Source organism: Phasianus colchicus, chromosome 4 (assembly GCF_987193195.1).
Source record: "Phasianus colchicus chromosome 4, bPhaCol1.hap1.1, whole genome shotgun sequence".
NCBI classification, from domain to species: Eukaryota; Metazoa; Chordata; class Aves; order Galliformes; family Phasianidae; genus Phasianus; species Phasianus colchicus.
Window position 1 is genome coordinate 49,108,265 of NC_143439.1, and position 127,767 is coordinate 49,236,031.

A 127,767-nucleotide genomic window follows, 5' to 3' on the forward strand; every position below is an offset into this window, starting at 1 on the left:
CATGAAGGTATATGTTGGGACTATGGCTTTACTTGGATAAAAATATGAGCACAGCCTTAGTTAAAATAAATAAAACAATTGGGGGGAAAAAAAAAACACTATTATTTTTTTAAATTGTATTTGACTGGCTCCAAAGGAAAAATCTGTTGATTTTTTCATAGATGACATAATCTTCTGACTGAAACAAATGCAACATGAACTTTCTTCTGAAGAGGAATGTATTCAGCAGTGGAATGGGGAACTGAATACTCAGATGAATGAAATCTGCAGTTTTGAGATTTGGCTAGCACTCACATTTATATCTCAGAATCACTCAGTAGTGAATAACTGGGGCATTTGAAACCAGCCAACTTGCCTGAGACCAGCTGAACAATCAATAAACCATATTAAGAAAAGAAATACAAACAAAACTTTTAATCTTGAATTTTCAAGCTCTATATTCCCAGTCAGTCATTTAAAATAGCAACTCTTAAAATTTTCTATACAACTATGGTCATTAGCTGAACCTGTCTGGACATTACTTTAGTTGCTATACTGTAAATGGGGAAGTGAACACAGGGAAAAGAGAAGGGAAAAGAATTTCACTGAGAGACTAAAGGTTTAGATGCAGCATATACTGTTCCAAAAGCTTATCTGAAATAGTCATACATACTGTATTTGAACATTAATTAATTATATAAGCTCAGTAAACACTATGCTTGAAAGTAGAGTATTACTGATCATATGAATTAAAGTATCAGCATTTATAATCATTCCAGTATTATATATTGCATCACTTCTAGTAAAAATGGAAAGAATCCAAGTTCTGTCACCTAACCCCAAGACATCAAACTACTTCAACTAAAAGTGAATAAAAGTGATGATGTGATTCCTTCAGACTTTTACCCAAATGCTCCATCCAACTATAGCCCTACAACATTGCTAAAACAAGGCACAAAGAGATTCTGGGTTGTGACACGCTCACCTGCAAACTCTTTCCTCCCACTGCTACTTCCTGCAGCATTAGGGCATGACACAATGTATCAGCTCCTCTCATGCTGGTACTCTAAATATTAGATTGGGTTCCATGGGATAGATGCCATTTTTCATCACCTTTTCTCAAGGGGAAATACACTTACAGCCTTTTTTGAAAGTTAATCGAACAAGAACTAGGCATTTGCTAGAAAAGAGAAGTTCAGAAATACGAAGATGTGGATGGGTATGTCAGACTATGGCTGCACTGCGGGATATGGGAACCCTGATGCCTGATCTTAACATCAGGTTCCTGCATGGCACATCAGGGTCTCAGGCATACAGTGTTTGCCCTGAAGGCTGAGTAGACTTTTTCCTCTCATTTACCTTCTCCCTTCCAAAAAGTATTTGAAGTAAATGAGAACATTCCACCCTATTCGTAAAAACATACAAGCAACAAATAGGTGCATGTTTTGAATTGATTTTCTGTACAAACTCCTCCTCATCCCTTTGTCATTTAAGACAAGATGGTATTCCCATAAAAGAAAGGAAGATATGGTCCCACGTACAGGAAAAGGATTGAGGAATATTATTTGATTCATAGTGGAAACTTTATAACGTGAATTTGATAGTTTTCATTATAAATTGTCAAACTAATTAATTAAGTGCCTAAGATCTCTTCATTTTCTACATTTTAAACATTTCAGGTTTTTGCTTGTTTTTAGATGAAAAATAGATTTTAGATATTCATTTGTTTCAGTGCACAAAACAAACAAACAAAGAAAACACATAAATACTTCATTTGCTAGGGGAGAGTTGAGAAAAAATCAAACGATATTTCATAAAAACATAATATTTAATAATATTACTTTCCTTTAGAAAAAAGAAGACTAACAAAACCAGTCACCTCTGCAGCAATGTGATTGTGGGTAGGAAGATGAAGTTCTGTTTTTCTAAGGATATTTATAATGATAATATTTGAACATGGCTCATTTCATAAAAGTAAACACTGAGATCAATCATTAAAGCTTGGTGTCTCTCGCTAAAACCTGTGTCTAGAAAGGAATAATCTACTGCAGGAAAATTATGTGGAGATGGTATATAATGTCAAAAATGTTATCCCTGTTATTATAGCTGTTTATATAAGTGTTTTAAAGATAGATACTTCTGACAGTAGTTACTCTGTTCCCTTCTGCTACCAGGTAAAAAAGTCAGGTTCAGAAATTAAAAAAAAAAAAAAAAAAAAAAAAAGACATACAAATGCATATCAGCAGAAGTGATAAATAATAGCTAGTTTTCACTTTTGCAGAGGAAATTGATGAAAAGTGTATTTAATGTGGATAATTAGGTTGACCTGCCATTTTAAATACTGTGCCTGTTTTGTTTTAATCTTTGCAGTAATTATATAAAATAAATGATGAGCTGATATTAAAAAAGTTGCTTAAGGCTGAACCAAATAAACAACTAAAAGCTAGATCAAAGAGAAAAAAATTGGAAGATTTTGTACTGGGTCTTACAATACATAACTGTTTATCACTCAGAATTATTTTTCTACCTATTCTTTTGGCCACTATAATCTGGGTATTGAATTCTTCTCTGCTTCTGCTGCTTTCACAATTGTTTTCTTAATGCAAAGCCTATGAAGACACACACTTATCCTGCAGGGGATTAACAAAAATATAACAAAAGGCAAAAAGCAGTAATTTGTGTAGTCATTTAATTTTCTTCAATAGAACAAAATGGACTTACTGAAAAATCCTATATCATTTGTACCTTGTATCACAAGTCTGGTGTGTGTCACCATAACTACATAATAGGTAATGTTGAGGTATTGTGATGTTGAAACTGTCAGCTTTACATAAAACCTTTTTGTTGCTCCAAGTCATCAATTATGTGCGTCTAAAAAAAAAAAAAAAAACCAACTTATTTTTATATTAGCAAAGCAGAACACATTTAATTTTTTGTTTTCTTCTACAGAGGAAATGGCATTGCAGGAACCAATCTAATACTTATGCAGAGCGGCATCTATTTTTAGTAAAGCAGTTTTCACCAGATATAATTTGGGCAATCTGAATGGAATATGTGAACCATTTCAAATTTAACTCCTCTGGGGTAGGAAATAAAGTCAATGGTGTACGTGACTGAGGTGATTTTCTAACTTCAGAATATGAGACTGGTTTTGATCTGTTATTGTAAAGGTCCCATATCATACAAGGCTCCTGCATAGGCAAATAAGCATGATATACATGTGTACTTTCTATTACATCAAGAATATACATAGATAAACAGTAACTCAAATTCATGCACTTTCTAACTGTAACTTCTTTTCATTAAGGTACTGGTCCCAAATATCCTTGCATGGAGGGCACATCCCAGCAAAGCACATCTATTTTTATTTTTCACGGTGTAAGTATTCAAAATATTCCATATGTATTTCCTCCATCCCCAAATACATTGCAGAAGAAGCAATCTGTGTCAGTCCATTGTAGGTTCAGTCTATAAACTCTTATCTGTTTATTTGCCTGCGTATGTAGATTTTTCACATGAAGCCTATGAAAGTAGTATCTAAGCAACAGCCTGAATATTTCAGCCTTTTCCTGAGGATTCCATTCAGAATTTCGATTGGAGCATAAATGCAGTAAGTTCTAACGGCTACTGGGATTTTCACCACTTTGCTTACCTTGGTTTGTTTGAAGCAGCTGTAAGCAGTGTGACATAAATAGGTACTGTCTCCTACCTGAAACACCACTCTCACTATTACTCATGATGGCACTACATCAGAGGTGGTAGCCCAGAGAACTGTTAGGAGAAAGGCAAAACTAGAAGCAATACCAAAGAGGGAAAAATAATTAATGCTATACTCTGTTGCAGCCTCTGCATCTGGTTGCAGGCATAGATGGGATTTACTGGGATTTACTTTTCAGATATTCAAAGCAGACTAATAAGTTATGTATGATGTTATTTGGATTTTATTTACATACACATTGCAAAGGCCTGCCATAGTTCTTCACCCATAGCACGTCTCTTGAAGGCTGCTTGAAGAACTCCTGTCAACTCATTCCCCTTCCCCACCAGTACCTGAGGCATTGTGGACCATCAGTGCTGTGGCAAATTTTCTTCTCTCAGATAGAAGAGCTATGTATGAAACATAAGCTCTTTTGGCTGTCCCTTTACAGTGAGAAAGTTATTTGGCAGACTCATTCTGAATTTTTACCAATTCATGATGATAACATACACGGAAAAGATTCTGAAAGATGGCATGAAAAGAGCTACTAACCCTGATGTGTGAGACTGAGTTTTCTGCTGGCTGACTCAGTTGCCGCTGCTTTTGAAGACAATTGAAAACTATAGACTCAATCAGGCAAGCAGAAAAAAAAGAAATCTCTATATGTAAATCTTGTCTGGAATAGAAAAATTGTACTGATTGCATTACAACTTTGATTGTACTTCCGCAATTTTTGATGCAAAATCTGGGAACATCAGATGTGGAATGTTTTCAGTTAAAAGGACTGGAATATCATAAAAGAATTGTACTTAGGCTAAAGCAAAGCTGAAGCTTAACAATGTTAAACATAAGGGCATGAACTTAGGGACTCAGAGTAAGAATTTCTTCTATAAGCAGTAGAATATTCTGTTGAAAATGACAGTAGTAGCAGAAATACTTGCTTTCATATTAAGTAACTCATTGCATGTCACAAGAAATAGGTAAGATGTCATATGATACTGTCATGAAAGAGAAGGGGAGAATGAGATTAATTCCAGTGGAGGAAATATAAAAGACTTAGTTTAATGTGTTTGCCTGTGATAATTTTTCCCTAACAAATTCCCAGTCATTACCCACCTCTGGGACACTCATGATTCTTTGGATTCTCCCTTTTAGCTCTTATGATAAAAATTTGCAGTTTCCACATATATTGAGAAGTATTTTGTAGTTCTGTTGTGATAGAGAGAAGTACAGATATACTTTGTACAGGACAAAAAAAAATCACGTAAAGAAAACATATTAAAACTAAATGTAATACTGAATAGTAAAAGGCTGTGGCTATTGGGTTAATGAGTAAATCACTGCACTGGTACACAATGAAAGTTGATACACCACAGCAAGAAAGCAGCAGTGAGGGCATGCTCCAGTGATCTAATAAAATAATGCTTAAGCAACCTGACTAAAAGAAAAAAAAAAAAATTAGGAAGGAGACAAAGTGTGGGGAAGTATTTAATTGCTACAAGGCAGGAAAATACTAAGGAGTGGGAAAATAGTAAAAGAATGAGAAGCTTTCCTTATCTTGTCATTCTGACAATTGTGTGCCAGTATGACTATTTTAGGATTAAAAAAAAAATCATTTTTTTTTCACTAATAATATTTTAGATTTTCTTCTTTTAGACTTCTGCTATTTCCCCTGATAATTTTGTTTGCCTCTTAACATCTTAATGTCTGTTCTGTTACTACAGTACTTTCCTTGCTACTTCATTATTTCCTCCTTTGACTCTCCTCTGTCTCTTTCCCTTCATTTTTTTTTTTTTTTTTCTGGCTGGTCTCCATAGAAAATACTGCAGTATATATTTTTTTCATACTATTCTTGCCAATAGAACAGTATCCTTGACAAAGAGAAAAAATAAGCTGCTGCTCTGGAGGTGGCTAGAAAACTGGCATAATACCAGTGAACGTAATCCAAACCTGGCACAGGACAGACAAGGCAATCTAAAAACTTTTTCTTACATCTAACATCAAGCTTTTTGTAGAAGCAGTGAGGGAAAGAAAAAGATTATAAACCACTAAAATCTGTTCATGACTTTTTAATTTATCTGTGGAGGGCTTAAAGGGCTCCAGAGACTCTGTCCTTAAACAGATATTCCACTCTCAGAGTTAAATTTGCATTTAATCTTTTTTAAAATTAAATAGCAATAAGATACCTGCTTTAACTACTTCAGTTCAACTTTTTGCTTCTTTTAAGCAGATGACAAAACTGTGAGAAGAGCAGAGGCAGTGATTCTTAGGTAAATTTTCTGCTGGAAAAGAGCAGGGTAAGCCCTAGACCAGGATTACAGTGCTTTGGATATGGGTTCTGGTGACACATGAAATGTGGAGGAATGATAAAGTCAAAGATGAAGGCAGATTCCAGAGCTTCTCCTACGCTGGGGACTGTAGCATATCCATGTATCTCCTTTTCTCCCTCTATTGTCTGTTATCAAGCTCAACTACATGTACAAGAACTGCTTTAGAGACTGTACATCTGTGTAGAGGGGTTTCCTCTTGCCTTTGTTTTGTGGATCTGTAATGTACATCACCTTCAAGGAAAAGTACTACTGTATGTTTGATGCATGCATTTAATAATTTCAGTCTTGTTCCCATTATTATTCACTTTGGAAAGACTGCAGAGACAAGACACATTCAATAGAAAGCAAAATACCCTCCCTCATCCAAGGCCATGCTGTGTCAATCCTTTGAGAGGTGTCAAGATCATTTATTAGCACAGGAGCCAAGCAAATGCATGATAAAAGCCATATTGGCACAATAAATACTGTTGTGAATGTTCAACAGACCTTCTGACACAGTAATTTGACATTTTATTTTTCCTTCCTGGTCAGCTATCCATCTATATGTAACTGAAGTGCAAAATAACTATTTGATTAATAGCTCTTATTAACAGAAATTCAGGACTAGTAAATTTGCAAAAATAAAACTAGAATCATTTAAACATTGAAGGATTCATGCTAGATTTGGAGCTAGTTTGCATTACCACTTCTAACACATAGGACTGAGCCTTTTATTTTCAAATCTTGCTGTAAGCCTTTGCCAGCTTGCTTATATTCCCCAAATAGCTTCTGCTTCACTACATTTCCATCTGTACAGAAAGGGCATGGACATAAACACTGATAAACAGTGAATGAAATCTTCCCAACCTCCCAGCTGAAGGCAGGGTACTGGCAGGCCATATTTTTCTTTTCAGAAGGTATTATGTTAGGGATTGAGTCTTTTATTGTGATTTAAGAGGGATTTTTACCAGGAAGCTAGCAGTATCAAGCATTTTTGCTAGATGTTGCACTGCTCTATGATATACAGGTGTGTGTCTTTTGGCTGCTGTAGCAATCTTTCTCAGAACTAACAAATTAAGTTCCATTAATTATATCTTCATCATTTAATTTCTGTGGTAGATTTTAGTCCTTCTTTTTGTCTGAGTTTATTTGTGCTTATGAACAAGATTGAAGATTGTCATATAAGTCTGCATAGAAGAGGGAATGTAAGAACTGTACTCCCCTCCGTGGACTACTTGCTTCAGGAAATCATCTGGCCATTAGTGCAAAGCAGATTTCATGGGGATGTTATTTCCTATGTTAAATAAACAAGAAACACTTGGAAGTCTCTTTCTTTTCTGTTCCATTACCATAATGATAACTACTGGTAGAAAGTTATCTGAGCTTGCTGAATAATTAACACAATTATCTTCATGTCTACAGTAGAAAAAATAGCCCAGAAATCGTTAGAATTTTATGGTATCCCAGGTATCAGGTCTAGCTAGGGAATTACAACTCCAGGTAGTAACAATTCGATAAAAAAAAATTAAAAATCAATAGAAATAGATAAATCACTGGAAAAAAAATAAACAAAACAAAATAAAAAAAAAGAAACGCCAAAACAAATCAACAACAACAAAACTGACACAAACCCAAAGAGTAAAACTGAGTTTTCAGTTCTGCTTCTGAGGACAGAACAGGAGGAAATCTTCAAGCTGAGATCTTGAAGGTCAGCATGATATGGTTTGCTACATATCAATCAAGCAATAGGTATGATAAGGATATAAGAGTAGTACATATTATATATTGAAAGAAATATTAAGTGTTAGTGCAAACCAAAGGCATATCTGTTACTGAAAACACATTTCTATGCACTAGAAAATTACAGTTAGATCACTTAGTACAGAAAAATGTTTTTTATAACTAAACAAATATCACCATAACTAAGCTCACATAATTCTCATTAATATCAACTGGAATATGATGCCTAGAAAAAGTAGAATGCTTATGCACTTAAGAGAAGTAAATTTGCAGCTGATTAATTAGTAAAAATGAGTAAACTTTCCTTAGCTTTGGATCCAACTTGTGAAAATGCATTTACATGTTGTGCTCTGCATTCTTGTAAATCACCATCTATTCCTGGGTCCTGAACCCTCTTGAAGTGTAGCATAATGGTATAAAAGTAAGAAGTGTAAATAATTTTGTCTTTCATTTAACTATTTTTCTTCTATTTTCAGGCTGTTTATCAGAGCTGCTCCAATATGCAGCTGCTCCCTCACACGTTTTTCACAACCATGTTCTGAACAGCTCTCAATGAGACCTCACAAGAAGCCACGGGGGCAGATATGGGAATACATTCCAAAAGGTGCAGAGGGAACCTGCTGGAATTTGAAGATCGGGCAGAACTGCAGTTAATACAGTGTTTGAGAAAATTACTGCCTTTGTATCTATCGTGAAGAAAAACTGCTGGGGAGAAGACTACAAGAAAGAATTGTATTCTTGAATTATAGATGCATGGATTTGAAAAATATCTACAATTATACTCTGATTGTGAATGAAAATAGAATTATTAAGTGATTGAAGAAGACAAGAGTGATAGATATGGTGGAGGTTTTAAATTGTCAGTAAAGATAAATGCCTGAATTCTTGCTGCTGTTTGACATGATGTTATGATGGTATATGAAGGAAAAGACCATAAGCACTTTAGACATATTCTCTCAGTGCTCCCCATTTTTCAAAAACACAGCAATCATAAATTCTCGTACCAAAAAACAGTGTGGATCAACAAATTCTTTGGATGTGATTTGTAGTTATCGAAAGTATCCAAATCTCATTTTAACATTGCTTGGGTATCTCCTTAGTTCATCTGAATATTATGTTCCTCCTGTAACTGTACAGAAGCACAGTGAACAAAAAGCACATTACAATAATGAGCAGTGGCTTGATGTGGAGGACTGCACTTCATAAAGTTCTACAAGACTGTCAGACAGTGGAGAGTCTTCAGATTGTTGAAGCCAAAGAATTCAGGAAAGATCAAAAAGTTCCAGAAGATAAAGAAAGCAGAAATTTGCTAGAGTTCCCCACTATCCTACTTTGCATGTCTCAGTGTTTGGGGAAATTCCAGACAAGGTAACCTCAAAGTAAAAGCATTAAAATATTTCTGAGAAGGTTTTCAGCTTCTCACACTTCCTGTGCACATCTTCTGAAGTAGCAGGCTGTGCTAAGAAAAGAATTACTGAATTTCTTCTTCTGGGATAATTGTTTCTTCCTTCTTGGTTCATCCTGCTATGGAGTTCCCCCTTTCTTCCCCCCCCTCCCCCGAACCCACGCCCCCCCAAAAAAAGAGGTGAGAGAGGTGAGAGAGGTGAGGAGACTGAGGAAGAGAAAAGAAGATTTTTTCTTCTTACAAAAATTTCCCCCACTGGCCACCTCCAGCTATTTCTCTTTCCCCTCTTCCAGCGACTGCATGCAATCAGTCATGCAGCTCTTTTTTCAAACCACTCTGATAGACAGCTACTAAAAACTAAAAATCACGCCATGAAGTAAAACTGTGAATCCAAGGAAATTATACACTGACTATATATACAAGAAAATCATCCCTTTATGTACTACATCATGCATTGTCCAGTTTGTTGCTCTATTCTGTCATTTGTCACTTGCTGACTGATTTTATAGGTATGCATGCATCTTATTGAAGAAAACACATTAAATTTCTACTATTATCTCTAAGTGACATGTTTGGACTTCTACTAGTTTGTTTATTCTTTTCCGTACAGTACAACATGTGTCCAATAATTAAATTTCTATTTTTAAGCCTTTGTGTCAAATTGTGTCCTACACTGTGAAAAATGAAAAAAAAAAAAAAAAGGAAAAAATGGAATGAAAGAGAAAAGATAAAACTGAGTGATTTAATCAGCAAACTTTGAAAGCACATTCAGTCTATAATATAGATTTAATTGCCAGATAGACAGCCATGTGTCAAAATGCTGTGATAAAATATACCTTATTGATATAATATTCATGATTTTGTGAAGGTAAAGGACTGGCAGAGTAAGGCCATTTCTGGTTGATGAATAAAGAAACATGGTTATTAATACACACTGAAAAGAGTAAACCAATTGCAAACTCCTAGAGTAGGGGTACTGTTGGAACTACTGATCCACGCTTGTCAGCATCTCATTAGTCACTAATTACATTCAGTGTTATTTTTTATAAAATCTTTTTCCTGTACTATCTTAAAACCTCCCAATATGCAGGAAATTGCACTGCAATTACAAGAGTATCTAAATATAGTGAAGACAGTTTTGCTTCCTGGTTTATCATAGCATTTGTTCATATAACAAGAATAAGAAAGATGGACTTACATGTACTTCTCTATCTGATATTCTAGTTCTTCATTTAATGAGACCTGCTAAATAAGTTGGACCAAAAAGAACTTTCTTTCTGCTTTAGTGTAAAACTTTCATTTATAAGAAGAGACTGTGGATTGACTGAGTGTCCTTTTATATTTTTTTTTCCCTTTTCCCGGTTATTTTCTTTTTCCAAATGGCTTTATAAAAGGAGATGAGGCAAACTGGGTCAATTAGGATCATGAAGTTAAATACTCCTGGAAGCATATTACTTTAACTTCATATAATAGCTCTTTGGATTTATATTACAGTATAAAATATCTCCACTGCTTAGTGATATGGTATTGTTTCAGATACCTCATTTTCATAGTATTCTGGACCATCCCTAAGTTACTCTTGACCCTGCATTTGTAGCTGTTACAGGTAGCCTAGGTGGTTTTGTAATTAGACCCTCCCAGGTAGTAGGAAGCTAAAGCTTTGGCTCCCTAGTTAGCAGCTGTGCTCCCAGCTGGGTGTGTTTATTGTAAATGAAAAAGACTCCTCAAATTTCCATTCTCGGCATGACCACGCTTGGCTTCAGTCTCTGTTTCTGGACGTCACTAAAGATAAACATTAAAGGCAGTCTGAATGCTGCCTCATAAAGATTTGCTTGACATAACGTACCATAATGATATATTTCTAATCAGGCTATTTAGTGCTATGAAAGGATCTTTTAAAGAATGAATCATGACTTGTTGTTTGAATATAAATGTAACCTAACTCAGACAACTCTCTGTATAACAAGCCCAAGCAGTATAGCAATTAAATATGAAATGAAATATTTGCGTAAAGCATGCAGGTGATAGCAAAACAATGGGACACTGTTGACCCATGGTGAGAACATTTCACTGTTCATTTGAAGAACAAAAAAAATTGCATTTCTATCTCATTATAAAAACTTGAAAATGTGCTCTCTGGCATTATTCATAATAGCATACAGTATTTTATTGTCTTGCTTACACACAATTTGGAAAGTTTAAGTGAGATTTAGGGCCACAGGCCCAGTACTAGCTCTTAACAGAGGAAGGTTTCAGCATTAATAGCCATAGATCAGACATAAAATTCTATTCAAGAAGACATGGAAAAACAGAATTTAAAATTAGTTTTCCCTAGAGTCTCTTGAGTAAATTTTTGTAGAGCTGGAGGTTTTTGTTTCAGGTGATATTTTTATGTATTCAAAAAATTATTCCTTTCCACTCTCCCTTCTATTTAATCCCCTAACAGGCAATCTCTCCCTCTGCACCTCCCAGCACTTTCTCTGCATTTTTGCATGATTCATTGAGCTTTTTGTCTCAGATATTTCATTCAAGTGTAACAAATCCCCTCAAGCCAGCACTGGTTGAAAAAAGGCTGAAGATAGGAAAGCAAGTTATTTCATATCAGGGTTAAAGTCTTTAGATTACTGTTCTGTGTTTTAATAACTATGAATTCATCTACTTGGAATTTTTAAAATCAGAGTTCTGGTAGAGCTTAAAGATAAACTACAGATTTCTTAGTCTAAATCCTGTCAAAGTAAATAGTTTTGCAAGAGATTTCAGGGAGGCCAGGATTTCATTCAATTTCTTTACTTTCTAAGTCTCTAGGAGATAAATTTCTGTTCTGCCATCCTATTCTGCCCTATTCTCCTTTTCAGTCCCCATATGGTTATTCTTATAGATCAGTGAAACACCAAGGTGCCTTCTTCCAAGGTGACTTCCATGCTATGGAAAGCAATCATTTTCTTCCCTGGAAATATGCCTCCCAATGACCAGGTTGTCTTAATCAATTATTTAAGAAGTATTATTACTTATCAGTATGAAAATATATTTGACACACTGCTCTATTAGAAATACACTAACATTACATAATTTACTACCTTTCTTCAACTGAAGGTTCCTGCGACCAGCGTCTCTTCCAATCTATGTTCTAAGCCCACTATCATCACTGAATGAATAGAGGTAACTCTAAACATACCCATGAGGTAACTAAACTGGGAAGCTTTCAGAAGGACCAGATAAAGTGTTCTGTCTCATAGAAGAATGTAAATGTATTGATCCTTTGAGCATGACAGTAAAAAAAATGTAGTTATGTGTCCTAGGTCACTCTCAAACAGAGATATTAATGAATATGAAATTGAAACTATGAACAAATTTTTCTTTAACACAGTAAAAATGTGTGGATGGCAGCCAGCCACTGTACTTCATCTAAAACCAGCATCTGTGATTAACTACCTAGTAGAAATCTAATTATATGTTACAGTATCATACCTACAGGGTGAATAAACTGGTTGAGAATGTATTCTTCCACACGTGCAAACTTTGGTTACACTCATTCCTTGTTTAACGTTACTGAAAAAAGTGCTTTTTCTCCTGGAGGTAAACATGATCCTATAGGCTGAATTCTACTGATTTATATGCATTGCAGTCTCAACAGGTAAAACTATTAGAATTTAGCACATTGTGCTTTAGCATAATTATCTTTTTCTATCATGAATCTTAGAAAAATGATGTTTTTCAGTTTGGAAAAGTGAAGTTGCTTTTGTGCATGCCAACTAAATCTATCATCAACTTGGCAGATAGGAATTAAGCTCAGAAAAAGCAATGTAAGTATTTGTGTAGGTCACATTCTGAAAAATTAATCCAACAAAATCTCATGGAAGGGTTTTGGTTTTTTTTCCTACTTCCTTCTCCAACCCAGTTACGAAAGGTTTTTGCAGTAATTTGTTGCACAGCAAAAAATACATGAGAACTAAAGATAGCTTAGATCAGCTTAGGTAATTGCATATATTGAAACAATCTCTGGTCCACTCTAGATGTTGTGAGCCTTGAAGAATTGCATGCTACGTATGTCCCTGCAAGAGTAGACAGCAGCAGTGAAGGTACATCCAGTTGATTTTTCTGTGTGGAGTTACCATGATACCTTTTAATTTCTCAAGTGCTGCAAACATTCCACTATAGAATGGAAGAAAATACTTAATAATTTTACATTATAAAAAGCTCTGATATTATGTAGGCCACTTGCACATCCTCTGAGGATGACTTGATTTGTATTCAGTTAAGGTGATGTTTTCAACATTTTATGATTAGCAATCCCTGCAAGGAGGTATGACCTACTATGTAGTAAACTTCAACCTCATCGCATGAATTCTGCTTATCTTAGCTGCATTTTGGTGACCCTCCAAGAGCTGACAGAGCACAGGCAGACAACCAAAATTTTAGACAAGTGTGAAATTTACACAAAGAATAAATAAATTCTACCTCCTAAAGTCAGGTGGATTTGAATGTTTTGTTGTTTGAGGAATATGATCTTTCAATTCCCAATTTCCAGCAGATAGAAAAATGAGCAACATTAATAATATTTCAAGAGTTAAAGTAACCTTTATAAAACTGCAATCAATGTTAATGTTAATTCAAGGCTTATTAGTCAAATCTACAATTATAAGGCAATGTTCTTAATTCTAAATTAATAATTTATTTGTACTTTATGTAGTAGAATTTTTATTATATTCATTCCCAACTTTCAGAACCCACTACTTTTAGTATGTTCAATAATTGTATTTAATTATCTTCTGAGTTCCCTAGTACATCAGCCCTTTCAATTCTTAGTTTCTGTGTGTTTGATTTTTAATAGAACACATCTCTGTTTCATTCTATTTTTAGTTTTAATTTCAGGTTTAAGCTTGATATCTTCCATACTTACTTCTCCCTCACATTTGTAGGTTTGTGATTCTCAGCAGTATTTTTGCTCAAAGTATTTCAAAACATATTACATAGAAAACTGTGTATCTGTTTTATCTCACATATACACTACTAGCCTCATTTCGTCCACTTGATTCTTTCAAATCTATGACTAGGTTAAGAAAATCTTCCATTACTCCTACGGCTCTCTTGACCTTTCCGTATACCTTTTCATTTCCTCTGTCATTTCACACTTGAGCTGTTCTTTCTGAAAAGGCAGAATTTACAATATTCCTATAAATCGTTTATTCTCTGAGATGTATTCAAATTCAACCCCTAATGATATTGCAGTCTCAGGAATTGCCAGGGCCCACTGTTCTTCACTTGAAGACCAAGAAAATAAATGTTGATATGACGATCTACCTTGGAAAAGAAGGAAAAAAGAAACCTTTCTCTCCTGGCATGGCTGTCCACATTGAATTCAATGGCTAATTAAAGCTGATAGAAAAACAGTTTATACTCTTTTTCAGGTCATCTGCCCTGAAGCAAAAGGGTACCAAGTAGTTGCATTCCAAAAAGCAGTTACTTATAGGGAAGTTGTAGTCTTCCCATTTTGCAAACTTCCCATTTCACATTTTTGCTGGCTTCATCTAAAGTGTATTTTTCATCGTTAATAGCCCAGTTAATGTAATCTTCAAGCCATATTTAAGTTATGCCTGTACTATCCTACTTTTCCTCATATGACTAGCTCTCTCATTCTGCTACCCACATTCAAACTTCTTTTCATTTTTATATTGGCATTTTAACAACCTTTTAGTATTGAGCTTACATTACTGTAAATTAATGTCTATATGTTCCCCATTAATCTCTCATACATCACATTTCCACTACAAAAGCTCGTTTTTCTGTTAACATTTACTCTGTTTTTTTTGTTTTCCCCATCTCTATGCACACATTTGCTAGACAGGCCACATTCAACCAGGTTTTCTTAAATACATTCAGTTGACTGTACCTTATCAATCATAAGAGTACCTTATCAATCATAAGATACTCTTCTGACAGCATAATACAAACAAACTCTTGAGTACTGGCACATTCAGGTAATTTCCAGAAGTCCTTCCTCTTTCCACTAAATGTATTAAATCAGTCAAGGACAGTTAAATGTATTAAACCAAATACCTACAGTTCCTTTATTTGATATAAAAAGCCTATAACAGTGAATTAGTTATTCACAAGCTATTAATAGCAGTTTACATAATATACTTTAATATAAAAAAATACACACACATGATCAATAAGAAGGCTTGTTCTTACAAAACAAAACAAGTCTGTCATTCACAACATGAAATAATCTAAAAAGATGACAGTAAGGAGAAAATGATGGTACAAACTTTGAATTGAAATACGCCTTTCTTGGTGTTATTGCCCCCTTATACTTCTTTTTTTGTGTGTCTGTTTTTTTCTATTTTCCATTACACCTGTGAAAAACCTGACTTCATTTTTTTTATTGTCTTCACAAAAGTGGGAGGCAAATATGTCTAAATCCTTTGGGGCAGACCAGCACCGGTGACAACAATTTTGTTGGGTGAAAAATCAAATGCACATTGCTATTCATAGTTAATACTTATTTTTGCATTCACATGTTAAATTTACTGTGCTATTCGTTGGAGCCTTGCCACTTTCATAATTTTTCTTTTACTTTAAACCTATCATTAATTTATCATTATAATCCGTTCTGCAGCTTTCTTTTCTGAATTCGGCTCCCTGCACGACAAAGAAATTCTATCTTTATATTCTGATTTTGTTCTTCAAAAGAACATTAGGAAGAAAGTATCAAGTACATAAAGAAGGAAGAAAAAATATATAGAAGTTATAAACAGAAATTCATATTCCACAATGCTATTCTGTCTCTTCCAGAACAAAATGTGTAGACAGTAAGCTCTAAAGCATTATGAATTATTACTTTATTCGCTATATATTGTTTCATGCTAATGAAATACCAGTGTAACTAACACAGAAGCAAAGACTTAGTATAATCTCCCAATACTGCAGAGCAAGTGAATATTTTTGCATTGATCAGTACTCTCATCATGTACAATGGGGCTCTTTATAGATTGCAAAAGTTTTTATATGTGCAGACTCAAAATAGTACTGAAGCACTTACCTCCCATTTAGGCACTTTGCTCATATGAATTCCACTGAATCATGATAAGGTCTTGCATATCCTGTTATAGATCTGGCCTTAAGTGTTTTGCAGAATCAGAGCCATGCCCAGCAGTTCTCTTACTTTTTCACTCATCCAACACAAATGTTGATACAATATGACAAGTCGTGATATTACCAGAAACATTATGATTATTGAGTTTGTGTATGTAAAGACTCAAGTATAATTTTTGAATTGTTCAAGTACTGTGTTTTATAATGTCTTTGATATTTTCTCCCTTAATGAAGAAGGGAAAGATCATTATCATCGTCCATTCCAATATTAGATAACCTACAGCAAACAGAAAAAATCTATACTGCGTTTAGTGGAGCCATAATTTGTACCACTGTAGGGAGATCCTGAAATAAACACCGCTGCATTAATTTCCATGTGCTAGACTGCAGATATATACCCACTCAGACATTAAGTGCCTACTTATATGAACTCCCAAATACCTCAAACACAAGCTGAAGCCAAAGGGAGCTATGATTACATAGAAAAAAACAGAAAAATCACAATTTTTATTGACAGAACAGTTACAGTCAAACTGTAGCTATCCCAGCACAAGTGCATACCACCACATGCATGTGCTATCAGTATCTGGTGCTTCTGGGTTTGCTTCAGCTTAGGTTCATAAAAAAGTAGCAGCTAGAGAATATGAGGTTCCTGGTTACCAAAAAACATAGTTGCATAAAAACTGTTGCTATATTAAGCGACCATATTACATGGTTAATATTCAGGACCCAGGTGTTAATGAAGTAATCTAACATCACTCTAATGAAACACTGTGGTACAGATAGAAGTGTGTACAGGCTCTTGATGTTAGCAGGCTCTGGGAAACTGCTGCTTGAGAATAAGAAAGAAATGAGCAATTGAGTGGAATGTCAGTATGCAGGATTCTTATGAAAATCCCTTTGCACTGATCAACATTTTAAAAAGGGCTTTTTAAAAAGATATGTGAATGAAGATGGAAAAATAATAGTACATTCAAATGCTAAATATAGCCAACGCTGAGAAAAACATCACTGTTATACTCAGGTTACACTTGCATAACTGTTCAGGCTATTAGGCCTAATTAACAAGCTAACACATTCTTGCTAAGGGGTGTTTATATGCAGAATATGCTAAATGTAGAACTTGCTACAGTGAAGTCAGAATTTAGTTAGACTTAGGTTAGTGTAAATTCACAGAGAAGATACATTTCTGTTCTGAAAAGGAACTAAATGCCTAAGTACTCTGGGAATGCTAATTCAGACTGCTGTATTGCTTTAGCCTTAATGAAGGAAAATAAATAGTGCATTTTTCATGTAACAAATCCAGTGACACCATAAATTATTCTCATGTATATTTGGCTAAAAATAAGTGAAATATTGTAAAGAGGCTAGGCAGATTTATAATTCCTGGGCTTATCCTTTTTTGTGTGTGTTCTTCTCTTTTGTACTGTGGTGTAGTATGGGAATAGATTAAATGGATACAGTACAAAAGACCAAGCTTTTTCTAACTCCCACAAGTGACTCTGGACCCTAAAAGCTCATCAGGTGAAGCTTGTCCAGTTGGTGCAGTGAATCATTCAAACAAATCACTTCAGCCACAGCACAGCGGAGCTCATTTAACACTGGTAACCTTTGTACGAATAAATACTTTCAGAAAACATTAGCTGTCAGTAAATGAAACTTCTAGTCCTTGAGAAGCAAAACTTGCTAAATTCTTCTTGATTAACGTGTCTGAAAAGGCTTCTCAGCATTTTTTTTTTCCCTGAGAATGCATAATCTTTGAAGCATTAATAACCACCAGCTACTTTTCAAAATCCAACTCACATTAGAACAATCAATTACTACAGACTGTAAAGAAGAAAGTTCTCAGAAACAAGTGTGCAGATTAGTTTTCCTTGATTTCAGTCCCAACAGTGCAAATAAATAATCTATAATACTAATTTAAATGTATGAAATGTTGTGTACACTTGCAATGTTGTTTAGGTCCTGAAGGTACAAATTCCCACAGTACTAAATTTATGTGTGTGCTTCCATTTAACTCTGAGGATTAATCACATAAATAAAATAATTTTTAAACTCTTGTAGGACAGAGTTCTAATCATTTCAGAAAAATGCAGTGTTACATAGAAGTACCTTTAAGGTTTAAAAAGATGAATTTAGGTCTAGAAGAAAAATGCATTAAGAAGAGAAAAAGCCATTTCTTGGGAATGGTGCTTTGTTGCCAATAGGGAACAAGATCTAACAGAACAAGAAAGATCTACAAGTTCTTAATATGAAAATATTAGGAACTAAAAAAAAAAAAAAAAAAAAAAAAAAAAAAAAAAAAAAAGACAAATGATAACAAAAAGAGGAAAACCATGAAAATAGCCAAATTTTCCAGGGTTTATTGAGCTGGAGTACAGTACTGTTAGAAATATGATTCTGCTGGCAGTTTGTCACACTCTTGTCTACAATTTTAATGCCATTTTGGGGGGCTGCTGACTTTTTGAAAGACAACATAATCATCTTAAATGCTTATCAGATGATTTCTGTAACTATTACAGGCTTTTTCATTATAATCATCTGGATTTTTATTTATTTATTCATTTATTTTCTGCATGAAAAACTACTCTTTCTGTCTGATTCTGCAGTTCAGGACAGAGGAACAATTCCTTCTGACTGCACTGGAAGTCTGCCAGAAGACTCATCTTGCTAAAAAAATTGCCTAATTTATTCAGTTACTGGATTTATAGAGTTTTCATAATTCTCTCTCTAAGAACCTCCGATTAAGCATCTAATCTCATTGTTTATTCTTCTCCTAAATGTTATTTTCTACTTTGTTGTTCATTTTCACTAGGGGAATATGATGTATTTTGCCATTTAATTTCAAAAGAGGTTATGAATCTTTCATTTTTTATTATTCAACTATATAAGACTGCAACAGCAGGAATAACCTTGGATAGTAACAGGTTTTTATTTTTGTTTTAAAATAAGGTTGAAATGTATCTCTAAAACATTTGTTCCAATCTTAATTGTTGCTTGGGGACAAGTCACTTATGAAGGAAGCTCTGGCCTTTACCTCTCTTTCTCAGAAACTTTAAATGTTCCAGCTAACAGTTTATAACCAAATACAATTTCACCATAGAGATTACAGAAACATTTTTAAAATGCAAGGTTACCTTTTCCGTGTGTATCAGTTCAACACCTGGCTGGGCTGCAAGCCAAGTAAATGGATTAACTCCTAATATCCTAATTTCCATTTCAGAACTGAGCAGCAGTAAACACATACCTGTATCTATAAGAGTTTCTTACAAGGATAACTTAGTTGATTCGGACGATGTGGAGGGAGAAGGCAGCACCATGGACTGATTCATCCTGCCTTGAAGGAGGGATCCTAGGGAAGAGTGGTGAGGCAATGGCACAGGCTGCCCAAAGAGGAGTGGAGTCACCATCCATAGAGGTGGTCAAGAAATGTGTTGATGTGGCACTGAGGAACATGGCCAGTGGGCATGGTGGGGACGGTTTGATGGTCAGATGAGATAAGCTTAGAGGTCTTTTCCAACCTCAATGATTTAGTGACAGATGGGATGGACTGCCATAGGAATATCTGTGCTAGCACATTCAAAGAAGTCTGGACAAATAATTTAGAGAACACAACCAAGGTGATTGGTAAAGAAACTTCCTCATCTTCACCAGCACCTTCCAGTGAGGAGATAACAATGATCTACCTGAGAATTTTATGTCTTTAATGCCTGGACCTGATGTGCAGTCATACTTAACTGACAAATGGAATGGGATCCCACTTCTATATGGTATGATTCAGGTTTGAATCCTTAACTTTTAAAGAACCATAAGCAACAAAATCGGAGGGCTGCCATACACAAACTATCTAGCTGAGTGGAATCACACTCGGATCTGGCACTGGCACATCCCCTGTCAGTCTCAGACCTCAACTCTTACTGGCAAGAGCAATCGCATGTCTGCCTTTCAATACCCAGGCACTTTGGTGCATTCTATCAGCCCTATCTGAAAGCACACATGTCAGGAATCTGGAAGCAGGTGAGCTGTGGCTCCAGCTAGGAACAGATAAATAAAAATTATAAAAATCTACTGTTTAAACAGCACAAATTTAGCTGTTACACGGCCAACAATCAGGCAATGATGTGTTCCAAGTCAAAATCTGTGCTTGGCACCTGGATCCTAGTAGCAGATGACTTTCTTTTCTGCTCTAAATCACCCCAATGCCATTGTCAAGCCAGAGAGCTCACTGAGCTCCTGCCACAGTGTGCTGAGAACAAAGCTCAGTGTTTGCTGTGCTCAGGGGAGCAGCAGGACAGAAAACAGTGTTGCATCCCGGTGTGGTCTGTTAGACCTACACTTTGGCACAGCCTCTGTGATGCTCCCAGTTAAATTCTTCCCCTTTCCTCCCAGTAAAGGTGTGCTGACACACAGCGAAAAACGTTGCTACATGCACCCTGTGGGATGCTACTTCTGGATGGATGTCCATCATTGCGGTGATAAAACTCCTCAAGCACCGACCGGCGCAGCAGCATAAGAGAGGCAGAGGGGGGAGGCTGGGAGGAATTTAAGTGGGGAAAAATAAATAAATAAAAAACATCCAAAGCGAACAGAAAAAGCCACCAGCCGAGGCGAAGGGGAGGAGCCGGGGTAGGGGCTTGGCTCTCTCCTGGGCAGCGCCCGGCAGCACGGCAGCGCTCTGCCGAGTGGCAGCCGGCTCCGGCGGCCGCTCGGCGCTGAGCAGCGCGGTACTCCGCGGCCCCCGTTACCACCGGGCGGAGCGCAGCGCGGGGCCAGGCCCGTCCTGCCGCGGGGCAGTGAGGGGCTCCGCGGGTAGGAGAGAACCGGAGCCGCGCACCCCGGAGCCGCGGTGCGGTGCCGGAGGGCGGCGGGAGCGGCAGCTCCGTCCCGGAGCTTCCGGGCGCGGCGGGCGGTGGGAGAAGAAGGAGGAGGAGGGGTGGGGTGGGTGAAAGGGAGGGAGGGAGGCCTCAGGCTGCCTTTTTTAGGAGGGAGACCCTCCTTCGCGGCCGCCCGCTCGCAACCATGGCTTTGAAGGAGGCGGGCAGCAGCATCCTGCCCATCAGCGACATGGTGTCGGGGCCGTCGGGCTCGCCGTTCCCCGAGGTTGTAGAACTGAACGTGGGGGGCCAGGTGTACGTGACGAGGCACTCCACGCTGCTCAGCGTCCCGGACAGCATGCTGGCCACCATGTTCTCGCCGTGCCGGGGTGGCCCAGCGGCGGCCCGCCAGCTGCCCAGGGACAGCCGGGCGCGCTTCTTCATCGACCGCGACGGCTTCCTCTTCAGGTACGTGCTGGATTACCTGCGGGACAAGCAGCTGGCACTGCCCGAGCACTTCCCCGAGAAGGAACGGCTCCTGCGGGAGGCAGAATACTTCCAGCTGGGCGATCTGGTGAAGCTGCTGTCGCCCAAGGTCACCAAGCAGAGTTCGCTCAACGACGAGGGCTGCCAAAGCGACCTGGAGGACAGCACCTCGCAGGGCAGCAGCGACCGGCTGCAGCGGGCCGGCCTGGACAAGCGCTCGGGCTTCCTCACGGTGGGCTACCGCGGCTCCTACACCACGGTGCGGGACAACCAGGCGGACGCCAAGTTCCGCCGCGTCGCCCGCATCATGGTGTGCGGCAGGATCGCCCTGGCCAAGGAGGTCTTCGGCGAGACCCTAAACGAGAGCCGCGATCCCGACCGCCCCCCCGAGAAGTATACTTCCCGCTTCTACCTCAAGTTCACTTACCTAGAACAAGCCTTCGATCGGCTCTCCGAGGCGGGCTTCCACATGGTGGCTTGCAACTCCACCGGCACGGCCGCCTTCATCAACCAGTACCGGGACGACAAGATCTGGAGCAGCTACACTGAGTACATCTTCTTCAGTAAGTGCTCCCTGGGACCGCCGGAGCCTTCCCCTCGTGCACACGCGGGAATATCGGGGCTGCCCCCTTCTCCCATAGATGTCCGTGCGGGGTAGAACGGCCTCCGCCCCGTGCCGGGGTCTCCCGGAGGCGTCGCGCCGGTTCCCGACCCTGATCAGTGGAGCGAGGCCGGGGGAGTGAGGGGGGGGTGGTGGTGGTGATGGTGGTGGTGTTACTGCTTACTGCTGCGTCTCTCGTTAGCTGCGGGCTGAGCAGGGTTCTGACAGCGGGTACGCTGCCGCTGGGTGATGAGGCAGGCTGCGAGGGCAAAGCAACTGTCCGGGGGGGTGATAAGCCTGCCTGAAAGGGGGGGAAGAACTCACGGAAACTGTAGCGTGTTCACAGCCCGTAGGTAACAACGGTCGTTGGCTCCGCGTAGCACCGGGGGCTGCGAGTCTCTCGCAGGTGAGAAGTCCCCCGGTGGGGTGGTGTTAGGTCAGTCTCTCAGGGCAGGGTTCGGGCTGATGAAGCGCAGCTGGGTGGAAAGCACCGGCCCCCGGCCGAGATTCGCCTTTGAAAGGCAGAGGTCAGCCTGAAGCCTCGCGGTGTGTTCGGACAGTTGAGTAATCCCTGCGAGCGGAAAGCTGTTGTCCGGGTACACGAGCCTTCGTGTGGGCTCCACTGCCTGGGCGGTTGTTTCAGCATCACCTGTCTCTGTGGCAGGAGAGATGCGACCCTCAGCCCCAGCAGCAGCGACCCACTTGCTCCTGGACCTAGTCACAGTGAATGTGAATGGTTTTCTATTCAGAGGAGAAACTCATTAAATACTTAACACTGATGAGTGTCGTATGTGTGGGGACTACCTTTTGCTGAACAAACTTGTGAACTTCAAATCAATCTTCAGTACTACTTTAAAGCAGTTTTTGGAGGTTCATTATGTAACCTAGCAAGCTGGTCATATCTAATTAGGAAAGGTAAAAACTGAGTTGTTGGAGGAGCTTTGCATTATTCTGAGTGGACTTAGTGGTGTAAAATATGTGATAATTAAATATCCATTCTGGAAAAAGGTGTACCTACTAATTCTTAAAAATAGTAGAAATTCCTTGCTGTTATTGTCAAAACTATGGAATAGCCTCCCTTGTTTGCTCAGACATAGGCTATTAGGTACATAATTATTTGTGGGCATTTGTGATGCTTAGAATGTTTTGTGTTATGATGTGTGTGTGTTATGAGGCGGCTGCTGTGTAGAACAGTGCTCTAATTCAGATCAGTGTTCCAAATTAATCCCCAGTGTATTACCACTGATTTATGTGGAATAATGCCAGGGATGAATTGGATGTTGTACAACACTTCTTGTTTTGATTTTTAGTCTTTCAGCTTACTGTGTTATAAAAAGAGAAGCAAGTAGCTAATTTTTTAATTTGATACTTAACAAAAAAATTTTGGTTTTGCCTAATATTAACATGTTTTTCCTACTTCTGGGTGTGAAAATTGGCTGAGCTAATATAGGCTGAATAGAAAGTGAACATAATTTTGATTGCCTAGTTATACATTTAGAAACCCTTTTAATTAAAGTAATTTTAACATATTTTATTTTTTCTGTCTAAGTGCCCAGTTGATGGGAACCCTCTGATAGAAATAATACTTTATGAAATCCCTAGGTGGATTGAGTCTGTGTTGTAGCTTTGTCCAACTCAGGAGTCTGTCAGATGGATAGAAAACCATGTGAGCCTGCCTTGCTGCTCCATGCTGGCATGAGAAGACTGGTCAGGGTTACTGGCTGTATTCCTTCCAAGAGCATTTGTGAGGACTGTATTCCTTTACTTACTTACAAAACCAGAGCTTCATACAGAGCATGAGCATCTGCAAACAGCAGCTATGTTAGCTGTTGGTTTGTGACTCTGTGGCAGCCACTCAGTCCTCTTCCTCTTAGATCGTTTCTTCTGAGGAAATGTGGATGACTCTGAAAGTATCTGGAAAAAATACATGAGGATATATGCATTCCACCCATTTCCTTGGATCACGAATAGATTTCTGAGAGCTTCTAAGGAATATCTGAAGGCCAAAGATGGCCTTTAATCTCTGCTTCAGGAATAGATTTCAATTCTGTTTTTAGTATGTCTAACTTCATCAGGTATTTTGAGTTGAAAAGACCATCCCACTTCTTTAAAAAAATAGAAATTATTTTCTTAAATGTTGTGGCTGATTAAATTTACCTATACTATACCTGTTTTACTTAAATTATTAGATCACTTAGTATCCACAAATGAATTAGTTGTTGCAGCCTAATTCCAATTCAAGAACAGGGACTTGGTTGAGATAATGCTTCAGATTTTGGCAACACATCCTGACAAGTACAAAAACAGGCTTTCTTAGGCTACATAATTCTTCCCAAACCTTTCCAAAATATAAAAATCAGAGCCTGATGGCTACCTATGTTCTCTAAGCTACGGAAGCTCTAAACTTAGTACACAAAAGAGTGATTTACTTCTGTTAATACAACGTGAAATATGTATGCAGTTTGGGAAAGAGGCCCAAGTTCTTTTGCTTCATTGTGGTTTTGGGCTGCAGTACAGGGCCACTGATTAATTAATTGTTATTTGGTGTGCAGTAGGTGATAGCCTACACAGAAGTTCCACTAAATGGAAAAGGAGACCAGAAGTGAGGAGACCTTGCCTCACATGGCTGCAGGCAGTTCAGCAGGCCTTCTCTTGGCAAATCTTTTTGTGAGGAAAGGCTAATTTGCATTTTTTAAGCTTTTGTCTTTCTTTTGTATTTCACTGTATCTCTATACTGTTGTGTAATGCAGGATTGTCTGTGCATGCTATTACTATGTAGTCTTTTTCTTCTGCAGAATCTAATTGGTCTTAATGGATTTTGCATTTAACATCTGCTATGCAGTCTGACTTATGGGTGCTGAGAGCCTCGTGCTCAGCTGGAAGCTTCCTGTTCTGAATTGACATGCGTATTCTAAGAAGAATGCGGTAACGTTTCATGGAAAAAGCTTTGACTTGTATTCTGTCTCAGCGTTCCTGTTCTATATGATGTTTCTTTGTCTCCTAATTTTGTGACAGGTAACATTTGCATGAACTTCTGGCACGTATTTTTCTGCTTGGTCTTAGCACTCTGAGAATACATTGGCCCAAATTCAGTTCAACATCACACTGGGGTAGCTTGGGGATGATGGGTTGGCAGGTAACCCTGAGCTGTTCTGAGGGAACGTTGTCAGGAGAACCATCCAGTGGGTGGTTTCTGTGGCAGTGCCAAGCCAAGCTGGTATCCATCCATCATTGCCAAACTGGTGGTAGTTTTGCTACAGGAAGGGTCCGAGATATGATACTTTCCCTTTTCTCTTCCTTTTTTTTTGTTTTTCATTTGTGTGTGTGTAAAATGAAGTTACTTGGAACTAAGAAGGCTTAGAAGAGAGAAGAGGCTAAGCTGGAAAGTAAAATACAAAGTACTGAATCTCTGTGGAGTGCTAGAGGGAAGTGTGATTCAATCCATCAAGTTTTCTTGCATCACAAGCACAACGTAGGAAAGCTTTAGATTTCTGACAGTATCAGAATTTAAAAACATTGATCCTGGAAGAACTATTGCATAAAGACTTTTAAAATCTAGAGTGATCCTCCAGGTAGTCCTGTTACTTTGGAGAACTGATAAAAAACTTCAGGATATTCTGCTTTATGAGACCAGTTCAACTGTAATATTACTTTGAAATAAATAATAATATACTCATTATATTGCAATTCTTCCAAAATACATGCCCAAACATAGAGGGATGAATCAGTGTGTGCTCATAAATTAATATTATGAGAATATCTTATCTCACCATTTGATATAGTGAGATAATTTGAACTACTGAAATTGTAGTTGAAATTTCAGTCACAGTTACAATCAAGCAACTCAGTTTGACTGATTTTTAAAATGTGAAATGAAAAGAAATTAGAACAAATTCTGCTTTTCAATAAAACAAACAAACAAACAAAAACCCCGAATTCCTCTGTGACTAGTTTGCAAAATCCCTGCTGCACAGAAAAACTATAGGAGGAATCTATTGCATTTTACGATTGAGTAGAAATATGTAAAAGTCAGTACAGTGACTTGTGATTTGATTTTAGTCATTATATTTGCATTCTGCTCTTGTAAAAATGAAGTTATATTGTAATGTTGAACCACGTTGATGCTTGGAGCTGAAGATTAGTACTGTTGCAAAGTATTTGAAAAGTAATATTATCTGTTCTGGGTATTATATACCAGGATCAATACTAGGTAACAGACACCTTGATACAAGCAGCTTATGATATTTGGAAATGGAAACACTGGTTTTGATAACTATTCCAGGCTAGTACTTCTTGTACATTGCTTGGGAACAAAGTTCCAGTCTTAGAGAAGCTGACTTTGCTAAATCTGTGATATTTTCCAGGAAAACTGCTTATTGATGTCAGAACACTTCATGCATTTTCGAGGATTTATGACAGTAGTTTCAGGGAAATGTTTGCCTTTCAATAGTGGGATGAGCAAGTCATATCTTATTTTTTCTTTATTGTCAGCATGAACTTCTAGTTATCTACTGTTCAAGAACAGAATTTGTATATAGAAGTTTTTCATAAAATATTGTTCCAGCCTCATGAATTAAAATTAAAAAATTACTGCTTATCAAATATATTTTGCAACGTATTTGCTTTCACAGTGTGATATGACTGGTAATTTTGCTGCTTTTTTTTTTCCTTCACAGCAAATACCAAATTCATTATACTGTGACGAGAATTAGTGCAGTGAACAAGAATTCACTGAGCACTGCACAGAGAAAGGGTTCAACAGTACTCATGTTATCCTCTTCCTGCTGCAGTTCTGCATTTAGACGCAGATCTCCAGAAATGAAAAGTCAGTCAGACACCTCTCTAAGATGTTGAGGATGAAAGGCTTAGTGCACGAAGAAAGAAGTGGTAGAAAGAAAGGGACTATTCAAGGCACAGGTGAACCTCAGCATACCTAAACAGTGTAGCCAAGAATAAGCAGTCACTTTTTGTTGTGCTGCTAGTATAATGGCAAGTTAAGCCAAGCATCTAAATGCACACAGGAGGGAAGTATGAGAGGTGATGTGCATCCATTTTGCCTCATCTCCGCTCAGAACCACTGTGGTACTTGCTGTAGCTCCCAACCAACTTAATGTATCAGCAGCTGGATGGATCCTGCAGGAGAAGTGAGTAACATGGCTGTGCTCCAGGCTACCCCCTCATTTTCCGTCTCCAGCTTTGGATTGCTCTATTGCTGGAGTCATGTAAGTTGGTTACAGAGATGAGTTGACCTTGGTCAATGGGATCTTTTCTACAGTGCTGGGTGATTATTTGGTTGAGGGTTGTTAGGCTTGATATAACTGTTAAGGTAATCTGGAGTCATACCAGATAACATCTGGTTGCTAAGTTAGGATGTTTTTATTTTTGGATCTCAGGATGATTTTATTTCATTTCTCATCACAAAATGTGGATTACTTAAAGCAGCAGAAATACTCATGGCTTTTTTTTTTATGAACCAAGCTTCTGGAAATGTAGTGGAAAATCCTTTTAAATAAATAAATTACCTGGCAAATCTTGTTTTTCTTTACCAATTCAAATGTTTCAGGATGGATTTTAAGGGAAGGTGGTTCATGCTAAGCCAAATGGGATTAATTGTAAATAGCACATGAAACTTGCAATCAGAACCCATTCTGCAACCCCAGTTGCAAGATGGACCTTCATGGAAACTGAAGCACCAAATAGTCTTTCACCAGTCTTTCACATAAAGTGAGATTCAAACTATGTGAGTAATTATGTGGTGCCATGATTGTTTGTAGTATACACTATCCTTGCAGGAGGTAAGCAGCAATGATTTATAGTTTTTGTGGCACTTGTAGCTGTTAATGCAATTCAATTATGGTTGCATTTTATCAGAATGTGTTAAATCAACAAGTAACAAATGTTTTCTTAGTTTTAGAAGACATTTGAATGAAAGGGTACATCTCACTGCAAGGTTGCACCCCATTTATGTAATCACTTCTCTAAATACAGGAATTCACCACATCTGTAAATATCGCAGTAGGTCAATGAGTGTTCCATGTTGCTAGCAAGAAGATGAACACACAACTCTATAGAAGCATTTTCTTTGTTATGGAATATTATCTTGGTACTGTCTTTGCCAGAGTTGCTCAAAACAGTATTCAAAGGTTGGGATCAGTATATTTACCAGTTCTTTGCCCTCTGGGTATAGGTCATAAGCTATGTCAGGACCACTGTCAGTTATGGCTGTTACAGTTATTCTTTCAGCATCATTTTGCAACTGTTAATAGCTGGATCAAAACTCAATTGTTCCCTTTCTCATAGTTCCCCCCATGTGTATGAATGCGGTCTCTTAGTGAAGGAGGCACAGAGACAGGAACTGCCTCTGGGGGACTGTCACCTCTGGGTGGTTGCCATGCCTCTGGGCTGTGTGCTTGTTCTGTTTGTAGCACTTGTGTATGCTGTGCCTGACCTGTTTTATCATTTCAGTGATATGCACTTAGTTAGGAAAGCAAAGTGGATTATCGAATAAAAAAAAAAAAAGCTTCCTTTTGGAATGGATTCTACAACACCTCTTAAACTATAAATTACTCAGTCCAGAGACAACTCTATCCAAAGTGTGAATGCACACTATAAGAATAACTAATGCATCAAATGCTGCACGTTTCCTTTGGGGAAGAAGGAAAAGATTGAAAAAGTAAAGAGTGAAATCAACACTGTCATTAATTCTTATTAACAGAATTAAATAGTCCAGATCTTTACTTATCATGTTTCAGTTACACAGCACATAATAAGTACAGATGTTCTCTTTGCATTAGCACAAAGAAATATTCAGAAATGAAATCAGTATATTTCATCTATTATATCGGATGCGTTTTTCTTCTCTCATCCTTACTGGGATTTACGCTTTGGCAACATTAACAAATATTCCCAGAGGGACAGCTGAGTTGGTTCTCAGGGATTCTTGTCATGTTTTGTTGCAAACAGACTTCTGCAACTTAAGTTAATAGTGAAGTTACTTTTTTTTTAATTAAATTTGGATATTTGCTGGTTCTTTCAAGATTTATAACTATATCAGTGAATTCCATGGTAATTATTGTATACTATCATTCTAGCAGCTTTTTAGCAGTAAATATTTTATATACTTCGAGATAATAAATAACTCTAGTGCAAGCATGTCCATATTCATTGATAAATGTATTGTTAGTAGTATTCATAAGTGTATAATTTGGCAGCATTGTTCATGAGATTGTGGAGTTCAGGATCTTACACAGAAGAAGCAGGACAATAAGTCTTGCTTGGACTTCATCAGAGACAACTTTTGACCTCTTCAAGGACCTACTTGGAAGTATCATGTGGATTAGGGCTATGGAAGGTAAGGGGGCCCAAAAGAACTGGTTAACTTTCAGGCAAAGATGGTGGAATATGAAAGAATTGAAGTGGTTTAGTGCAATATTATTTGTCAGTAAGATTTTAAGTGTTCAAAAAATTCTTAACATTTCCTATGAAAACAAAACCACACATTTCCAGAATAAAAAACTTATTAAGGTCACCCATATTTTTTTTATATCTGTCTTTCCTTCGCCAATGCTTTTTCCTTTGTTTTTCTGTTTACCTGATTGCCTTAGTTCCCCACTTTTCTCCGGAACCAAGGATCTGGAATTTTCATGTGCTTTTCTCACTCTGCTCTTAACAGGCTGGGCACAAGCCTCATACAAGATAGAAGTTTGACAGTGGTATGCACTTGTGCCTTATTGACAGGGCAGGCACTTTTGGTTTTGTTTTCCAGATATATTTAATTTCAGAAAGGAGACATGAATTTAGCAAAAGATTTTGAAAAAATCCAATTCATGATACATTTAATATCAAAAAGCCAGAGATAAATCTACTTATTCTTTCCTAACTGTGCTCCTTAATAAGACACAGTATGAATGAAACTTGTAGAGTTTCAAATATACAGGCATGGTCTTTTACAAGTACAATAAGATAGGGGTGGTACCCGTATTTGTATATAGAGAAATCTATTTTAGAGATGACTTATCTTAAAAAGCTTCAGAATTGGATATATAGCCATTATAAATATGTGCAAAATTGTTCTTTTTCCTAATGTGAAAAGTTTTTACAGCTTATTTGAACCTAGGTGTCTTTGTTTTGTTTTTGTTCTTCCTACTTGTTAATCAGTCCAACTAAACCAACCGTACATGAAGAACTACAGTAACAGTGATAAATATCCATTATGCTTAAATAGAAGTGCTCTTTAATGCTTCTGGTCCTTAATCTGAATTTCTTTCATTTTTCATTGAAACTCATGTATATGAAGAAATATGAAAATGAGCTAGAAAAATGTTACAAAGCAGGTAAAGTAGTCTGTAAAATAGAGTGTCAATAACTTAATCAGTGTAATGTGGAGACAATACAGTAGAGAAAGACAAACAACTTTTTTTTCTGTTTTCTTTTAACAAACACATTTTCTTTTGCTAAGTTCTCAATAGAAACCCATTTATAGGCAGTTACTTGCAGACAGCTGCTACTGTTTCTTTTGTTAATGTCTACTGTGGCTTTTTAACCAGTCTGAAACAAAGTGGAAGCATAGCTATTCTTGCCTTTCCATCTATACTTGTCTCTTCCCAGTGTTTAGGAATTTAAATATCACTCACTCCATTCTAAAAATAGCAGTATACAACCTTATAAAAGTGTGATCAATATTATCAAAACTACTTGGACTTGGAAAAAAAAAAAATAGAACAAAATAATTCAGCTATATATAATGAAAGGTAAAATAGGTTCAAGTACGTTTGTATCTGCATTTTCCTTTTCTGAAATTTTGGCTTCGTACCCTTTTGAGTGACATGCATTCACAGTACCAGTTCATAGAACCCTGGGTGTGTTTGTGTGTGTGTACTTGTGGAAGGGCTGCTCTGAAAGTAATGCCTCCTACAGTTATTATGTTGGCCCAGAGACAGACATTGGTGATATGGCAATGAAGGTGGAACCTTCTTACCAGTATTCTACTACATTTTGCTGCTGTGTGACAAATCGCAGCAGGGGGCACAGTGAGGCAGTGGGTGGTGCATTTCAACAGTGGTGACAGCAATGTGAAAGAAAAGCCGCATTCCGGACAGAAATGAAGATTTTTAAGAGCACAGCATGCAGGCTCTTGTTCACTGCTCTCAAAAATCCATAGCTAATGGTGATGACAGTGTTGGAAAAAACTGTTTTGTAGTTGAGAATTTGACCCATCAAAGAATGATATTGTGCTCGTTGTATCTGTTGTAGTTTCCATGGAAATAAATAGGAAGCATTGCTTTTTGAAGTAACCCATATATTAAGCTTCTCATATTAAAAACAGTAACTAAAGAAGTGTAAGGAATATAACTAAGACAAATGTAATTTGTAATTCTGCTTGCAGTTTTTACTTTCCTTGTATCCACAGAGTTTAATTTTCTGTTTGCAGTTCATCAGAAAGCTGTGCCTATTAACCTGTTTCAGTGCTATTGTTACTCACAAACATCAATCTCTGACCATTTTCTTTTTTCCTGTGAATTTTCATCCTGCTGTCAGTTTTTCTCTCGGGTTGTTACAAGTGCATATACCATTTCTAAATGTTACAAAGACAGACAAAGTTCATCTCCTTAAGCTACTACTTCCCCCACGCCCTTCCTCTTACAAAGCAAACAAACAAAATATTTGGAATAACAAATAGTATCCTTCAGCTTCAGAATAATTCTATAATCCCATATGATAAAAGATACAAACTTTCAGAAATGTGTTGGTTTTCAGTATGTGGAATTCCTGAAGTTTTATTGCATTAGTTACCAAGTTTATAGATTCACATGAACTTAGTGATCAACCTGGCCTCCAGTCATAACAACACGATGTTTTCACTCACATCCTTTTGTTACTTGCACTTTTCATGTGCAGTGGAAGTAGTTTGGTGTCTAAATTGGTGAAATAACTGCATCTGTAATCACATTTAATTACAGGAAGAAAAAGATGCTGTTGGAGAGATTAGGGTAAATGTTGGCTGTCTAATCATATCCTTGATGGCTGAGCTCTGGCAGCACTTTCTTGCTAAATCCTTTGATGAGGGTGATGAATAAAACCTATGTTTTCCACAAAAGTACGTGTTTAGATTTACTCCAAGTTTTTGCTACCTTTGGCCTGAGGGATGGGACAGAACTGTAAGACTGGACTTGATGTTGATCACTGCTACCAAAATTATGTACAGAGCTCTTTGCCTTTGGTAGTCTGGGCTATGGGGGATATGTTGCACTTCTGGGAAAATTTCTGTTTTGACTTTGGGGTGTTTTATTTGTGATGTATTTTAATTGTGTTCCACTGGATCATAATTATTAATTAGTCTTTTATCACAATGTCTATTATGTCTGTTTCATCACTATGAAAAACTAACAAGATGTGGAAAGAAAAAAAAAAAAAAAAGATACATTAGAACCTTTTCCTTTTTTTTGGTGCTTGAAGACTTCACACCCACCATATTTTCCATTGTGGTGCATCTTCAATAAAATGGAAAGATGCTATCAAGAAGGTGCTGCCATACCCAAGCAGGCTGTAGGTGCCCCATTCCTGTTATAGTGTAGATGTGTGTCTTATGATGTTCTTAACTATCCCCATAATTCTTACCATAGAAAAATGGTAATCTTGCGGTAATCTTGATTGCAGTCTCTGACAAAAGAATAAATTTATTATGGGTTTCTACCACTGTTATTTCATCTGTTGTATTATACGTAAAAGAAACTGCTAGACGTTCAAAGTAATGAACTCTGTCCTGTCCATGATGGAGCAATCTTAAGCATATGCATAGACCAGTTGTTGCATCGGTATAGCTGAATCAATCCAGCTGAATAAATGTGTAACAGTATAGCAAGGTGGTTAATTATTAAAATATTTAAACAATTTATTTCCTTGAATTTTTTCCAACAGAATGGAATATTCACTAGAGTTATGCAAAGACTGGTGGATGTTCCTCTTGCTTTTCCCACATCACTGCAGATTGCTGCAGAGTCTTTTTGTCTGTTAAAAAATTGCTTTTGCCAGCAGACTAAAACAGAAGTATTGCTTGTATTGATTGACACCTAATAAATAAATATACATATATAGTTTTGGAGAAGAAGTATAATAAAAATACCTTAAGACAGGTCTTATAACTGTTGTAAGTTGTCAAAACAATTTTGATGTCAATGAAATTGACAGTTATACCTGCTAAAATGTTTACTCATTGAAAGTTATTCTCTGGGGTAGTGCTCATTTTGCTAACATGCTCTATTTTCCACCAGCATTCATGGTAATTGGGCAGATTAGTACTAATACCTTGTTATGAGTTCACCTACATCCACTTTGCCTGTCATAATGGTGTTAACTATATGTTCCCTTCTGTCTACATAAAAAATTATACAGAACTTATGTGACACTGTGTTTAAAACTCTACAGCTTGACTGTCCTTTGCTTCTCGGAGACTTACACAGAAGGTTGAATGCATGCTCTTCCTCAGGATCTCTCTTTGAGAGAGTAGAGGAAAGGGTAGAATCATAAAATCCTTAGAGTTGGAAGGGACCTCTGAAGGCCATCTTGTCCAACTCCTCTGCAATGAACACCTGTTCATTCATGACAGCTAGATCAGGTTGCCCAGGGCCTTATCCAGCCTTGCCTTGAAAGTCTCCAGGGAAGGGGCATCAATCACAACACTGGGTAACCTGTTCCAGTGCCTCACCACCCTCATTGTAAAAGTGTGTTTTTTTTTTTTTTTTTTTTGTGTGTGTGTTTTTTTTTTTTGTTTTTGTTTTTTTCCAGAAGAAGAGCAGCTGTGGTGTTTTGGCAGGTCCCTTTTGTCCCTAAGTTGGTGTTATGTGGAGTTTAGCCTCTCTGCAGATTGCATTGGACAGCCTCTCAGGACTTCTTTCAGGTTCTTCTCCAGAATTTAATTGCTCTAATAATTCTGTTTGTCTATGTCATCAGCTTCAAACTCTTCTTCACAGACCTGAAGGCTGCATAATTGCTTTATGTTATAAAATAAAATTGTTTTGTTTGTGATCACGTGAATCCTAGTATCTGTGTTTTTGGCACATTTCAGTTCCCCTTTCTACCTTTATTTGTAGACTACCAATGGAACTACAATAACAAATTAGCAACACAATAAGTATTTTTTCATTTAAGGTTACTTAAGGTTATGATTTGCCTTAGTTAAATGTATATATTTTATTGCATCAATAAATATTTAAAGAAAAGGCATTAGCTAAACTATGATAACCTCACTCAATATTCTGACTGAGTCATATTATGGTGGTTTGAGACAAGTATAAGTAAAGCACTTTATGAAAGATGTTTTCTTTATGAAATTGACAAGCATTAAATACTTGGCAAGATACTACTTTTTTAAAATAACATTTAAAAAATGGAAGGCTATACTAACATGATTCAGGATGCAATTGCCATATTGTATATGACTTTCATTATTTCATAAATTCGTAAGCAGATAAATATCTCAGTGATCCTATGTGCTTATTAGCATGGTTAGTGTTGAAGTAATTTTATTTACTGTATGATTTATAACACAAAAGAATTCCTAGATTACTTTGCATGAACGAAGAGTTATCTGTTCAATCTTAGTTGAAAACATCTTGAAGTCTTTGCGTTCATATACACACACAGGCTACGTGCAGTTGTCAAAATACAAATGTTCAGTAATCATTTTATGTAGTGCTGAATCCTACGTGCAATATATGTGTTCTATTATCAAGTAGAGAGAATTATGCTAAAGTGATTCTACCTTTGTATATTCTCCTTTCTGAGTTCTACCTTTTTTACAAGATTTTCCTTTTGCATGCTTTTCTTTGAAAATGATAATGTTCCAATCCTGACTGGATAGAAAAATTATCTCACTGCCGTGTTAGAGACAAAGATAACAAGTATTTTAACCAAGATGCAGAATCTTGCTAGCGGACTTTCAGAGATATTAGTACAGCCTGGACTCAGAGCAGAGTTTTGTTGTGGTGCAGATGATGTGGAATAATTGGATCAGTTCAACCATACTGTCATGATATAGTTCCAGGAAAAAAAGTAGATTAAAGTGTTATTTGATAATTAAACCCCTTGATTAGCGCAGTAGTAATACAGAGGTTACAGTAAACTGTAGAAATAGGAAGGTGTTTATGATCTTTGTAGCCAATCTGCAACTTCTGTAAAATAATATGTTAATTCCATTGCTTTGTATCATTTATGTGCAGCTCAAAATTTGTACAGGCAAAACTGGTGTGTGTTCTTTGTCTATTGAGCAAGATTGTAAAGGTACAAAACATCAGAAACTTAGGGCTATATGGAGAGTAATATTATTAAAAAATAAGGGAAGATCTTCAGGTAACGTAGGTGCAGAGGCAAAACTCGGAGTTCCTGATATCTCGTCCTGTATCCATCTGATAATGTGCAATGCTTTTAGTTAGAGAATAAAGCCTTGGCATAATAAATTTGATATCAGGTTTCAGCTAGTTAAGAAGTTCTTTTTTTACTATGAGGTTCCTGCCACTAAATACTGTAGGATTTTTTTTCCAGTTTTACAAAGTTACTGCAAGTGAAGCTACATAGACTGAGGGCTCTGATGAGCTTTTCTGTCCTGTCACAGTACATTCTAATGGAAACCATTGCAGTCTATCAAGTTGAGAAGTTTTCTGTGAAAAGAAGAGCTTATTTGTATTGTTCTTCTGAAGAATGACTAGTGTTGTGACATGAATGATACATGTGGTGTTAGAAATATTTCAAGAGAGACCGATACACTTCATCTGCCATGTTGCAAAACCTCTTTTTTTCTTTTTTTTCCTACATTTGTTATATTGATTTTCCACACTAGGTGGCAGTGCATTAGCACTAGCACAAAACGGGAATTGATTTAATTTGTCCAAGGGGAAGGAATCCTTCTGTTTCATGTTTCTTTATGCATACATAGCTGAAAGAATTACAGACAGGAGGCTGGATTATGATCAGCTACATATGGATATGCAAAGAAAGATACAAATCATTTACCCTCTTCCTTTGTATAAAAGAAAATCCATTCAAGCTGATTGAACCAGGTTTACATTGGCTGTAGGTGGGGTGAACCAGGTCTTTCTCTGTGCTCTCCCCAGAGAATTAAATCTATAAACTTAATGTGAAGCACTTTATTGAGGGTGCATCCAGACTTAGAGCAGATTGTCTCACAGTTTTGAGCCATATGTTGTCTACAGTGAGAAGTGTAGTGAAAGGAAAACAGCTCCTTTCTCCTTCCAAGAAAACTGGGAGCTGGAGAGATGGGGGAGGTGGAGAACAGGGAGATGACAGGAGGCTCCTACATATTGTTGTGTTGGTGCCAATGGACAGTGAAGACATGTACACACCCTTATGGATGGGAATGCATTCCTGGGTTGTGTGTTAGGTGGAAGACTGCAGGTTCACTAACTTGAAGCCTTTTGACTAATTGAAAGGTCTGCAAAACTGTGACGGCAAAAAATGTTCATGGTTGGAAACATTTGGGCCCTGAAAGCGTAAGTGTGATAGACATGAAACTTGAAAACAGAAAGCTTGAAGTTGAAATTTAACTTGAAATTAAGTGTTTGAAATTTATGGATAAGGGAGTTAAATCATGTTAAAATCCATATAACAAACAAACAAGCAAAAAAACCATAACCCTTTGTCATTCATTTTTTTAACTTCTGGTGTTCATATTTTCAATCCCATCTTTCACTGTTGTGCAAGAAAACCTCCAGCTAATCCTGCATAAGGTGGATGTAGAAACTTGAAAAGCAGCATATGTGAATGGCCTTTGCAATTAAAAATTCACATGCATTGCTTGGGGTGATTAAATAATAAATAAATAGACAAGTGGCAGTCAAATGAACGCACAAAAAAAATAGATCTAACACAGGAATAATTGATTGTATGAAAAAGGATTGAACAAAAGAAGATATAAAAGAGCTTGAAAAATGGTATCAGAAAGTCAATTGTTACCAAAGAACTAAATGTCCCTATGTAAATTTCTTTTCACAAAAGGGGTTTGCTCAAAAATAAGGTAATTGTTTCAAGTTTCATTCAAATTTATACTTACAGGAGATAAATTTGCTGTATTACCTTTATCTTGCTCACTGGAGGTAAGCATTTTAAAATTAGGAAAGCTTTGCCTGAGGCTGGGAAGAATACTGCTGAGAATATGTTTACTTCAAGAAAATTTGACTAAAATCGTTGTCTCCTGGGACCTCAATGCATGTAGCTTCTGCCTTATTTATTCAGCTTTATTTTATTTTTTTATTTCTTTGCTGCATCCATACTGAATGAACTGAATAAAAACAAATTGAAATGCAGGAAAACAGATTTTCTCACACTGATTTTTACCAGGTCTGCCACAGTAGCTGAAAATTCATCAGTGCTGCTGGAAGGAAAGCCAAAGGAATATTTACCTGTCTTCTACTGTGACGTCCACAGAAAGTAAATCTTTTAGAAAAATTGGTTGCTGTAATTTGCTGTCATTTTTTTTTGCATATCACAGGGAGTGACCATCCTGCCTATAATTTATTTCATAATTCTGCCAGAGGTGAAGATGCAGCTGGCTAGCCATAAAAATGCAATGGAAATTTTATTTGAAAGTATTACTTAAACAATTTCTTGTTAGTTAGGGGAAGCAACAAATGGTGCAAAGTTCTAATTTATCTGGAATGTTGGGCTAGAGTAATCCTAGTGCTTGTGGCAATTATGTGAGAGGTAGAAATTGCCACCACTCAATACCTGGTCTTAGAGCTGTTGATCACAACCCTCTGGCTGCGACCATCCAATCAGTTCTTTATCCAGAAAATAGTTCAGCCTGTGAAATCGTACCTTTCCAGTTTATATAAGATTGTGATATGTGACCATATCAAAGGCCTTGCACAAGTCCAGATGATGTCAATTGCTCTGCCTTTGTCCACTGAAGCTGTTGCTCCATGATAGAAGGCCACCAGAGTGGTAAGGCACAGTCTGCCCTTAGTGAAGCCATGCTGGTGGTCTCTGATCACCATCTTGTCTTGTCTTAGCATCTCAACAAGAAGGATCTGTTCCATCATCTTCTTAGGTAGATATGAGAGGCTCATTGGCTTGTAGTTTCTTGGGTCTTCCTTTCTCCCTTTCTTGAAAATGGAAGTGATATTTTCTTTTTTTCCAGTCACCAGGGACTTTGCCTAACAGCCATGACTTTTCAGCTATGACTGAGACTGGCTTGGCAACTGCATCAGCCAGCTCCCTCAGTTCCTAGGAATGCATGCTATCCAGTCCCATAGGCTTGTACACATTCAGCCACATGAGGCCATCTTAGACTTGTTCCTGTTGTACAGTGGAGCAGTTTATTCTCCTGACCTCTGCCTATAGGTTAAAGAACAAAAGAGGTGTGGGAAGCCTTATGACTAGTGAAATCTGAGACAAAGTGGTTTTCCACTTAGGCTTCTTCACATCAAGAGCAGGTATGGCACAGAGCACTTAGAAGAAAAAGGTCTGAGGTATCTCAAATAAATAAATAAATAAATTACAGTGTCTCTAATATCAGTATCTATAAAATCAGTATTTATTTATATGAACAGTGTTATGCAGTATCTATAAAATCAGTAATTATACAAACTATTATTTTTATATATGAGTATTATACAGAAGTTTAAAAGTGGAGAGATTTGTTGCTGGTTTTTGTTGTTATTGCTGTTTTTTATATTTTGTCTTAGTTTTGTTTTCTTTCCCAAACATCTTGTGGACAGGCAATGAATAGGGATTTTCCTTTTGATATAAATCTTCAGGAATCTTTAGCGAGTGAACTCTTTGTGGAGTTTCAGTCTTTCTTTTGTTTTCTGTTAGGAGCACACAGTTTCACAGACTGGATGATACATAGCATCTGGAGATGCAGGATCCCTCTGGATCCCACACAGCTAGAATCTCTTTAATATTAACATAGTTGCATTTTCAGATACTCCTCCAACCGATCCATGAAGTCTGCAGATCAAAATCCAACTAAAAAGTAGAAAGATAAATTGTTAGCTTTTAAAGTAAGGAGTAAAGAAGCATGACATCTATATTTTAAAAATAGTCTCATCTGATTATCTCATCAATAAATCATAAATCTGTAGCCATTTTCTCTCTTTTTTTTTTTTTTTTTTTTTTTGACAGCTGTGTCCAATACATTGGAGAAGCAGCAGAAACCTACTTTTTGTTCAGGCAAGCCACGAGCAATTTGCTCTAATAGCAGATTTTTATCTTGCTCGCATGGCAGTTCTGATTAGATCTGAAGAACAAACGAATGACAGGATTCTTTAAACCACCCAGATGACTTGTCTTTATTCATATCCATGATTTAACAGTGGGTTTGCTTTCAAGAATCAGACTTCGCAAGCATAAGGATTATGCTTATTTGTTAGATTTTTCACACTCATAGTCCTAGTTTTATTCCCTCAATAAGGCAATGTGCTTTCCAGACTGTTTTCCTGGGTTTATTGTGGCTGTGTTTTTGTTAAACAAAACAAAATATTGAGCCTATACAGTTTTGATAATCTGGCATTCATGAAGAAAACATTCAAGATATTTATGAGCTCTTACTACTGCTTTCCCTCAGTATTTTGCTTGCCTCCTCCTGGTTCCGAAATGTCATCTCTGTATGGAGTTACTGCTGTTCCTGAATTCACATCAGCATTCCTTATTACAGCTTGTATGCTGTCCAATCACTTGCCAGTCAGATTTTGCAGATCACACATATGAATTACTCTAAACATTGTCTGGGATATATCCTTCTGACTCATTGGAATTGGGAAAAGCATCCTGCTGAAAATTTAGTTTTGAATGGCTTTTCTTGTCATAGGTACTCCCATAAAACATTCATTACGCACTCCTGTTGTCCTCCTGGTTTCTGCCTTTCTCCTTCTTACTTGAACCTATAAAATATTTTTCTGTTTGCCATTATCATCCTTTTAAGATGCTTATAAATAAGTATATTGTCCATTCAGCTGTGACATCATCTTTCTAATACCTTTCTCAGTTTCAATTTCTGCATGCATTTTTAATTTTTTTTTCTGTTTTACTACCTCTGTATTTTGTTCTTGCTCTTTTTGTTCTGTTTCTTTCGATACCTTTAAGGATTGTGTTTGTTTCTTTATTTGTATCTTTTCTTAATTTGAAAGTCTCTTTTAGACTTATACAGTTGCTTCTTAATGGAAGGTGTTCTACCAGCAATTGAAGACTTTATACTCAAGGATTTTTAACAAACAGTCCAGTCTATCTTATTTAATGATTTATTAATTTCTAACAACGTTAAAATCTTTAACAGACATCAGTCTTGGTTCTTTCTTAATTGTCTGCTTTCTCACCTCCATCCTGCTGGACATGTGAACACAGCTTTCAATCTTTAGCTGTTACTTCCTGTGGTCACATTCTGTTCCACAGTAGTGTAAGTTTCTCGGGTGACATGGTGACATAGTGGAGATAAGTGGTTTGTATTTTCTTTGTAAAATGTCATACTTCCTTTTTTTTTTTTTTCTTTCTATCTGTATTTTAAAATAGAGGCTGAAATATATAATCTTGCTGTTAAGTGTTTCCGCTCTCTACTTTTGTTTTCTGCTGTAGTTCTAGTCCTCAGTCCAGACGAAAAGCCAAGCTGTGGATATCCTTATGGCATAAACATAAAACGTTGTGCATTTTTATTTCTTAATATAGACATGCACACACAAAAGCTGAAACCTTCTAAGACATTGGAGTCTACGTTTTTCTTCATGTTTTTGTTTGTAGTGGTTCTTAACTTTCACCCTCACTTCAGAGATTCTCCACAATTCATATGAAAGAGAGGCAGCAAAGTTAAGGGGGTAGATTTATGTTTTATTCAGTTAGAGACAATAACTTAGAAAGTTGAAATAAAATCATTAATGTGCTGATGTTACTATGTAATTATATAATGAATTTTCTTCTTTGAAGATGTCCCTAAGAAATTAAAGGGGAAATGGCTCATTTTATCCACTTGGAACATTATTTGAATAAGAAAATGTAGAAAATAGCTGTCCTAAAAATTAATGTCCATTCTTTATTTTTATTCTCTGTATTCTGTGAACTTAATTTTCTAGCTTTAGATGTGCAACTTTAGCATTGCCTTCGTGTCATTTTAACTTTGTGAAACTTAATATTATCTGAGTGTTTATAGAAAACAATATTTCCTACTAAGACAGCAAGAGAATCACAAAGCATTAAAATTCAAGAGGAATTGCTTAAGGGGAAGGATCATACTCAATTATGCCATGTCTTAAGAAGTCAGCCACAAAAGACATGGAATATTTATCTGGAATGATCACATAGGAGACAAAACCAGAACTGGCATTTTAATTTAAATATCCAATTTGTTGGTCTCAAGGATTTTTGGTATCACTATTAAAATTACTCTTTCTCTTATTTCAGCTTTGCAGTGCAAACAGCCATCAGCCTGGGATGCTGTCTTAGATTCACCAGGCTGATGGGAACACCCAGAGTGGGCAGCCTGGGTTAGCATGGCTCTTCCTTGGGAAAACCAAGGTGGTCACAGCAGGAAGGGAGATCAAGGCGCTTCTGCTCTGGAAGAGCAGGCACAGGAAACTGAGGACAAGGACAAATGCAGTTGAGAGGGTTTCTAGCGCTTTTCTAAGTGGCTAAATACAGTTTAGTCAACCAGTAGTACAGAACTCAGAATGTCATGTGTTCTCATTTCTCTTGGACTTTGTGGACATACCTCATATTTTGTCATTGGTGTTCTTAATGTATTCACTCTACTATTTGACACTTAGCATATCAGTTGAATTAAATCTTCCAAAATAGAACATCTGTGCTAAAACCTGCAATCCATAGCTTTTATTTAATCTATCAGAGAAACCAAATGAAAATCATTCATTTGCATTTTTGTTTGACACAATGAAGAAAAAATTCTGATTTCCCTGTGTTATTTCCAAGTTACAGCACTGTTTTCCAACCATCTGTAAATCATGTATCATATAATGTTCCTCTTTTCTGTTTGCATTTCTTAATCTTGAGCAGTGGCAGGACTATTTATTTTTTACTGAAGTATTTGCCAAAAATATCTTTAGGAGTTCGCTGAATTTCTCCTTTTCCTGGCTGGAGGTTGGAATTTGTTTCTAATTATTATTATTATTATTATTTTTGTCAAAGGAAATTAGAAATTTTACCTCACTCCTTCTTCTAGATTACAGGAGATTTTCAAGACCTATAAGAATATGAAAAAAAGATTTTGAATCAGCTGGAAATTGAACATCTGAAAAGAAACAGGAAAAAAAAAAAGACCTGTTTATTAGTTTTTATACATAGAACATTTGCAAAATTTGATTGATTCTGTGATTCTGTTGTATGGTCTGAACAGATCTGTTTGGCACCATGGGTTATGCTTTGCATTTCTCTAGGTTCTGACTCAAACTGGCAGTATAAGCAGCAGTCAGCCTGACGTGTGTATGAAGGCAGAATTGTTCATTGCAAGCTATGTAGAGAATTTAGCTTCTAATTGTCATGAAACTTTTATTGATTTGCTATATTTATATGACAGAAGAGCTGAGGGAAGATAGCTGCAACACTTAGCTTTTTTTTTGTTACAGAACCTGTTTCTTTTCCTGAAGTATTGTCTCCCATGCTTTTGTGTTTCAAAATTGCCAAAATATCTTGCCTGCTTTGCATCATGAGGACATACTACATCAATATTTTTGTTCTTTAGAAAGCAGTACCTCTGGGACAGATGTGGGCGCAAAAATTACAAAATTGTCATACTTAAGTGATTCTGCTGTGGAGAGTATGAAGGATTAGATTCAACTAATGTTCAGTGGGAAAGTGGTTGCAGTCTGATGCATGTTTATGTAGCTTAAAACATATGTAAATTATAATAGAGTGTAGTAATGATTTTATTTCTGTGAGATGAACTACAATTGATAACATTTGTTATGCCGTTGTCTGCTGAAGTTAGAGATTCTAGAGTCTTTCTGATGTGTCTGTGTGGGAACTGAGTGATAGCACACATATTTCCTCCTCTCCCAGCATCAGCTTTCCTACTCACAGATCTCAGAATTCATTCTGAAAAGTACACGGAAAGTTTTACATGTAATCACACATATCCTGTTGTAAGAAAATGAAGTAACCCATATCTCACCACAGACCAAATATGATTAGAGGTCATATATCACTAACGATCAGGTGAGGTGAATTATCTGCTCTCTCAATGTTCATTTAGGAATATGTTCTGTATATTAAGGCAGAAGACAAAATAATAAATAATCTATTGAGACATCTGAAGCTTTGTTGCACTTTGCAAATTTCAGCTGCCCCGGTTTGTATGTAGGAAAAGCAAACAGAAGCCTGGAAGTGACATGGTCCATCTTAGGCCCAGCTCCTTTCTTTAATCAATAATGTAAGTGTAGTCCTGTCAACATTTCTATGTCAATTTGAAACTTACCACTTTGTCCTTTGTCACTATTTTTGTGGTGTAGAAGCCACCTTAAAATATCCAGCCTTAGCTCTAGCAGGAATCAATTTATTCTTTTTGTGATATGCTGTTATTTGCTTTTGGCTTAAAAAGGTCTACTTGTTCCATAGTAAGGAACAACTGGATTTTGCTGTGTGTTGGTTTGTTAGTATGATGATATGATTTTGTTGTGTGTTATTACTTGATACTGTTCCTCTTATCTTACCAGTAGCTCTTTTTTCTGCATGTGATCCTCTTAACAGCATATTTTCCGGGGGGGGGGAGGGCTCTATTAGAATAGAGTACATCCACCTAGATTTTGTGATTGCTGTGGCATTCACATGTTTTAGAATAAGGTATATTTTTTTTCCCAAAGCTGTCATCAAACAGACATTAGTTTATGAGACTAAGATAGTCATATATTTCTCTTCCTTTGTTTTCTCCAACTGAGAAAATTTTTGTCATTAGTCTAGCAATTGGTATTGTGTTTCATCCTATTGCATTTCCCCCAGTGTAAATTCTTCTTTTATGATATTCTGATTTTAGCTTATTGATTCGTCTGAAAACCATTATCTGAAAGGATTAGCAAATATTTTTTTTCTTGTTTGTCTAGTTAGTTGTTTTGTTTTGTTCTTTTTTGTTGTTGATGTTTATAAGCTCTTGTGCCTTTTTGCAACTATGTTGCAACTGTAGTGCAGATATCAAAACATAGAGATTCAGAATGGTCTTTTTGTTGTCCAGGAAAGTTCTTCATATTGCTTTGGATCCAGTATTGTTTGTTGTACCCTACCGATACTTCTACAGACAGTCATCATTGGCTTCTTGGCACTACTTTCATTTTAAAAAACAACAATGGAAAAGGGCATTTTTGAAATGTAGAGAATGTAGCAATAACTTTTGAACAACTTTTATGTATAATATCTAATCTCAACAGTTGCTAAGATTTGAGCAGAAATTTTGGGAGGAAGGGTTCTATAAAAGGCAACACAAAATCCCTGATGGGTGGTTTTTTTTTAATGCATTGGGCTATTGTAGGGTATAACTTCTGTGGTGTGTTTGTACCATCAGCAGATAACACGGACAGGCAGAAAGCTGACATTCTGATTAATCTCACTTTATTTTATGTAGAATTAAGTGCAACTGTAGGTAAGAGCAACTATCTGAGATTTCTGAACTTTCTTTTTGGTTGTTCAGATGTGTGAACACAACCTCTTGAGCACTTTATAAAATCTCATTCTTTGAAAATTAGAAGCAATCTATAAAGTGCTTTTAAAAACTCTGAATGCTATTTAAGAAGTCCCCACAACATGACCATCATAATGAAGTGTTATGAGCTAAACATCAGAGGCAAAATCAACAGTTGGCAATTTTTTTCCTGCAAAGTTCATTTTTTTCCTTGGGAAACTTCCAGCTTTTCATGTTTTAGTTTTCTAGCACACTAAACCCTGATCTTGATTATAGAAGGTAAAGGTGGTGTTAATAGAAGGGGAAGAAAAGCTGTGATAAATGCAAAAATGAAAAAACCTGGGCTTAGGATGAAAGAACAGCATAACACTTAGCAGCATTTGTCACAGCTTGCTAATGGAAAATTGCTAGCTGTGAAAATCTTGTATGCGTACAGTTTAATATTTTTCCAAGAGAATTTCTTGGTTATGAAACTTAGAATAATCTGGAAGTTGAGAAGACCAGCATACTGCAGTTCTGCATTGCATTTTGTTTTCAGTCTGTTGCAAAATGATACGCATTGCCATAGAGAAAACTGCTGATCTTGTGGACCAAAACATGTAGAAATGGTCTGTTAGATTTGGTGATAATCACAAGTGGAATAAATAGCCATGTTTGACTTTTCACCTTTTCTGATTCAAAACAGCATTGTTTCTTCTATTTTAAAAATAAAGTGTGCTTGAGGTTATGATTGAATTACTTTTCAAGATGATTTTAAGACAATGTTGGTTGTGTCATAATATATTGTGCTTTTTGACTTAGACTCTGAACGTAAACTGAATTCATACACAGATGTCTTCTCAAGTGTTTTTTCAACTTTTATATGTTTATTTGTGTATTCCTAAGAAGTGTACTGAAACTAAGAATTTTGCATCATGCCATTATGTGTGCCTTCAACAGTTTTTAACATTTATGTTTTTTATGATTTAATACTTGTTGCTCCATGGATTGTTTTGTCCTCTAATTTAATACAACATTACTTTAATTATATCTTGAACTCTACTTGTTCTCTTACATGAAGCTAAAGATGCCCATTAGAAAGAAATGCTATATTTCCAACAAAAATTGAACAACAAATTTGATCCCTGCTGTGAGTGTTCATAGAACTGCTCCCAGCTGTGATATTAATATTGCATTGTTTATCAGGAAGGTAACTTGCTGAGTTATTTCAAGTTAAAGGCCAGGGTTATCTCCTACTGAGATAATAGAAGCGTATTTCTCTGTAGAAAAGTATTGGTCTAATTATGTTTTCCAGCTCTGCAACTGGACTGTGGTAGCCATTCAGCTACATACGTTAACGTTGAAATAACTTTACATTGTATACTCAGCACTAAGTTATGTTGTCTTTAAAATATATTTTTAAATATTTAAACAGTAGGTTGTTAACCAATGCATTCTTTTTTACTAAGCTTTTAACATAGAAATTCAAGAAAATTAGCTGCATAGAATTCTTAAACACTTGAATGTTTTAAAAGTCAAGTCTATTTATATTAAAAGTGATACTAGTTAAATTATTTAAAAGATAGTTACAAATTTAGCATGTGTTAGTGAAAAGAACATGCCAGTAATCTCAAATTTCTACCTTTCATACAGGTAAATACAAAATAATATCAGCATGGTAGTCAGTTAGCTGGTTAGAAAGTTCAGCAGCAATCTTCATGCATATGCATGGTGTGCTCTTGGATGAATGTTGGCGCTGCCTTGGTAGGGTTGGTGATCCACTTGTAACATATTTCCTGTGTTCTTAGGGTCTCACTTTATACATGTTTTGTATTGTATTTGGTTTTGGGTTACTTAGGTTATTCAGCCCCTTCAGAGTCAGGGATTATATAATCTAGAGCTGATTGTTGCATGCTGTTTTCTCTTCACATTTTTTTAATGTACAAATTTTCTAGGAAGCTTTATTAAAGATAGGATTAAAATTAAAAATGCTAATGTTAAACTTATAACTCTTGTGTGACTTCAAAATGAGGCATACTGCTGTGTTTTAGTAATAGGATTCATTATCTCTTCTGGTGGCAAAAAAACATTCTTATTACTAACTTAGACGTTTGCTTGCTTTGGGCTTTTGGTGCAAACTGAAGTTAAACCATTCCTGCAATGTAATTCTTCTGCAGAAAATTGATAAGACAGACCACTTCAGAATTTTGTGTATAGTAGATGAACTTCAGAATAAATAGGCAGAAGCATGAGATTTAAATTTCACACAGTTTTAGTTCAGATGCTTTTCACAACAAGTATTAATTAAGCCCTGCTTTATTTTCACTTTTACATTCAGAATTTCAAAATTCTCACCTCAGTTGTTTTGAATGCTTTACCGCAACGTGTCATGAGTTTTAGATTGACAATCATACAAATGTATTCTCATATCATTTTGGACTGTGCAATGATATTTTATTTTAACAGAAGTCACCATTGGTGCTGTTATAGCCATTGATTCTCCAACACAAACCTTGTCTGTACCTTCTGAGTTGTTATTCTGTTTATGGATTGTATTAGACAAAGTTATTTCAGAACAGTAGAATGGGAAGCCATTTAAAATACATAACTCACATCGCTTTTAAATGAAATAAAATTGAAAATTTTAGTAGTAATGTCAACTTTTGGAACTTTTTTGGGGGCTAGAAGCACATTTTAAATACTTAGGATAGCCGCTGAGTTATATTCCAAGATATAAGAGCTAATTGAGCTTCTACTTTGGGTTCAAATCTTCTCACATTCTTGTTACTTCCGTAATATATATTTTATGTTATAACACTCCACTGTGCAGTCTTCCAGATTTTATCCCTAAGCTGCCTATAATTGAATTCTTGGTCAATCAGCGGCATTTCCTGTGTAATCATAAGATGCTATTTGTTTCATCAACATCATCAACTGCCTCACAGAGAAATGTGACAGTGTAATATTGCAGTCAGTGAAATGCGAACTAGATATCAGAAAGGTTAAAATCTACATTTTCGCATGTCTCTGTCAGAGACTATATCTGAGAAAATGGAAAAAAGAAGAAGATGAGGGTTTTGAATAACAGTCTTTTCCTCTGGCCTTTATTTCCACATAATATGCTAAAATGATAGTTGCTTTTAAAATAAAAAGCAAATTTTTCTTTGAAAGATTTCCAACTTTCTCATCTAGTATGTTGAATCAGGTTCCTGTTGAAATGGAAATAAGCTGGTATCAGTAATTTTGCCTATTAGTTCACCTGAATATGTCCCTCTGGACTTAGCTATAATATGTATGCTGGGCTTTTTGTTACAAGGCCAGGGTATTTTCTTATTAATATAACTGTGCTTGCAATATATTCCCAGAGGTTTTGCAGAGCCTTCCTCTGTGTCTTTGAGCCAAATGGAAAATGTAAGACTTTCACAAAAATTTCAAAATCTTTGATGTTGCTAAATAAGACCATAGGTAGCATTTGTTTTAGGAACATATGGTAATGAAGATAAGAGGGTGTTTCGTATTTAAATCTTTAATTTTCAGGATTCCTTGTTACTAGCACACTACTGCCAATAAAATCAGTATAACTTCTGCTCTTAAAGTGAGCTATTTGTCTTCAATTTCCTAGACACTTTTATCATAATCTTCAGCAAATGTTTATATATAGAAGAAGAATGGAGGGAGTATATATATATCCACCAGTTTCTGTTAGGAAAGAACTTCACTGGTAACTCATATGCATATATCAGCCCAGAGTTTTGACTTCTGTCTCCTTGCCTCACAGCAGTCTGTGCTTTTCAAGTCTTTGCTGTGACGTTGTATGGCTTTACTCTGCTGTTGCAATCATAACTTATATTCACACTTGTTTCAAGCAGCGTTTGAACAATTAATAAACTGTGTTCTGACAAGGATTTCTTCTTACTGAGTAGCACTCAGTCATTTTCTTTTCCAGCTGTAACCATCATTCTTCCATTATGCCCATTTGTTTACTATCTTTTCTATCCATACCTAGAGCATTTGTTTCTGCTGTTCAAGCCTTAGCCTTCCTATTCACATGCACTGTCAATAAGAGTAATTGTTCTGTGACAATTTTGCACATTTCTGTGACCAGTGAGGTCAATTTACTATCGTTGCCCCCAGTGATAACCATACAGCATCTGATTTTGCAGCTTCATATTGAATCTGTGTTGCAAAACTCCCTCTACACTGATTTTTAATAAGGTTTCAGTTACTTCACTCTGGTTGCATAGATAAAGGAAATTTGGTGCCTAAGATGCATTTAGACATCTCACCAAAACTAAGTGCCTACTTGCGGTCATTATGGAGCTGCTTCAGACCAGATGGTCTAATTTCATTGTACGTAAGATGTACTTGAGGAACCTAGGCATCCATCTTGAGAAATACCTTTTCCTTTAAGCTCACCAAGAAGTATAAGTAGCTGTGAAATGTGTGAAATGTGCACACAACAATCAGAAAGCAGAGAAGGAAGCTTTCTGTTGCAGAAGCAAAAACTTCTGTCTTATGTATTGAACCATTTCTTACACTGCTTTGAGACACTTGGTTGTTACCTTGGTTGCAAAACCTTCTGCTACATGGTTTTGTGAAGGTATCTTGATTTGGTGTTAAGAGTATTGGTTTTGTGTACTTATTCCTGCAGCAATCTTCTGCCTGCCAGCAGCTGGTAAGGAGGAATGCATTAAGCTCCACTCATCTCTCCTGGCTCTGAAACTATATAGGACTGAAAAGTGCATATCTCTCATCAGAGCACATTTTGGCAGAATCTCCTAGCTGAAAGAACAAGTGGGTGGAAATTCAAATAGGTGGCATGCACTGCTCTGCCCTAAGTATTCCCATGCTCAGAACCGTAAGCACAGAAGGATATAATTCTTCTGGACAGTCTTGGGTTGCTCTAAACCAGAAATAACCACAACTTTTCCACTTCCTTCTAAAATTTTTATCCTATTCTCCTGGATTCTTTGAAACTAGGGAAAGAAGATTCTTTGAAACGTGGGGAAGAAACTTTCCTACAGTATTTTCTTCCCCATGTTTAGTCTCTCCTATTTTAGAAACTTGGCCACTGATGACAGAAGTTGACCCATCTTCACAGGCTGCTTTACCTGGGCAACTTGGTGATTAACTAATTTGCAGCAAAGCTCTAACATCTACATGGGGAAATTCTGTGTATAGCCAGCACTGCAGCTGCATGATTGCTCACAGTGTATGAAACTATAGCATGTATACATGTATATGTGCTTATATAGATGGATATGTGTGACTTCTTTTTCCTGCTTCTGCTGCCTGTTCATTCCATGAGGTTACTGGAAAAATCTGTAAGTCTTCCAAGTATATTTTTAATATCTACCTACCTGCTGTTGACTTTCATCCTATCCATCAGAACTGTAGTATCACATATCCATAAACATACTCTCTGTATAAAATACATATCCATACAACACAGACTTGCAGAATGTAGTGACAGTACTTCTACTTCCCTCAGCTGGGCCATTTCTTAGGAGACTGCCACACCCATGTACCTTGAGACCAACAGCAATGTGTTGAAGAGCAATACCTGGGAGTAAGGAGTATCCATGGGTCAATTAAAATGTTGAAATAAAGTACCATACACTTAGCAAAGACACTGGTGGAAGCTGTTGCACTGCTGCTGAGATATTCCTTGTCCAGCTGTGGAAAGGACCTGATATGGAATGAGAATTTTACGTACCTTGTCATCAGGTCCCCCTCAGATCTTTGTAAGCTACTCTCACTTGTCTGCATCATTTATTCACCCTGATCATTTGATTGGAGATGATGATAGCTTAATTGAGCTAATCTCTTGTCTAAGTCCTCAAACTCATGAGAAATGCAGGTGAGAAGATGTGGTTATTCACTAGTCAAAAAGCAGAAACTACTTCAGTAGGGGTTAATGATCTTGACTAATGTATAGTTTGCCTGTTTTTTGTTTTTTTCAAAAATCTCAGAGTCCTCAACACAAATTGGTGACAATTGGATGGCATCTGGCAAGTCATATAAAATAATCTGCCTAGTGATACACCTCCTTCTGGATATGCTTTCAAACACAGAATTTTTGGATACGCTGTAGTGTGGTTAAGATGGCTCAGTGGCTTTAAGAACAGAAATATGATTTTCCCTTCTAAATCTTTATTTCAGATGTTTTTCCTTTCAGTGTTCAGGAAGAACATGTTCTGGTGGTGGAATGAGGGCAGCCACTTCTCTGACTTGGTTGTCCTGACAGAGAGGGCCAGAGATGCTGCAGGAATTCTAGGATCCAGCAGCAATGCAGAAATGCATTTCAGAGATGACAATAAAGTAACAGATGGATGAAACACAGACTTGCAACACAAAGCTGAAGGAATGACCAACGTTGCAGTGTGCAGTGCTTCAGAAGAACTCAACAGTGTCCTCATCAGTTTGCCAAATTTGTGGAGTTGAAATCCCAAGTCAATGACAGATGATATAGGCAGAAATATAACTGGCTATGATACCAATTCTCGACTTTTTCTTCAGCCCATCAGGCACAGTAAGTGATTGTAATGGCAAACGTGCAGTTGAAAGAACAGCATGCTTTTACTCAGGAGTAATCTCTTGTTTCAAACTTATTCTGTAATTCGGAGAGTTCTGAAACCAAATCCCAAGATGCAGATGCACTTACACTGTGTTCCTCAATGCATCCCAGCTGTGCTGATCTAATTTGTAAGCACACACATTATATCAGTGGCTGCATCAGCCTTTTACAGAATGCTGCTCATGCTCAGGACTGCTGCTTCCTTCCCTGTGGAGTAATGCCACGCTCCTATTACTTGTGTTCATTCCTCATGGGATTCCACCCTTCCTCTAACAGCCCTGGAGCAGCATTTGAGGCTCATGTGTGTGGCTGAAGATGCAAAAATCAAGAAAATGTGACTTTATATAGTTAATAAAATGAACAAACCCACTCATGCTACATCTTTATAGGGAGGAACACACAGGGAGGAACTGTGTGTGACATTTTTTCCTCATAAGCAAGAAACAATGTTCTGCATATACAGCAGTGGCAACTCATCCGGATATTTGTACGTAGGATATTCTGTGTCCTTTTACACATTTTTTTGCCTTCTACTCTTATTTTCTTGTCTATGAAGGAGCCTGCTGCCTTCTTCAGAGAGAAAATTTGCAAGACCTGTGCTGCCAGATGTTATTGCTATTGTTTCCTTCTTTGCATTTATCAGTACAAGGGTTTCTTTTCAACTTTGCTTCTTTAGAGTTAGCATCTCTTCAAGAACTCATCAATAGTGTGATATGGAAAACTCTCATTATCGACTGTTAGAACGTTGTCATTTTTGTTGCTGACTTATCCCCTTGCGAGTTAGCAGCCTGTCTGCTTTTATCCATCCATATGTCATTTCTTGACTGGCACTGAAAATGCAAACTGTTGGCAATAGATATATTTGCTGCTTATTGACTGCCTTCAGTAATACTTTGAAATTTGATTTAATTTTTCTAAATTAATGGAAAAAATTGATAACAGTGATGTTAGTATTATTGCTTTTTAAGAGGTTGTTAAATTTCATGCAAAATATAGCTAAGCAACAATGCCATAAATATATCACCAACCGTGACCTGTAGTAAAGTATGTAACTGTCAAGGCTTTCCATGTGTGTTTTAGGAACACCTTACTCCTAAATAACGGTTTTTGGTAGATTTTAGGTGTAGTTTGTTGAATTGTTGCTATAGAAAGCTGGTTATTCCACCTGTATATTATGTAGTCATGGCTTTTTGGAAATGCTCTGAAACAAGCTCAGTAGTTTTTCATCTTAGAAGACTATAAAATTTAATATATTTGGATGGTTTACTTGTTTATATAAAAAATGACAATCCTAATTTTGAATAGTCAATGTTTTTTTGTTTCCGAGACATCTATAATGAATAGAAGGAGAGGTTCTCATATGAGGTCTGAGATTCATGGGGAAATTTGTAAAACTGATGTCTTAAATCAGTACTGATGTAGTAATGAAAGTCCTTTTGAGAACTAAATTGCACTCACATAGTTTACAAAACTCAAATTCCAAGGACATTTGGTTTAGTAGCTTTGAAGATGAGATGTAAGCTTCACTGACGACAGTGTCACTACAGAGTAATTTACTAAATTGTTCCAACAACAGTGTGTTGCCTTTTTGAACTATATTTGTAGAGATTTTCTTTTCATTCTGCTTACTAAAATAATGTATTATTTTTAGTGCTGCTTGAGCTGTCTTTTTCACTTGTGACCTTTTTGTTATATCATTAAGTATGTAAGTATGAACCACTGAAACAGGGAGAGAAATGGAAAGTACAAAGGAAATAAAAGTTCAAAGCTTCCACAGAATGCCTTTAGGTTCTTTCAAGTAGAAAAATATGATGAAAATTAATTACTTGCTGGTGCTAAAACATAACTAAGAAATAATAATAATGGATAGTACAATATACAAAATTTAAACAAAAGTTTTAATACTTTATTAATATCTAAAATATTTATCTAGAAGCAATTTTTAACCATATAATAGATTTTTTATAAAGTACATGTGTACTTCAATAATCTGAAATAAATTCTTGCTAGTAAGAACTGATGTTGCTATGATATTCTTGCTTTTAAGTCCCTGTTCAAATAAAGCCTTCTTTACTAATAAGCTTAGTCCACCAAAAGTTAGATATACTTCAGTTTGGGTTTTAAAAGCCTTTCTGTAATGCAGCAGTTTGTCCTTACCATGATTTTTACTAAATACCAGCAATCATATCTAGAGTTCAGAGACAAACTTATGCCTTGAATGTGCCCATGATCAATGCCCACACTGGCTATGTATAAGAAGCTAATGTAGGTAAGGTTTAAAGTGTTTGTCATCAGCAGTGTAGGGCTTTGGTTTTTTTTAATGTAGTCAAGGAAGAGAGAGAGAGAGACCTCTAGAGGATGCCAAAATGATTGAAGTCACGTCTTAATAATATTACCTCCTTTAGTGTTAATATAATTTCATTTAGAAGTAAATTCATGCTCTCAAGTGTAAAGCATCATCTGAATAAAACTGAAAAGTACTGATAAGTCTTAAATGTTTTCCAGAAGTTCTGTGAAACTAATCATAATGCTGTAAAATGCAATAAACCGTTTATCCACTTAGAAAAAATAACATAAGGAAGTATCAAAATGAAGAAAATCTGTGAGTAGAAAGTTTCATATAGCCAAATGAAATATAATCTGTACATCTTGCCTTAAGGTTTATGGTTATTGTGGCTGTGCTGTGTAAAACCAAATGTCTGCATAGATAGTAGTGCCAGGGGAGGTTCAAGTTTGATATTAGGAAAATATTCTCAAAAAGAGTGGTGAGGCACTGAAACAGGCTGCCCATGGAGGTGGCGGACTCACTGTCACCTGAAGGTATATATAAAATGTGTAGATGTGGCACTGAGGGGCATGGTTAGTGGGCACCCTGGGGATGGGTTAACAGCTACGCTTTATGATCTTAGAGAGGTCTTTTACAACTTTAATGATTTTATAATTCTGCAATTCTGAGAATGGGGAGAGTATTTAGTTAGAAAGTCATGAAAAACAGGTGAGATAATGTGAGCAAATGACCAGAAAAGTGTAGTAATACTTCGTGATCCAGCGCTGACACTTCTTCTACTTATATATAAGGATAGAAAAAGTATTTTTCTGTTAGTATTTGAAACATAAATGCTAGCATACCAAAGCAAATAAATTTCTGGATACTCTTCTGAAATAATTTTGAAAATTAAGCAATTTCCTTGGAATTTAGTGTATCTCACCCAAAAGAAAATGACCTAACTGTAAAAACAGAGATGATTATTTTAACAAATGCTGAACTACTTATTTTAAAGCCAACAGAAGACTTTACCTACCTAAAATACTTCTAAGGCAACCTTCATTAACAGACCCTTTGTACTTCCTTTATGACTTGTTCATTAAATCTTAAAAATCTGATCAATTTTATATTTAATGTACAGAAAACTTTGAGGCACTGAAGCACATCATGTAGTTTCTTGAAAAGAACAGAGAAAATAATTCATAATTTAGTTGCTGATTCTTTTTCTCTCCTTCATGAATACTTCACATAGAACAGTTTCAAAGTATCAAATGCTATAGGAGCTGAGAACTGAGTTAGTTTTGAGCTAAATACATAAGTTTTAGTCAGTAGGTTTTTTTTTTTTTCTTGTTGTTTTTTTTGTCAGCTGTCATTGAACTCATGAACACTTGACATGTTTGGACTGATAGGATATTTTTGTCTCTTAACAGTCACTCTGTACATTACACTTGTAGTATAAATGAGAATAAATAATGGATTTTCTTTAGCCAGTTGTATCTTTAGACAGTTGTATCTCAAGCTTTAGTTGCTTTTGTGATCTCCTGTCTGGAGTTCTGAGATCCATGTCCAAAGATATTGAAATTATTTCATTGGAGAATAATATCATTTAGAATCATAGAATGGCCTGGGTTCAAAAGGAGCTCAAAAATCATCTAGTTTCAACACCCCTGTTATGTGCAGGATCGCCAACACTAGACGAGGCTGCTCTGCCAAGAGCCACATCCAGCCTGGCCTTGAATGCCTCCACGGATGGGGCATCCACAACCTCCTTGGGCAACCTGTTCCAGTGTGTCACCACTCTTTGTGTGAAAAAATTCCTCCTAATATCTAACCTAAACCTCCCTTGTCTTAGTTTAAAACCATTCACCCTTGTCCTATCACTATCAACCCATGTAAACAGTTGCTCCTCGTCCTGTTTATACGTGCCCTTCAAATACTGGAAAGCTTCAATGAGGTCTCCTTGGAGCCTTCTCTTCTCTAAGCTAAACAAGCCCAATTCCCTCATCCTTTCCTCATAAAAGGTGCTCCAGCCCTTTGATCATCTTAGTGGCCCTCCTTTGGACCCATTCCAAGAGATCTGCATCTTTCTTGTGCTGGGGGCTCCAGGCCTGGATGCAGTACTCCAGATGAGGATGCTCATGAATGCTCATGAAAAATAGAGCATATTTTTGTAAGTTTGTAATCTTAGTAGAAGATTGTTATAGGATAAATGACACATGAAATGTAAGAGAAGAGAAAAAAAATATAGAAAAAATAGAAACTAGTAGCAGGGAACTATAAGCGCCTTTGTAGAATTCATGTTCATGAAGACTCGTGTTTTCTTCATAGCAATTCACAACCTGAGTTGTTTACTGTCACACAGAGGTTGCACTGATTAAGGTCTAACTGGCTGTAGATAAACATCTGACCTTGGGAATGATAAACAGTCTCTGAGTTCTAAATAATATTGCTATGTGCTTGAACATTTTAAATGGCAATAAGATAGTGAAGGCTATTAACATAGTCTGCATAAAGAAAAAACATCGCGTGAAAGGGTTCTGTATTTTATGGTAAAAATATCTGTAAGCTCTAGCCTCAGGTATATTATTATTAAAATAATTAAATTAAAATGCATAGATCTGTTTTTAGACACATACTTTTACTTACAAAACTAGGCACACAATGTTTGTTCCAGTGCAGTGTTTCTACTAGTATTCAGTATTTTTTTCTGAAATTGGATACCAATCGGATTTATATCATTTATTTGCTTTGTTCCAAATGTTTGGGGATGAAGTGGGAAACAATTACTTTTTGCATTGTTTGTTGAAAGTTCTTTACTGAGAGTGGTGAGGTTGCCCAGAGAGGCTGTGGATGCCCCATCCATAGAGGTGTTCAAGGCCAGATTGGATGGGGCCCTGGACAGCCTGGTCTACTACTAAATGGGGAGGTTGGTGGCCCTGCGTGTGGCAGGGTGGTTGGAGATTCATGATCCTTGAGGTTCCTTCCAACCCTGGCCATTCTGTGATTCTGTAAACCCTGACTTCATATACTTGAAGACATGCAGAGAACAATTGCTTTGCATTATACACCATAATGATGGTTACAAGAATATCCTTACAAGTACTGTTTCAGTTATAAACTAATCCTACTGCTCTCAAACTTGTGATCTTTGTTACTGAAATACCAGTAACATGTGCCCTACTTGTTCCTTCTTTGAAGGGCACATATGTGCACAATTAGACCTATATTGAAATAATCCAAATGAAGACTATTTGGAATTTGAAGACAAGATAAACTGTCAAAATTGATACTAAAAAAGTAACTGTATGAAAAAAAATAATTGCACATCATATCCCTGTCCATTTAGAAAGCATTTGCCCAGGAAAAAAATGCATACCCTGGCAAATAGATACAGCTGACAAGGTGTCAAATATAGAGTAGTCTAAACCCCAAATGAAATATACTTTTGCAGACAGAACTTGTTTCTGAAAGCTCTATAAACACTTTGCTGAGTGAACAGTAGTACAATTAGTAAAAAATTAAAAGGGATTTATCACTGGGAAACAATTTTTTTAGCTAAAACTCACAGTAAAAGTCAGCTTATGAGATGAACTGGACATGAAAAATGAAGAATGAAACCATGGAAAACATAAAAGTGCAATTATTTCTATTGTATACAAAGGTAAAGATGTTCCCTTAGTTTAGGTATATGAAAAAGCTGAAGTAACTTTTTCTTCTATCAAATCTTATCATGGTCATGCTTACAAGAGTGTGCTGTGGATGGTACTGGTTTTGTCCCGTCTAGCTGATTACAGGCTAGTTCCTCTGGGTTCTTGCACTTCTATGTTGCTTGTTCTGAGCTGGATCCTGTACAAACATAGGAGTAGGGGCCTATAATCATCTATCTAGACTTCTCTCTTCTGTTATCTTGTACTGCAGCCACTTAGTTTCACAGCTGATTTCAGTGAAAAAATAAATAAAAAGCACATAGAATAAAATGTTTGGAACTGTCTGCAAAGGTCTGCAACTACTATAACAGAGTATTTCTCAAACTTTTGGAGACATATGTTGGTCACTCCACAGTACTGCTTCCTATTTATTTCCATCGAAATTACAACAGATGCAAAGAGCACAATAACACTGTTTGATAGAGAAAATTCTCAACTATTTTTTGACATAGTCACCCCCATTAGCTATCCATTTTTACTAAGAATGAACAGGAGCCTGCATCTCTCATCCATAAAAATTTGGATGGCTGTACAGAACATGGCTTGTCATTCACATCACTGTCACTACTTCTGAAATGCCTCACTGTGCTCTCATCCACTGTTTAATCTATACATATGTTCAGCAAGTGTCCATGAATGTTAATCGCTGCAGTCTTTTTTTCACAAGGAGATATTGAATGACACACCTTCTCTGGCATCTGTCAGGTGCCATTTTATCAGACTGCCCCTCTGCTGCCGTCCGTCACACAGCAATAGAATGTAATGGAATATTGGTGGAAAGGCTCCACCTCTACTGCAATAACAGCAATATCCACCTCTGATACTCTAAGTAAATATAATAAAGTAGAAGGCATTACTTTCAGAACAGCCCTCATATAGTTACCTAGCTGTTGAAAACTTGGTGCCTCAATATTTATTTCACAAGATCCTATTATGCAAAAGCCCCATGTGTGACTTGACTCCTGTTGTGATTTACAGCACTGCAACTTTTCACTTTTAAATCTTTTCTATATGGGTTGCTTTTTTATTGAAAGAACAGTGCATTTCTTTTTATGCAAACTTCGTCTTTAATGCAGTTGAATTGCTTCATTAAAGAAACATTCAAGATGAGGAGGAACCCAGTGCTTTATAGAGATTGCTTCTGTTTTCAGTTGCTTGTTTCTGTTCTGAATTAGTCTGCTGCCACTAAAAGCATGTTGTTGTCTGCATAGTTCTCCTATGTGTCTCTTTCCTTTCCCAAATCAAAGCACATGAAAACTGTCCCTTTGCAGGTTTTCATGATTTCTTATCCCTAGAGCTGAATTCACCATTGTGAAAAGCTAATCTGCCAACCTTTTGAGTTGTGAGTTTTCTGCAAGAGTCTTTTTATCTGGTCTGTGTCTCTTAGCATAATTGCTATGAGTCAGCAGCAGGAAATTAGAATTACTCCATGAATGAAAGCTGCCTGTGAATATTGTCTTTCTAAAACATAGTTGAGCCTTAAAAAGCGTAAGCTGTTTTTTGGTGGTTTTTGTTGTTGTTATTTTGTGTGTGTGTGTGTGTTTTTTGTTTGTTTGTTTGTTTTTTACTTTGTTTTTGGTGGCCAAGCTTTCATTCAAGCGTGTTTTCATTTTTTCTCTTTTGGAACTTACCTTCTTGTCCTACATGACAGATCATAGCTAGGCCATAGCTGTAACCTGGAAATAATCAGCAAAATTATTTTATATTCCCAAATCACTGAGATTTGTAAACCTTCAGCTGTATTTCTGATGATTCTAAATATTCTTGTGTTCAACTTTTTCTGTATTAAGTGTTCATATTTGGAAATGCTTCCTCACCCATGTGAGCTTTCAAACAAAACAAAAAAATGTATTCCAAAAATAATTAGACTGATCCAATATTCTACATAGAGGCACATTATTTTGTATCACAAGGATTAAATGGTTAACTTAAACATAATCACAAAGATTTATGCATATTAGAAACTTCAAGCATTAAATTTAAGCCTGAACATTGGTCTTTCCAGGATTGCATAATGACATTTTTATGCTGATTGCAAAGTATTTAAATTAAGTACTGAAAAACTATTCTACTTGTTAAACTCAGTTTAATGATACACCACCCCCTTGTTTTTTCCCATTGCATACAGCAAAGACAAAGTAACGTTACTGAGGAGATCTTGGTGTATCACACTGCTTGTGTGATAACTACCAACAGCTGTGCTATAGCTGAGTCTTCCAATGATTTAACTTTTCACCGTGTCTTAGTGACAAGTAAATGATGAAACTAATCATTACATTGAAATCATCCTTCCTGCTTCCCTTTTGTTTTTGTACTTTGCCCTTATTTAATTCACTGGTGTGAAAGGCACAAAGTCAAAGCAATTAGGATTTTGGGGGGGTTATTTTTACTCCTATTTGAGTTCTGAAAGCCTTATGTAATTAGAAAGACATTCTGAACAGGTTTTTATATTTGGATTAGAACTGAGGCTTTCAGAAAATTGTTCTTATCGGGCAGTTTTACTATGCATTAAGACAAGATTTATAGAAAAAATTATGGGCAAAATGCATGATGCTGCACATAATAACAAGTTGGCTTTTATTTAAGTTGGTCAATTTATCATCTATGACTAAAATCCATAAGCACAGAGATGCCTATTTTAAGACAATATTAGGAAAGCAATACTTGTGTGAAATTTTTGAGATATAACTTTAATATGAGAGGGTTGCTGGATGCTCATTTTCTCAAGGTGTTTCAATCCTTTGAGCCTCAATTTTTTCCACCTGGTAAGTAGTTGTAATGCTTTTGGTTACTTTCATGAAATGTTTTGTTATCTGTTTGTAAGACTACGTCTTTAATATCCACTCAGAAATATGCAACTAATTATTAAAAAAGAAATGGAAATAATGTAACATTTTGCCCAGCCCAGATTTTATGACAAATCCTGTGATTTACTAAGAGCATCCTGCCACATTTCACTCCTTGTAGTGGAAGATGCTTGAAGCAATGATTGAACAGCTGGTGGGGAGGCAGGGCCAATCCAGGGGAGCTCAGGTGCATAGAATGCACCTGAGTGACTAGAAGAGGTAGAGTTAGAATCCACCCCTTCCCAGACTTCATTTAAGGGTTGGCAGTAGAGACAAAAATATTTTGCTGAAGATCCCTATATACCTGAAGTCTTTTGAAAGTAAGCAGCTTCTTTCCTTTATTTTTATCTTTGTGGTTGTTGCATTTAAATAAGTCCTCACTGCAGTCTAGAACTTTGGTTTTTAGTGACTCTACCTCTTCCAATGCATTACCAGTCTTTCTGAGGAGAATTTTTTCCTAATATCCAAGCTGAATCTTCTTTGGTGTAACTTAAGGCTATTACATCTAGTCCTATTGCTAGTTATTCAGGAGAATAGTCCAAACCCCATCTGACTACAGCATCCTTTCAAGCACTTGTAGAGAGCAATAAGGTCTTCCCTGTTCTTTCTCACTTCTAGACTGAAAAAGTTCCCTTGGCCTCCTTCTTGTAGGATGTGTACTCCAAATCTCTCACCAGATTTGTTGCCCTTTTGTCTCCTTAGTCTAGTACACCTTTGTTCTTGTACCCAGTCTCACAGAAAAGGCAGAATCTAACAGTTCCCATAATTAAGTCTACCTTTTAAACTATGCTAAATTAATCAGCTGTGTATGGAGACTGTATGGTGAATTTGAATATTCCATAATAGTTTTATACTCCAAAATAGGAGTAAGTATGCTTTGAGAGAGAGAGCTGTTTACAGACTGTCGGAACTGATTAGGAGTTATATGTATGTCCATATGCATATGAATTTCTGCATATTCTGCAGAATTTCTGCAGAATTACAGAGAATTAAACCTCTTAACTAACTTGTTTAAAATAATAACAATAATAAAATAATAATAATTTACTGTTTAGTGTTTATCTGGAAGGCCAATAGCAGCTAAAACAAGCTGAAACAGTGAACTCTGCTGTGGAATTTTGCTGACTGAAACTTATTTGGTGTTATTTGTATACATGTGACTTCTGTGACACTTGGGTTTCAGAAAGACCTACGTGCATGTGAAAACAGATCTTGAGATTTGTGCTGAAAGAGAGAAATTTTGTATAAAAATTTTTGAAATGAAATCTAAAACTGAAAAAAAAAAGCAATCTAGAAAATGTACTAAAAATAAAGCTGTTAGACACAGTTCTATGAAAATAACCAAAAAATCATGAACTGGCACAATGCCAATCATCACATTGTTACATGAGTTAAGCCCAAATTCCTTTGTGGTTTTTTTTTTTGGTGTTTTGTTTTGTTTTCTGGCAGCATTTTACTGCAGGATTCTGTAAAATAAAACTTTGTAATGAGGCTTCATTATATGTACCCTCTCACATGACCTGGAGTTCAGATCAAACCCTTTACTTTTTTTCAGTTCTTGCCTTCTCAGAATGGATCCATTTGGCTCGTAACTGTCCTTCTTGAGCTTCAATTCCCTGCAAGAAGCACAAATATAAGATTTTTAAGGTGAATGAAGTCTGAGGCATTAAAAAAGAAAAGGCTGATTTCAATTGCTGGCAATTAAGATAAGGTTATTCATGCACGTAATAGATTTCTTTTTTTTTCTTTCTTCTAGCTAATTATCAAAGGTCAGTTTTAGCATTAAAGCCCTGACTGTCTCCATCTTTACTGACTTGCCACAAAGTCAAAAAAGTTCACATCCTCACAGGCAACATTCAGCAATGCTAGATGAATGCTCCGATGTCTTTTGTTGCACCTTACTGAGAAATAAATCTCTGAAAAGGGAAAGTACATTCAGTTCCAGTTCTGTGTAGAAATATATTACTTCTGGAAGTTTTCCATCCACTAAAAAGAGTAAAAGAAGCCATGATTACGTATGGATGTATTCATCAGCTCCATCTTCTGTCCACTTATAGCAAGCCTTTGGAGATTTGCTTTGGAATAAAATATTAGCATAATGGCAAAGAAAAAAAATGCAGGGCATTTATCTATTTTCATGTATTATACAGAAGCATCGTTCATTCTAGAAAAAATAAACCAAAAGGAGTTAATGGGAAACAATGTTAATAATGATAGCAAATATACAAGATTACAAATTTCGTATCTCATTTATATAATATGTAACTATCTACAAAATATTTGGCTTATATTGAGAAATTTTGTAGCAGAATTGCTGTTGCCGGGACATGGTTTGATATGCATTACTGTCTGGTACTATTTCATGTTTTTCCATTTTCTTCTTGCAAAAAGTAGGGGAAAGATAGGAGAAATCCTCAAATAAGCCAGGAAACGACAGATGACTGAGACACTGTTCAGTGAACAGAGCACATTGGGAACAGATAATTATCATAGTTTCTTAACAGTTTTGTGTTACAGTGTAAACTCTTTATATGTCTGCTGATTACTGCTGTGGTTGATCATTGTTTCCAGTGGATCATGTGATAGATAAAGCATTAGTTACATGAGCAATCAGGTCTAGAAATTAGCATTTTCTTCCTATTGGTGATGTGTAGATATCTGTTAACATCACAGAGTCCAAAAGACTGTACTGATTGATATAAAAATGGATTTTAATTAATTGTCAAAATGTATGAGTGATTATGCTCTGTTTAAATCAATTTTGGTAGGAAGGTAAAAGCTGTATTAGAAATTAATGGGAACAATGATATTTGTTATTTAATGCACAGTGGGAGATTCATTTCATAACTAGTCTGGAACCTTGTAGAAAGAAGTGATGCATTAATGAATTACAGAGAACTTGCAGTAGATTGGTACTGGTATAACAGGTCAGAAACTGTTCTAAAGGTTTTTCAAAACATTGCACTTATTAATCTGATAAATAATTTTGATTGTTTTCTCTGTATCAGGAACTGTCAATTTCTCCTTTGTAGGATTCCCAATATAGCCTGGGCTGAATTGTGAGGTTCACAGCCATTTCTATTCATTAATGGACTGGCTTATTATTGAGTCAGTTGTAGTAGTCATACAGGCATCAGTTTAATAAACTGAAATTAACTGGATCACAAGCAAACTCAACTTGCAAAGGTGCAGCATCCTGTTTACTTATGTTCCTGAAGACTTCCTTAAAGTCAGAAAGATCTCTATGCTTTTTTAACTCCTCTGTTGAATAAAAACTTCTCTAATAAGAACTGAACAAAAGGGACTGCTTTATTATTTATATTCAAATAGTTGCTCCTTGAATGGATTATTGAGTCAGTTGTAGTGGCCATACAGGCATCAGTTGGGCTAGGTGATTTTTGAAGGTCCTTTCCAAGAGGTTCTCTTCTGTCCTCTACTGTCCCCTGTCTTCTGTTTATCCTCCTCATTCAGAAGTGCTTAGGATTTTCCTACACCTCATCTGCTGAAAATAGTTGCTGACAGCTATCGTAATTTAGAGGGATGAGACCAGATCTCACCGAAGCAAACACTGAAAGAATGCAAGAAAACCTTTACAGATGCTTTATGAAAGTGTAACAGTATTTAATGTATAGAGCGTGTTACAATTTTGTATTTAATATTAGTTTCATGTCTTTCAATTGTAATTATGCAAATGGTCTTTTGTATCAAAATATTATTCAACTTTTAATCTACATAAGATCTTATTCAACAAAAATGGATCAAGATAGGATTACAAGATGTTTCATGATTAAGGGAAAAAAGGTGGTAATCTGGGAAGAATATCCAAAAATCTGTTTAGGCAGAGGAATGGCATTGTGCTTACTTAAATGAATAATTTTAAGGTCAGGCATATTTTGTACAGTGTAATCTGAGATGTGGGACAAGCTCATGAGAGGTCTTCTGATTATAACTTTGTGCTATGGCAGATGCGGGTAAGGAGCATTTTGTACCGAGTGATGTTGGTCTCTTGGATAAACACACAGATTGTGTTTCGGGTACGGAGTCGTCTGAGATACTATGGTAATACCTGCTGGACTAGTTTTTGTGGTCTCAGGATAACTAAGAAGTTTATGATTATTAGCTAGGGTGGAAAAGAGGAAATATATGAAGGAAGTAATAAGAAATACAAGATGAGCAGATGCCTTTATATTTCCTTGTCTTCACAGTTTCAATCACAGCTCTTGGTAACTCGACTTATACCAATATGTGGAAAAATATTTAGCTGATGTAAGGATAGAGAAATATGCCATAGAATATATAAACACCTTCGCAGAAAGGGAAATATTTAGCTGGAAATTGTCTGCTATGATTGTTCTTAATTGGAATGTAAAACTAATATTTCTTTATCATGGAAGATTAAAAAAAAAAAAAAAAAACCTTGATTTTTTGAAAAATCTGTACAAAATATTTAATTTAAATGTCACTAGATAAAGCATAGTAGTAGCTCAATTGCACATTAATGTCACATTTATAATCTCCAGACACAATTAAGGGAAATTCATAAGCTTAGCAAATATCTAAGGTCATGACAATAATAACAGCGTCGATTTTAATAACTGATTTGATACTGTTAGTGATTTTTTTTCTACAGGTTTTGATCACTGAAATATAATACTGTTAGAGTATAAGGATGTTAGAGAGGCTAAAATAAAACTGCTTTTCTTAATAGTTAGAAAGGAAAAGATGAGCCCTGCAGTTCCAATTCACCACAGTTGCATGCAGATTTATACAAATCTTGCTGGTTATAGCAAGAACTACCTAGCAGTTAGTAAGATTTACAACGTCTTTACTCCAACTCTTTTTTGAGAATGCATTGGAGCTTCAGATTTTCTTGTTCTCTTCAATCAACAATGGTGTTGTATATTTTTTGTGGTATAGTGTCAACCTAACTGACAGTGAAAATCTGCCCAACACACTGCTAGAAAGGAATACATGCTATAAAAATATAGCTGGGGATCAGCTAAAGTAGATTGCTCTCTGGACAAATAAGTGCACTGAGTATGAAAGGGCACTGCTGACTCTCCCTATAAATCTTAAATGAAAAATGGCTAAATGTTGCTATGTAGGAATGCACAGAACTCTGGGTAGCATAGAGAGTAGTCGTGGTTTGATGCCTAGGTGTTTAACAAAGTATTTTAAACTTGTTAAAGCAACACTGTTATTATTTATACGACAAAATGTTCTTTTTCTGAGTATACATAAACTTCTCATTTGTTCATGAAAATTCTTGTGGCACCAGTATATTCTAGATTAGCTGATCAGAAACTTGTATGAAATTCAGATTACTTGTACCTGTTATTCACTATACGAAGTTTGTATGAGGGAAAATGGATGTCTTGCAAATTATACATAGGATTTGTTCAATTTTTTAAGTACGTCTTGAAAAAACATTATATTGTTTCATTCTGTTTTCTGCTCCTTTTCATTCATTCTTCCTAAATATTTATTTCACCATAGTTGTCAGATGCTCTGTGACTGAGACAATCCAAAAATGATTTACTCTACCAGTGTTACATACACTGATATATTTTTCTCATTTATCCTTAAATTCTTTCTCTTCCATGCAAAATCTCTCATCACAAAAGTATTTTTGAGGACACTATATAGATAGAGTCCCAAATTTGACTTCCAAATTTCCTTTCTCCTTTTTTAGAGTATCTGGAGATTTGCTTTTCTCCCAAGTTCATTTTCATGGGAACATCTGGAAGGGTCAGGTCTATTTACACTTGACTGACACGTGAAACAGTATTTTAGCAATCCCAGCCCACCAGTGTACTTCCCTTCTCTTGAATCCTTCAGAAAAATCCTTATCCTTCACTGACCTCCTAAGACGCATGGTGCTCAGATCATGTGTACCTCAAGCAACACCTATTAAAAGAGACCAGAAAATTCATTTCCATCTGGTTTTTCCAAGGATTGTCCAACAGTCCAGAGACTTGCCTCAGGGCAAAAATGCAGAGAGCACTGTTGTGTTGTTAAGAATTGGAATTGTTCTTCCTAGAGAGGGTAAGGAGGATTTATTCCTTTCTGCAGTTCTTTGTAGCTTCAGAGAAGCTGAGGAACATCTGACCTATAATTGCTCTTTGAAATATATATGTAATGTAAATTTTTAAGAAACTGCTGCATTTTTATTTGAAACATTCATGTGAGTTTCCTGAAGCATCTGAAAGCAATGGTCAATCCAGGCCTGTATTAAAGAAAAAGCATTAAAATGGATTCATTATCAGTACATCTTTTCCTACAGATTTTCTGATTACCTGAAATGACTAGCAACTCAATCAGGCTGCCCTGGGTTCAGACTGATCACAACTCTTAAAAAAGGAGGAATCATTCTTAGCTATGAAATTATTCATGCCTTTAACAATTTCTTCATGGGACTTTTCAATCTAATCTCACTGTAGGCAATAGTTATTTTTTCTGGCTCAGTGGTAGTGAACGTATTCTAAAACTGGTCAGAAAAAAAAATTGGCTGGAATGAGAATTCAGAACATTTGAAACAGACATAAGTAACTAAAAATTAATTAATTATAGACATTTTTAATATTGGTACTATTAATGTGACAAAGCTGTTTCTTGACATCAATGTAGTAGCATCATATAGCTACAAATAATTTTATTCTCTCTTCATACTATCTTGGCATTTCATATGGCCTCAAACCTCTTCAAATATTTATTGGGTTATCCATACAAGAATGGGCAAACTTTTATTGTGTACCTTACAGCAGAAATAAAACAGAAATCCATAAAAATATAAAGATTGCTCTGAGACAGCCTAAAAATTATCTGTTTTAGACATTTCTGACAAGTCTTGGCAGGGACAAAGCTTGAATATGAGGAAATGTATGGATTCTAAAATGTCTGTGTATGAAGAATTCAACAACAACAACAAAAAAAAAGAAAGAAAAGTCAAGAAGGGTATGCTTAGTGAGTAACGCAGGCAAGCTGGTGATGAGACAAGGAGAATGCTGAAGTACTTAATATACCTCAGTCTTCTCTGATCACTGCTTATCAAACAGCCCTCAAATGTTTGGTTTGGTAGGAGGAGATTGGGGAAGAAATATCCCTCCCACTGTAAGTGAAGATCAGGTTTGTGACCATCTGAGGAACCTGAACATCAGCAAGTCTGTGGGTTCCAATGAGCTGTATCCCAGAGTCCTGAGGGAATTGGCTGATGTAGTTGCCAAGACACTGTCTTTATATTTGAGAAGTCATAGCAATTGGGTGGAGTCCTTGGTGACATGAAAAAAAGGCAACAACACTCTCATTTTTAAGGGTAAAAGGGGTGACCCTGGGAGCTACAAGTCTGTCACTCACTTCTGTGCCTGGAAAGATTATGGAGCAGATTCTTCTGGAAGCTATGCTAAGGCACATGGAATACAGAGAGGTGATACAGGAGAACTAACATGGCTTCACCAAAGACAAATCCTGTTTTACCAAACCCAGTGGCCTTTAATGGTGTTACTGTATCAATGCACAAGGGAAGAGCTACTGCTGTCACACATCTGGACTTCAGTAAGACCTTTGACATGGTACCCCATAACATCCTTCTCTCCAAATTGGAGAGATAAGGATTTGATGGGTGGATGGATTGTTCAACAGACTAAGAACCAGCTCCTGGATTGAGTCCAGAGAGTGGTGGTCAGTGACTCAATGTCTGGATGGAGATCAGTGTCAAGGGGTGTCCCACTTGGGGTCAGTGCTGGGACCCATACTCTTCAGTATCTTTGTCAGTGATAGAGGGGTTGAGTGCACCCTCAGCAAGCTTGCTAATGACACAAAGCCGTGGGGTGTGGTCAACCAGAGGGACACAGTCATAGTAAGTTCAAAACAGAGTTCAAAGTTAAATTTTAATTAAAATATATATGGTCAAAAGGATATAACTTTAACTTTATGAGGGTTTTTCTGTTACTACATTAGTTTCTAAAGATTATTTTAATGAAAAACTCTTTAAATCTATACATTACTGTTTAAAATTTCCTATACTTGTCAAATAATATATTTTTGAAATGAAAGACTATTCTTTTAATTCTCAATTATATTGCTAGAACTGTTGCTACAAATGTGGAAAGCAATATAGTTCAGGCATGACATTTTAATCATCTGATAGAACATAAGATTTATTTTTCATTAAAGTGTTACTCATCGTCAAATTGACTCAATCCTTTGTTGACCTTTCTTTTTATTTTTTTCTCCTGAGATATTAGGAACTTTAAAGAGTTGCTGTTCCTTATCCCTATCTGTCAAGATCAGATTCACCTGACCTTTATATTTAACATTACTTAATATTTTGATTCAAAAAATCCCGTCATGAAATAGTATTTTAACATTTTCTTCTCCTGTCAGTTGTTGGTAATGTCTATGAACTGTAGTGATAAGAAAGCAGAGGTCTTTTCTCATAATGAAACAATTTGTGTTCATATTATTATTTTGTTAAGAATCTCCAGTGCATGGCTCTCTATTCTGTTTATGCAAAGGGAAGTGGAGTTAAAATAGCTGAGTCCTTAAAAAAAAAAAAAAAAAAAAAAAAAAAGTTAGAAGTTCCAGTTGCTTGGCCTTGAATTACATTGGTAAGACAGCCTGACATTAGACTGCTGTTGTTAATTTATCAAATGACCACCCACAGTTAAGTTTCTTAGTTGTTTCAGAGAGAGTAATGAGTTATATATTTTGGTGACTCTTTGGCTGAAAGCTGAAGCCTACTAACAAACACTCCAGTGAAATCCATTCAAAGTTGTGCTGTTCCCTTGATAGCTTTTACCATAAGCATCAAGTGAACTTAAATTTGACATTCACCTTCATGCGTTATCAATAAATAGTTGATAATTATTGATCATGGAGTGATAAAGGGCTGTTCTCTTGCTGCATGTTGAGCCTGAAATCCAGTTAGTGAAGCCTTAGGGTCTTGAAGTCAAAGAATGTCAAATTCAAGCTAAACAGACAGTAGACTTAGATTGGATCATTTGTGCGTGGCAGAAGTAGTGTATCTCATGTCAAAATAGTGCCTACTGAGAGTTTAGTAATCTTTAGTAATGAAAGAATTTTGAGAATGAAGCTTTGAATGCTATATCTGCAGAGGAGATTAAGCCCTTCCTAGTTTTATCTTGCAGAAGTTTACTTCCTATGCTAAATTAGGTCTGAATTAAGCCAGATGTGAGGTAGCCCAAATGAATGATTATGTACTGCCTTCCCCTGATTCCCTTACTATACTTAACTACTTCCAGGTAATGTTGATTATAGTATCTATTTAGCTTCACATAAAGTTTAGTTAAGAAAAGTATTAACTGTAGATGACCATTTCAGTTCACCTGCAACCTTCACTCCCGCAATAGTTGTTTAAGTGTAATGCATGTAGATGCAGTTTTAAAAATTACTCAAGGGAAAACCTGAAAATTGGTTTAAAAAACCAGGCACAACAACTCATCTGCTTTGTTTTAAAAGCTGAGTTGATGATATTTAAAATTATTTGAAATTCAACCTGATGGCTCCCAGAATTACTTGCAAATGAATTCCACAGTGGTTTAGTATCATCAGTGGGAAGACAAGTGTGAAGCTGTGCAAATCTCTTGCCATCTGGAAAGCAGCCCTAGCACCTGATGGCTCCACTCTAAGTCCCTTCAGGAAGCTTACAATTATATAAAATGTTTAATCAAAACTGTTATGCCAAGTATAACTGCAAAATGAACATCAACATAGAAAAAAGCAAGCTAAATGTCTCCACATGAGCTGTGGATATCACAAGGATTTTTAAAAGCTGAGAAGAGAAATTCCCAAATTTACTTCCTTTATCTGAGAATTATTAAAATCACTCTTTTAGTAAATAGCGTCCTCCAGCTACTCAACATTGCTATTGTCACAAATGTTAATTCTATTATTTATGTCCATAGATGTATGATTCTTTTTCATAAAGTCCAAGTATTTATTTATTCAGTTGCTTACAAGTGTTCTATTTTCTCTTTTCTAACAGTTAATCATACAGATAAAATATGGAAAATATTTTGTTGGAATTTTTGTCCACTTAGAGTGAATTTGCATTTATAAAACAGTTGGAATATAGGCTTTTAGGTTTGAGGGTAGTATTTTTTTTATAACCTAGAAAGGTGTGAAAAAACAAGTGATATTTTGAATAGATTTAGTAGGGAATTTGCTTGCATAATCAATCTTTCAGTAAAAGTAAGTTTAGAATTTGTTTACAGGAAAGATTTAACATCAAAATATTGTTAGTTATCACATACTTAGTGAAAGTCTACGCATCCAAAGCAAAATACATGGTAGAGAATAAATGATCTTCTGACACATTTTTTGCTCTCTTTTTTAATTGAATCCTAGGAAACTGGTAACTTCACATCATATTAGACACATTGCAGGAAATTTAAATATTATAGCCACTTAACTGAAAATGCTTCAATTAATTTTTTTTTAATCTTTTAAGTATTTGCTATGGCAATCTATTAAAATATTTGTCATGGTTTTATATTTTTTTTTTGGTTTTCAGTATTCCACATCAAAACATCATGTACTGGAATTAAAGTGTTAATGCTCCAATTCCAGGTACCTATCCCTATGCATTACGGAAGTCATGGGATCTGACCCTTCAGGGTGGGGCGGTCTCTTACTGCCTGGCAGTGGGTGCTGGAGGGTGCTTTCCTAGCCGTTCCAAGCTTTTCAGGTTTGACTCGGTCTCAGGAACTCTCTCTCCTATCTTATTTGATTTATTAGTCTCAATTTCAATTAGATTATATTATATTGTGTTATCTTGCATTCTGATATCATAGTTAGTAAAATAAGTACCTCCATAGATTGTTGCCGCTGTTTTTTTTTCCTCCCTTCCTTTCTTGCCATTTTGTGGGGCCGGTGGTGGTGGGGGGGCAGGGGCCTACTGCCCCCTGTCATGGGCATAAATTGGTCTAGTTAACTCTGTGACAATATTATATACATGTTCTGCATCTTCTGTATTCATACGTTTGTGATATGTTCCACAAAATGTTGCAGTGCTAGAGGATTAATTCTCCAGAGCAACAGAGACTGAAAATTCAGAAAATCAAATATGTTCAACACATATAAATTCCAGCTAACTTGTTCAATTATCATTTTATATATATATAAAACCATATAAATATTCTTTATGCAAATTTAATACAGTGTGAAGTTTTAAGTATTCTATACACTGGGAGTGTTATAGTATACAGCTGACTGCAGTGTTATGTATCTAGTGATTTTTAAAATACAGATACAAGAAATTCCAGTTGAGGAAGAATTTAGTCCATTGTCACCTATATCACACTATGACATTGGCAATGGTTTTAAAAACAGAAGAATTCAGATTTCATGTTCCCACATCCACTGATAGGTACCTTAAGGCTAAAGCTTTACTGATGACATACTTGAAAAATCTCATTGGAAATGAATCTGTATTCCAGAGCACCCCAGAGTGAAGGGAATTCAAATGCTCCAAGCCATCCGACTTCCAATTCAAATACAGTTCCAATGGTTGACTTAAAGCATTCAACTCCAGCTATCTGACTTCATAATGCTCAGGAAATCTGAGAAATACTGGTTGGAAATAACCTCATTTCTGTCTTCTGCCTGAAGCAGGATGTCACCAGCCTCATGAAGTCAGATGTGTCTTTGTCTAGTTAAATCTTGAAAACTGTAAGATAAGGGGGTTCAAGGCTTCTCTGAGCCACATATTCCAATGTTGCACTGCCTTCTTGGGTGCAAATTCATAGAATTTTGACTTCATCATGAGATAACTTGGTTCAGAGGAGAGGGAGCTTGGTGTGGTGGATGGAGGTTATTATCTGTGCTTTTTTTGAACATAAGATTGACTTGAAATTTGCTAATTGCTTGTAGCTTCCCAGAGTACTACGCTAGCATAATTAGAGCTGTACCAGAACTTCACCTACTACTTTCTTTCTACCACCATTTCTTTTTAATAAGTGGACTTAAATTTTCATTAAGGTAGTGTAATGGGTTTATCCTGCTGTTTTAGGTATTGCTTCCATTTCAGTCAGGGTAAGTTCTGAAGATAAACAAACAACTTTGAGATCAGCTGGAGAAGGTGCCTTAGGTAAATACCAAAAGTGTGCTGCTTTACTAATCTTTCAATTAAACTATATGTACTGAAGGTATTTATGTTGCACCTACCTGTCATAAAGCTATATTTGAGGGTTACAGATATTAATAGTAACTTCATATAATTCACCTTTTACCATGCCTTAGAGGAAACAGAGGAAGCTAGTTAATTAAAAGAAACAAAATAGAACAAAACTCTCAATAGTGGATGGGGAAGTTTGAAAACTATAGTAAAACATTTCTAAGAACTTGAGTCATTCTTTCTGTTGTTTTTCTTTAAAATGTAAAGTACCTGATCACCATGCCACTAAATACTCATTAAATGGTGCAGAAGGTAAATACTATCATTTCTCTTTCGTGTCTCCTTGCCCTTTCAGAAACTCTCCAAAGACTTATGAAGTGGTCCATTCATCTTAGTGAGATACTGCTGAGCAAATGAGAACGTGTCAGGGATATGAGTACAGATGGAAGATATCCCTGGGATGTCTGCACTGCTTCATTCATTTGGGGGGCTCTTCTTTCCTTACTGTAATTTCATCTCTTGTGATTTGCTGGTAATTAAAGCATAAAGTTTTATTTTTAGATAAATAATTTTACGCTATTCTGATACCTATAGTCCAACAGATTTTTTTTTTTAGGACTGCTATGTGCATGCATTGGATAGAGAAAAAGGAATGTGGTTTATTTACCATAAACAAAAAAAAATGCCTGAGTTACTGATGCATAGTGTTGCACTAAAAATCTGAATAAATGAATGCAAGTCATTCTGTTTTCGCTTGAATAACGTCTTCATACAGTATCTCCCGGCTAATGCCTATGCCAGGCCGCTTGAGGTGTGTAAGACCCTGACATGTTTTTATCAGCATAACTTCAACCAGCGAGAGAACCTTTATCAATAACTGAGTTAGTCTTTGCTGTCTGCCTCATATTCTCAGTCTTTTCTTTGTTCTAGTTTCTGTCTTCCAATTTTCTTCTTTACTAAGATGTTAATAATTATTTTCTCCTAATTGGCAATTATTTTATATTGTGTAGTACTAGAAGTGTGTTAGACAGTAGCAAACATTATTTTACATCTCCAACTATTTAAATTTTCAATACACTTTATTTTACTTAGCAATTTTAGACCTCGTTTAGCTTTACCAACTGCACGCTAGAATCCTTAAATTCTATTCAATTTACTCCACAGCTTTGTTATATTCCTTGACATCCCTCTGTATAAAACATGCTGTCATTTAAATTATGGATGCTTCCGCTGCTTCTTCGTAGCGCTTACTCTTTTAAGTTTTACAGCGTACACCTTCAGGTAAAATAAATTCAACTTTGCTTAGTGTGATCAAAGAGCAGGCAATGCTTCAGCTGGAGTGAAGATCGGCTTCATAGCTAATGCTGTCAACACACAGGTTATATTATCTGGATTGTTCCCTACAAAATAAGGTCAGAAAAATCAACTTCTCAGTCCAGTAATGAAACTTCCCATCTGCTAAGGAGTGGAGTAAGGGGATCATACCAATCCGGAGGAATTCCTTTATTTCATAAATATATTTTTAAGGAAATAGCTTCATTAACAAATTAACCATCTTTGCCAGACATTCATTTCCACCCTAGTTCTGTCAACCAATATTGGTTAGATTTGATTCTATCTATTCTAATCCTGCTAGTTGTAGTACTGCAAAGGTGTGCAACTGAGCTCATAGATTCAATTCAGATTTTTAGAACTCTAAGCACCTGGAATGGTCACTTACTTGTCTGATTAGTAATTAGCACACCACTGTTATTTATTTTAAGAAATGATATGCACTTTATAAGGCAGTTCCTAGCTGAGGAAGCAGTGAATTACTGCTTTCTTTATTTGGCTTGCAATTTGGCTTGCATAGTAGTGCTTGAAAATTGGAGTTGATTTGTGACAGATTTGCTATCACTAACTTCAAACCTTGAGAAAATCTTGAATTCACCTAAAGCTTTCTTGAAAGCTTGTAGAATAAGAACCAAATGGTGGGGACTGAAGAGCTCAAAATTTTTTAGGCAGTGATTTTGGAGCTCATGTAGCTTTAAAAAAAAAAAAAAAAAAATATATATATATATATATATATATATATATATAAATATAAATATATAAAAATAAAAATAAATAAATATAAATAAATATATATAAATATATATATATATCATGATTTTGTTCTGTGATACTAGAGATCAGTTACTCTTCTCAGACTTACAGCTGTGTTTCATAATGGCTGCTCTATTTTTTGCCTATGTCAGTCACTGTGTAGATTTTCCAGTCTTTTATGAATACATCTGGACTTTCTGATATTACTCTATTTCAATATGACTTCAGCAAATAGAAGAGGTTGATATCAACTAATGTAGAAAATCTTCCATAAAATAATATACAATTGTAACAAAGCCTCTCTGAATTAGATTTTTAGTACCATGAAATACTGTTAATCCTCATTCTTCAGGAATGTTAAATGTTAATGTTAAGGTAAAATATTCTCTCAATTTAACAAAGACATTCTAGAAGATACACTACAGCCTATTCTGTAGACTGCAATAAAAAAAACTACGAGAAATGATTATCACATTTAAAAGTACAAATTTGGGGGCAAATAGTTTTAGAAACTGGCTTTTTTTTTTTTTTTTTTTTTTTTTTTTTTTTTTTTTCCATTTTAAGGATTAAGAGATTTTGCACTGCCTGAAAGAATTCTTATTTCAGGCCATCTGCTCCTATTACTTTCCTGATTTTGATTGGGTGTCTTGATTTGTATCTCCTGCCCTGTAATTAGTATTCTAAAATTGATTCTGGTTCCATTAGATAAAGACAGATTTTATCTAAAAATGATATTGTTTCTTCAAGGGTACTCATAAATTTTATGAAATAAAACAAAACTGATGATGATCAATCAGACTTTTCTTCATCCTTTATGAAGAAGTGCTTAATCTTTACTAATGTGTATTTTGTTACTGAAAACTGCACAGGTAAAAATGCAGATTTTTGGAAGTCATTTATGAGAAAATGGTGGTGACTCTGTGATGCTTTGTGATGAGTGCACTAAGGAGCTGTTGTATGCACATCTCTATTGCAGGTGTTTCCTGTTCCAGGGTAACCTGCAAATGGAACATGCCCATTTTTTGTGTTGCTCTTATCCAAATTCTGCACAGTAGTTGGCTTTGCAATGTAAGCTGAGGCTGGTTTGCCAGAAATTCATTCAATCTCACCAATGCTCATTGTCTTAGACCTGCTTTCCTCTAAGGCTGCCTGGTTTTGTCACACTACACTGGTGACAAGTGTAGTGCAGTGTCTTTCTCTTTTACATCTAGGTTTCACATGAGAAAACTGTTGAAGTTATGCGGCGCATTGAAAAGCAATGTCTAAGATTGTATTTCTAAATCTAGCAACTTATAGAACTTTGACTTTGCTGGAGGTCTACTTACTGCATGTTGTTCAAGTTTAGCCATAATAAATACTGGGATACCGATAGGTTTTTGCCTACTTTACAGGCAATAAATTCTAAAGAGGTTTCATAATGATTTAAGAATTATGAATGTAATCCTATTCAAGCTCTACTCTGATGTCCGTTATTGGTTGTTTGTTTGGTTTATTTTTATCAGTCTGGATTTTTGCTCCCTCTCTCCAGCCAGTTCTTCATTTGTGAGTATATATTGGTCCTTTAATATGCTTTTGTACTTTACCTCATAGCAGAGTATGTGGAATATGACTCATTCCACTAGTTGTACAGATTACTTTCAGACATTCTATAGACACATCATCTCTAACAAAAATCATAATCTTCCTCCTTACAAAGGAGCATCCAAAGAACTAATAAAATATTACCTGGTGACAGATTTAAGAGTTATTACAGTATTTATTGCCATACTTCTTAAACTGTATAAATTAAATTTAAAGAAATAATTCTTCGAATCTTGCAACTTAGCTTTGAATTTCATATATATTTTTTTTTATAGAAACAGAATAATAATATATTACAATTATTGTGATGGTAAAATCGCATACTTGCTCAGTTATGTCAAGAGTGGTCTGGAATTCAGTAGTTTGCATACACTTTTAATGTATTGACTGTTTTTTAAAAATGGAAAAGAAAACAGTAAAGTGACTTGTCGCTTAAAGGCTGTTCTGTGTTTGGGGATGAAGCACAATGGGGAACAGGGAGAGAATGTTGAAAGAAAAATCCTGGAATTGCTGTTTCAGAGCTATCTACAGAGTACTTCATTTTGAGCTATAAATTATACCTTGTAGTTCCTTTGTTTAGCATAATATATATATGATTTATATATATAAATCATTCTACTGTCTGTCTGTCCTTCAAGACCTGCCAGTCTAAAGTTTAAAATTAATCAAATATATTTCCCATAATATGGTTGATTATACTTCCTGAGCTGAGATAATGCTTCTTATAACTCAAATATTAAGAGCTAATTCCCGAAACACTGGCCTGAAGTGGCCAAATAACTACTCTTCCCCAATCAGTTCTCAAAAGAAGGACAGTCTGAAACATGAATAAAGGTGAATTACCCCTCCTTGATTATTTTTATATACTGGAGATAATTTAAATTGTTCAATTAGTTTTCATAAAGTGTAAATCTGTTTTGAATCTCTGTGTTTTGATAAAAATATCAAACTTATATCATCACACCAAACATTTCTCTCAGCGAGTTAAATCTTTCTGGCAGTTATTTCTCTTCTCACTGTGACGCTTCTTTTCTGAAAAAATAGTTGAAATTTATTTCTGAAGTTTCCAAGTCATAGACTTCAACCAAACTGTTAATTTGTTTACCAGCACTATTAAATCATAAGATCTCTGTAGTGCACAAGAGAGAAGAGGAGGAGGATATTCAGGGTGAATTCATATCTTTTTCCACTTCTCAATCTGAAGATGTTGGAATGATGCTCCACGATGTGTAGGCTTCTTCATTGCTTTAGTAAACTTAATGCCTTGAGTGCCTTCTTCCAGTTACAAGGAATAGGGTCTTTGCTGTTTGCCATGACTTCAAGACAGCATTTGTAGCTGTGCACTGGCAGCAGGCTGGCAAGACATTACCCAAGGAACAGAGTAAATTTGTTCATGTGGAGCTAGTGTAATTAGATTTTTAATGGCTTTTCCATGCCCTTGCAAGGTCTAGTATCAGCTCACATTGTATAGAACTGCTTCAGCCATCTTCATATCTGAGTCACAGTCACATATTTTCTGTTAAATTACATTAACAGAAGGTTTGTTTTTGTTTGATTTAATGGATGTATTTTTGTTAAGGAAATGTTTGTTTTTCCTGTTATGGATATACTGGCTTTTCTGGCATTCACATAACAAGGAATCTAGAACTTGAAACTATGTGAAGAAAATTCAAACTGCCTCAAGATCTGCACTGCCATACACAACCTGGTTTTGAAGGAGACAGTATATCTTTTTATCTCATGTGACCCCTCTTGAGTATGAGATTCTATACTCAAATAACCAATTTCGGCTTATTTTTCTTCCTCTTCTGTTGTTGTCTCTAGTCATCTTAGCATACTTTTTGTAGGTGAGCAAACTGTGGTAACTGGTGGGTAGTGTGAAGTCAAGAGTTGTCTGGGAGGAAGAATTTTAGTGTCTACAAACTGCTAAGATGATTGTGCTTTGTGTATGTGCTCCTTTCTGCTGGCCAGGAAAATGACTGACTTTTCTGTTTATGTACTTTCAGGTACAAACAATGGTTCTTTTCTTGTAGGGGCTCAAAATCCGCTTCTGTTTCGGTAAAAATATTGTTAGGTAAGAAAAGGGATGTATTTCAGATAGTCTGATCATACTGATTGAAAATGCATCTGCATCTAAGCTGAAATAGAAAATGTTGATTGCCACTGCATAAACCAGTGTTGTACAGGCTGTAGGTGATGTCTGCAAGTGAGATCGCTTGAATGATCTCACTTACTGTGTTGCTCTTAGTATACAACTAAAATAGTTCGTTCTTAAACATGTCATGAGGATATGTTGGGAACTCTCAGACTGCAGAGTTCAGATGTTGTAAGAAGGGACTTATCATGTTTAAGTTCAATAATGTCATATTTTTTTTGATGCTTCATCCAGCATCCAAAATACAACTCTAGTAACTGTGGGATTTCTGAGAATAATGCTAAGATAACACTATTAGATAACAGATTTGACAATAAGTATGCATTATAAAATTCAGTACTTCAGCTTTACAAGTCATCTTTCAGTAAGTTTCCATTATCAGACAGTTTACAGATCCCTTAGAGGAGATTTAGTCATTGACATTATTAATTATTATTATACTGTTTGAAATAAAAAACTAATTTTGTCTTTTTGGTCTTCATCTCCACTGAGGGGATTGAGATTTCTTATTTCTTCAGTTCTTGTAGCTTTTTAGGCAAGCACATTGCAGTAGATATCCAAGGACCTTCTGTACAGTATGACCGTACTCATCTCAATGGGGAACAGTGGAATCTGGCTCAATAAACAATAATTCATTTTCTGTGAATATCTATATTCATTGCTTGTATATTACCTTTTCACCTTTCAGAAGTTAGGATGGTTTGGCAGAACAACAAAGTATCCTGCTGTTCAACTTTGAATTGTTAAAGGAGTTCATGCACAGCTGAGAAATTCCAGCTCAGTGCCATTTTTCTACACAACGGAGCTAATAATGAGCCAGTCTGCATATGGAGGAAATACCATTTAACCAGGATAGTGCCCATCTGGTGGTGTGTATTCTGCACTAGTTGTTGAGAATGTTTGGAATGGGGTCCTAAAAGTCAAATTCTTGGTGCCCAGTTTTTGTGACTCTTTCAGTCTGTGGTCACCAGACTAAGTTCTATATATTGGAAGATATTCTGTAATGAGCCTTCTTTCTTCAAGAAAGTACTTTCTAAATATTTCTAAAATGGTTTTCTCATTAAGCTTTTTGCCCCTTCTATTTCTAACTTTCTTTGCAGAAGTCAGTTGATTAAACCTGGAAAAAACTACCTATGCTTATATATGAGCGTGTGTGCTAGATTACATACCTTTTCATAGTGTTTTCTCATTTATTTAAAATACGTGAGAAATCTAAGCTTTGATAAATTGTATATTTAATGAACAGATCAAATAAATGTATCCCCAAACTGTAATGATTTATCATCAAAGGGTAAAACTATCAACCTTTTTTAGTCATATATAGTGTGATTCAAACTGTTTAAAAATTTGAAAATATATATAAAAAAAAAAAACCCTCAAAGATTTTAAAATGTTGCTCTGTACTTTGTTCAAATGTCTTTGAAGTTATGGTTTGAAGCGTACTTCAGCCTACCCTAAAACCCCCTTTAGGCTTCCTGTACCCTGCGTTTTTCTATTAAAAATCTCTTTCAGCTTTAAAACCTTCAGAACATTAGAAAGTCCTAACCTTCAGTGTTCTTCAGATTCATTTAGAAGGATGACTACTGGGAAATCGTTGCCTCATATCTAAAATAACCCCAAACAGTATTCAGTCACAAATTACAAACCTTACACCATGAATAGATAATATCAATTTCTCATCATGGAATTTAGCTGGATTCATGCTGAATTTAGCGGGATGGTACTTGTTAGGTAGAACTAATGAATATATGCCCTGAAGGAAAAGCATTTTCCTTGTGAATATTTATAGGTGCTAAATTTAGTTTATTAGAACATATTCATATTATCTATATTGAACAGTCGATGAACAAAAGAAATGAACTATCATACATGACATTTACAATATTTCCAACAGACAGTGATTTCAGAATCACTTATTTCCTGTTTTATAAATAGAGGCTTATTGCCCATTTTTCTATTAGTAAGTAAAACACTTTTCCATAGAGTACGCTAGTGATACTGTAAAAGCAGTGACACAAGTATCATAAATAGGAAAAAAAGATACCTGAAACAGGGATACTTTGAACTGCTTCCTGAATCTTACATTTCTGATGTAGTAGTAGAAGTAATGCTACACACATGCACTTCTATTTCTCATTTTTGTATTTAGCAGGTATGGCTATTAGAAATGGTATAATATTTTGATAGTTTAATAAAAGTCTTCCATAATTACAACTATTCTTTATTTATTTATTTATTTTGAAATATCGAAGCATTGTTGTTCTTTGTCTGAAAGGATTAAGGCAGCATAGGTGATGACGAGTGCACTCATAGAGGAAAAGAAAACTTTGAAGCAAACGCTAATTGTGATGATATATTGAGCAGTTTTTTAAGATAAGTTATCAACCTAATAGGTTGATAGGGCCATTCTTTATCTTCTTCCCTTTCCTACCTTCTGTACAGTAATGGAGACTAGAATAATCCGTTACTCCCCAGAGCTACCATACAAGGTTTGTGAATTTTGATGAGTTGCCAGCCTCGCAAATGCTATGAAGCCACTGCTTCAGTAGCTACTTCTGTCATGAATCTCCATGGTAAAGTTTTCTTGAAGCACTGACTGGGATTACACATTCCAGGTTATAGGTGTATGATTTTGACAGCTCTTCCTTGAGTTTCTTCTGGATTTCCACATGGTTTTCTCCATAAGAATCCCGTGCAAAACTCTAAATTGAGAAAATACAATTAAAATAAATTTTATCAATATTGAGGAATATTTCTTTTATGACTCCTGACCTGAGTAAGTGAAGTTGTGCCCTTGGTCCTCTACAGGTTAGTTCAGATAATCTAAGAATTTTCTCCCATGTGATACAGAATTCTGATAATGTAAAAGGAGTACCATACATTTTTTTCAACTTTTTATTTTGTAATTAGTAAGTGAAAATGAACTGCTTACAACCAATGAAAGAGCAAGAATTAATAGTAAAAGCTATTAGTGATTCTTTCTTCACACTTTATTAAACATGGCTTTTAGTCTTCTGTCAACCACCTACAGTCACCTATAAAATCAAGAGACTAAGCAACAAACCCAGGTAGCAAAATTCTTTCATGTTATGATACATCCCGATCATGGCTCAGCTACTCAAAACTGGTGAGGTGTGTCTGGAATTCTGTGTTCTGCGCTGGGGTCCCCAGCACAAAAAAGACATGGATGTGTTCTGGAGCAGGTCTAGCCACAAAGATAATTACAATCTTACAGTATCTGTCATTTAGGAAGAGGTGGAGGGAGCTAGGAGAGTTTAACTTAAGGAGGAAAAGACTCTGGGGGAATTTTATTGATATACATAAACGCTTGGTGGGAGAAAATAAAGAAATTGAAACAAGACCCCTCTCAGTTTTGCCCAGTGACAGGACAAGAGCAATTAGCAGAACTTGAAGTAAAAGGAATTCCATTTAAACATTAAAAAATAAAACAAAAAAACACGCTTTTCAGATTTATTGGATGAATGTTGGCACGGGTTGCCCTTAGAGATTATGAAGTCGTCTTCTAGGACAGAGCCCTGGACAACTATGTTGACCTGCTTTGAGCAGGGGTTTGGAGTAGAAAATTCCCAGAGTCCCCTTCTCACCTTAGTGATTCTGTAAGTTTCATCTAGCCTTGCTGAGTCTGTATTATGAAGCTACCTCTAGGGCTTAGAGAAATAGCTCTGGGTTGTATAGGCATACCTTACTTTCAATCCTCTATCTAGCTTTCACAGCTTAAATAGCTTTTATTCCATTACCAGAAAATACTTCAGAGATACCTCTGCAGCTGATTTGGGCAGTATGTGGTGTTCATTTCATGAGTACAGACTTTACTTTCAGAAAATACCAAATAGGTTTTCTCCTGGGATAATTTTCAATGGTTATTAAGACAGTATATGTATCAACAAAAATATATGAGCAATTTTCAGTAAACACCACCAATGTGCTTTCTCAGCTTGGTTACTGTCATGTATTGATCAGGTTTAATAGTGATGGTTTGTTTCTATTATTTTCATCAACGTACATAAGTAGCTTGAAACAGGATTTAAATGACAAATTCTTCCTCAAATTTTCAACTCCCATAGGGTGAATAATTTGTAGCTATTAATTTAACTATTTTTCAGGGTGGATCACAAGCATCAGATCATACTTAATTCTGGGTCTGTAACTTCCTTGAGAAAAGCTCAGTGCAGGATCATTGTGATAAACAAAGGCTGATTTATGTGAGAGTTTAATGTCTTCTTGTCCCTCCAAAGTTATGAACCAAATTATTGTTTCACATAATGTGACAGCATTAGTAAGATTTGATAGAACACTTACAACAACACATCACTAAACCTAGGCTACTGTATATAGTTTTTAAATGAGCAAATATTAAGCACTCTATCACAGCAAGGTCAAATCAGCAAATTATTCTTTACTGAACTCAAATTTAATAATCAAACCAATTAGATTTTCAAGCTAATACCAGAAATGGCCTAGATTTATACGTAGTCTACATCAGTCTAAGAAAGCTGCAGCAGCCCTGGTGTACAAATCCTAACTAAAGAATTTTCTCAGAGTTATTTTATTCAATAATTTGAATAGCTAATTTGAATAGCTAAGTGCTTTAATACTTTCAGAAGGTTGATCTCTAGCATCAATGCTATATTTATGAATGTAATCATGAAAAAAATCCAGCAAGTAAACTTCTACGTAGAGTTCTACTTTTTCAATATCTTTATCCCCCAGGAAAAACACAGACTTTAACAGGAAATTTAGTGAAAAAATGGAAGTTTAACAGTCCTTATTTATCAGAAAGTGACAGATGACAAGGTCCACAGAAACCACACAATACCTAAATATTATCTCCCACCAAAGAAGGCTTGAGAAGGGCTTGGAGAATATGCCCTATGAGGAGTGACTGAAGGAAATGGAGCTGTTTAGTCTGGGGAAAAGGAGGCTGAGGGGAGCCTTCATTGCTCTCTTCCAATATCTGAAAGGTTCTTACAGCGAGAGTGGGTTTGGTCTCTTCTCACTGGTGACAGGTTGAGGGAGAATGTCCTTAAGTTGCACCAGGATAAGTTTAGGTTGGATATCAGGAAAAAATTCTTTACAGAAAGGGTTGTTAAGCACTGGAATAGGCTGCCCAGGGAGGTGGTTGAGTCACCATCCCTGGATGTGTTTAAAAACCGTTTGGATGTGGTGCTCAGGGACATGATTTAGCAGAGGGTTGTTAGAGTTAGGGTAGTAAGGTTAAGCTGTGGTTGGACTTGATGATCTTTAAGGTCTTTTCCAACCTGATCAATTATGATTCTATGATTATCATTTAGTAAATTTTCCCATGTAGATCCATAGTTTACTGGTGTAATAGTAATACATATAAAACATAATAATCACATAGATTATTATGTTGTATGGAGAGGCTTCAATTTCTACAACTGGAAAATACAAAGAACATCTCCAAATCAATAATGAAGAACAAAATGAAAAATGAGCTGCTTGAGGTATACCATTATTTGAATATCCTTTCCCTCCCATAGGGCAGGTCTGTATGGTGAAGTGGAGCATATCTCCAAGCTACTGCTGATGAAGCTCATCTCATGCCAGAAATGATATACTTGATGCTTGTTAGCAGTACATTGGTGATAAGGTATAGTACTGAAAATATGTCGTAGATATTTATTGCTGTAACATGTTATCTGCCCGTAACTTGGATTGGCCCAAGCTTAACTGAGCAAATGGTTGTTATCGGAGTGAAAAGAACTTAATAAATCTATACTCCTGACTGCAGCACATTATATTAAGCACTACTTTTGTTCTCACAATATTGTTGTAGACTTTGTGAGCCATGTGTTATTGACACCTGGATTTGAATTAAGCCATTTGCAATGTCAAGAAATGAAGCACAACTGGAAAAGTAGCATCTCTAGGAGACTTTTCTTTTAAGTAGATCGGGCAAATATTTTGCAAACGTGGAGCAAAGATCCATGGGATACTCAGAGGGTACAGGATACCCAATCCAGATCTATACTGAACTCTAGGACCACTTTTTCCAAGCTGAATATGGCTTCTTTTGAGAGGTCATATTTTACAGAGGAAATCACAGTGCTGTTTGACAGAGAAAGGTGTGGGATACAGAAGAAGATTAGGTAATTATTTTAATAGCAGAATTATTTTAAAAGTACAGAATTTCTCTTCCTTAATCAATTTTATGCATATGTCAAGCACAACTATTAAAAAGGCCAATATTCAACTTATTTTTACTGTGCTGACAGATGGGTTATTAACTTTCAATTTTAAATATTTTTGATACTACATTAAGGCAATCTCCCACAGAGAGAGACAAATTGAGAGTTTACAGGATTACAAATTGAAAGCTTATTTTCTGCTGCTATTCTCCATTATTCACTGCAAATCATCGTTCCAGTTAGCGTTTTTACCACTGAGATAATTTCACAGAATGTTAATATATAGTTAAAAGAAAGCAAGCTCAAAGTAATAATTATATGCAGCAAACATTTGTCAAACTTTACTTCTAACTTCCTCTCTCTTTCCTCCTTCCCGTAATTTCCCAGAGGGTAGATTAAGGCCAGGAATTTAAAAGAATATACAATTTTACCAGGATGCCAAAAAAAAAAAAAAAAAGAAAAGAAAAAAGCAAACCCAGAAAATTCTCTCCCACCATTCCCATCCTATTCATACTGTGCAGACTGAATGCCTGTCTCAGTACTTAATGCAAACTGTCAGACCATCACTTTTGAAAAAATGAAAATTATTTACTGCGCTTTGCACATGACTGGAGCATATCTAACTTGTGGGAAATTGAACTCTGTGTCAGTTCTATTCCATTTTCATCAGATACATTTTAAATAAAATAGAAGCTCAACTATTTAGATAAATTTGGGAAAAAAATATTTTAAATTGTTTTTTTTATGTTTGGTCTGAAAGTGTGTTTTCTTGCATTCTCTTCATCCTGTCATGCTTTGGCTTCTACCAAATTTTAGCACAAAACCTCCACTTCTTTTTCTTCCTTATGTCCGTGATGAAAGCTTTTTAAAATGTCACATTTTTTTCAGACATCTTTTCATAAAGAGTCATGGAAACATAAAATCCCATCCTTGATCTCAATCTAAAAGTAATTTTAATTTAGACAGATGAATTATGTCCAATTGGATTTTCACTGTTTAGTAAAATCCAAGAAAAAGTACTTTGATTATTTCATAGTTGCATACTCTCTGCTTTTTTGTTTTTATGTTTTCAATCAGTTCATGTTGCACTTCCCAATCTTCTGCCCTAATTCTGCAAATGAGGCCTCTGAGTCATTTGCATTTCATTTTCCTTTCATGCCCTGTGAACTGTAGGTTTTAATCTAGTGTGTACAGAGGCAGGCGTATTGATCCCTTCTGAACACAGGATGAAGCTGCAGCATTTTCTTGCTGCACACTAATTATTAACAGTTTCTATAACCTGGTTGTGTTTAAGCAGCCTGGTTTTCCAGTCTAGTGCTTCACTTCATTCAAATCTTTCCGAACGCTTATTTACAATATCAATAAATGAGATCATAATTAAAACCCAAGCAGATCAATGGTGCCTTTAGATCTTCATGTGTAATCTCTTAATCCTGTACTAATATTAGACATTGGTCTTTTTTTCAAATCCTCAGCTTAACATGTCTGTGCTGGTCCTTAATTTGTCCAGAGATTAGTTTTGGTAAACCAGCCCATGAGTGTTTCACATCAGTTAGCTGATTTCGTTTCCAGTTTGCCTTTTGCATGATTTATTGCTTGCTGAGAAAGCCTAATTAAATCTAATGGACTGCTGGTATGTATCTATTGGAATATTGACATTTTATCACCAATTAGGCTGTATTTGTTATCTCATTATACTTTTGGCTGGCTTTTTATCACTTTACCTTATAGGATTAGGAAATGCTTCTTCCTTAGTTTTTCAACATACTTGTTTTCAATGAAGATGTTGAGGTTTTTGTTTGGAAAAAAAAAAACAAAAAACAAAAAACAAAAAACTTGAGTTTTCAGGATGAACATGGAAGAAACTTCCAAAATTCGTCTCCCTTGAGCATATATTTAGTACCAGTCGGTAGTGAACGTCGTATTACACTCAGTTGCTACTGAGATCTTCAAAGGATAGATGTATGTTTCACTTTGCCTCGGAAAGAGACATGGTTGACTGTTGTTTTCAGAGTAACTGATATCTACTACAGATACACTGGGGAACAGCTGCATTATTGAATTAGAAGAAAGATTATTATATTTGTTTATGAACTTGTAGTATTAATGACCCTGGAATATGATTTTTACCAGACTTTTAACTGGTCCTATGCAGACTTTTGTGATGAAGTGAAACTATTTTTATATTGAAAATAGCATTTCTGCATAGTTTTTTATAATAAACTTTTTCATAATGTATGATATTCTCACAATAGCTTAACAACTTATCTCACATTTCATTGGATGTAGAAGCAACAGCAGCAGAGATAGCAGCACAAGCATCATATTCCACTACCTGCCCTATGCTAAGAAAATTAAAGAGAATGTGGGAGGAGGAAACAGTGCAGAGAGTGCTGAGACTGACAACCACTGAGGTGATGAAATCTTAGGAAATCAACAGTGTATATTGGTACATATTCAGCAATTATGATAATGGTTTCACCGAATAGTAGACCCACAGTCATTACACTCAAATTGAGCTGATAAGACAGACATCTGTTATCAAATGATCAAGGGAATCAAGTTTTGCTTTAAATAGATAAACAAAGTTGGTCAAATCCAGCAGCTCTTCTAATGCAGTCTCATCCTCTATCTTGCATCAATAGAAAGTCTGAAGTGTAAAATATTTTTTTCTACTCTTCTGTTTTTCTTATTCTCCTTTGGCTTCAAAGTATTTTGTAGCCTTTCTTCCTGGGGATGGCAAAGGGTCTTGGACCCATAGGTTGGCCAAAATTCCCGTGTTCTCAGTATCACATTGTAATATGTGTGCTACTGGGAACTACTGAGCAAAATCTCAGAAACTCTTATTAGGTTGTGTGTTTTGTTTGTTTGCTTTTCTGATCAAGATGCAGGAGTTATATAAAAATATGTTATGTATAGCTGACTGGTTTCAGTTTGGGCACGGAATCATGATAGCAAGCGTTGAATTTGTTTTCCCTTAAGCTTGTATTCTGCAATCTTTTATATAGGCTGAGAAAAGGGAGGAAGGATTGCTTCTGCCTGGTGCATTCACTGGGTCACTTGGAAGGGAAAAGGTCTGTAAAGATGCAGTGTGTACAATTCATTCCTATGCTATCACAAGCATTAATACACACCCCGGATCATAAATGTATCAAACTTCAAAAAAACTCCTTGTTTTGCTTGTTAAAAAGCTACAGTACTCATACCAACTCTCATTTCTGAAACAAAAAAAAAATTAAAAAAAGAACAAAAACGAGAAAGAAAGGAAAGAAAGAAAGAAAGAAAAGAAAGAAAACAAAGAAAAGAAAGAAAGAGAGAGAAAAGCAAGATAGTAGCTCTTCCTACAGCTCCTTTGGTTTGAAACTGTCTTTCATGAGTTTGGAAAGCTGTAATTAAATGTGATCTTCTGGGTCAGGACTTACCTTTCCCTCATAGAGCTGCTCAGTATTTTTCTGGGAGCGCCTTACTTGTCTTGCTGAGGAATTGCATGATCTTACTCTTTAAATGTCTACATTACTTTATTCAGAGGCACTGTGATCAATTAGCACAACCAGTTATTTCTTCTCCTTTTTTTCCCAGCTTAGATGCTTAAGGAAAAAATTAATAACATTCAGAATCTTAATCCTGATTTTATCATTTTGGTCTACGGCATTTCTTCACTTCCCCAATATGATGTCCTGAACTTCCCTCTTAATGGCCATATCTTACAATTTGTGTCAACAACATATTTTAGCAGCATGCTATTTCACAGAGGTCATTACTACTAATATTAAATGAGACTCTCCTCTCAAGAATGATTCCTTGGGGAAGCCACTTGTCACTTTTCTCTAGCTCAACAATTCAATTTGCAGTGCATCTTCACCTCCCATTTAGTCAAAGCTGTAGCTACTTTTGTGTTTGTGGATCAGTTCTCTTCTTCTCTGGCTTTTTGCACATCACTGGTATAAAAGTTACACAAAACTCTTCAAAAGGCTGAGAAGTTGTGTTGATGTCTTAACAAAATATTTATTGCTTAGAATTAAACTTTTAATGCAGCTGCAAATTCTATTCTTATCAAAGTATTTATTGTGAACCCACTGCCAAACCCATAGTGAACAGAAATATACAGAGCTCACACACAGGATTTCTGCATTTAAACACTGAGAGGTTTTCCTTTGTGTTTATAATTTTGAGAAACACTTCAGGATTCTTCATGCTTAAATGACTATGGAAAGATAGGCATTATGTATTAATTCTTGTGTAAAACTATTCAATGGAATAAAAAAAAAATATTCAATGGAATATTGGAACATTTAGAGTAGCAATGCTTGTTTATACTACACCATGACACATAAAGTCATATGTATCTTATGATCAGTTTTAAAAAGTTCATTCAAAGAACAGTTTAATTATAAAACGAAGGGAAAATGGATTAAAATTTTTGTCTATCTTATATATTTGACATTATATATTTGCCCCATGACAAAATTAGTACCATTCTACGTCTCAGAAAATAACACAGCTACTGTTTTCTGTGCAGACCCAGCTGAGAAGCAGCTTTTTTCCCCTTTACTTGGTGACGTTTTCTTTTTGGTTATTAAATATAGAAAAGGACAGCTGCATACTTAGATTTGCATTAACTTCATAAATTGTTAATCCTGAAAAGACATGCTGCTCACAGAGGGGGTTTAGTTTAATGCTGACGACTTCCATTCAGTGACTATCGCTATTTCTTATGTCTGAAATGGTGCATATCAGGCAATATTTGCTTCTCTCTAAATTGAGCCCATTCTCAGGGTGTTCCTTGATGCAAGCAAGAGCTTTATTTTCATTCTGAAAAAGAGGGCTCTCACCTGTGTCTACTTTGTCCTGATGTAAAATCTCAGGCAAAGGTTAGGGATTCTGCTGGTGCATAGCACCGTATAGTACCTTATCAACCATACACTATCATTTACCATTTCCAAGCCTCTTTCACTCATTCACTTCACAGTCAAACACTTTTCTAAGTACTTTGGCTAAACTGAAATTCTGAATATACTTGATGAAGTCTTTATCAAAGAAATATGAGGGAGGAAAACATGACTTGTCATGTCATGAATTGACAATTGCTTACATGACAGTTTTCCATCAAATGATTATTTTTCAAATATCTCTAAGCTATGTTCCAGTTAGGGGAAAATGAAAATTCATATTAAAAAAAAAGAAGCAGCAGAAGGTTTAGGCATACATTCATGAATTCAGACAAGTTCAAAAACGTCAACCTTAGAAACCTGACTCAGCTATTGCTTCATTATGGATGCACTTGTGATCTATAGCAGTTTTCCATTTTCTGGGCTTTTAGCTTCCCATGTCTGTGTGCCTGGACCACCTACTGAGATTGTTCCACAAGGCAGAAAATAATCATCTAAAAATGATGAATCCCTTCCTAGGAGCTATGCTTTAAAAATATATCAAAATAAGCAAACGATAAAAAATGAACTGCAGGAGCAATACATTGGTTCCAATCCCAGCAATGCTGTTCAGTGATGACTGTGAAAGCATTTATGAGTTTTTGGAAACAGAGATGTTTCATAGGGTGTTATGTTCTTTCAGTTCAACTATAACATTTATGAATGCAGGACTGTGGCTCTCCTGCATATATTCAGGTTGATGCATGAGAATAAATCAGAACTGCTCACTGATCCTAATTCATATTCTGTTTAAAGCCTAGTGGAAGACCACAGTTCCTTCACTGCTCAAGTGAAGCTGAATTCAGAGCAGGGCAACTTGAATCAGGATCTGATCCACACTGTCAGATTATCCATATGAATGTGCCAGAACTGAAATTAACATTACTGAGTGCAGCAGTAGTGGTCAGAAGCAAAGAATGTGATGATGATAATGAAATAATTGCCTGCCTCCATTTTCTGAGAAAAAGTGCCATATTGTATATTATATTATATTATATTATATTATATTATATTATATTATATTATATTATATTATATTATATTATATTATATAATGCCTCGCCATTAGTATCAATGTATTCATACGCCTATATTTTAAGTTCCATGTCTTCATTATCTATGGAAAATGCAGAATGTATTATCTATGGATTCTGCATAATCCATAGATACTCTTTTTCTAATATATGTTAAAATTACCCATATCCTTTGTACTTTCTTCTTTTTAGTCTTTCATATAAAGACTTTAGATGGCTTAAGAAATATATCATAAGAGAATTATCTGTGGATCTAGCAATATAATTATGTTACAGACGTATGGAAATATAGAAAGTGGAAGATATGTTTATGGTACTGCTGGTGTTCAGAAAAATCTACTAAAATATTTTTTCTATTAAAAATTAGGGTTTCATTAGAAGCTCAAACATTTGAAGCATGCAAATTTGACTGAATTTATTCTTATAAACAAATAAACAAAAAGCAAACAAATAATTTCCAAAGATTTGGAAGTTAATTTAGTAAATTTCATTATTTTTTAATTTATATGGATTATTTTTTTCTTCTTTTACATTATATATATAAAAAAGGACAAGCATCCACAAGCATCATACTTGCTGAAATGGCAGAATTTTGTCATAAAATGAGAGACAAAAGATGAAAAACACCTTGAGCAAAAGAAAACAGAAAATCTGCTCTTTTCCATCATATATAGACCACTCCAAAAGTAATGCCTCCTATTTATTTCCATTGAGACTACAATAGCTAGAAAGAGCACAATACTACTACTAGACATAGAAAATTCTCAGCTATAAAACACTCTTTTTCAACACAGTCACCACCACTGGCTATGTATTATCACTAGTGAGCAAGAAGAGCCTGCATACCACACTCATGAGAATCTGCACCATTGGAGGTGACCTACTGTCACTGTGTGCAGTTTTTTTCACATGAAGGAATTCATTGACACATCTTTGCTTCATCCACTCTTCCATGTCAGCTGCCATTTTATCAGACTGCCCCTCTGCTGCTATCTGTCACATGACAGATACTTTAAAAGTGTAAGTGTTCCCCAGCCTTATGGTTATTAGAAGAAAGAAGTGTTTTCATATCTTATATTGGTCACATGAAGGCAGAACAGTTAGCGATGATCAGACTGATGTTATAATTATCTGTGAAGTATTTTTACTATAAGGTAGATTTTTATGTTAAAATGAAAACTGCTCTGATTTGTTTGGCAAATGAAATTTGATGTAAAAATTTTTCAGTAGTACTGTCCAGTCTCCCAAAATTGCTTTTAATATATTTTTCCTTTCAGTTCTTGTTTTTTTTTGGTTTCCATATAAAGCTACAGAGCCCTCTGTGTTGTTAACTGTAGTGTTCTTCAGATAATTTTCTGGAATGTAGGATTACTATAAAATGTATAAACGAATGTGTACTTTTCCTCTGAAATTCTCATGTTATTTCTTATAAGTTTTTTTTTGTTTGTTTGTGTTGCCTCTTTTAGGGCTAAATTATATATGGACTAATCAGACTAAGACAAATTTTGTAAACCTCAAGATTTGGTATGTTACGTAAAAACTCAACTTGTAATAATAATGTAAGAAATGACAATCTTTTGGACTCATTTTGTATTCAATTTGTGGGATAGAAGAAAATCAGTCCATGTTTTATTATTTAGCATTTTTATTTAAAATCTTTCCAAACCTAGTTAATATTTCAACAAAGAATGAGTTTAAATAGACCCTTTTCAGTCTGAGCTGGGCATAATTTATTCATTACAACAGTGTTAAGTGATTAAATATCTCAATTATGTATACTTATTGTGTTTCCTGATAAGACATCTGAAACTTCGGAAGTAGGAGGTAGATTACTTCTTACTGCTCTTCCTAATCTTAGCTTCCTTTGAGGTAGGAATCAGTGTCAGGACTGGAAATGTCACATGTAAATGCAATTATTGGACACTGTTAAAAGCACCTTGCACCATTTTTTTCTTATGAGAGATTTAAACAATAAATAGATTTTGCAGGCAAAATCTCTCTGCTTATAAAGTACATTATATTGCATGCATAAGCTAGTCAGAATCAGAAAGGTATATAGTATCAGCAGGACAAATCTTACAAGTCTGCCCAGAACAGCTCTGGTGTCACTCATCCCTTGTTTGGTGCTGCAAAGACGGGAAGTGTTCATTAGTAAGAGCTATAAAAGTCATTATAAGAAAGTATTATAGGGAGTGTTGCAGAAAGGATAGAAAAGCTAACTAGGACCAGCCTGCCCCATAGGCAAAAATAGTTGCTTGTCCAAGGACACAGAAATTCTTCTGGTAACTAGTATTTTCAACAGTGGATATATAATTTCTGGCAAATGGTATATCCAGATGACATTCAGATGCATTAAAAAAGCAGATTCTTGTGCTAGGATGAAAATTGCTCAAGGGCAATTGTGTATATAACTGTGTATAATAACTGTGTATATTAACAGCAAAAGGGATTTTTAGTCTTACATAGGCTTACTTAGAAATATTAATTATTAAATCATATTTTTAAGAAAGGGTTTTTATTTTCCATCTCTTCTATCCAATCTTTAAATGTCTAACTGTGAAAAACAAAACTTATCTCCTTCCAGAGCATCTGCTTCATATTGTTAATAAAAATATCATTTTTGTAGTTTCATTCTTTGAGCCTTGTTTCTCAGTTCCTACATCTCTCCATTTTATGCCAAATGCGGGTCGTTTGTCCTCATTTTCAAGGCCTTTGATTCACTATCCTCACCTTGCCCCAAATATTACATATAATTCTTAGCTCCTACCAGACGTTGGTGACTTTATCTATTGCTCACGTTCATGTTATCTCTGATTTTGCTTCTTATCTGACGGAGAAGATACCACTTAAATCTGAGCAGCTTTTTCATCGTTCTCCTTCAAAATCCTCCTTAAAACTCTCTGCTTCAGTGCTGCTCATGTAAGTCTTGACAAAAGATTAGACAGCTGGAGGTCTGAGACAAGCAGGCCATCGTGCTGACCAATACTACATTTTTTGGTAGTTTCCCATCTGTCTGTATCTTCCCATCTGTTGTTTCTCCTCTTATTCTTAGATTTTTAACTGTTTGGTGGCAAAGGTCATCAATTAATTAATGCTGATGCAGTCCAACTACATCGTGTGCAATGTAGCACATTACTGGAACACATATTCTGTAAGGAGAATAAATATTAATAACCACAGCCACCTTCTTTATTGTGGTAAATCCTTTCTGGGCCTTTGTTTCTATTACTTGTATAGGATTAGATGATAATATTTATTTGAACATATATAACGTACTTTTATCTTCAAATATTATCCCAGAAGAAAATTTCGTAATGTTTCAAATGTTGCTGTTAGGGATATGTCTTGAATTTTTAAATGTGATTGGTGTGCTTCTGCTTGTTAAACGCTTTTGTGTGTTGTCTCAAATGTAGTTTGCTCTTCTGCAAATACTCTGAATTTCTGCTAAGATTCTCACACTGTCTTTACTACACTGCACTTGTAATCTCTGAAGTTTCAGTGTTTCTCAGGGATAATTACTTTAAGGAATTCAGCCTTCATTCTTCGTTTGTATCTGTTTGTGGGTTTATATAACATATCATAATATTTTAGTTGTAGAAGTATGGATATATAATATTTTTAGATACAAATCATTTGCACTCTTGGTTTTTGAAGAGATGTGTGTGGGATGAATTCATTATTCAATAACTTTTATTTTGTTTAAACATATAGTATATAAATTAGATTGGTTTTCACCATGTCTTCATATTTTCTATGGTTATTACAGTGAATGCTTTGAATGTTCCATAAGGCTGATTTTGGAATTTAGATCTAAAGGTAATGTATTATTATGAGCATGTCTTTTACACAGTTCAGAATGCAACGGCCCATTAATTTCATAATATTGTACTATATTTTCCATAAACCTTAACGATAAAATTTATGAATTCTATTTCAAAGTTTGTACATAGAAGTGAAAAAGATCTTGTTTATGGCCATTAGGAAAAACTTTCAGCAAACATTTCTGTTCTTTAATAGAATTCTTGAAGACTGACACATTTTCATTATCCCAGGAACCAGCAAGGAAAGGCATAAAACTTTACAAATATAATCTGTGTGTACTCTGAGTTGCTGCTCTCTTACTTCTTGAACCTTTAGGAAAAATTCACTAGGAACTCTAATTCAGTTTGTTAATCTGCTAATTGCCAATAATCAAAATTAAAATACAGACTTAATTCAAGGGTTTATCTCTCATTGTTTCATTCTTGTCATTGCCTAAAATGCTATCATTAGATTCATATTAGCCTGCCGAGATTTGTGGTGTCTAAAATAATTCTTTGAAGAGACACTTTTTCTAAAGCCAGTACGTGGTATTTCAGCAACTTTCTGCTGACATGCTTTAGACATATTCTGTAAATTCACATTAAAATTAATTTACTTTGCATGCCAGTAGGAAAGAAATCTGTAAAATTGAAAGAGCTGGAAGGAACAAGTGAAGATTACACATTTTATCTAAAGTAACTGTCAAAGCAAAGAAATATTAGATGATACCAAACAAACTGGAATTAAAATCAGGGAGGAAAATATTTGGTTTAGTATCTGAAATTGAATCAGGAAGTGAGCCAGAAAGGTGACAATTGAATGTCTCCTTTTTATTCTTTTTTTGTTGCTCACAATATTCTCCACAAAGAGAAGAGTTCTTACCAGCGTAAGAATTGTGAATGAACTTACTAAAAGAAAATGTTATAACAAAGATTCTTGAGATATGTGTCATAATCCCTCTCTTTCAGCTTTGAAATCGTTTGAGTTTCTAAGGGAGGAGCAGTGACAGAATCCCTAAAGTCTCATTGAAATAAGTTTGTCTTTGGTAAATCTTATTTGGAATAGTGTTTTTTATGATACAAGCAAACTGCTGTTGAAAGTAATTTATATTTTGATGAGGACATTGTTATGTCAGTATATTTGCTGTAGGTATGTGCCACAAAACAAAAAACAAACAAACAAACAAACAAAAACCAGCAAACACATGTTAGAGATTCAATTTTCCATAAGATGCTGATGAAAAGCTTGCCTGGTATTTGTTCCTGTCCCTCTGATGTCTTTTGTTCTGGCACAAGCACTTGTGTGGCCATATAAGGAGCCAGACTGGACACCTGAGAACTTAAACCTAATTTAGGAAGAAGAGTGTGGCTTAACTTAGTGGAAATGGATTCATGTACACATTGCCTAAAACTCTGATTAGGACTTTACCGAACACAGTCAGTGGCTAGAAGACTATTTCATAGCTGAGCGAATGTCCAACCGATATAAATATTTACAAAGCAGAAGGCAGAAGCTAGTAATGCAGTAAATGACATACTGAAATTCCTGGTCATCCATAAATAGGTTCTTAGAAGAAAGGGAGTGAGGAATGGCAGTGATGATATCTGACAACCTCAGAGATTCAAGGAAAGCACAGGGATCTAAAAGTCACTGTCCTTCCCCAGCACCACAGCTGTTTTCTCTGAATACAGTCTGAGGATATAAAATAGGAAAGAGAATAATGAATCACTAAACCCATAGGTTGAGCAGTAATTTTTAATATGTCCTGTGAATCCTCAGGGGCAGAAGAATATGAGATTTGTTTCTGCCATACAAAGATGGAGTGACTGTCTTTTCTTGTCACTTCTGCCTGCATAAAGATTGTATTTTTAGTTGTGTTTTTTTCTTGTAATTTAGTGCTGTGGTAGAGATGATTTGAAGAAAATAGTTAAGACAGAACAACTTAAAGGCATCTGAATCCTTGAAATTGAGATCCTCTGGAAGTGATCACTGTTCTGGTGTTGAAAGAATTGAGAAGGTACTTTTCTATTTAGCTTTCAAGTGAGACCTGGAAGTGTGGGGTCTATGTCAAGGATTAATGTCCAGTAATGGACATTTACAGCTTTCTCTCAGCACTAGATAGGGAAATTTTTCCTTGAAAAATTATTCTTTAAAGAGCTATTTCTTTAAGGAATAATATTGCATCATTTATGAAAAAAAAATAACATTTCTCATTGACAGAACTAAAGATTTTAGCTCTTAACTTTGCTAGCCACAGAAAAATAACCAGTCAAAAAGGGAGCAGACAATATTGGCACACAGAGCTGGGCACAGACCAACTTGACAGTTTGAAAATGAATGATAAGGATGTATACCAGAAGTTCCTGAGATATTACTGAAATGCAATCAGATTTTCCTGTTCACTGTTGCAAGAAGACACTTGATTTTTATGAAAGTATTTCTCATTTGTCACATATACCAATGCATTTATTTTTTATTTTTTCTTGAACTACCAAAATTATCTACAACAAAAACTACTCTGAAAACTAATAAATGTAAAGAGTATGGTTTTGCTATCTGTACAAAACAAGATTAGGGTGAATTATCTAAAGAATTCAAGTTGGGCACAGGAGAGTTTGTTGCTTATCTTCAGTCATTCCAAATAACAAAAGTAGTTTCCTCTATGTAAGTTAATATTTAAAATACAAACTAACTGGAAGTAAACAAACAAAAAAAAATCCTCAATTTATTTAACTCATTCTACTGTACCTTTTCTAGAAGTTAGTTTATCATCAGATGGTAGTAAATGTGACTGAAAAAAAAAAAAAATTGTGTTCTTTTTCTTCTTTTGAGACAGAACACATCACTTTCAGGCATGTGGTCCTAATTTGAAAGATGAATTGGTTCATTCCCTTCAAGTACCACATAACCATTCACACACCACCAAGCTTAACACTATTAAAGAGTAATTTCTCCTCTGGGAGCTATACCCAGGACAGCTAGTTTCTACGCATTGCTTATTAAATTTCCCATGGCAGGTAAGGGAATTTAAATAAAAGACTTCATCAGGTGTGCAATCACACTCATATTCTTACTATCTTGCTATTGAAGCATCCATGTATTCAAACATGTAAACAATCCTAGAAATTTTAATGCTTCTAAACACTAACAAGACTTCATGTATGGTTTCCACTTTGAAATTTTGTACTGAAATCAAAGTATGTGAGATGCTTCCTGAGCATGGCAATAGAGAACAGGAAACATTATGGGGAAAACTGAATTTCCTATTAAGTTCTGAATGTAGCAAAATGTAGTAGAATACTTAAGGAATATATTTTGCCTTCATAACATAGTCATGAAATCATCTTTTTTTTTTTTTTTTTTTTTTTTTTATTTCTCATAATTTCTTTGGTTTTCTGCAATGACTCATTGAACACTCTATTTTATAGATTCTTCATTCTACCAAAGATGATAGTTCTATGTTGAGATTTTTTTTAGAACATAATGTTTTCACATGCTCCTGCACAAATATTTGGGACCTGAAAGACAGCATATTTTCATCCCTTGTACTTTCACCATTAAATTTCTTTCCTTCTAAGATCTTTGATTTCTTTCTTTTTTTTTTTTTTCTTTGTTCACACTACAAAGAAAAGATTTCTTTTGCAATCAATCATTTGTAGTTTAAGGTCACAGATTATGTTGCCTCTATCTTGAATGAGGTCAACAGTTTAATCTAAAACTTTTTTTTACCTAAATGAATGCACTTTTGGAACCAGATTCATGCTTGTTTATGAAGCCAAACCAATGCCCTGCAGATAGGAACTTGAAACTTGGCCAGGACATAGGTCATATTTACAAATCTGTTTCAATAAAATGTGAGTAACTCAAGTGCTATTCTTCATGTTATGAATCCCTGCTGAGATTTACAAGATTTTTCTGTGGCAGTTTCATCTGCTAACTGACTTGCCTGGATTTTTTAGGTCACATAAAGTTTAGACTCTGCTCTAAGTACTAAAGTTGGTTTGTCAACAGTGCTAGCCTTTAACACAAGAGTTCAGGACTTCAAGTATTAATAAATCAAAGCATCACAGATACTAATTCTCTCTTGTGTTTGAAGGAAGTTAACTCACTTTTTCCAAGTGAGGATATTACCCTGAAGGCTCTGGAGTAATTGCAGGTGAAAGAAACATTCTTTTCAGTTTATTGAAGCTCTTCTACTTTGCATTGACTAAAGCCAAGTCTCAGCTAGATCAAAGTAAATAAAAGTGTAAGCATTTGGCTACCATGGTAATTGGTCACTCATCTGAAAGGAAGATGAAAATAGGAAATGCTGAGTTTCGACTCTCCTTTTGAAAAATACTTTTCTATTTTATATAAATACTATACTATTTTATACTGAGCATTTTTTGGATCAGGCCTTTAATCCAAAAAGTGGCTTACAACTTAGTTCCAGACAAGGACCAAACTGAAAACTGAATTTGTGTTTATTTATTAATTAATTTACTGCCTTAAATGATCTGAAATCACACAGCCAAGCATATACCTCCATAGACTCACAAAGTTTTGCTCCACTGAAATTTGGATACTGGATGTTTTAGTCAAGAGTTATTTGTCAAGGGCATTTGGATATTTCTCACATAAAATGCTTATTTAGTAGTATTGTTTGCTTGGGGTTGTAACAATAAATAAAATTCATTCGTAGGCAAGATGTGAAATAAGTACTGTTTGGGCGACGGAGTACTGGCAGAGGCTGCCCAGGGGCTGAGGTTTCTCCTCCTTGAAAATCTTCAGAAGCCACTTGGCAGTGGGCCTGGGCACCTGCTCTGGCGTTCCTGCAGGAGCTGGGGCTGAGCCAGAGTGACCCAGAGGTCCCTGCCAGCTTCAGCTGTGCTGTGCTTCTGTGACTGAGTACTATTTTAACTCCTGTGTAGACCTGAATAGTAGCCTCACAACTGCAATTAAGTGGTGTGTGTATGTCTGCCTTTCTCCGCTTTCTACCTACAGGAGTAAATTAGGTACAAACTGCAGGACCTATAATAACTACAGAATTTTTCTTGAGAAACTATATAGTGTTTTAAAACAAAGCACCACCAACAAAAAAACATAAAGTATTTATTTTTTTTTTTTTTTCTGGCTAGGTTTATTTAATACACTGCTTTATTTTGCTGTTTACTAAAGAGGACAGAGTGTAGCAGTCCTCTCGTAAGCTTATCTGTCGTAAAGCTCATACAGAGATTTCAATGAGATGATATAGCACAGAAGTTACGGTTGCTAATTTTAACTTACAGCTCTGGTGGTAAGAGGCTAGCTAAATCCTCTGCTGGTCTCAAGGAATGACCTGTGTTCTGAGAACAGGATTTTCCCCTAACAAGGGAAATATCATTAAGATGTCACAGAAAACATTGGGTTTATAGAACTACCTTGTTATAACTCTTAAAAAAATCTTTTTTGAAAATAAAATCCAAGTGAAATTAGACATGAAACATAATACCTTACCATTTAAGTACGATGCTAAGTAGTCAAATGTCTGGTAATGAAAATGTTCCCATAGTAGCCATAACCTCTCATTAGATTTCACAGGTGACTTCTCTGTAAGCTTTCAGTTTAGTGTAATATTTTGAATACCGATGGAAAGTAATTAAAAAAAACCCTAAACTAGATGTGCAAGGTTAATGAGTCCATCACAATGTAAGATTTGATTAGTATTTTTCTATGATAATTTGTTAACTGATTTTACTTAAATTCATAAAATAAAACATAAAACACAATGGAATGCATGTCATATTCACTCAATATAATGTAAATTCAGGACATAAGTAGAAGAAAAGTCCAGTCAGGTGTGTTTACAGGGTTATGTACCACAGTGAATTCCACTGCAGCCTTTCTGAATTTTGGTACTGACCTTCAGAGTATCCTTCTGGACAAACTGTTCAACTGTGAGATAAACTGGTTCACGCTATGGTGGATAATGAAGTGGTTGAATGGCAGAGTTCAAAGTGTCATAGAATCATAGAAACAAAGAGTCATGGAGTCATAGGATCATAGTGAACAGGGCTACACCTGCTGGTGGCTGATCACTAGAAGTTTTTCCCCAGGCTCAGTTCTAGTGCCAGTCCTGTTCAACATATTTATCAATGATCTGGATACTGGAATAGTATGATACCTAACTGGGAGATGCTGTTGACTCTCTGAAAGGATGGGAGATCTTTCAGAGGGATCTAGATAGATTGGAACATTGTACAATAAGCAACAAAAGAAAATGCAGGGTACTGTACATGGGATGGAGTAATGGCAGACATAGGCAGAGGCTAGGAGATGAGTGGCTGGGAGCAGCTCAGCACAAAAGGACCTGGAGATGATGGTGACAGCAGCTCAGCATGAGTCAGCACTGTGCCCTGGCAACCAAGAGGGCAGGCAAGCTGCATTTTGGAGTGCATCAAGCACAGTTTAGCTGGCTGGTCAGAGAGGTTATTCTCTTGCTATTATTTAGTGTTGGTGCAATCTCACCTCAATATTGTGTGCAGTTCTGGGCTTAACAAGGATGTTAAGGTCCATAAGAGCACAAAGAGGAGGGCACAAAAGCTGGTGACAAAGTCTCTCACTTGAGGAGAGGCTGAGGACACTCAGCCCGCCTAGTCTGGAGAAGATGAGGCTGTGGTGACTCCACTGCTTGCTGCAGCTCTGTGAGGAGGGAAAACAGAGGGAGGTACTGGCCCTGGTCCTGGGAACCAACAATACAACATGACAGAAAGGCACAAAGCTGCGCCAGGGGAGGCTTGGATATTTCCTTTCCATGGGGGTGATCAAATACTGGCACAGGCTTCCTAGCTAAGAGGCTGATGCCTTGTGTCTGTCAGTGCTCAAGAGGCATTTGCATAATGCTATAACTTTCAGTTCTCTAAACTGGAGAACCAGCAGCAGTAAGAGATTCTAAAAAGGGCAGGAGAGGAAGGGGCAGAAAAGGGTGAAAGCTGGAAATCAGTACAAAGCTTTTTAGAGTTGCATGCATAGTAAAGTAAATATACTTTCTCTGAGTTTTTATACTCTCCTGGAAAATAAATAGGTTTAACTGGTCTTTTTGAATGTTTCTGATGATGATCTTGAAGGGCTAGGGAGGTATGATGGAGCCAGTATCCCACCGCACTGTTCCAGCCACAAATTAGGACAATAAGTAGGTACTTTCTGAATTAGAGAGATATCGGAATTTGTCTGATGATCCCTAGTTCTGAAAATAAAACAAATGTCTTCTGAGGATCCTTTGTTGTGTATTTATAAATTCTTTTTGGGTTTCAGTAGGCGGAAAATGTGAGAAAAAAACTCTCCTCCAACAGAACTGTCACCTCTTTAATAACACACTGTTGAGAAAGAAGTACAGAAGCATACAAAGAATTCTTTCTGAGGGAGTATTTGTTAATTTTTAAAAGGAAAGGTGTGAGAAAAACCTTTGCATGGATTAAATTCATTGTGAATTTAAGCAGTTCAGTGAAGCATAGAGAGCTCAGTGCTGAAAGGCATTGAACCTTAGGGCTCTGATCAAAAAAAGCATTTAAATACCTGCTAATGTCAAGGACTTGCATAATTTTGTAGCAGGAAATGGAATTTTTCATATTCTTGAAGAGGTATGTATGTATATTTCAATGCTGTTCTGAGCTAGAACCTTACAACATTGCAGGTTTGAGTCCTGGAGAAGCAAGCAGTAGCAATGAGAAAGTAATTATAAATACAGGAACTAGACATCAGTCAAGTTACGGACAAAAAAAAAAGGGGGGGGGAGGAGGGGCACGAGAGATTTGGAGAGAGTACAGAGTGTAGTTAGCAGTAAACTAATTTCTTAGTCATAGAGTATGTTGTTACATTTGAAGAAACAGTGATTGTAAGCTAGACATTGGTGTTAATTATGTTATTGAAAATCATAGTAACAATACTGAAATCGTTGTCTGATTAATTGCTTGGTTTTGTAATCACATGCTGTACAGCCAGAGTAATTCCATAATGTCAGCTGACTCTAGCTTTAGCATATTCATACAATAGTATTGAGGTATGAAATGAAATGCCAGATATAATAAAAGAAAGCAGGCATGTAAATCTATTTAAGAAGGGGAACATATTTCTGGAAAGGAAGGAGGAGGGAAATTACTGCAGCTATGCACTAAGTATTTGGAGTGAATACAAAGAAGTAGAAAATCACTTGTGATTTCCACTCAGAATATTGTAAGTCAAGCCCTGATGGATAATGTCTCTCCTCTTTTGATCTTGATTATTCATGAGTTTCTCTAGGTGGACTACAGAAATGTGATATAGTATTGTGGGATGCTGTTTAAAACAAAAGAAAAGGGGATTGCTGAGTGCGGTAGTTGTTAGATTATTTTTTACCTGCTTTTGTGTTTTGCTTTGTTTTGTTTTCTCCTGTGTCTCATATAAAATACTGTACCATCAGAATCATAGAAATGCACCATCAAAAACACTAGAGTGTTCCTATTGCTCCTGAATTCTTTATAATTTTAATTATATTTCTAGTTTGTAATTCTGGAAAACAATAGCAAGTGACTCTAAAGTCTCCTTCCAGCTTTGTCCTAGGAGTGGATTGTCATACCTGTAGATTTGGTCCAGGCAAAGACAGTAACTGACACTGGTGACTCTTGGATAAACTGTAAGGATAAGCAAGGTTTGATAAGACATTTAGATACTTGAAACTGTTTGGACTCTTTCAGAAATCCTAGCAGACACACAACTGCCACTGAAATCCCACTCTTCATTTTCATTTTGATGTTTAAACATGTTGAAAGTTTTCTCTTTTGTCGGATCCAAAGCCTGTTAAGCTCTGTAGATATTCCTGTGAGCTTTAGATATTGTCCTGAACTGAGATCACAAGATTTATGTGATGTCAGCATAGCATCATTTCACAACTATTTTTAAAATAGGGTTTTGGAACTGCAAATGCTTGTAAAGATTTAGCAACAACCATCTAATTCTTCACTTTCACATTCTGCTCAGGACTTCAAAGCAAAAATAATATCTGATGCTAATAGAGCCTTGATCCCACTTTCAGTTGCACGAAGCTCTGAGCAGTTCCTGCTGATAGGCCACCAGATCATTCGCTCTGCTGCTGCAGAGTGCTTCTTGCTGATAACTTCACAGCCTTCTTTTCCTTGCCAGCTTATGCAGTAAGAGATCTGCTACTGAATTGTGAACTTGCACTGAAGCAAGGCTAGGATAACAACTGACAGTAAGAAGTGCAGCGAAATCACTAACTATATGATAAAAAGAAAAAAAAAAAAAGAAAAAAAAAAAACCACCCTAAAGACTGTCAGTAGAGAACAATCTCTGTTATTTCAGGATTAATACTCTTTTGCAGGCTAGGGCTTCTGCATAGTTGACATCTGCAATGCATGCCGTCAGTCAACTGTTGTGAAAATGTAAATTAGAATTTCCAAAAAAAATTGATGCCCTTGGAATATTTTTATTTAAGAAAAAGAAAGTTTGCAGTTTGTATGGCAGTATTTTCCTAATACTACAAAATCTGATTTCTCATAATAAGCTTATTGGAGTGTAATGGCAAAATAGCTCATTTAAACTTGCCTGCAGGGATTTGTGGTGCAGATAATCTGTAAGGATTATGTACATTTCATTACCTGAATTCTTAGTCAGGCAGTGAATTAATTCTTGCCTAAAACATTTTTAGGTGTGAAAATGTTGTCAGCTGAACTTATGTGTAGGAGCAGACTTTTCAGGATGTGCACCAATCTGCTATAGTTCTTTTGACTCAAATAAAATGCCACCACCATTTTATCCCAGCTAAGACTCCATGTCATGTTTTTCTAAATGCTAGCTGATCAGTTTTCTGTGTATAAACCAGTACTTATTTAATACTTGTTCTTTCCTGTTTTGCAATAGGGCCCCCACAGAGAACTGTTTCCCCCAAACAAGACCATGAGGAGAGGAAGCACGACAAAGTCTTGGACAAGGGAAGTGAAAGTGGGACTTCCTGTAACGAATTATCCACTTCGAGCTGTGACAGCCACTCAGATGCAAGCACTCCTCAAGAAAATGCCTCTGGCACTCAACAATCCACAGCCCACCAGCCAAATACTCTAACTTTGGATCGTCCATCTAAGAAGGCTCCTGTGCAGTGGATGCCACAACCAGACAAACGCAGGAACAGTGAACTCTTTCAAACTCTCATTAGCAAGTCCAGAGAAACAAATCTTTCCAAAAAGAAGGTATGCGAGAAGCTGAGCGTTGAAGAAGAAATGAGAAAATGCATCCAAGATTTTAAAAAAATCCACATTCCAGATTACTTCCCAGAGCGCAAACGTCCTTGGCAGTCCGAACTTTTACAGAAATATGGCTTATAGTACTCAACTCCTTCATGACATATTTCTGGGACATTTGTTGTTTATTAAGTTGCCACTAACTTACTGATGTCCTTCTTCCGGCCAGTGCTGCCACCAGAGCTATTCCTGCTGCTTATTTCTTTCTGTGAACAGTGGATGTTGGATAGTACATTGTTTCTTTAAAATATATATATAAAAAAGATAGAAACTTAAAAATACAAGAAGTGTCTCATCTAAACCACCTCATGATAGCAAAGAAAAATGTGCATGGTGAAGAAAGATGGTTCTCAAACTGTAGTCATTTGAGCTTCATGATCATTTTGGAACTTGTCAAATAAAAATCTCAATCATCAGTTAATGCCTCGTTTTATGTCACAAATATAAATGGCTCAGACTTGCTATGGATGAAGAGAAACAGGGTTGAAAATTTGATTGAACTGATTTCAAAACTAAATCCCAGTGTTCTTTCAATGTCAATGCAATAAAGCAAATACCTATTTTGCATGAGCACAATGTTACAAATAAATCACACGAGAACAAGAGGTTGTCTGTTGCTTGGAGAATTATTTGTTTGACTCCAAGTCTATAAGCATAAAATGTCTAAGGGATTAAATTTGCTTTGTTCTGGGTCTGTGATTTTTTTGTGTGTAAAATGTTCTGTATGTAAGGATGGTGTAAATATGCCTTATACTGTTTTATTATTGCACCAACAACGTTCATCTATTAGTGCTTGTCAGGATTATTTCTGTGAAATTCAAACTTATGGCAGATTTTGAAAACTGGTATGGTGGTCTGAAAGTTTCTGTTATGTTAGTTGCTAAAACTGGAGAAAAATAAAAGAGACCTTGATGTATTTATTGAAAGAACCATCTAGTAGATTTTCTTGGCTGTTGGTATCTCCTATCTCTTGTCAATTGTTATTTTTTGTTAATGTTTTCATACCACTTTGCTGGAAAATAAAACAAAGTGAACCAAAAAATATATTTTTCAGGAGTGGGTGAACAGTGTTTAGTGTAGTGCTATTTAATTGCAATCACCATATAGATTCTCCAGAAAGAAGAGAGATATGCTAGGAAGCAGAGGAGATATGAACTAAAAACTAAGCATTTTCATAAACAACTATTCTAGTCTAGTCTAGTCTAGTCTACTCTATTCTAATCAGCATCTGCAAAAATATATATATATATATTATTGCTCATGTTTACTCACTATAAAAATTAATTTAGGCCATGATGGATGTTATATTTGCCTATTTTTATATTATTATTGTCCTAACTGAACAGATGGGAAATAGTGGTACATGCAATTGAGTTGGCACCTTTAAAATCTGTGAAAAAAGATCATAGGCACATGGTGGGCTAATTAATTATGAATAATTATTTCTGAGTTTTTCTTCCACTAACCTAAATTTACAAGAATTGGATTTGATTTTTTAGTTTATCTACTGAAAGAAAAATCTATGAAAAATATCAGATGAGCAAGTGTTTTGACAGAAATCACTAGTGTTCATAATAGTATCACTAAGCATATGATTTGAAATTAATTTGAAGTGTACTTCAGAATTCAATTTGATTCACATTGAATGAATTTTAGAAGTACTGAATTTTATTAAGAATGTCATTTTTTGTCCACCTTTAAAAATTGTGCTTATGCAAAATCATTTGACTTTCTAATGCTGTCTTGGTTCCAGTAAAGATATTCAAAATTACACTTCCTTCTGGAGGTGGAAGACTCAATTTAGTATACTTGATAACAAGAGGGCAATATTAGATTCACTCTACAAATGAACCAAGATGCTTGGGAATGCTCAGAAATTCTCAAGAAGGCTTTAGCTTTTAGCAGGATGACACCATTGGTATGGCTATAAAAATAGCATTCACACTTTACTCCAACTTATATATTGCAGACCATCAAATAGTTTTTTGTTTTTTTTTTTTCCAGGCTCTGTTATCTAGAAGTAATTTTCATCCCATTTCATATTTTTTTACTCTGCCTCTCTCTTTTCTCCATTGTTTTCCTACGGACTTTCTTACAATTACTTTTATTTAGGAACATATGTGTTTTTTACTTGAAGTCACATAACCAAATTCAAAAGGGACTACAGCAAGTTTTGCATGAGAAAGTGGTGGGGGAAACTGAGCACACAGGGGAATTTTGCTGGTTTGAAGAACCTTAAGCATTGCTGGCATAACATTTCTCATTTCTAGTGTGGATGAGAAATCCCTCCTAGACTGCTAGTTTGACCTAGCACAAGCTGGAAGGTTAAATCAGGGGCGTCACTCTACATCTTTTTAGTGCTATCTGATCATCAAATGAAGCAATAAAAAAATGCGTTATCCACACATATATAAGAGTCCAATACTGTCAACACTCAGTTTACCATCCATACATGCCTTGTGTTGGTACTGCAGCTGAGATAATAATCCAAGAGTTGTACAAAGCAGATAAGAGCTACTACTCATGCAGTATGTCTCTTTGTGGAGGCACACCGTCTACTGTGGGCTGTGGTGGGTATCTACCTTCTCAGATACAAGCCCTTGATCATCTGAATTGGGACTACTGGTTAATCCTGCTGAATCAGCACTATTTGCACTGAAGACAATTGTTGCATGGGAGCATATCTTTGTGTGCAGCTCCAAAGACGAAGACGGAGATCTCTGCTGCACTGGCACACTCATCCATCTTTGAAGCTGGCCTCACATCCTATGATGCACATAGGATGCTGAGAAAACAGAGTGCAAATGGTGCCCAGAAGAGAAATATAACACTGACTGTGCTCCTATCTTGTTGGAGCCTGGTACCCTAGCATCCCTCAATTACAGGCACCGTATTTTGTAAAAAGGGAAAAAGAACAAATAGACTGAGTACAGTGAATGATGAATATAAGAGAATAAGCGTTTGAAAATTTTCTCCTGAGAAGTTCTCCAGTTTTTGCTAGGCCATCTCTTTTCCTCAGATAGAAAAGAAAGGGAAAGAGAGTGAGCAGCAAGAATAAACATGACAGAGGTAGTGGGAATATATCAGTTTCTGTATATTATTGCCATTTAAAAATCATAGAATCATAAAATTGTTCAGGTTGGAAAAGAGCTTAAAGATCTTCAAGTTCAACCACAATCTAACCATTCTACCATAACTCTAACAACCCTCTGCTAAACCGTGTCCCTGAGCATCACATCCAAATGGTTTTTAAACACATCCAGGGATGGTGACTCAACCACCTCCCTGGGGAGCCTATTCCAGTGCTTAACAACTCTTTCAGTACTCTTTCAGTAAAGTTTTTCATGATATCCAACCTAAACTTACCCTGGTGCTACTTAAGGCCATTTCCCCTCGTCCTATCACCAGTGAGAACAGACCAACCCTGCTCTTGCTGTAAGTACCTTTCAGAAATTGGAAGAGAGCAATAAGGTCTTCCCTCAGCCTCCTCTTCCCCAGATGAAACAGCCCCAGTTCATTCAGTTGCTCCTCGTAGGGCATATTCTCCAAGACCTTCACAAGCCTTGTTGCCCTTCTTTGGACCTGCTCCAGCACATCGATGTCCATTCTGTATTGAGGTTTCCAAAAGAAAATCCTATGCTTATTTAAAATTTGCTTTATCCTATTACGTATAGATAGAAGGAGTGTAGTAATAGCTTAATGAGTTTGGTTTTGAGATACTAGACTGTGTAATCTTTCATACATATATTGGATGAAGTTCTAGTAATGAGTGTAGTAAGCATTTTGATTCAAATACTGTGTAATTCTTAGCAAGAATTCACCCAATAATGAATGACAGTAACAGGAAGAAAATTAAATTAGCATAAAAATAAGGGAAATCAGAGTTGGTAATAAATAATCTTTCTAGATTCTGAAGCAACATTTAATTCTGAAATGCCATCACTTTATCTACTATCTGCTTACCATGCATGCAATTCATTAATTTAATATTGATCAATTCATAATGTGCCCAGCATATCATGCTAAAATTCTGACAGGCTGTTTAGTTCATAAATGTATATTGAGAATAGTAAATGTAAATTTTGACAGCAGGCCACACCTGTGGAATATTTGTCATCCCTACTAGATTGCTAGTTTGGCCTAGGATGAAGTGTAGGAACCATCAATCAGTGGCCTTAAAATGCATTTTTTTTTTTTCTGTTTTTGTCCCTGTTTAGGTGAATTGTGTGTTTCATTTGATGTTATTTATCTGTTGACTGTAGTATAAGATTCAGTGCAGTGCAGTACAGTCACTGGCACATTGGTCCTGAATTATTTTGATTTATACCTACCTTTGATTTAAATTACATTCGTAAGCTTCTGACAACAGCAATTGAGATGACTGCTGAGTGGTGAAAAAATTGCCATGCATTCTGCCCTGGAGACCTTCCACAGGGAAATGGGTTTTTAAGAAGACAGTGTTAAAAATAATCCTCCATGCTGTGGTGGATGTGGAATGCAGCCTGTGATGCTTCTCTCTCCAGGCAGGGAGAGATGTGAAGCCCCTGTATTCCCTTACCCAAGGAAAGCCCGGTTTCACCATTTCACAGAACTAAGTCCAGTCTTTGCAGAAGAAAATGTTGCTCTTTCACAGGCTTTATGATACTAATCCAGAATGTCCTTCTGGTCCCTAAATAGAAAGAAATTTTGGCTTTTGTTTTTATGACCAGCCACTAAATTATGCAAATAGTTGTCCAGCATTTCCCTGGCAAGTATCTCTGCTGACATTGGGATTTATTCCATCTCTTTAAATGTGTCTTCTTACTTTCCTTGAATATCTTCCAACGTTCAATACTCTTTTAGGAAATAAGTACCAACAGATGCACAAATTCTTGTTTTGATTAGTAATGGATGGACAGAGGCAGAAAAAAATATATTTCATTCCTGCACCATAAAAGGCTGTTCACATTTATAAAATTCATTATTTTATGGTCACTTTTTTACTTTCTTTGTATTGCAGACTCATGACTGGCCTGAAGTTTGGTTGGAATCCCTTTCTTTCTCTCCTTTGTTTTTCTCTCCTTCTTTGTTTTTCTGTCTTTTTCTCTCTCCTTCTTTGTTTTTTTCTCTCTCTTTCTTTCTCTCAGCCCCCTGCAAATACACCAGTTTTCAGTTGTTTCTGACCAGGTCACTTTCTTCACAAAGTCAGATACATTTGATCTTTACAATTCTAATTATTCATGAGTATTCCTATCTTCTTTATTTTTTAATTTTATGAACATCTCACTTACTTTATCTTAGATAATTAGAGAAGATGGCAAATAAAAATGAGAGAGATTTTCAAAGGCACACTGGTGAGAAAGACCTGATTCTCCATGGCTTTTACTGAGACTTGGGTACCTAACTTTCCTTCTACCTCTGAAAAACTCCTGTCATCTATGCCTTTCCCCTCAACTCAGTAGGACTTGTCAATCATTTTTAACTACAGCTTTCCTCTTCCACTCCAAGGCAATTTAAATTTATTATACCAGCAAGGTTTCTTAACATTAAAATCAGACATGATTATATCCTTACATTCCCTTCATTCACTTACTCTATAGTGCTTACTAAAAGGAATAATCAAGTTTGTCTGACAAGAGCTATGCTTTAATATGGCTTGTGTGTCTGTCTCATTCTCATACTGCTGTAAACAGCAATTGCCTGAGCTGCCTGATAGGCATCTCAGCAGGAGGGAAGCCACCATCTTGCTCTCTGGGGTACAGAAAACTCATGCATACAAGCTACCAATACATTAGAAGTACATCAGTGTTTCTGAAAACTTGCAAAAGGTTTTTGAAGGTTTCTGTCTCCCTTTCTAAGTCTACACACAGTGAAGATGCTGTGCAGAGGGAAGAGTGGAAAAATAAAGCAAAATACAAACAAACAAACAAAAAGGACAAAAATGTTCTGCATGGCTTTGCTTTGAAAGTGATTTGAGACCTTTCTTACACTCTTAGTATCTGGGAAGCAGAGAGATCTTTAGGTCTTCTGAATGTATTTCTGCATATGACTGGTTACCTTGATTCTCCACCAATGCTCAGCCTATGGGCTGGAGCCTCATTTATTGTTTCTTGTTTATGGTTGGTTCCTGGTTTATAGCTGGTACTCAGGAGATGAGATCCTGTCTGACTTCTAAATAGCCATCACAGACTTCATCTCCCTAAAACTTTCAATACACCACCATAGAAATCAGGGAGGTAAGTTCATAGATTGTACTTGTAATAATGGTGGGAAAGGCGTATACTACCCACAGGAATTATGTTCTTGGATGCATGCCACATCCCATCATAATCTGAATTCAAATCTCAGCAAAACAGCAGGACTCATGTCCAGAATTGCTATATATTGTTCTTACTCTAGCTGTTAAGGGATTATTTTCAGCTGTTATGTGATCAGGGTTGGAAGCTGTATGCATGCTTATGCAATTATCTGCTTGATGCTTCCTCCCACTTCTGAAAATATGTTATTTATTTTTCCCCTTCCCTGATGGCACCTCATTCACCAAAGGATATTTGGTAGAAATAATTATTGATGCAGTAGCTGTGTGCTGATTTACTTAATAACACAGAATACCTACCATGATTCTTTCATTTTTTATTTATTTTGCATGGTTAGTGCTTTACAGCTAAGGATACAAACTTGTCTCCTGTCTTAAAACAATTGAAAATGACAAAACAGGAACCGGGACAATTGAAACGAACATCACATAAATGCAGTGAGATTGTTTTTTTCCATGTCATTAGTATTCCCTAGAATGGCTATTTTAACTTTATTACAATGTGGAGTGTGATTACAATCCCTTCATAAATCTTTTGTTTTTAAGTCAATGAAAGTCATTGTCAATTAGGTTGTGCCAACTGTGTGATCAGCTAACTTAGAAATCACATATGAATGCAAGATAGAGGAAAAAAGCTTTACATACAACCTATTACAGCACCGAACATTCTGGTTGGAGTGTGGTATCTGAGAAATTTTGTCTTGTGTCAGCAGGTAAGCTTTAAGAAGGTTTCTAATGATAGCTGAAAGAGCATCAAGGTTTTTCAAAAGAATAATAACAATAAACAACAACAACAAAAAGTGAACATTTAGCAGTTCTACGAGTTCAACTGCTTGTAAAAACAGAGATCCAGATCATTCCTGTGACTCTGGTTAGGATCTCTTGATCTGGATGCCACAAGAGTTTCTTCAATTATTGGGGCATCTTTCTGCTCACTTGCATATAGGATACTTTCCTCAAAACAGCCTCTGAAAATAGACTGCTTCAGCTCTGTGGAACACACTTGTCCAAAACAATTTTCTTGGTCCCTCACTATTTTCAGCTGTTGCAATGCTTATATTTGCAAGTCTGCTTAAATTACCCAAGCACGATGCTGAATGGTAGAAAAGAGCTGTATTCACCTCCTTGCAGAATATCCCTTTCTTTACCTTCTGACTCTGCTGTTTTATCTAAGTTCAGAAGGGAAAACAATCTGCTTTTTAAAAAAATATATATATTTTTTTTCAGGACAACAATTTATTTCTGGAATGGGGGTGTTTTATGACAGAAGTTCATTGTATTCTCTGCAATTCTTGGTCAGCAAATCCCCATTTTCTTCTTTCTTCTTTCTTAGACTGTAATTCCCAGACAGCACAGCAAAGCCATGTAACTAAAAGCACTGCTTCCCCTGGGAGTCTCAGCTTATTGATCAGAGGAGAAATGTGGCTACTGCTACTCTTCACTTAGCTTAAGCCTTAACCTTCTTCTACATCTCCAGTATCTTACATGGCTGAACAATGCCAACTGCATTGCCTGCAAATTCAGCATGGAATTTGGGTTATTTTGTTTATTGGTTTGTAATTCTTTTCCTTCTGTAAGCTCTCTTCTGGAGACACCAGCTGCAAATCTGGGCCTGCAGCCAACTTGTCTCTCCTTGAATAAAAATAAGACTGAGCAGAGAGGGCAGTGGAAGACTGCACAGCTTGCTTGTATCAACCAAGTGATGCTTGTGCACGCTGTGGTGAGTTGATTTGGTTCTACCCACAGAAGGATCATTGAATAAGTGCTACATGGAGAGTCAGCCACTTGCAGAAGGGAGGCTTCTGGCCAAGCAGAGCCCCAGGAGTGATGCTGATGAACTGATCTCAGTTCTCCCCAAACACACAGAGCTGAAGTGCTGTCCTGGCATCACCATTGAAAAGTGGTCCTAGGGGGCCTGGAAGAGGCTGAAACAGGTGTGGTGTGTTCAGCCAGTGTGGATTGTGCATGCTGAAGTGGAAATAGTCAGTGAATTTGCTGTGAGGAAGCCATCAGAAGCTCTGGGGAGTCTGAGAGAAGTTGTGTGAGGGGCTGAGGCTAGAATCAGGGACATTATAAAATAAACAGTGTCTGGTCAGATGGTGAGTGTGAAATGAGAAACAAAACACTATTCTTTCCTTATCCCTTGCAAGCCACAGAGTAGAAACATGCCCGCAGAGGGTGCATGCCTAGCCTCTCCCCCTCCTTAGCCATTTGCTGATGGGATATTCTTCTCCACATGCCCTCTGAAGGCAGCAAGACTAACTGTGAGACATGGTTCTGTGATGGGAATTGACTACTCAACTTCAGCATGACTGCATGATGGGTCCCTTCCTTTCCTCACTGTGAAGAAAACAGTCTTTCTGAGAAAGCTGGAGCAGCAAGGGAATTCCAAGAGGTAGCAGATGTAGCTGTCCAGGTGCTCATCTGCTGGATGAGCTGGGAGCTGTTGCTGGGTACAGGCCCTGGGGAGTGACCATTTGGTGTGTGTTCAGGTTGCAGCCACTTTGCCATGTATGTGATAATGAAAAAGCAGATACCTGGAGGGTTAGTCTGAAGATGAATTACAGTTTAAACAATGTTTGGGATGCCCAGACTTGCAAACAAAGCTGCCATTCTGCTTCTTAAGGTATTCTACCTGGGGTCTGACATCCTGGCTTTTCTCCATTCCCAATCCCAGAGAAGGGCCCCATACCTAGGACTGGGGCTGCCCCAGGCTGCCCTCTGGTTGACTTAGTCCTAAGTGAGGGGTTGAGGTGGCCTCAGTTTCCCCCTGCTTCAAGTTCCTGACTACATTCATGTGTACAAGAGCTGTTTAACTAGGTCTATTTTTAGGAATAAAAATTAGACTGGAACCTAAAATAGTACTGGAAAAAAAAAAATGCAATTCAGTAACAGCAATAATGCAGTGTCATAATGCAATTTTGGTTGTTTAAAAATAACCTATTTCCTCCAATTTTATTGTATTTTTCAGGTCAGAGAAAAGAAGATGTGCAAATACCTGCCTTGGACAGATCTGCTCACTGTTCATCTCTTCTTTCTTGCATTCTAAACAGCTCATAATGATTTTATTCAGGACAAAGAGGTTATGTGCTTATAGTAATACAGGACAGGAATGAAGCTGTTACTTTCTGGATCAGAAGCAATCACACACAAAATATTGCTCTCCTTCCAGACCAGAGAAGACCTGGGGATGATGAACTGTCAGCATGTTTCTGCAAATAACCATTTGTCAGAGAAACAAAAAAATAACCCCATTCTCTGCCCTCCCACTCCCACTCCAATCTCTTCGATTTATAAAACTGCTCAGGCTGGCTTTTAAAAACAATGAAGCTGGTAGAAGAAAACATATGAACCTTAAAAAGACTTGTCAACAGGGAGAGAGTTAGGCATGCCCCTGGGAATACTGGGAAAAGATCTCTTCCTATACCAGTATATAACATTATATCAAACAAAAGGGAGTGTACATATATATATTATATTTATATATATATATACACAAAATGGGTTCTAAATCCTAGAACTAGCGTATTTTAGTTTTTGCCTCTTTGCCTCTCTACTCACAAAATCTTAGATCTTTCCTTATTTAGATACTATAAAAAACCTGTCCATTATCTCAATAGAGAAGTACCTTTAAAACTAGAGACAGTGCATCTTATATCCCTATAAGGCCTCTTCTACTGCCATTTTTTGGAGAGCCTTGGTGAAAATGAGAATCTGGCAAATTCTTTTTCATAAACACTGCCATTTATTAACAGATTAAGATAGGAGAAGATTACTGCTTTTGATGCAAAGTGTAAGGATAATTAATTAGAGCTGTAATTCAGCTGAAAAGTGTTAAATTTAAACGCCAGAAGAATTATAAAACTTAATGAAATGACCTGAAATGTCCTGAAATTTCTAGCAAATTACTTAATTGTCCTAAATTAAATGACCTAAAATCATGATTGGACAGTAAAAAATCAAATGACTTGACCTAACCAGTGAGTAAGCAGTAAATAGCAGTGTGAGGTGGAATTAGTAATAATCTAACAAGAAGAAAATGCACCAGTTTATGAAAACACAAAACATTTATATAATTTAATCCCTGGCCATAAAGATTACCATTATAAATATGTTTCTATGCATTTCTCGGAACACCCACAGACTTCAGCACGGGGACTTCAAGTAATACTATGAGTGAAGGAATTCCCAAAATGAGCATTTAAAGCAGGAATTGAGAACAGAAGAGCTTGCTTTCTGCTTCTGTTTTGCTGCCTTCCTAAACTCCTGATTCCCATGTGCTGCAAGTGCCCAGCAAGCAGTCTGTCAGTTTGCCAGATGTGTGAAGACATAGATTGATGAACATGCTCTATATACAGTATATGTAGTCTTCAGATGATGATGTGTTTGCAAGATATTTAGAATTGCCCAACCCATACACCACGTCTATAAAATTAGTGAGAATAGTAGGGATGTTTAACTTAATGGACTATGAAGCTGGTGCAGCTGAACCCAAGGGCAGAATTCTTACACATCATTTGTAATAAATAAATAATTAATTAATTTAAAAGGATCACAAATATTAAAGTAAAAATGAAATCCTGCAGTCTAGCCTTTGAGGAGCCCAACCTCACTGCCACTTATACTGACTGAAGCTACCGTGCAGCATAAAAGAATTTGGGCCACAGTGTAAGAACTGAGGCAGATTTAATCATGCCATATGTTTGTTTATTTTACCAGTTCCCCCACCATGTATGACTAAGGCATGATATTCAGGCCATCCAGGAGCTGAAGAAAGCTACCACAATATCATGCCTGCAGGTGCCATTTGCACTGGATCTGACACAACCACTTGGTTTAATCTTCTAGCCTGCCATGACCCATGCTGGGAAGCACCTGAAGCACTTGGATGTACACTTAGACTGGATTTACTGAAATCATTTTCAGCAGCTGTTTTGTCACACTTATCAAAATGAAGACAAGCGCAGGGAAATGCCAGCATTTTCCCTTTTCATTGCTTTCTCATTCTGCTGGAATCATGCAATTTGTTCATCACAGTGGCAGGTGATGCCAAATGGCATAAAATAATTTGCACTACAAGAATAAAGCTGTGTGCAAATCTAAGGGATTTGAGAAGCTACTTGGAGACTCAGGTGGCTGTATTCAATCAAAGCTAAAGCAAATGGCCCCTAAAAAACTACTGGGCAGATAATTTGTGTGATGTAAAGTAGAAAAACTGAAAAAAAAAAAAAAAAAAAAAAAAAAAAAAAAAAAAAAAAACCTGAAGTTCTGGGCAAGTGTCAGTGTTTCTCAGAATCAGAAAGTCACTCACCTAATTAAGGATTGATTTTAAACTTATATTTCCCCTTCATTATTATGCACTGCGAGGGTGCACTACAAACATTAGTATCCCATTACTCCTTCATAATGTGGTGCTATTACTCTGTCCCTGCTCAAATTACCATTGTAATGGCTACTGGCTTCCCATAACCAACCCATTGTGAAATTTCACAAGGGAGACACAGTTTATTTGAGGCACCACTATAAAAGTCTCATAATATGCATAAAAGTCTGAATTGTGCATAAAAGCTCAAATGTCTTCTGAATGCAAAGCCTCTGCATTCTCTGCAACAGATGTTTTCTTTCATTCTGCCCAGAAAGAATGTAACTTGGGAATTGTGTTAATACAAATATCTGTCACTGACTCTATGAGCACTTGTTGGTGCCACTTGTTGGCATTTACTTCCCTTCTACTCTCCTTTAAAAGTGCAAAAACCTGTGGGTGTCATCTATGGAGCAGCACCCTGCTCTCCTGCCATGCTCTGCTCATCAGTGTGATTTCACTTACCTGCAGAAGCACTGCAGTTTAACCTGTTACCCTGATACCCCAAATTTCTCATCTATGTCCCTGACACATTTTGCAGTTCCTTCCTATTCAGTACTCACATCAGTCCATATGACAGATGTGCTCTGCCAAATAAATACCACCTACACTCCCTTCCACTCTAACTCCTTCAAGATTATCATTATGCAGTTATTTCTATCTTTGAAGCTTTTTTTTTTTTTCAAAAAGCTTCAATTAAAATTCTCTGTTCCTATTTTTTTTCTGTATATGGTTGCCATCATATATCGCCTAAAGTTCTGCTGAAGAATCTTTGAAGTATATTGTTAAGATAAAGCCATATTTTAAAACTAAGGATAACATATCACTCTAACAGAGGTGTACAATTCAGACAACTTCTTCTTTATTTGTATGTAAAATGTAGGTAACTACACAATCTATCAGGGAAAATTCTCCATTTAGTTTTTCTTTCATCTCTCTTCCTCTGTGATCTGCAGCTCATACTCAATAATTCTTTTCCTCTCACATCATATACTCTGTCAGATTTATTTTCTATAACTGTAAATGAAAGGAGTAGCCTTTTAAAATAAAAAAATCCATGCACGATTTTTCATGTTTGTTGATGCAAGAGCCTATGGCATTTTTAATTTTACTTTTTAGAACACTAGTTCTTTCTGTAAATAATTAAATTCCACTTCTTAGCCATCTATCATATTAGCAAAACTTACATACTTCACAGCATTAAATAATAGCTTTTCCATTCTCAGCAGTGACTTGTAGTAAGAAGTTCTCTATTTTTTTCTTGCTTATTCATAAATAAGGAAAGATTGAAAAGTATTATATAAAAAGTCTGTAGCTGGGGGGACAATTGCAGCTAAATTTACTGACAGTAACATACTTAGACTATGGACAAACAAATTAAAAGTATAAACTATGGAATGTGCAAACCTGGAGCAATAGCTCCATAGGAGCTGCCATAGATGAGGAGACTATGCAGGTATTAGTATAAATGTTGGATATTGAAGTTATTTGTCCTTTCCCAGAAGTGAGCTGGACATTGCTGAGAAGCAGAAGCCATATTATGTTCAATTGTTTTTGAAATTTAATACAATCTTTGAGAGCCTACTGATGCAGACTGAGTTATCTGATCCTTGAAGATGGAGATTCAGTTGTGTTTGAATCTATCTCAATACACTGCAGATAGCAAGTATTTTTGACAGAGTCCTCTTGAGTTTTCATTAACTTGGAGGCTCTGATTAGAAAACTATCTAAGATATTTCTTTGATTAGAAAATTATCTAAGATATTTGTGTGAAAGTTTTGATTTTCCTCTTTTTTTTACCATTAACATTTTAATTTAGTGGCGTTCTTACTTGAAAAATTTGCCATTATAAAAATTTAATGCTCCTCTGTTTTTGACAGATTTCTAATGATTTAGTGTGAAACATTGCTCTGAAGTAAAAGTTTTACACTATTTCATTCAAGAAGTATTGGGGAAAGGAAATCATGTATATCTAATTATATATATATATATATATAATTTAGATATGTATATATAATTAACAGGCATTAATCTTTTTGATGTATAGAGCAATTCTGATTGGAATACCAATTTCTGTTTCAGCAAATAATCATTTAGTTTGCATCATATTAAAATCATAAGAATAGAAAGTGAATACTAATATAGTGAAACACAAACCATTGTCTTAGTAATAATATGTTATTGTTTTACAAAAACTTTTATCTAGAATCATAGCATATTATATTAAAATTAAATTATACTTCTGGTGAAGTGGAGCATACTTATTTTAGAAATGATCTAACTTTCAAAAGTCTGTAAAGGAGTCTCTCTGGAAGAGAACAAAACAGTTGAGGGATATGTTTGTTTATTTGTAAATTGTAATTACCAGTCATTAATAACTAAGATTCAATCTGATTAATGGAGCTTTGCCTTTGGAAATTTGTTTTCTCTAGTGTAAGGAAGAACTGTAAGAAAGATTTTTAAGACAGCTTCAACTGTCTTAATCTAAACAAACTTTCTATCAATTCTCATGGAACAAATTATAATGATCAGAACAAGGAAAATTACAAAGTCAATATACCAAAAGTAGACAGTACACTACAGTTTCAAATTAAGATGTTAAAGAATGAAATTTAGCCTCTAGCCATCACGCATGACCCAGAGATCCTGGAAGCCCTCACTTACTAATCAGAGGTACATTTTTATTTAAATTTCTTGCAGCCAGTTAAAATTAGCAAGGTCATTCACAGCAATGTTAATAAGTTTTAGATAAGGTCTTTGTCTCCTGATGAGACTCAGCTGTTTAGTAACAGTTTTAAACTGGAAAGTCCCAGTTTCTACTTTAATAAGAATTTGCAACACAAAGCCGGTTGAATTTGATCTTTATTAGTGTTCTTTATATTAACGTGTATAGAGTGAAACTGGTGTCCCGATTTAATATGACAGAACTTGAGATCATCCTTTCTCTATAAAATTTAAACCTACAAGTATATTCAGAAAACAAAATAATGGAATCATTATATCAGTGGATCTGCATTTGTACTACAGGCTTCATTTAGCAAGTTAATTAGCTAGGTCTCTACAGCTAAAACTGCAACCAAGCATCTATCATTTGTACTGATTTCTATCTACTCACAACTTGAAAGATCAGTTTCTGGAACTGGGCATTCTCAAGAGCTGAGGCCTCTTTGATCATTTTAGCTTTTTGAAATTCTTCATCTTCTGTCCTTGTCTTCACCTTCTTCCAGGTAGGAAAAGAGTTCTAAGGAGAATATTTCCTAAGGAGCGGTTGACTGTAATCAATTATTTCTCAGAGATGAAGAAGAAAATACTTACCTAACCTGTCTTCACTGAGTAGTATGAATATTATCAGTACTATCCAAAAATTTCTGTCTTACATGATGCAGAAAAACCTTTGTGACTTAATGCACAAGATGAGTATCTGCCACACTGCCAACTGTTTCTAATATTCTAATATTAAATAATTTAAAAAATTTAAATTTGTGAAATTGTTATTTTCTTAATTGTAAATGTTTCCAAAAGTTGTAGAAAAGTTGTTTTCCCCACTCCCTCTGTCATGCACCTGTACACTCAATTGCAGCAGAGGACTCTCTTTTTTGTGATTTTTGTTTTTCTTTTTAAATTCTTTCAAAGTACTTGAAAATACTATGTATAAATCTCTGAATGTTTTTCATCATCTCTTGAATTTATCCCGGAGTTTGTACTTTCAGTTATTATTTTTAAATCATCCAAAAGAATAACAGAGGCTAAGGTGCTTTCAGGAGCCCAAGTTCTCTGGTGTAAAACTTAATATATTGGTTAAAAAAAAAAAAAAAAGAAGAAAGGAAGAAAGCAAAGAAAGCTTTGTTTTGTCAAATTGTTTTGACATCCATAACATTTATGGAAATGGACTGTAACCATTCTAGAATGAGACTCAGGAAGAATATAATTTGCTGAACTTAGGACATGAAGAGATACTCTGAAGATAGGCTTTTCCAAGCCTAAAGGTATTCAGAGACCCAAAGGGGTCAAATCACCCTGTGCTAACAGCTGAGAGTCTGGAGTAGTGATTGCTCTCAGTCCCCAGGACATGAGTGATTTTTCACAGAGAGATGCTATAGTAGCTGCTATGAAGGACCATGCACCATTAATTGGCAGGTACCTGTTGGAGTGCAGCTCATTGCTTCTCTGATTGGAGTTGCTGGGTTGTTTGAATCAGAACTCTCAATAGATAAAAATGTTTTAGGCAGGGAATGCAGTGAACAAAGGACATCATGGTAGGGATGTGAAACGCTCCTGGCAAACCATCCATTGACCTTAGTGCTCTGCCCAGGAGAGCAACACACTGCAAGCCTCACAGTTGTCTTGAAAGTGTCAAACTGGAAAAAAGGATAAGACTATGCATTCTTGCCTGTGGCAATTCCTGAATTCTCACTAGATCTGATCTGAGAGAGAAAAATTTCTCATTATATTCATACAAGTTAACATGGAGAAATGATACACTGATTTTTATTCCTCTGCTGCTATCCTAATAACTGATGTAACTGTAATGGATGGCAAAGGAGGGGCACAATGCAGAGACTGAGAAAAATGCACAAGGGATAGCAAACTATCAGCAGAGGAATGTCCTGTTGTAAAAATGATGGCGCATCCAGATTTACAGACCAAATTCCCAGACAAACATGAAGCCATCTAGGCCACCAGATGTAGAGTGCCAGAGCCTTTCACTCACTTTGTATGGCAACCACATAAACAGCCTCTCAGTATCTAAAGGAGGGCTATAAGAAAGAAGAGGACAGACATTTTAGCAGGATCTGTTGTGGTAGGACAAGGGGAAATGGCTTCAAACTAAAAGATGGAGATTTAGACTGGATATAAGGAGAAAAAAAAAATACAATAAGTGTAGCGAAGCAGTGGAACAGGCTGCCCAGAGATGCTGCTGAAGGACAGTTTTGGGCTTTGGCTGCTCAGCAGACTGACAGACTACCAGTAGACCTTCTTGAGATGTTGTCTTGTAAATATGGGAGACCTTTGAACACTCCCTGGGAAGAGTGCAATGCTACTCTTCTGGATTCTTTGTCAGTGAGGCTTGAATATCCTGTTTTGGAGCTAGTACAAAGAAGATATGGAAGAATAAATTTGAATGAGATATAGATAAATCATATATTTTGCTGTATATTTTGTCAATCATATGCTGCAATCATTCATACTGCTGCTTTTTGAAGTTATGATTTGCAAATTTTCTTTTTTTCATATTGTTCCTCCTTCAGATGGCCTTTGTGTCTCCATTGGCTTGGACCACTTCCCTCCCACACCTTCATCTTGCTGAAAAGACAAAGGAAAAGATCTGTTCATGAACATTGATCTGGCAAATTTAACACCAGCTGGAAAAGAGCCACTCTCAGCCAAGTTGTAAAAGCTTACTTAGTCATGTAGAACTCTTCCTTGCACGTGGATAAAGAGTTACTGCTGGTTATTCTGTTTTATCTTTTTTTTTTTTTTTTTTTTTTTTTTTTTCTGGGGTGTGTGTCTGCTCTGCCAAAATAGATTTTGAAATCCTCTTAGAGAAAACTTTCTACTGAGTAAGTTTTTGAAAAACAATGCATATCATTTTTGTCAATCCAGGAATTATTTTCACTTTTATTTTACTAACTTGAACAAATCTAACAGACTGGAACTCAGGACGTGAACCATCCATCAAAAGAACAATCCCTGATCACTATTTCTGCAATATATTTATTTAAGAACCGGTGGCCTAACATTTGCAAGCAATGAGATAGAAACACAGCTGCTGGGAATACCCAAATTTTTGGAAAGTCTCTGGCATTACAACAATGGTAATCAAACGTGAATTGGGGCTATTAAAATGTTAGGAAAGTAACTGTCTTTGGAGGGTTGTGATACTCTATCTATCAGTATGCTGTACAAAGAAAGAATCAGAGAAAACAGTTCAAAAATCCACTATCTTTAGGAGGATTCATGGGACAAAAGTGGCTTAACGTATTCACAGAATTCCTAATATTGTCATTGTAACTTTTAAAGCTCCTATTTAAGAGTGTAGGTTTTTTTCTTTTGTTTCTACTCCTTATCAATATATCCTTAACATCAAAACTTTGTGTCTTAATATTTCACAGTTAATATCAGCAAAAATCCACATGCATGTATGTATTACATATATTTTTCAGTTGTTATTTACGATACTGCTAATTTAAGCTTTTTAACGCACAGTTCACTAGGACAAAAAGAACTACATCAAGGAAGAAACCTTATAATTAAGGAATCTATAACCTTCTACTGAAGGAACTTTGTTATCCGAAGAACTCATCATTATTAATTTTGCCTTTTGCTTGAGGATAATATTTCTAACAAAATTCAATCTCTCTAGTGCTGACAATTCTCTTTTCAGATATCTATGATTCATTCTGAATTTATTCTGGCAACCTAAGTACCTTAAATCAAACTATATCTTAATCTAGATGTCTAAACTACTTATGAACATCTCTACATGACTTGTATTGGAAAGCAATTTATAATAGGCATCTCCGGAAACAGCATGGACAGTGTCTCCTTATCTTCACATCCAATCCCACAGCTGACAGCCAGCAGCTGGGGCTTTCCTGACATAAAAAAGGGTCACTGTGTTAGATAGGTATCTATTCTCCAAGACTGTCTGTGAACACATTTATACTTCTACAGAATCACAGAATCATTTGAGGTGGAACAGATACTAAAAGGTCATCTAGTCTAACCCCTCTGCAATGAACAGGGACACCTACAGCTAGATCAGATTTTCCAGAGCGCTGTCCAGCCTGACCTTGAATATTATCAAGGATGGGGAAACACCTCTGACATAGTGGGCCAACATAACAGAATATGAGGAATTATTTTCATAGCAGCCCTCCTAGAAGCAGGATCCACAGCCCTGATTTAGAGATCTTGGCTTCTTTATGCAAAATATGAAGAAAGCACTGCAACACAGAGACTACTGAAATTGACACTGAGCACTGAGGGCCTGAAATTACTAGAAGGAAAACTGAGCAAAGGATTTATGTGAAGTTTTCCTTGGGATTCAGCTTAGTATTCATCTAAACCTCTCTTAGTGTCATGTGAATGTGTAGACCTATGCTTTTATAGTTCCATAGCTAACTCCTTCTCCCATTAAACTTGGGTGATTACAACACAGATGTGTGACATTTGGGTTCAGATAACTTAGCCCTCAGTTTCATGCTGTGTGGGGTGCTGTACCCACCAAGTTATAGAATTGTTAGGGAAGCATGGCTGTTTTAACTCTACCTTGTTCAAGTTATTTTCCTAAGTTTTCAATATAATTAAATATTTCAGAAGAGCTAAAAAGAAAGAGAAAACTAACACAGGTCACAAACTTTTGACCCTTAGTGAGAGCAAATTGTCTTGGATCCTTGAACATACAATAGTTCACACCTTCTATTATCTTTTAATGAAAAGTAAACTATATGGAGCACTTCCCAACACTGAAGTTTCCTTTTCTCCCATTCTACCACTGGAAGACAGGACCACAGCTGTTTCACACTTCATTTATCAGGAAGACTTCAGGTATGTTGTATGGACTGGAATGACTCATCAAGAGCCCCATATGCTGGTATAGATCACAGAAGAAGAGATGTTAGTTTAAAATCCTTTAGGCAGAAAGACACAAAACCCAGCTCAGAGCAGTAATCCAATCATTGAGCCACTGCTAAAAAACAAACTACTAGCATCCTTCTTCTAAGCAGATTTGGAAGACGAGCCAGTATGAATATATTCTGTTGTGTTTTCTGACTGTACCCGTGACTTGAGTCACTAACTTGTTATTCAAAGGAGGCTACACTATGAGAGAGGTGTGTGAGTACTCATTCCTGTTTTAGCACATACATGAGAAAGTGAAAAGCTGGGACATTGATAGTTGATGTGTGTTCAGGATGTTGGACTAAGATGTGGGTAGTGTCGTGAGGCTCCTGTTTAAGGAACGGGCTTTTCTGGGGAGGAAAAACTGGAGAGTATAAATGAATCACTTATTGTTCATCCATCTTCTCATCAAGTTTCATATAAACAAACAACAAAACAACAATTAAATCCAGTGTAAATCTTACATAGAATAGTACCTTTGTCATTCAAGCTGCAAAAGAAAATAATTGAGTTGAAGATGTGAAAGAGGAGGGTAATTAAATTGAACTGGAGATGTGGCTTCTAATTAAGATGTATAGCATCTTAGTGACTTCATGTCTCAAGGTATTAATTGCTATAAAATAAATGTCTATATGACTCAACCTTTCAAACTTGTGACTTTTATGGCAATTCAAAGCCCTTGACATTTCCATAATGTGCTTAGTGTGATGGTAGATGAAGCTCCTAAAAGAAGAAGATGCATTTTTCCCCTTTCTACTTGGGGACAAAGTCATGAACATTCAACTCCTCAGAGACATGCCAAACGTACATATGGATGCATAAAACCATGTGATCTTCCACTATGATTAAACCAATGGTGCAGAAAACCTGTAGGCACCTATTGCTTTGTATTGAACTTTGTACCTGTTAGTCTATGGAGGTAAACCTGTAGAAATTAAATTGCTTATTTTATTGAACAAGAATTACTGCATTGGGTGAAGTTTCATGTGACCTATTTTAATCTCTGGATGAGCCCACTTGTTTTATATGTCAGTGTACATTTGGAGGAGCTCCAGTGATATTGACAGAGTTACACACATAAAAGTTGGTATAAAGGATTCCGGAATCTAGCCACTGTATCTTCATGCTTTATGACTTTTTATCCTGAATTTCTTGTAGTCTAAACTAGTGTACCTGAAAATTAATGGAAATATTTCTTTGACTTCATCTAGAACAGGAATGAACCATTTAAACTAAAAGGTGCTAGTACATTCCCTGATGATGTTTATACTCCAGTAAACTCCATTAGAAAAAATAATTTTATTCTAAACAGAATATTTAGGTAAGAAAAAAGTATCATCAATAACTTAGTGATATCCCACAGACAACATTACACACATCAGTGATGTGCTTAGAAGGCAAGAAAACCCAGATGAATTGGTACAATTTGTCTTTTTTTTCTTTTCATTTTATAAACTAAAGTGTTGCATAGATATAAAACACTATATAGCTGTCATTTTTGTTGTTAAGTACACACACACACAAAAAAAAAAAAAAAAAAGAAAAGAAAAGAAAAAGCCTTTTAGGAAAACAGCAAGATTAAACAACAAAATATAAATTTACACAATTTTACTCAGAAATGTAGGTGAGACCAAAATTAAAAAACTAAAATAAAATTTAATGTGATAGTTATGATTACTAGCTAGTCTGTAAACATTATTGTGGGTATTTTGCCTATAGAATAATGTTGCCAATCAAAACCTGTAATTTCTTTAGTACATTAGATGGACCTGACTATCAAGTGTATCTTAAAATAAATCATCAGAAAACAATTCTCTTCTGAATTATTCTCAGACATCAGAATCTTTGGCCACTCAGTTAACATTAATTGATTAAAATGGATTATGTCAAGTCCCAGTGAAATGGCTAAAACATTTATGAAGACAATGGGAGTTGTGCAAAATAGTGTATAGCAATAGACAAAATAAGAAACTGATTGAAAAGAAAGCTAGAAAAATTAAGAATGACAGCAAGTTTTTCAGTTTAATCTGTTAAGAACTAGAATCTAGCTTTTGAAAACAAGAAAACATCTTTATTTTAACGAGTTACCATGTAAACAATGTTGAATGTACTGCTTATTTATGATACTAACGTTCTAAATAATAAGAGTAATGCTATAAAAGGTAATATTATTAGCTCTAAAACTAAAAGAGACCATTATATTGCTTTGTTTAACAAAAGCAGTAGAATTTTACAAAAGTTTTTGCATCCAGATCAGGAAATGACAGTTGAATATCTTTAGAGATAAATTTAATACAGATTTAAGCACTTGAAGTAAAGATGAAGATATCTTATTTCTTGGAAAAAATGTTATTACTTTAGGTAAGAAAAAGCTTTTGGAATCTTTATTTTTAAAAAATAACACGTTTTTTTCATTACTATGTATGTAGCTAAGAGCTATTTAATCCACTCTGTTGAGCTGAGGCATTTATAGGTTGTTCATTATCACGTGTCAGATAGAATATCTTTTTTGCTGTAATGACAACAGATCTAAATATACCTGCTGTCTATAATGCATAGTATTATGTTGGTGATTTTTCTCAGTTTTATCAATCAAATTTAATGAAGTAACAAGAACAAAATCTGATTCTATTCAGTTGGCATTCATACCATAAAAGCAGGAATCAACCCATCAGAATCAGCTCACCTATATATTTTCTACATATTTTCTGCAGTGTAGTCAGTCTTGACGAGGCAGATGTAAGTAAAAGAAAATTGAATTCCTCTTTTTTTTTCAGTTATTATTGTTATTATATTCAGCCAAAGCTAAAGATTATATAGGTCTGAAATAACAGCAGAAATATCCTTACATCTTCAGTACAGTTATTCTTTTCATGCAATAAAAATAACATCACACTTCCTTTCTCCTGTTCAGGCTTTGCCTGTTTACCAGTTAATTATCAGCTGTAATTTAAGCTATGGTATTGTTCTAATGATCACGCAATTAAATAGATTTCCACAGGCTTCTAATCTGGTGTAAAGAACACTGGGCACTGCAAAGCGAGTTACCACAGTGCGGGAGCTGTAAGAAAGCATCCCACGTGTGTGTTTGTAACACCATACTATGGGCTGTGCATCTGCAATATATTATTGATCAAACAGTTGTTAAAAATAGGAGCGTCTAGTTTTGCTACTAGCACAATCCTCAGATCTCTGAAAGCTGAGATGTAATTAGTGCATCCATATAGAATACATAAATGAAGACTAGAAGACTGCCTAAAAACAACTGAAAGAAACAAAAAAGACACAACCTAATAAGAATTATAATATTCATTAAATTAGATAGGTTTTATGACCCTTGCCTCTCCCTACCATGCCCTTCTTCTGTCAACATTCAAAACCTCATTACAGATTTGCCAAGACAAGCAGCTTCCCAGTTTGATCAGAGAAGGAAAATCATACAATTCCACTAAGTCTTCTGACAGCTCTGCTATCAGGGCTGTCAGTCTGGGATGCATACTTTACATCAAATGAAGCAGAATACAGTAGTATAGAAGGGACTGTAGGAGTCTGTTCACAACACTGATTTATTTATTTTTGCATTAAATATGCCTTTGAGCTTGCAGATGATGCAAGGTTATTGCTGTTGTTTATCATTTATTATTGATATTCTTATTGTGCCTCAGAGTAGCCATGGACTCCAATGGTTCTCACTAGAGTACACAATTCTGCCAAGGAACTTATAATTGAAAGTATGCTTAATGAGCAATCAGAGGCAGGAACGCAGCATAACAGGCATGCCTGAGTCAGCTCATTCTACCGTGGGTAACATGACAGTGAAATCACTGTAGCATACACAGTAGCTGTCTCAGCCCATTCCTGCAATCCTGGATGGTCTTACAGTGCTCCCACTGAAGTCTGTGGTGCAACAGTGATGGTGGTGGTGACCAAGCTAGGCAGCTGAACATTTGTTAAACGTCATTATGGACAAGTGATGATGTATAGCAAGGTGTAGGAATCCCAGTATGGCCAGCATAGTGATGTAGTAGAACGAGTCTTGGTATTTCACATACAGTAGTCACTGAACACCAGCTGCCTATCTAGTAAAGTTTTTATTCAAGGCTTCTAAAGAGAGGAGGTTTGGGAAATAACTCACTGAATATTTTTGTAGAGTTCTTTCAAGCCTCAGGAGTAATAGTGGAATAAAAACAGCTGTATTTCGTAAGAGGTAGCAAATGGGCTTAATAAG

General features: G+C 36.0%; 1 protein-coding gene across 1 annotated transcript; it reads left to right on the forward strand.

Moving 5' to 3' along the window:
• Positions 1-20,711: 20,711 nt before the first annotated feature.
• On the forward strand, positions 20,712-105,305 carry KCTD8 (potassium channel tetramerization domain containing 8). Its single transcript, XM_090139495.1, has 2 exons — positions 20,712-22,088; positions 103,883-105,305. Exons 1-2 carry the CDS (start codon positions 21,245-21,247, stop codon positions 104,341-104,343), a joined length of 1,305 nt encoding a protein of 434 aa, XP_089995621.1. The 5' UTR covers positions 20,712-21,244; the 3' UTR covers positions 104,344-105,305.
• The last annotated feature ends 22,462 nt before the right edge of the window (positions 105,306-127,767 follow it).

Excerpts from the sequence above, each read along its gene's own strand:
- KCTD8 (XM_090139495.1), top strand. The coding sequence starts at position 21,245 with ATGGCTTTGAAGGAGGCGGGCAGCAGCATCCTGCCCATCAGCGACATG. Across the intron at positions 22,089-103,882 it reads CACTGAGTACATCTTCTTCA|GGCCCCCACAGAGAACTGTT; the intron begins GTAAGTGCTCCC and ends GTTTTGCAATAG.